This window comes from Canis aureus, chromosome 22, assembly GCF_053574225.1.
Source record: "Canis aureus isolate CA01 chromosome 22, VMU_Caureus_v.1.0, whole genome shotgun sequence".
NCBI lineage: Eukaryota > Metazoa > Chordata > Mammalia > Carnivora > Canidae > Canis > Canis aureus.
In genome coordinates, this window is record NC_135632.1 from 30260093 (window position 1) to 30383970 (window position 123878).

At 35.5% G+C, this 123878-nt stretch overlaps 2 long non-coding RNA genes and 1 pseudogene across 3 annotated transcripts; 2 read left to right on the forward strand and 1 right to left on the reverse strand.

Annotated features, from left to right (window-relative positions):
* Window positions 1–9673: 9673 nt before the first annotated feature.
* On the forward strand, window positions 9674–20370 carry LOC144293976 (uncharacterized). Its single transcript, XR_013361331.1, has 2 exons — window positions 9674–10022; window positions 20115–20370. It is a non-coding gene; the product is annotated as an uncharacterized LOC144293976 (long non-coding RNA).
* Window positions 20371–33415: 13045 nt separating this feature from the next.
* Window positions 33416–69160, forward strand: LOC144293977 (uncharacterized). 2 transcript variants are annotated; one of them, XR_013361332.1, is made up of 5 exons: window positions 33416–33613; window positions 60442–60526; window positions 62030–62184; window positions 64669–64727; window positions 67909–69160. It is a non-coding gene; the product is annotated as an uncharacterized LOC144293977 (long non-coding RNA). The 2 variants fall into 2 exon arrangements; XR_013361333.1 differs by lacking the exon at window positions 33416–33613 and adding an exon at window positions 58809–60282.
* On the reverse strand, window positions 51462–51891 carry LOC144293586 (large ribosomal subunit protein eL33 pseudogene; annotated as a pseudogene).
* Window positions 69161–123878: the final 54718 nt, after the last annotated feature.

The following is a 123878-nucleotide window of genomic DNA, read 5'->3' on the forward strand; positions in this document are numbered from 1 at the left end:
TATATGATTTTTATAAAATTATCAAACTACAGAAGACATTTTCTCTTTTGGCTACAGTTATTGACAGCTTACTTCTTGAGATATAAAAACTGATAATCATTATTTCTACCTTAAATGGCATAACACTAATGGCCTTTTCAGATTTTTTTCTAAATATTTTATTTGTTTGAGAGAGAGAGAGAGAGAGAGAGTACATGTATACGAGGTGGGGAGGGGCAGAGGGCAAGGGAGAGGGAGAAGACTCCCTGTTGAGCAGAGGGCCTGACAAAGGATCCATCCTAGGATCCTGAGATCACAACCAGAGTGGAAGGCAGATACTTCACCGTTGACTGAGCCACCCAGGTATCACTCAAATAGATATTTAATTATTAATTTAGTATCATGTAGAATTAAATACTAAATTTAAATATGGTTCTGGCATAATATTTTTTAATTTATAATTTCAAGTTTTTTTATTAATGCTTTGGTTTTATATTAATAGAACATTAAAAATTGAATTTTTTAGTCTCACTATTCATTAATATAAAACTAAAGGCAATCATAAGAAAAAAGTTGGAGGAGACATTACTACTCAATTTTGTAGTATGAATAGTATCAAATAGATAAAGTCACATTCTTATAGTAAGGTTATATAATTTGCTGAATGCTATTTAAAAAACTGCCCTGTGACCCAGTATAGAGGCAATTTATAATTTGGGGGATATCTGCTCCACTGCCAACCAAGCTTCCCTCTCATCTCAGGCATTAGGGTTTGAATTATGTCCAACCTAATGAAGTGCCTGGCAAAATGTCAAACCAACATGGAGAATAAAAGATCTAAGAGAAGGATGGGGGAAAAGTAAACAATGTCACTGTGTCCTGGTGGTATTGTTCAAGCATCTGGTTCCATTTTTGGTACTAAGTTATATGACCAGAACTTAGCTGTATATTTTGCATGTAAAATTTTCAATTCTCACATGTATTCCTGGAATAAAACAGCATTATCATCTGTTTAATGACAGATTTCTCAGGGGTGCGCATTATGATAAAATGTGGTCGGTCCTAAAATGCAATAGTACCAATTCATTAGGATAGCATTTGAAGACACATTAAATAAATATATTGCATTAAATGAAATTGTGTGGACATACAGGCCTATTAGAAAACTGCCAAATATCTGATGGAAAAACATAAAGATCATTACCAGTTCACTATTGCAGCCTTGGAGGTGAGTCACTCACATCTTCTGAAAGAGGATCTGATTGCAAGGAGGGCAGTTAGCTGAGTCCCAGCATTTCAAGATTTGTTTCAGCTTTCAATTCAAGGCCACAGACTTTCTGGGCAGCCTTTAGCCAATGCCTAAGCATGATGGAAATTCAAGGGCCTACTCTTTGTGGTCATTTTGGCTCCCCTCTTATAGGCAATCTTTGCACTGAAACTTCTGGTTGCTGGCTGAGACTTTCAAGAGCTGCACTGCATGCAGTCTCAGGGCCTTCCTGTCCAATCCTGCTTCCTTCCCTTCCTTTTATAAGTGTGAGACCAGCATCATGGTGAGAAGTCTTTCCCTGGATATTTTTGCCTTTTCTTTCTTTGCCTCATAGGAATTATCTCCAATAACTCTTTTGCATTTTTATTTTTCTTTTGGCACCTGTTTGCAGAGACCCAGCATTACTATTACTTGGGCATCATTATTGACCTTTATGAAATAGAGGACTTGAGGCTTTCTGCATTTTTTGGTGGAGAGGGCTGAGAGAGAGCATGCACATATGTGAGCTTCTTCATAACTAGTGTAAAGAACATAAAAAGACTCAATTACCTTGAAATCAGTACAAAACACATTTAGTAAAACCTAGTTTTCTTGCTTACAAGGAGCTGCATATAGAATGTTAGCTGGTGATTTTAAAAAAACTGTTTCATTTGGTTGGGCAGAAAGATAAGATTCTGTGGCTATTTAGCCAAAGAAAACCGGGAGATTTGTAAATTTCCAACACATCATGTGATATAATAAAACCTAAGCATGCTTTGTCATTATTATGGTTATTAATTTAGGTTGTACTCCACTGGCTCAGGTCAGAAAATTCTCTACTTTATACTTTGGAAGTTAACCAAATTCCTCTGGGTTGCTTACTTATTTAACAGTACCTCAGAAATTAACAAAGACTAATTATAAATGAGAATATGTCTTGCCATAGGTTTCTGCAAATGCTAAGATTTGTGATACTATGAATCTATGATAAAACAATGTATGCTATATTGAAGAAACAGATTACACATGCCTTTAGACTATGAGACATTTGAGGGCATATCTTTATGTCCAACTTTTGAGAGCACTTAGGACTAGTAGGCATTTGTGAAATGTTTCCTAAATTGGACTGAAATCCAATTTTAGTTATTTTGTGCCAATGAATCCAGACACAAAATAACTTTATTGCACTAAGTTTCACTGACATTGATGGCTGGTATTCGCCATGAGAATTGGAAGGAAGTATTTAGAGTTGAATTTCAGTGTATATAATTTGAAAGATCTTTCATTCTTTTCACTTTGCCAGGACCTTCAACAAGACTTTTGAGTTGTGTGTAACTAAAATAGGAGAAAGCATTTATTGGTCTGGCTTGGCCGGCAGATGTTCAGGATTACACCTAATTGCTTTGCTGCTGCTATTTTCATCAGGCTGCTAAAAGGATTTTTGTAAATGCTGGAAGAAAGCCGAACTGAAAGGGGTTAAGCTTCTAAACTGCTGTGATCTACAGTCAGTTAGAAGTGACAAATTGTAAGCAAAAGATAATCTCTTCCACTTACAGAAATGCCAGCCCAAATATCATCTGTAGAGAGACTTCAGCAACTTTAATATATTCATGTTAGAGAGCAGAATTTAAAAATAGGCATTTCTGGATCTTTTAGGTCCCTGCTGCTTTATAGATTTTAACTATGCTGGTTAGCAAGTCTTTTCAGCTGTGGCCTGATGGTTTGCACGGCAACTTTGTCTTTTATGGAGATTTATGGAAAGCCTGTACCACAGAGGCAAGCTAATACCCAGCCTCCCGACTTCATGTATCTTCCACACAATGGAAACCACAGCTTGTGAGGCGAGGGAACTTGAATCTATTAGAACAGTTTTAAGCTGTAGGTAACAGAATACTCTATAAAAGGTGGCTTAAAGAAAAGACAACAATTAAATTACATACAAATTATAGAGATATATTTTCTTTTCCCTTTTTTTTTTTTTTTGGACAGCATCTCAACTATATCAGGGATATGAGTTTTTTTGTTCACCTATATTCCTTCTCTTGTGGGCACAAAATGGTAGTTGCAGCTCCAAGCAAGCAGAGCATCACCAAATCACATTCTAAACAGAAAGAGAAGAAGGCAGGTAGAAAAGGAGCTTTCCTTTTGTTAAGAAGTAAAATCCTTTTTTTAAGATTCCCTCCACTAGTCTCTCTTTATGTCCAGTTAGCTACAATAGGATAGTGTGGCCGTCTCTGGGTCCAAGGGTGGTTGGGAAAAGTAAGCAGATGGCAAAGAAGAATGAAATAGTCATAACTGGCTTGGATTAAACTGTTCAATTCCATAGGATTGGATGTAGTTTTCCTTTTGAAGAAATTTGAGAATTTGTTAGCAGGGCAGATAGGAAGTTATAGGACAGCTTGCAATAACCACAAACTCATAGTCATTCCTGGGCCTGTCCTAATTTGAAGGACAAACAAATGAATTTCTCTGCATGTCTCCACCTATCCCTGTGTTGCTACTTGTTCAATATAAGAGGACCAACAAAAACAAAATTAAATCTAGTAAAAGTTACAAACAGTAAAGACTCTTAAAATGTATCATAATATTAGCACTAAAAAAAGAATCAGTGTTCAAATTTGCATGTTACTATTATCTTGTTCATATTATTTTACACAATTACTCTTGGAAAATTTGTATTCTTTTGCATTCTGCTATTTTCATTTTTCCTAAATATTTTTCTTTTTTTCTTTATTCTCATAAATATTTTTCTTTTTCTATATTACTTTAATAATTTTTACTTATAGCATCATAGTTTCTCATCTGTTGTTAGTTCCAAACATATGTAACAATTTTCCTATCATTGGAACTCATTGTAGCTAGAGGGAAGCTACCTAACAAACCATGAGTTAGAGCATAGTCCTACTTGGCTTGAAAATTCAGTTATGCCACTTACAGAGTGGGTGCCTTTGGCAAATTATTTAACTGTTCTACACTACAGTCTTTATATCTGTAGAATAAAATTAATAGTAAGAGTATAAAGCTAATTATTATTAGTTATTAAGTACATTTTATTAACTAAAGTTAATAAGATACTTCCTAAAAGTTGCTTAATATGGATTTTACTGTGCAATCCAATATGGTAATCACATATTGGATTAAATTTAGGTTTTTAATTAATTATTAAAATAAAATTTCATTCCTCAGTTGTGCATTGCATTTCAAGTGCTCAGTAGCCACATGTGATGAATGGTTACCATATTTAACAGTGCAGGAAAAGGATATTTACATTACTATAGAATATTTTATTGGACAACATTGGCTAGAATATAGTAACAGCTCAATAAATTGTTGTGCATTTGCCTTTTCTTTCTTCTGAATCTCCTTGGGGAAATTGTCCTTATGGCAAAGCTCCTAACCATTGAAATCATGCCATATTATTTATATTTAAGTATAAGTGAATACCTGTCAAAATGTTTTCACAAGTATTTAGGCCTTCTGCAAGTGGAGATTTTTTTATACATTTATTTCCTGAACCACTAGTTTAGAATATTTATGTCACATTGTAACACTCAGTAAATGTAGTTATTGAGTGGATGAAAGATTGACTGAAGATACTACAGTCCAATAAAGTATCTGAGCAAAGATCTGTTCCCTTTTATAAATGGAAATGTTGAGTTGTTTGGGGAGTTACCAACAAATTACAAACCAGGACCCAGTTGTCCAGGCCTAGTTTTTATTCCATAATGCCACTAGCAAATATTTCAAATCTGTATTATAGAGAAATCAGTATTGTTTCTAAAGATCAATGTAGAAAATTCCAACAGTAGTCTATGACAAATGTGCCTGAAATTAGTGCTTGAAGCAGGATGTGTATATACATACCCACACTCATGCACACATATATAAAATACATATATATTGCATATATATAACATATACATAAATATAATACATACATATATAAATATATATAAGCACTACATTTATATTTAATCCTGAGTCAAATGTAATACTCAATGTATTCATGATATTAATACTTTGTTATGATCATGAGACTCAGGATGTCAAATTGTGCCCCAAACATATCCATGCCTGCCCTTGAAAATCCCAAAGGAAATTTTTAAACAAAAAAACAATCACAAATAGGAATTACGGGCAGATTTTATTTTGACTGGGCTTGTGCTCATAACTGCAGTGCATGGCAGTCTGGAAAAGTGATCTGGAATTAGTGATATAACCCAAAGCCTTCAAGGGTGTCTTCCTCCTCTTGTCTAAATTTTGCTGTAAGCCAGTTTTCAGAAGCTGATTGATTACCAAGCCACAGTACACTGAGGAACAGAAATATTTCAAGATATACAGACAGCATAGGCTGTCTTAACTGATCTTGCAGCATAAATAGAAGAGGCAAAATCTGAGCTTAAGAGTGATCTCTAAAACTTCCCTCATAGTAGGCCCTAGAATAGCTTCCTGCTTTGGCATGTAAGGGACCAGAAGAAAGAGAGAATAACATCCATGTCTATGTGCCTGACCTTTTAATGCACAGTTGTCTTTCCTATTGGTCAAATGATTTAATAAGAGTTCCAAGATGCAATTCAATAAAATGAGCTGCAGGGATCCCTGGGTGGCGCAGCGGTTTAGCGCCTGCCTTTGGCCCAGGGCGTGATCCTGGAGACCCGGGATCGAATCCCACGTCGGGCTCCCGGTGCATGGAGCCTGCTTCTCCCTCTGCCTGTGTCTCTGCCTCTCTCTCTCTCTCTGTGACTATCATAAATAAATAGATAGTTAAAAAAAAAAATAAAAAAAAAAATAAAATGAGCTGCATCTTTATTTGGGAGAAACTAAAAGTGGGAGAGGTGTAAAAGAGTAGATCTTCCCTGCCGCATTTGAGACATCATGGAACTATCAGTTCCTTGATCTCTTAACTAGATTTTATATTTAATTTCATTACAGGGTGTGTCTAATTTTACTTAAACAATGTTTATCTAAAAGCATCTTTTTGAAGTGCTTTTCACTGACCAGAGGAAAGAAAAAAATTTAAATGTCAATTTGAGGGCATCTGGTTGGCTCAGTGGTTGAGCATCTGCCTGTGGCTCAGGTCATGCTCTTGGGGTCCTAGGATCGAGTCCTGCATCGGGCTCCCCAAGGGGAGCCTGCTTCTCCCTCTGCCTATGTCTCTGCCTCTCTCAGTGTGTCTATCATGAATTAATAAATAAAATATTTTTAAAAATAAATAAATGTTGATTTGATAAGAACTCTGCTATAGATGAAGTATTTGTGTCTTCCCAAAAGTCATATGTTGAAGTGGAATCTCTAGTGAGATGGTATTAGGAGCTGAAAAGCATTTGGGAAGTGATTAGTTCATGAAGTCACAGAGCCCTTGTGAATGATTAGTGCCCTTATAAAAAAAAAAAAAAAAAAAAACTCCAGAGCTTCCCCACCTCTTCCACCATGTGAGGACACAGTGAGAAGACAACAGTTTACAACCTGGAAGGGGGCTCCCACCAAACCCCCGACCATGCTGGCATTCTGATCTTGGGTGTAAGCCTTAAGAACTGTGAGAAATAGTCTCCTGTTGTTTATAAGCCATCCAGTCTATGGTACTTTGTTTTTGCAACCGGAACTAAGACTAAGTAGAAATTGACAGAAATTAGTGAGACAGATGCATACATCTCATAAGTACTGGATTGGCTGAAGCTTTGTGATCAAAGGAAGAAGAATCATGACACATCATTCAATTCAATTATGTAGGTTTTGAATGATCTACGTATTTGTGTCAGATATGATCCCAAGGGAAATCATTGATTTTTTTTTTTTTTTTTGGTTCCTAAATTATTTCCGGATGCAGCAAAACAAACCAAACTTTCCTGAAGGAGTCTTACAAACTAAATATAATGATTTTATTCTACAGTGGAAAGATAGTTTTTAATCTTATTTTCAACCCATTGCTCATTGCCACATGGGCCAATTTAGACATTTACTGCAAGCTAGCTTTTCTGTACTGTTGTATGTTAACAGCTATCTCATTATATGTTTAAAATGCAAATCAGGCAAAAACAGTGAGGATCAATTTGCTGCTTTTGTCACTTTCCTTTCAAAACTGAAAAACTGGTGAGACTAAATGCTGATAAAAAATGGTGAAAATTTACCAAACTTCTAAAAAACAAAGAACCAGTTGGTAACCATAGTCACAAATAACTAGTACAATAAATCCCAATTCTCTGTATAATTACATACACAAGCCTGAATTAGGAAATATATTCAGGCTCTTGATAAAAACTATAAAAACTATAGAGTTGAACTGTCATTTTCTATTATAGATTATCATGGTGTAACTTTACACTTTTTATAATAATGATAGTGATGTATCATCATTTCAATTGATTGTTGATATCCCTTAAAGGATGAGACATATCACTTCTGTTTGTTAGGTACTGTATTAAATAGAAAACGGTTGTGTGAAGTTATAGTTACAGGTTATGAAAGCCACAAAGGCAAGGAGATGTGTGTATATACATTTGTATTTGTGTAATACTGTGATAAACAGTGAGGGAAGGGTAGAAGGACACTACTGTAGATTGCATATCTACTGTGTTCTAGGCACTGTTCTAAATATTTTACATTTATTCTTTTATTCTCTGGATACTTTTTATTAATTACATTTGAATGGTTAATCCATCCAAACGCATCAATATTTTTTTTTTCAAACGCATCAATATTAAGTAAAAAAAAAAAAGCATCTGATTTGGTCCACTTAGTGGTATTAAACGCAATTCACATTTCATCTTTTGCAATGCCTTCAGTTTTTGAAGTTAGTATAAATGAGTATAAATACTGCTTAACTATAAACAAATCTTTTAAGTCCCAGAGGGAGACTGGAATTAGCATATCTAGTAAACATCCTTAGTTTTAAAAAAAACTCTTTGTTTTTGGTTTCTAAATAAAAATGTGTCTGTGTGTATACTCATGCAAATGTATTATCACAGAATGTTAAAATTGATACCTAGCATGATTTTAAATGTAGCGAGGTGTACCAGCTTGCTAGAAAGGCCCAGCAAAATATTACAGCCTGGGTGACTTAAACAACAGAAATTTATTTTCTCACAGTTCTGAAGACTGGAAGCCTTAGATCAAAGTAGCAGCTGACTCTTTCTGGTAAGGGCTCTCTTTCTTGTTTGCAAAGGCTGCTTTTTTGCTGTCATATGGTTTTGTCACTTTGCTCATGAGGAGAGAAAGAGATCTCAGGAGTCTCTTCCTCTTATAAGGACAACACTATCAGATTAGGACCACGCCCTTATGACCTCATTTTACCCTATTTACATCCTGAAGGTCCTATCTCAGAATACAGTTGAATGTTAATGTTTGAGAGCTATAGAACTCTCAGCACAGGACACCCCCCTGCACTAAGAGACTTGATCAAACTCTAGCATGGCTAGAATTAGAATTAATTCATCCTAGATACAAAACGGCTAGGTCTATCTCATAAACAATGTTTGGCAACCAGACACGAAAGAATACATATTTTAAAATTCCATTTTCCTGAGATCGAAAAGGAAACTGGCAAAATTAATGTATAGATTTTAGAAGTCAAGATAGTGTTTATAGTGGATGTGTGTGTGTGTGTGTGTGTGTGTGTGTGTAGCGGGGGGGTTAATTTGGTAGAATTTTTATCATTAAATTGTTAATTTTTGCTGTTATTTATAATTATAAATAGCTTTAAGCACAAAGACTCTACATCTTATGTGTGTGTATATATTTAAAGAACATAATAAATATAACTTTATAAATATAAATAATTATGTATTTATAAAGTTAGTCAAAATTAGGTCTCCATAAGAATTTTTATTTAAGAAGAGTTCATCAGTTTTTTCAAGCTTTCAAAATGCTTGTTTGTAGAAATTAAGTTAGGCAGGAGCTCCTGTTTTGCAGATGGGTATAAGCAGGTAAGAAAATAAGCTAGATTACTTTTATTGAAAGGCAAAATGTGGAATCAGCACTCAGGGACCTAAGACAAACCCTGGCAAACACAATACTAAATACTAGAAACTTGAAACTAAAGACACTGAGCTGTCACATGATGTTTGGGGATGATTTTTCACAGAACAATAAGAACTACTGTATATTGAGTACTTTCATGGTTAGACATACTGGCTCATACATTTGAAGATGCATGTTAAAAATATTATCTAAAATTTTCAGAACAAAGAAGTTGGTATTTCCATCTGAAGTTTTACTGAAGCAGGCATTAAGGCTCAAAATGGTTAAATAATATGCTCAACATCACAGAACAAAGTATTTCAGTCAGGATTCCATCCAAATCTGTTCCAAAGAAAGTTTCTACTCTTTATATTATCTAATAATAAACTGAAACTGATTTAAGATTCACAGACACGCACCCACATTATATGTATATATGACAATAACAAAGGTTTTTAACCAAAACAGCTGTGACACAAACCATAAGGAATAGACAGCCTCAAATCAGAGATGGTCTAAGGGAGGCTGTTCAATTCTAAGCCATTCTGCTCAGGCTTCACATAGACTTTGGTTTTGTTTTTTCCTCATTTCAATCAGCAGAGGAATTTACTTGGAAGCAAAAACCTTGGTTTCTTAACCATTATTACCCACCTGAAGTCATCGTTTCTGTTTATTACATCATAATCATCTCTACTTGCCACCAATTGTACATTCCCAAAGAGGAAATTATGATTTCAAGTGAAGACAATGGAGCAGGAACAGATGTGCTGCTAAAAGAGAGACATCCTATTATCCTGAATATGTACTCCGTAATGAAAAACAAGGCAAAAGAGATCAGAAGGTATTGTCATATTTCAAAATAGAGTCTGTTCTAGCAGCAGGATTACATTTAAATAGAAGGATCTGAAATTTTGATGTACCATTCATAGTACTTTATGCTTGACACTTCATATTCTAGAGAAACTGCAAAAACTTCAAAACATATCCCTCTGTAGCATTGTTGGTAAATCTTTCACTGTAGCCTTTGCAATATTTTTCTCTATTCTGATTTTCTTTAGTCACAGCAAGTTGACCCTACTTCCAAGTGTGACACTTTCATGTGGTTCTAACTCCATTATTCTCCAAACTTCTATTAGATTGTACCATCTGCTTTAGAGATCTTCATAAAATGTATGTCTTCTTAACTCTAGGGAAGGAGACACTAACAGGATGGGAAACTGTGTAATGATTCACAGTTTTTAAAAATCTATGTTTGGTCCTACCAATTCATTCATAAAAGCAGATCTTGTTCACTTAATATTTGTTAGACATTGGATAGGCTAAAGGTATATTGTAAAGACTTGTTACAGAAACTCACAGCAGCCATAGCAGAATGAAAAACAGATAAGGTAGTGGATAAACACAAAACTGTGATCAATGCTATGACAGAGATATTCACTATATCCAATGAAAGTTCCTTATAAATACAGAGACACAGACCAGACTGATGGGGGAGACTAAAAATGAGTGAAAACTGTTTGTAAAGGTGCAGTGGTAAAACCAACCAGAAACAGGGACAGGTAGTAATATACATGTGTTGAAAGGAGTGTTGGCTACGGAGGAGTCAGCTGCAGATGGCAGGGTGGGCATACGCAGGGATCAAATGGGCTGTTAAGTCAGTATTAAAGCATGCAGAGTTTTGTCTTCTCTCTAGAATCACTCTGAGAAATCTCCAAAACTAAACCTGCTGCTGATGTTTCCAAAGCCCAGTGGGAGCCCAGTGAAGACCAATTTGTTTTCTTCTTCAGCAGCTGTCCTTTTATCTTCCTTTGAATTTTCTAGGTTTGGAATACCTGGTGCTACTTCTGACAACAGAATTTTTTTGTTGTTATTTCTTTTCCATTTCTCTTTGTCCCTCTACCCCTTTCCCCCAGGCCTACTGGATTAATTTTGATTAACTTTGATTAACTCAAAGTCAATTGATTAGTAACATTATCATGCCTACAAAATCCCCTGAACCTATATACCATCCTCTCTACATATTGTGCCCACATTCAGGAAGAAGAATTGCATGAGGCGTGTACACTAAGAGGCAGGAGTCTCAAGGCCATCTCAGAATTCTGCCCACCACATGGACCATCCATCCCAGAGCACCTAGCACTGTCTTTTACACTGTAGATAGTCCATATATATTTGTCCACTGATTGAAGATACATATTACCTACCTATAACAAAAATATATAAATAATATCTACAAACAGAATGATGATGCTTCTCCTCCCTGGGCAAAAGCTTATTTGATCCTTTAGCTCCCTGTGGGTCTCTCTCCCTTTAACCTTTATAAATGATTTCTATAAAGAGAATTTTCTGAATTTTTATTCAGAGAATTTTCAGTGCTCTGAACAGTCTTGGATCCTAGAGGTGAAGCAAAACAAGCTTGCTTAGGTGTGTGATTTCTTTCATACAGATTTCTTTCAGAACCTGCAGTTGACCTGTTAGGAACATGACTGTTCTAAGAAAATTATTCTAAAATAATTCAATTTCTGTAAATGATTCTCCTGGGGCAGAAATTAAGGGCTGTAATTAAGGACCCCTTATAGGGGCTATTTTTTTTTAATAGTTTCACTTGGGCAAACAACTCAACATCGATGATGATTTCTAGTTGCAAACATTTCTTACTTGAGTCTGGGCACTGATGGACAAGTGTTTTCCTTTTAAAAAAAATAGAAAAAAATCACATGGAAAAAACAAGCATATGTGAATTCTAAACAAAATGTGTGCTGACTCTTCATGTTCAGCTTCCTTATTGGAAACATACAACATACAAACTTGTAAAACTTTTCTTCCTTATTTACAACCATGAAATAAAAAGCATAAACTTTTTATTATCTGCACAGCTTTATATAAGGAAAATATATTGATACTTCACAGTATCAGAGTTTCAGATACTACGCAGGGATTTTTTTTCTAATGGTGTCTCATAATAAACATATAATTAAAACAAGCAAATTTACAAAGCTTATATTTTTATTAAAATTCATGCAAAACTACAAAGTTCACTGTACATCTGTTATATATATTTGCAGAAATGTGATTATAAATGAAAACTCCTACATACTTTAACACCAGTTTCCCCAAAATTGAAATCCAGAGCAGTTTCATACACCTACCTGGTTCAGAGAGGGATCCTCACATAAAGGGACAAAGACAAGGTATAAAAGCATAATTCTAGATACCTATTTGAATATTTCAAAGTAAAATAAATGATGTTGACAGTTGCATCTCCATTAATATATATTTCTTGCATAATTCTAGATACCTATTTGAATATTTCAAAGTAAAATAAATGATGTTGACAGTTGCATCTCCATTAATATATATTTCTTAAAACGTATAATTTCTAAATTGCTTGGAATAAAAAAATTCAGTGTTTGCAAATTTATTTTTAATTATGAATTAAATATTAGAAAAATTCTAACACTGAAAATGCTGAAGAAATCCTCCAACTATCCACCTCATAAAGAGTCATGAATGAAGAGGTGCTTGGAATTATAAACAGCTAGTTAACCAAAACTATTAAGTTGCTTCTGTTGTGTGAGTTAGCACATAATGGGGGGAAGGAGTATGTTATATATTTTGAATTTGGATCCTATGAAATTTCTTAATACAGGGTTCAAGACATTTTCACTTAAAAAATTGATGCAAAATGGGCTAAATTTTTTTTTTCACAGTTTCACTTAGGCAAACAACTCAACACCAAGATTCTTTCATCAGACAAATGGGGTTATCTTTAATGTGGTTGGCGTTCTATGGCAATGACCTGGAAGGGATAATAAAAGATATATATATAGAATGATAGTACATTGAAAAATGCACTATAATAGAGATAAAACAAATCAGAAGCATGACCAAAGATGCATAAATTGATATTCAACTCAGAGAGAGTATGTGGTTCTAACAGTGGGAAATTAGTTGGAATCAAGTATTTGAGTCTCAGAGAATCAGTGCTCTAAAGATGATCATAAATACCACTCTTTGTCCTTTTGGTTGCCTAGTTTGACCTTCTTTCTCCCCTGTGATTCCCTGTCTTCCTACAAAACTCTCACTTTGTTTTCCATTGATTTCTTCAAAGGACTATTAAACACTAAGTACACCCCAAATTAGGTAATTCTTTGTAAATAAAAGTACTGATTCTTAAACACAGTGTGTATGATAATGCTTCTTGCTAAGCATACTGTATATCTGTTATGTATATCTGCAGAAATATGATTATAAATGAAATGTGATTCTAAATTTCTTCCAGTTACTTAGAGTCCTAGGATACTATTATGACTCATCTACATTCACACATGTGAATGCACACATAATACATAAACACACAAACACAGAAACACACACATAATCCCAAACATGGTTTTAGCCTGAAAATTGAAAAAGTCATATAGTTCGTTTGTTTTGAGGTTTTTTGTTTTCTTTTTTTTAAATTCTGTTAAAATCATAGTTACTTTTCTGCCATGTGACTAGACATCAAACACTATTTCTTGTACCAAATGCCAACAAGTGAGAAGAAACAGGGAAGGCAATATTTTGATGATGTGCTTGGGCTTTTCCTGGTAACGTACTACATCATGGGAAGATGTCAGGGAAGGCTGATATATAAAGACATACTTATTTTTCTGGATTTGCCTAGTATAATATGATTCAATTCTGAAGCTGTATAATATGATGAACTATGAAGCTATATGTGGAAAGCATACAAAAAGATAAAGCTTGAGAGGAAGGAATCTCCTTCTTAGCAATGAAGCAAGGAATCATAGGCCGGCCTTAAGAAAAGAAGTTTACTCTGAAAATAACAGAAATTGATCTGAGCAGTGTGATAACTTATCAAGGGAAGAAACTGTAAATTATTTCAATAGTTTCATCCCTAGTGGATTTTTAAACCAGAGTAGGTAAGATATAGCAAAGTATATTAATACGGACAACAATAAGCTGGCAGAAAGATAGAGTGAGGAAACTCCTAGGTCATTTTCATTATTATTCATCAATTTTTAAAAATGCATTTGATATCTTAAAAGGTCTTGGAGTTTATGAACACATTTTTCCAGAGTGTAATAAGCCAAAACATAACAAAATAAAAAAAAAATCTAAAAAACAGAAGGACCCCGTATCTTGAAAGCAATATCAAGCATTTTCTCAGCAAGTTGAACATTGAGAAATGTCTTATGGTGCAAATTAATAGAGTATCCTAAGATTTATGTGGTAGCAAGAAATTACTGATTCCAAAAACATAGGTCTTAGACTTAACGCTTAAGGCTCTTGAAGACCTAATTTGCAGATTACATTCTGAGAGCATTTTAACCTCCCACCCTTTCATGTAGTCTGCACATTCACCCCTATTCTCTCCTTCCTTACTTGTATATCACATGTTTTCTGGGCTCCAAGCCTTTATGGGCTCATATAATTTTCAACAAGCTTGTACACATCCAGCCACACCCCACTCACATACCAAACATTCTCCAACACCCTATTGATTACCTTCCTAGATAAATTCCCAAAGACCTATGTTCAAATCTCTTTTCTAGAGTGTTCACTTTTGTGTTTTAGTTCTTTGCACATTTAATTTACTTCCACCATAACAGCAGTTCCCTAGACCTAAACCTTCAGCCCCTAGGGAGGGGAGGAATGGAATTGTTGAAGGAGGCTAATAAATTTATACATGCATATGTATTTTTTCAATCAGTAGGGTAAAGAAGCTACAGCCAGTGTTCTGTGAAGAAGTGTAAAGAAGTGTAAAATACTGAGTCTAACAGGAGACAGCAAAGTACAGCTTATGGGCCAAATTCAGCCTGTATCTGTAAATACAATTTTATTACAGTCCACCCACACCCATTAATTTATGTATTGTTTATATTTGTTTTCATGCAGTAACATCAGAATTGTCACAAACTTAGTGGCTTATAGCAGTACAAAATTATTACACATCTCTGGAACTCAGATGTTCAAGATGGGTTTTGCTGGACTAAAGTGAAGTGTTAGTAGGTCTGTGTTACTGTTGGAGGTTCTAGGGGATATTCTACTTTCTTACTATTTTCAGCTTCTAGAAGTCACCCACATTCCATGGTTTGTGGACTCATATTTTGATTTATAAAGTCAGCAATGCTGAGCTGCATCTTTACACTGCTACCACTATGGTCTTGTATCTGAACACCTGGATAATCCCAGCATTTTCCTTATCTTAATATCAGATGATTAGTAAACTTAGTTCAATCTGCGACCTTAATCCCCTTCACCATATCATATAAAATATTCAGAAAAAAATAAAATAAAATAAAATAAAATAAAATATTCAGTTTCTAGAGATTAGAATATGGACATTTTTGAGGGAGCATTTTTCTATCTACCACAGTAGCCAAGACTGATAACATTTCTGCCCTGATGAAAATTGTATCTTAATGCGAGGAGAAGTAAATAAATATAGAAACATGTCATAAATTTTAAAGAATAAATAAATACTTGAATAGAGCAGGGTCAGTAGGAAGAGATTGATGGGGCCTGAGAGTTATAAAAAGTCATCAGAGAGGTAGAAAAACCACGAGAGACTCTTAACTATAGGAAGCAAACTAAGGTTGCTGCAGGGGAGGTGGGTGGGGGGATGGGGTAATTTGGTGATGGGCATTAAGGAGGGCACATGATGTGATGAACACTGGATGTTATAAGTAACTGAAAAATCATTGCACACTACATCTGAAACTAAAAATGTACTTGATGTTGGCTAATTGAATTTAAGAAATAAATAAAAAGCAGGTTATCTTATTTATATACAATAAGTATGTAAGTAGACTATCTTAATTTATAAACAATAAATCAAGACAAAGAAGTGAGGCACTTTTTCTAGTGTTAATGTGGCATTCACGTCTCTGTCTCCAAATCTCCTGCTCTCTCCATGATTCAGCTCTGCTTTCCCATTTACCCAATTGTCAGATGGGAATGAATCTACCCGTGTTACAATTCCACCTGCAGTGCCTGGCATAGTGCCTGGAACATAACAAAACCTCAATAATTATATGTTATTGGTGTTGATATTCTTCTTGGACATTCTCATCTCCTATTTTTCATTGCTTCACTGAGCCAATAAGAGAATTATTCTGCAGGGACATACTCAGAAATTTCTTTTGAAAAAAAAAATATCTGCAAGAGACAAAGCAATACAAAGATCTATAGCCTAAAATATTCCCTGCATTTATCTACATGTTTTTCAATGCTCTCTGCAGGTGGATCGGCATCATGGATAAAATATCAATAAGCAAAGGATGTGCTAAGAAAACAAACACGGTAAATTTACTCAAAAAATGTGACCAAATGGCCCACATAATTTTGAGGTCATTTTTAATAGCATGGCATTTCTTTGAAGGAAAGAGTAGTGTTTAAGAACCAGATTGCCTAATTGTTTGAGGGAGAAGTAATTTTCTTCACTTTCTTGATATTGTTTGTAAGTCTTCCCACTGCTTTAAAGTAAAATCCAGTGACTCCTTGTTACCTAAAACAATTCAAAATCTCTATCATCACATTAAAGGCCCTTGACCATCTGGACCCAGTTTCATTTTCTACCATCCCTTATTCTATTGTACACTACATCATTTTGCATAACAAATGTTTCCAATTTTCAGGAAGTTCCTTGCATTCCATACTTTCCTAAGAGTGTGTGTGCCATAAAAGCAGGGACAGTGACATGTATTTCTATAGTGGTGGTGCTTAGCATAAAGTTAGGCACATAATAGGAATCAATAAATAAATTCTATATAAGTAATTATATCACTAAGCTGAGTAAATAAATGAATTAATTAATATCTGGCTGTTCAACAATTCTTGTTTTTTTAGATTTATAATTGCATTTATGTCTATTAAAAAAATGGAACACTTCCTGTGTTTCTAGGGCTGAATTAGCTCAGACATTTCCTATTCTTTACATTCAAGGCATTAGCTTGACTGACTCATGGTGGTTGACTCTAAGGAAACTTTGGGGCTGTATGTGCCCATCTCCTGATCAGCCATTTGCTTTAGTACATTAGGACTTTAATAGAAACTGCCTAATGCGCAGGTAAGTCAGTAAGAAATAAAATATAGGTCATTACTCAGTGGTATCCATTGAGCAGAGCAGCAAAATGTAAATCACTGAGAATGGGGATGGTTCATGCCATTTTGCACTTTGGAGTAAGTCTGAAGACTTCCTGTGGCTGTGAGGTCCCAGGGTCCGCTTTAGAAAGCTAAGGAGCAAATCTCTTCCTTGTCAGGGTCAACCTACTACTAGCAACTCCCTGTTCCAGAAAAGGGAAGTGAAGATTCTGTATATTTATCCTGCACTCTGCGATTGTCTAGCCCTATCCTTCACGTACATACATTATAGTATGTCACCTTAAAGTTGTAACTCAGGTTCTCCAAATCTCAGCTTCTTGATTTATAAAATGAAAATGACATCTATTCTACCTATGTGGCATGATTCTTTTTGAGCATTAAAATAAAATATGCAAAAGGGCTTGGATAGCAGACATCATCTTTGCCCTATCCATAACTCTAGCATCTTTCAGTGTCTCTAACCAATACCCAAATGCCAGTATTTGGAACTTTGCAGATGCTGACTTTTTCCCCCACTGAAACCTGGAAAACTTCACTGTCTATGTGCTGATGTGTGTCAGCCTGCTTAATAGCACATGTTCCACTGGCTGCTTTCCATTCTGTTCATCACATTTCTACCTGTGTTATCAGAACTTCTCAAATATACAAATGAATCCTGGTCTCAGAATCTCTACGAGGAGAACTCAAATAGCCTACACATTGTGAAGGGCCTCCTGAGAGGGGAATGATGATGTTATTATTTTGATAAATTAGAAACAAAACTAAAAGAACTTTTTGTGTTTAGGGCCTCCCTGGGCATATAAGGAATGGATATGTGAAGGGCTCTGGGTGATAGCCTGAGGCAGGGTTAGAAGTAGAGCAAAGCAGTGTCTAGCTGAGCCCAAGGATTAGCCTAAGGGCAGATTATCAGACTTCAGCTCAGAAAAACTATTTTTAAAACCCAGTCATGGTCTCTAGGTTCATAAATATAATGCAAGCAAAGGAAGGTGTGGTAGCAAATTGCATGTCAGATGAATTCCAATGTGTGGGAATATCCATAGCATAGAAATTTAGCCCTAAAAGGGATTTTACCAGCTTGCATGGATTTACCTTTATAACCTGTTTTTCTAACACTTCTAACAGATTAATCTTCATCTCAGAAAAAAGAAAGAAAGAAAGAAAGAAAGAAAGAAAGAAAGAAAGAAAGAAAATGATAATACTAGATTATTATTCATAGAGTAAAATAAGAAGCCATGAGTTCATACCATTTCAAAAAATTGAAAGAATGAACAAAAGGTAGGGAGGATATGGTTCTGCCTTAGAACAGAATTCCACCTAATACGTTTAGAATAAAAAATGTATAATAATTGTTTCAGTCAAGAATCATCTATTGATGCTACACAACAGTATGAAGAGAAATAAGATATTTACATAATTTCAAAGCATCTCCATACATGATACTTACTAAATACAATAAGAAAAATAGTAATTTAGAGTGGAGAAATCTGACAGATATGACCTTAACTTCACCAGTAATAAGACATATGGACATTATGAGCATGAAATAAACATGATCCCATGAGAAGGCACAGCATAATTTCTATGATTTTCTTACTAAAAACATAGTCATGAAGAAACATCAGACTAAGTCAAGAAACATTTTACAAATTAACTCTCCAGTACTCTTGAGAAATATCAAGTTTATGCAAGACAAAGGTCAATGAAAGAACCTTTTCAGATTAAAGGAAAATAAGAATCCATGGCAACAAAATGAACCCCCATCCATACAAGAACATTGGTGGGTCAATTAGCAAAATTAGCAAAATTGGTCTATAGATTTAAAAATTAATATTGTATTAATGTTAAGTTCCTGATTTTGATCAGTGAATTCTAGTTATATATTGAAGAATCTGGGTAAAGTGCATAAGGGATTCTTTGTACTATTTTTAAAAACATTTTATTTATTTATTCATGAGAGACATAGGGAGAGAGAAGCAGAGACATAGGCCAAGGGAGAAGCAGGCTCCATATAGGAAGCCCCATGTGGGACTAGATCCAGGGACTCCAGGATCACGCCCTGAGCCAAACGCAGCTGCTTAATTGCTGAGCCACCCAGGCATCCCTGTTCTATTTTTATAATTCTTTTAAAGTCTAAAATTATTTCAAAATTACAACCGAAAAAAAAACCTTTTAAAATATTATAGACATTCACTCTAGGTGATCCATTTATTAATCAGAAACATGTCAACCTTAAATCTCAAAACTAAGGGCAAAAGTATAGAAATTATGTATTATTTAAATTAAACTTTAAATTAGAAAGCATTTCATGAAAATATTGTTAGATTGTCATTTGCTTTTTAAAAAAAGGCTTTTCAGGAACCCATGTTTGATAAGGACTCACAAAACCAATGTTTCTATCTCTACTACCTGGATATATATTCCTGAATGTCTCTATGTCCACTTCTTTCTCTGAAAAAAATGGAAATAACCATCATCTGCCCTCTGAGATCTTGCAAGTAATTGTAACAAAGAAAATCAAAGCAATTATGATGAAAACACTCTAAAGCAGCCCTGTCTTCTGTACACTCAGGCTCAATATCCCATTCTGAATTGAATGTGTAAAAAAATATATTTTACTCTAAAAATGAGTTATTTTGAAATATGATTACATTTTTCAACAAGTTTCTTTTTATTGAAACTGGATTTTTTTTTTAACCCCCAACCTTTTCAGTTCTCAAGAGGCTGACTTTTAATTATATTATCCCTTGATCTGGAGTCGTTCTTATTACTTGTTTAAATGTTATTGTTTGGACTTGAATTGATCTCTTCTGTTCAATTTCAGGGTTAGCATTTGCTGCGACACAGAGTGAATTTTTACTCCTGTTGCCTTGAGGACATTCATTGGAAACATCATGTTGCACTTGATGGAGATTCTCCTGATGAAAAGGTTCATGAAAAAGAACAAATTAATTTTTGGTAACAATCAATGGTACCATCCAATGCATTTTCCCGTTTCCTTTACTTTTCATTCTCTTTCTCATTGTGCCCTAGCTGCCTGATTCTCTTCATGGAGAAAATACACTGTAATTTATTTTAAAGGAACTCCTAAAACTGCCTACTGGTCTTAATTATAACAGACCATGGTTTATCTGGAATCCTAATCTGGCTTTGAATGCTCAGCAAAGAGCATCAGAACCATAGCTCAAGCCACAGAAAAAAATCAATCAAGAAGACTTTATCTGTCCTATTGTTAAAGAGAAATGGGACCTCCTGGCTATGAGAAGACAAATTGCTATCCCAGTCAACTTCCTTTTCTGGTCTTTTAAACTATGTATTTATGTATATGTAAATATATAATTTAAGTATTTATATATATAAATATTTATATATATGCACACTAACTTAAGGTGTTTTGTTGTGTTGTGCTATTTCCACACAAAAGGGTGTATTATAAATCCCCTTGGAATGGATTAATTATTTGTGAGTTTATTGTACAACAACTTTTTCACTGCTGTTAATCTTATTTAGCACCTAGGAGACTTCCTTTATACTGCACAGGAATTATAGAAATAAACGCAGTGTTATTATGACATTGTTCTGTATTGTATACATCAAGAGCAGCCAAGCTGCCCTGAAATGGCCAATTTACCCACCTCAGTTTGTTAGAGTGGTTTTGCATGCTGAAAATTATCTGTTCAACTGAGAAGAGTGCTTTCTCTGACAAGTATATGTTTGGTATCCCTACACATTATTAACTATGTGCCAAGTATTATTCTCTCTAAGTTTTAGTTGTAAGAAAATCTAATGACCCATGTTTCTGAAGAGTTTTGTATAAAAGGCAGCAACTATGAATTAAGAATATAAAGTTGAGCCTCTTACTATAAAAGGGAGCAAGTTACCATCTCCAGTGTAATCAAGCAGTTCTGAAATGATAATACTGAAAAGAAATAATCACTATTCCACATATACTAACCAGTGCCTACATAACAGAATGTATATGACCAAGTGACATAGTAGGGGTAGCACTTGTTGCCTGAAAATTCAGCTTATAATACCTTATTTTTTTTCCCCTAAAGACCTAATACCATCTTTGAAATACAGTAAAGACCACTCTAAAATGCATATTGCCAGAGAATGCTCATGTATTTGGATGGACACTGTCATGGAAGTGTTCCAGGTGAGGTAGGGGAAATATTGAAGAAGAATCACAAGAAAAGAAGGAGGATGAACACAAGGATTCCAAAAGTATGTCCCAGTAAGCCATCAGTGACTTCTCAAGTTTCCTCAGGACAAAGTTGTCTGACTGGTTTTCATTTCTTAAATGAGGAAATAGAGGGACACCTAAGTAGCTCGGTGGTTGAACATCTGCCTTTGGCTAAGGTCGTGATCCTGGGGTCCTGGGATCAAGTCCCATATTAGCCTGCTTCTTGCCTATGTCTCTGCCTGACTCTCATGTATAAATTTAAAAAAATGAGGAAATTGAATATTTTTCTTTTACTTATAAATATTCTGAGAGTGTAGGTTGTCTGTGTAATGGCTTCCATTAAGGTTCTTTCAATATTCCTTTCTGCTTGATTTTTATATAAGTATGCTAACATTACTACAGAAAGCTTCACTAAATTAAAATATTGTTATAGCTAAATGTTACAGGTATTACATTATAATTCATGATAAAAGGTTATTATTCATTAGTTCAAGGTTCTGTTAGCATAATCTTTCTGCCTCCCTGACTAAGTTTTTTGGTTTTATAATAGTGAGCTAATTGTTCATTTTTCTAATAGTAGCCCTTAAAAAATGTAAGAATATGGTGACACTATTGCTCCTTCCTTAGTAAAATAGAAGGACAGAATAGCGTACTTGAAAGAGCTACATATAATCACAAAGTTAGAGAAGCTGGGTTCAAGATCCATCTTCTATACCCATATATGTCATTAAGAAAGCAGTTTCTTGGGGCACCTGAGTGGCTCAGGTGGTTGAATGTCCAACTCTTGGTTTTGGCTCAGATCATGATCTCATGGGTCATGAGACTGATCCTCCTGGTGGGCTCCATGCTCAGCAGAGTCTGCTTGAGGTCCTCTCCCTCTGCCTCTCCCCCTACTCTCATACTTTCCTCATCTCTCTCTCACTCTCTAAAGTAAAATAAATAATATTTTTTAAAAAAGAAAGCAATTTCTTTCTGAACTTGTTTCTTAGCTGTAAGGTGGGGATAATAATGATTAAACCTGTCCTTTAAGGATGTTGTGAGACTCAAATGTGATAGTATATGCAATCATACACATATACATTTTTCAAGTGTTAGGTCTTATTACCATAATCATCTTCAAATTTTTAAGCCTTTGCCTGTGAATATATATATATATGACGAGTTCCTACGCACCCACTCAAAATATACCAAAGGCTCTGATGTTTTATATCATTCTTTAGATATTTGCATGTAATCCATGATATAAGTATAGAACCTTAAATAATCGCTTTAATATTAATCTTAATATTGAAAGCCATTTGAAAGAAGGAAAATACTGTAACATAGAGATATCTTCAGATACTTAAACTTTAGGAGAATTCAGGTAATACTTTGATGGAACCTGATGAACTCTGCCTCCACCTTAGGTATCTTTGTGGTAGGATCATCTGGAATATAATTAAATTCCATGGCACACCCACAAAAAATTCCATCACATACAATTTCATAAGAGATTCTAAGGAGGATGAAGCTCCTTATCCCTGGAAGAACAGTGCATTTTGTTAGGGAATGTGTAAAGGTGTGGACCTGGGAATTTAAAAGCGCTGAGGGGAGGAAATAGTTATGAGCGGGCTTGGGGTCTGGAAAGAGAAAGCAGCTACAGGACACTCATTTCAATAGCCAAGTCTGGAAGAGCCTCTGCATAATATAAACGATCTGGTAATTTAGATAAAACTTCTATCTTCCTTTCTCCACACTGTGCTTTTCTGAGATTTTCCTGACCATCCAATGAAGGTTCTCTTGGATCCCATTGCAGGCCTAACTAGTCTAAGGAGCACAGAGGTCCAGGGTGCCCCCAAAAAGAGACAGACCTTATCTATCTCTAATCTTTTCCAGAGAAGCAATGACCAGAGACTTTCCACCCATACTCTGTGAGTTTCACCAGGCAGAGGTACCACCATTCACATGATCTGGCCCCACTTATCTTTTAAATTTCATCTTGAACCAGCCATTCTCCTCTTGATTTACTGTACTCTAAACAAACCAACCTCCTCCTCATTTTTAAAAAAGAGATAATAACATCTTTCCCATCTCAGGACTTCTACATTTTCTGTTTTCTTACCCCGAAACACTCTCTTTTACTGTTCTTTACATGGTTAGCTTCTCTTCTTGCATGAATTCTAATTAGATACAGTGGTAAACTGAATTGAAATCAGTAGTGGCTCTGTGATTAACACAACATGGTATAAAATAAAACTGGTATTAACACTTTGAGAAGAAAAGATGGACTTTTTTTTTTAGATTTTATTTATTTATTCATGAGAGACACAGAGAGAGAATGGCAGAGACACAGGCAAGGGAGAAGCAGGTTCCATGCAGGGAGCCCAAGTGGGACTCGATCCCAGGACTTTAGGATCATGCCCTGGGCTGGAGGCTGGCGTTCAATCGCTGAGCCACCCAGGCGTCCCAGAAAGGATGGACTTTTAAATAAGTGGGATTAGGATATTTAGCCATGAAATTTGAAGATAAAATATTAGTTTCTAAAAATAATATCAGATGAATTAATACCATTATACAAAACAAACTCATTAGAAAACAATTTTAAACTTAGAACCTTCTTAAACCAACAGAAATCATAAAATCCTTAATTACTCCTTAATAACAACATATTCACATAATAAATCTAAAATGGACATAAATATATTAAATAATTCCTTACCCAGTTTTTATCAAAGAATTGCAAATCATAACGACAATAAAATATCAAACTGTAGCCATTATCCATGCTTGGTGAGGATATAAACAGATGGAAATTCTCATGTATTACTTGTGGGAGTCGATTTTTAGTGTAAATGTGTGTCTTAAAGACTAGTTGATATCCATCAAATTTAAAATGAGCATGACTTTTTGTCCCCCCAAATAGAATTTTTAGTTATTTATCATAAAGAATTTCTTGTTAGTTAGCTATTAAAAAGAATGATAGAAAAAAAATAATATTGAATGAGAAATAACTTATATTTTAATGATGAAAATAAAATTAAGTTTCAGAAGGAAAGTCTTTCTTAAACCACGACATGAAAGGAATGGAAATGCAGTAAGTAATATGTTAAACCTGGTGGATTTAAGGAATTAACTTTTATTAATTCTTTGTATATGTTTTTGTATTTTTTATAATTTCTCCTACAGTAAAAAACATTAATAAATTGTTAGAGCAAAAGTATACAATTAAAAATTGCAGATAGTGTTGTCCCACATCAAATATAAACCTTTAAAATATATATATAAACCTTTGCTTCAGTACAAGCTGTTTGCCATTACTCTACAGTAACCTCCAAGAAATGAATGTGTTCTCCAAGTGATTTAACATCTTAAATGTGGCACTTGAAAAATAAGATGTCCCACTTTTTTCAACTCACTTCTTGGGGGGGTGGGAAGAAGAGGGAGAGCATACCTTCAAAATAGTGTTCAAACCTATCTTTCTATCAGGATCATTGCTTAAAAAGATTCCCAAATCTCACCTTTGCTACTTTCTTCTTTTGAAGGCCTACTGTTGCTGACTGGGAAGTTTGCCATCAGCATGTACAGTCTCAGCACTCAGAAATAAGTAGCATCTTTCTAAATATTGCAGGTACATTTGATGAAGCGTGGGTGTTTGTTTCATCTTTGGCATGTGCTGACTTTCATCTGCTTCTCTCTCCTGAGGCAGAGGGATGCCTATAGCCTATAAAGCACAGGCACATTGTGGACACCCTGATAAATATTAAATGATGATGATGGTAATCACAGAGCAGAGCCCTGTCTTTGCAGCTGTATAATTCCTCCCTTACATTATGTGCCTCCTCAGACAGCTGTCACATCCTCACTTTCAGAGGCAGAGATTCCTTGCCAAATTAAAGCTTGAGAGGAGCACATTACAACCCCATGTCATTGTGGGAGTGAGAGATGTGAATGCCTATCGCCATCCACGTCTCTCAGAGACACATCTACTTGATAAATACTGTCTCAAGAGCCAATTCAGATCTACTGCCTGGCCTATTCAATCAATTGTACGGATGTCTGATCCAGAGAGTTTATATGATACCCAAACTACGGGTCAATTCTAGGGGGAAAGAAAGCCCAGCCCATCTGAGACTTTTTAGCACATTTTAGTTAGTTGTATTAATTGAATAATCAGGCATTTAGCTAAAAATGTTCAGCTAAAACATTTTTAGATGTGCTATTTAATGAATTTATTTATTGAGGGGCTGAGAAGATATTACAATCAATATCAACATTGATATTAAGGAATATTACTGAGACTTATAATTTTACTTGGAACTGTACTAAGTACTTTTCATGCATTTTCTTGCTTAATATTCAAGTAAAGACCCTCAAAAGTAGCTACTAATACTGGACTTTTGTACACTTGGAAGATCAGGACCAAGAAAATGTAAGCAGTTGGCTTTGGGTCACAAGTAAGTAAGAGGAGTTCAATTCAGTTCCTCATGACTCTATAGTTTTCATAACCTTCTTGGGAATACTTTTTAGAATGGAATGAACACCTTAACACTAATATCCATTCACTTATATATTTTTAAAATGTATACTAAGTATCTTTTGTTCAAAGTCTAACAAGAAATAAGCATAGTCAAAAGGAAAAATTTCAAATTTGTGTGCTTCAAGCTAGCAATTCTACCTCTTATAACCATTTTTAAAGTGGCAATTCTATTCAAATTTACAATAAAACTTACAGATAAGAAAATGCCCATGTCCAATAATAAAAGGATGTTTTAAAACTGCAGGATGGGATATTCTTCAACCATTAAAATGTGGTATTATAAAGACTAATAGACTCAAAATGTTGACTATACAACAGAAAATAAGAAAAAGAACATTTCTGTATAAACTGGCTGACTACATGATAAAAAAAAATAGGAAATGAGACTAAAAACATACAGCAAAATGTGTGGTAAGCTGTTAAGATTATGGGTGTTTTTCCCTTTTGTTTAGTAATTTCTAAAAATGTGTTATGTTAATTTTATAATAAGAAACATTTAAAAAAGAGATCCACTATAAAATCAGATCAGATTCTTTGTTCTAAATGATGGTAATATTAAATTATAATAACAAAAGTTTAAATTAATCATGTATATATATTTTCTTTCTAAAATAGCTGATTAATTCAGCAAAAAGAAGAGTCATGATTTATCAAGAGTTTTTAAAAAACTACTTTGCTAAATTTTGCATAACATATTTTCTTTGATCACACATTTCCAACTCTATGCTTACTACAAAATTATTTTTTTAAAGAGAGAATTTTAGGAACTTTAATTATTATTTATGCAATTTCTGATTTACATAGTTTACTGGTGCCTTACATTTTAATTAACTCATCATCACTAACACATTGAAATTATATTTTAGACCACTAATTGAAAGAAGTTGTCAATTTCTGCACTTAGTCATGCAGCTATAAATTTCATTGTCTCCTTCATGAGATTAAGGAGTGTCCAATTAAGACAATGATTTTAATCCATGAATTCATGAGGCATTTCCTAAGCTTTTCTTGGTTTCTACTAAATTGCGTAATAAACTAGATTGTAAAGGCAAGCCACATCATGAAGAAAAATAATTATCGCCTTGTCTTGAGAATGGAAACCTATTCATATAAAAGCTTCCCATAATGGGAAGTGAGGAGTGCCTGTTGTGAATCCTTGCCCTTCAGAGTCAGGCCTCCAGATAAGTGTCCTAAAAGTTAATAGGGCAAACAACAGGGAGTATAGGAAGGTCTTTGTGAGGAAAGTAGGCTTTTAAAATTCCATCTTGGTTGTAAGTAATTTTTTTTAAAGAATATCTTATTCTATCTTTAAATGGTTCCAACTTCTGATATTAACTACCATCTAAAACAATATTTACCTTAAGCTTTTTAGACTAGAGATACTTACTTAAGCATTTAGACTATGCAAGAAAGTACTTAAACTGGAAAAATAAATTATATTCTTGACTTCTGAGGATTAGATGAGCTCCTTCTATTTGTCTACCCATCTATCTATCTATCCATCTGTCTACTTGTATTTTCCTCTGGGTGTTCTGTTATTCTCCCCATTTATATATTGAAAACAAACATATTTCTTCTTTATGTACCAAAAATCATAATGGTTTGTGTAATAGGAATCATTCATCTTCAACCTTCAAGCTACTAATTTCTTAAAAAAAAATCTTTTGAAAATATTTGCATTGATTCATTTGCTCAACTGCAAATTCCAAAACAAAGATTCAAATTTATTTCAATTGCTTCCTCTCATAATCCTTACAGTATTCATAGAAAGAGGTACTGCCTTTTGAGAATAGTTTTGTGGGAAAAATATTCTTGCTTTGCCATTCTGAGGTTTGACTATTAGCATAAATATTGCTATGAAAAAATTAATAGAGGCTGAATGCTTTATAAACATAGTGGATGGATTTATCATTCTATTCAGCGATGATAGTTTATACTACCCCATTGCTGATTTAAAATGCGATGGTTGAGATGTAGGCAAAGACAAAATTGAGTTATATCAAGGTGCTGTGTGTCACTGTGCTAGCCAGGGTATCTAATGTAATTTGTCTGTTATAGGTTTATGAAACATTCCATCTGGCACAATATGCCTCTAAGACAGAAGGTGTTGGCATATTAAAGATGCAAGCATCTCACATATGACTATTTACCCATTTATTATTTCAGTAGAAAGAAGACAACCTTTAGAAAACAGTGAAGAGATTAGCAAACACAGACACTTGATTCAGATATAAATTTGAGGATTCCTACATTCACAATACATCAAGATATTTTAATAGGAAATGGGATTTTGTTTTGAAGCTAAAAGCAAATCCCAGAGACTTTTTTTTCCTTTTTTTTTTAATGGAAATGGTACTTTTTACTTAGCCGGGCTGGTTTTTGTTTTAAGAGAAAGGGATTTTTAAAACAAAAATTGCAGCATCATAACAAGATATGTTAGCAGAGCAAATTTTCAGGCAGAGTCCGAGAAAGAAAAACACTCCATTATAGATCTCTCTCATTAAAAACAAAAGAACCACTTGATGGCCCTTGATTACATTTCATGGATCTTTTAACAAATTGCAGTGAATACTACCTTACTATGCATCCCTGTGGTCAATTAACTTGGCACTTTTTTTTTTAAATAATAACTTCCAGAGTGATAATATATGAAACTGAAAGGAGGGAATGCTGGCATTCAATTGAAAGAGAGGAGTTAAATGTCCTATTTTACATACTGGGAATAATGGGCCTGTTGAAACTAAAAGGACATTCATATTCTCAATGATATTGATTTTGTAATTATCATTATTTGAAAAAATGCTGTACACAGGCTAGGAGATACCTAGCCTGGCACCTCACACACATCATTTCATTTAATCCTCAAGACAAATCTTATGAGGATGTTGCTATTATTCCATTTTTTCTCTGAGGAAACTGAAGTTAAAAGAAGTTAAGCAATTACTAAAGTTTGGCTTCATCTTGGGAATGCCTGGACTCCAAATCCTATGTTCTTTCCATTGATATTCCCTGACATGGAATATTCTAGGAAGAAGTCACACTACGGGAGTATTTTGATAATTCACAATTAAAACTATTCTAAATCCTGTAGAAGCTCAGGGGTTTCCCTGAGTAGATTATTCCATCTTACTTCCCTGAGGTGAGATTTGAAGAACTCAAACACAATCCAGCTGAGAGGCAGCCCAGCAGATCTGCACTTCCTGCAGATCCTCTTCAGCCTGAACCTCAATGTCTCCCTAACCTGGATGTTGCACTTCCAGGTCTTTTTATAACATAAAACAAAACATATGCCATGTTGCCTTCCTTTTCCCCTCTGCCAAAGTGCTATTCCTTTTAAGCATTTCTGTTGTTGAAAAACCCTTGTCTGATAAGAAACTTGCCCTCTCCTTCCTTTTTGGTTTTTCATGTCTTTTTTTGCTATCAACTCCTGCCATTTCTGACCCACTCCATTTCAAAGAATGATTGCTGCTTTTTCAGACCTACACCAGAAAGGAAATGCTCTTAATTTCAGTTTTCTAAGTGCTTTCTTTTCCTCATAGGTCCTTCCTCGACATTCTGCTTTCTGTAGCACACAAGGTCTCATTCCATAAGAAGAAGAATAAAAATACACAATTAGAATTGTACTTCTTATGCACTATTGCTTTAATCTACTTCTCCAATAATAATTTCAACTGCTTCTCAAATCAAATGAAAATTCCATGTCAGGGCCTTTCAATTTCTTCAAGGATTAACTAATTAACCCATCCCTCTATACTGGCTGCCTTCGTATCTCCACATATGAATTGTTTGATCTTCTACAAGATAAGCTCTACCTGCCTTTTCTCTTCATGAACAATATGTATATATTTATGTATATGCACACATATACCTACATACCATGAATGTCTCTCTCTATATATGTATATATATGTTTTTCATTATGGTATAATACTGTTTCTAATATAGGTATTCCTGGTTTGAAATCCTTATTACTATCAGCTTCAATGGTAGCATTAGGTAACACATATTTAAGTACATACTGTATTGGGTGCTTTATAGACATTTATCAGGTAATTATTAAAGTAACCCCAGGAGAAAGAAATGACAGTAAAAGAACCAAAGGTGAGACTTTTAAATAATTAGTAAGGATAAGAGTAAGTCCATGACCATGTTGTTTGCCATTATTAAAAAAAAAAAATAGGTTCAAGAAAATCTGCTAATAAATTCAAATTCAAAATCTTAATTTTAGAAATGCATATACTTATTAAACAACCACCCTGTTCACAATAAAAGACATTCCATCGCCTCAGAAAGTTCCCCACCAGCCAATCTCCATAAACATCTAATATCATAGATTGTTTTACCTTCTATTGAGTTTTATATTGGTTGAGACATACAATATGCACTGTTTTACATCTGACTTCTTTCTCCTAATGTTTTTGAGATTCATCCATTTTTTTCATACATCATTTGTTCATTCTCTTTATTGCTGAGGAGAGGTCCATTGTATGAATATACCACAATTTCTTTATTCATTCACTTGTTGATGGATATTTGGATTTTTTCAGTTATTTCATATTACTAAAAACTTTTATGGACATAGATTTTCCTCATTGAATTAAAAAATGACCTGGAAAAGTTAATTTACTCCTTAACTTTCTTCCCACCAGGAATTCAGGTTTAATTTCTCTTTTTTGAGCTATCTTTTGCTAGATTGCAGTTACCATGAGTAAAAGAATCGTATCCTTTTACTGACCTTCCTCTGCTGTCCAGCACATGACACAGATAAGATCTTCCGGTAAGTATTAGATGAATTAAACTTTTCGAATAGCTGTTTAAGGCAGCTTCTCCAAGAATCCTCTTTTGATACACAAAACCAACCTCTTTGCACTCATGAACATCCTTCCATAGTCTATCCTTTCTCTGATTTTTGTTTGAGGTTCTCTGGGTTTGCATGTTTCTTTTGACCTCTTTAGATATCCTGGTTTGTATCTCCTTTGTGGCTCTCCACAGGGACCATCATCTGGTTGTTGCCCCCTAAATATGAGTGGCTGCTTCATCAGCCTGATCCCAAATATAATACACACACACACACACACACCAGGAACTCTAGGGTGAAATTTCACCTCAGGGAAGAAGCCTGGGATAAATAAATCTTCATTCAGATTCATCTCTTTGTGGAATTATCTCCATGAAGGAAGAGGATAAAATATGAAGAAGCAGGAAAAAAGTTCAGAACCCTCACTCTTAACACTGAGCAAAAGCAGTATAAATCAGAAGATACTGTAGTATCCCAAACTAACCACTAATATATACATCTTTGATTCTCAAAGGCTTATCTTATAAGAATCGCAAGATAAGCCTGCAAAAAAATCTTCCAACAAATTGAAATATAAAACTTACCAAGTTATGAGAATGAAAGTTAACCTTCCTGTTCTCTAATAGTGGCACAGTATGATAGAAATGATTAAGTCTTAAACCACACAAAGAGTACTTAAATTTTAGTGTGCAAAAGAACCTGAAGATGTGTAGAAAATTCAGATTCCCAAGCCTTATGTTCAAGTATTCTAATTAAGTAACTCTGGCATAGTAACTGCATTTTAAATAAATGTACCCAGTGACTCGTAGGCTGACGTTTAAGCTTTTGCTACTCAAACTGCGGTCCTTGGACCAGCAGCATCAGCCTCATCTATGAGCCGTGTTAGAAATGCAATATCTTGGGGCCCTCTCTAGACCTAAAAGCTCAGAATCTACATTTTAAGAAAATTTCCAGATGATTCTGATGCCTTTTGTAATTTGAAAAGTACTGCTGCAAGTACACTACATACTGTAAGAGATATTGGATGCACAAACCAACTAGTGATGGTGATCCTGCTGACTCTTTGTTGGTTATTTTTCCCTAGAAGATTCTAATTGGATGATAGCACAATATAAAAACAACAACAAACAACATTTAGCGTTTGTTAAGCACTCACAATGTGCCAAGCTCACACTGTATGGTTCCCATGATACTTTTATTTCATCATTGTAATAACTGGGAAGCATTGCAGACTATAGGAAAGAGCACATCCTTGGGGACTGGACAGGCCTGGGTTTGAATCTTCATTTTTGTTTTTTACCTGCTAAGAACATAATGTTGGCATGCTTTGTAATGTCTCTAATCATTAGCATGGCTTGTTTGGAAACAATGTTTCCATTGCAGAATTTGGTGAGAAGTAAAAGAATGCCTATAAATGACTTAGTGCATGGCAAGTGGTTAATTCTCTAAGTTTTGGACCTAAATAAAATGTACATGCACACCTCATTTTCTTGCCCTCCATGCAATTCTTATTTGATATAATTCCATTTGCTCTTTTAATAATTTACTTCAAATATAAATATATTTATTTTCATCATAGTGCATCCTTTTTTCACATGTTCTGGGTGAATTTTTTTTCTTACTCCATCAAAGAACATTATATCATTCTGTCATGACTTCAGAGTGTTAGAGAGAATGAAAGATAACTTGACAAAATAATTCTGAGAACACAACACTGTGACTGGACTATAATAATATTATTCAGCACTAACTTAGCAGGTGTTCCCATCTTCAGAAAGGCGCCTTCCAAACTACACAGGGTCAGAGTCTCTTTTCTTTAACTTTCTGCAGCAAGGATTCATGAGTGGAAAAGTTAGCGACAGAACTGTACTGATATCTTTAGATATGAATACTATTAAGAAGTTGAATCTGAATCAGTGCATAAAGAAACATGTAAATAATTAAATTATTTCCTAGTAGTACTATGAAATTTGTATGATCACCTGCCCTTGTTCTTATAGGAAACCAAGTCATATTTCTATAATCTGGGGCTTTGTTCATACATCTGTTGTTGAAACTATTTGTTTCAACTAAGAGACTGTAACTTGTATGTTTTTCTGTAGCAAGTAACACCCTGCCTAATACAGAAAAGGTCCTCAAGAGGTATTTGTTGAAATGAACTAAACAGGAAGACAGGCTATAGGAATTGAGATTTCCTGACCCAAAAAAGAAAAAAGTGATATTAAAATATATGATTCCTCTCTATCATTTAAAAATATGCCATTAATTTTAACTATTAATATTGAAGGATTATTTCTTCAAACTCTACTAAGGACAAAATGGTTTACTATTACACATAGAAGGATTTTCATAAATAAGCACCTCCTGACCAAAACATGTGAAACAATAGAACACATTGACTAAAGAGATAGAGAAACTTGGTTTAGAGTTAAAAGAAAAATAAAAACATAAACATACGTATACACGTACATATAAACATATGTAAAGATGGTTTAGGTAGAGTGTAATATTTTCTGGAGAAAAATGAAATAACTGATTTCTTTTTAAATAATAGTAATATACATGCTAAAGTAATTAAATATATAAAATAATATGTGCCCTCCCCCCATGGTTATACCACCAGAGACAGCCACTGGGCCAAGTTCTATCTTCATTGTATCTAGTTACACACTATGAAATTCCAAATTCTATTCATGGCCCAATTCCTTTTTGTCTTCATGATGGTCAGGTCTTACTCATGATATGATCTCTGCCATTGTTTATGACATATGGTATTGGTTTATTATAAATTTGAAAATTAGTGATCTGTGGGCCATGCTCAACGTATGTATGAATTATTTTTCTAATCAAAATATTTTAATATTAGTAGTCTTTTTATTCTCAGTAAATTTTAGTAAATTTTACCTGTAAATCTAGTATTGCTTTAATCTATTTCAGAAACTAGTAATATATTTGACAACATATTAGGGTGAACAGATCTTCAGAGACAAAAATAATTTAACTTTAATTCAGCATTTCCTATGCAATAATTTAATTCATTCATCCATTTAAAAATATTTATTCATTGTTTACCATCTGAGGCAGTAGAAATACACCATAAAAAAGCAAACATAGACTACCCTTCTGGTGCTTACATTTTGAAAAGGTACATAGTCATTAATTATTTAAGTACTCAGTTCCTTATAATATTTTTAATAACTGCTGTAAGAAAGTCATGTAACAGTGACCTAGGCATGTTTTGAGTTAGAGTTGAGAGAGAAATCAAGGAGACTTCTTGAAGTGGTTTAGTTGAGCTCAGAAGGGTAAATAGAGGATCTTTAGAGTAATAAGGGAGAGAAGAATCACATTAAGGAACATCTTGTATGTGTGCACAGGCCCTGATGTGGGTAAAAGCAAGTCCCAATCAAGGAATTGAATGAAGGCCAGGATAACTGGCAAAGAGAAAGTATGTAGAAACATAGTTGAAGGAGAGGGTCTACGAGGCAGATTATGTGAGAGCAGAGAGGACATAAATGACATAAAGCAATTGAAGGATGTTATGCCGGAGACTTACATGTTATATCAGATTTTCATCTTCCTTTGCTTACTCTAGTTGCTTTGAGTGGGGGAATTTCATGTCTGTTTACATGACAAACTAATTATCAATTATCAATACAAAGTCCGTCCTGATTCAGGGGAGCAAATTGCCTGAAAACTTATTTAATTTTAAGCTGTGTTTGAGTTTATGAGAAAGAAAGAGACTTTCTCCAATGCTGAAAATAATAAATGCAAAAAGAAACCCCACACAAATAAATACAAATCTGTTAGAGAAAATCAAACCAAAAACCCCATTTGTCCTTAAAGACATAGGCCAATCCCTATGGGTCCTGAAGTTGACTTTTGGAGGTCTATGGTCAATTTATACAAGGGGGTGGGAAATCATCAGAATCCCCTTTATAAAGCTAGGACACTTGAAGAGTGAACTAGAAAAAAAAAATCACAACTCAGATACATTTGAGGCATAGTCATCTCTCTTGGCTTTAGATCTGGGGGTTCAGAAAGGCAATTCTCCCTATGAGAATCTCTAAGATACCCAAGTATGTGACTGAAATTCACACTGGCAGGTTTTTCCAGAGCTCATCTGGGATATGGGTTACGGTCAGTCTCTAGAAGAATATGTTGTGTAGTTGGGATTTATTTTCCAAGAATGTAGGGCACTGTGGCATAGCAAAACAAAGAGTTAAGGCCAAGTACAGATACCTGTGATTTTTGTCTGTAAGCATGGCTTAGGGGGAGTGAGGGGTGATTGAATAGATTCCTTTCACTACCTAAAAAACTCAAATTGAAATCTGGGTTGTAATTCTCCCATGGCCTTCTAGAAGCATTCACACCTCCTTTATAGAAAAATTGCACTCAAATCTTAGGCAGAAAAAAAAAAAATTACTTCAGGCAACATTCCTTGGGACCTGAAATCACAATGAAAAAAAAAATTGCTAACCACTTGGAGAAATGAGCCACCTGAGGGAGAGTCAGCAAAAACAATAAACTGAAGAATCAGAAAAATATTTACTGCAGATTTTGGAATTATCAGGTGCAAAGTATACAATATTTGTGTTTCATGTGTTTAAAAAATTGAAACAAAAGTGATGGAGCAAGGCTTCCAATGCAAACAAATAAATAAAACTTTCTTAATCTAAAAAAGTCTCTACAAAAAGAAATAGTAAAACTAACATATGCAATGTTGAAAACAAAATCATTCTCTGAAAGTAATTTTTTTAAAAAGACTAAGATGCCCATGTCCACTTAACTATATTCAACATTTTACTGTATATCTTAGCCTGTTCAATAAGAAAAGAAAAGGACATATAAATCTATAAAGCTTGGAAAGGAAGAAGCAAAACTGTTATTTGCAAATAATGTGCTCGTTACTATTGTAAACCCAAATGAACTACAGATAAAGTATTTGAATTAGTACAAGAGTTTAGAAAGTTTGTTAAACACCAAATCAGTATAAAAATCAATTGCCATCTAAATTACCAAAATCCACAAAATGAAACTCAAAAATGCCATTTATAGTAGCATAACAAAAATGAAAGATTGTAAGAATGAACATAGCAAAAGACATATGTGACATTTAGCTAAAATTCGCACAACTTTACAGATATATTAAAATATATAAATATATAAATATTTAAAAAATATTGTTTTGCAGTAGGCAAACCCAATATAGTAAAATTGTCAGTTTTTCTCAAATTAATCTGTAGATTTGATAAAATTTGCAAAGCAAATTCTCACTAGTATATTTCAAAGAACTTGACAAGCTTATTCTAGATTTATGGAGTAGAAAAGAGCTAAGCAAAGTCAATCAAGACATTGATGAAGAATGATCAGGTAATATTTTTAATACTAATTAAAATAGTATTGGCACAAAATTGATCAAAGGGACAGAGAGAAACCAGAAACAGACTCGCACATGGAAACCTGAGGTGGCCAGTAATGAAAATCAGTGAGAAATACTAAAATATTTTTAAAAATAATGCTGGAACATTTATTTTTTAAAATTGAAGTGTAGGGTAGCCCCGGTGGCTCAGGGGTTTAGCGCTGCCTTTGGCCCAGGGCGTGATCCTGGAGACCCAGGATTGAGTCCCACGTCGGGCTCCCTGCATGGAGCCTGCTTCTCCGTCTGTCTGTCTGTCTCTCTGTCTCAAATAAATAAATAAATAAATAAATAAATAAATAAAATCTAAAAAATAATAATAATAAATTGAAGTGTAGTTAACATGCCCTATTATTTTAGTTTCAGGTATACAACATTGCATCAACATTTATACACATAATGAAGTGATCACCACAATAAATCTAGCTATCGTCTATCACCATATAAAATTGTTTAAATATTATTAACTGTATTCTCTTTGCTATACATTGCATCCCTATATCTAATTTATTTTGTACCTGGAATTTTGTACCTTTTAATCTCCTTACCCTATTTCACCGCTTTTCCTACCTCCCACCCTCTGGCAACCACCAGATTGTTACCTATTAGCTATGAGTCTGTTCTGTTTTTTGTTTGTTTCGTTTTTTTAAATTCCACATATAAGTGAATTCGTATAGTTATTAGTTCATAACAATTTATTATTTATAGGGAAGAAATTAAAGAAGAAATTAAGTATATTCCTAATATATGGAAAAAGTTAATTTCAGCTTAATCAAAGACAAACATAAAAAGGTAAAAATTTTAAACTTCTTAGAATAGAATATAGAATAATTTTGTTCAAGTTTGAATATTATAGGATTTACTAAGCAACACATAAAAAGCCATAAAGGACCCAAAGGGAAATATTGAGAAGATGGACTATAATAAAATTATGAATGTTTGCTCATTAGTATTTAAAGAATATAAAGAAAATCCATGTAATGGAAGAAGACATTTATTAACTGACAAATTATTTCCACTCAGCAACAAATCCACCTTTTGTTGCCTTGCTTTCTGATACTGTATCTGGACTCTAGAAACATTTTTGTTTTGCACCTGGAACAAGATTAAGCTTTGTTAGTCCAGGGCACTGGAGGGACACTACAGGAGGAAGTGACTTCTTTTCTTGGTTCTAGTGTGCTTTTCTCAGTACTTGGCTGATATGGAGGACACTCATTTACATTCACCTGCAATGGAGTTTCATTGGTTCTCCAGAGGGTAGTTTCCCAGAGAGTTTTAGTGGTGCCCCTAAAAATAGCTTTTCAGTGTTTCACACTAGTGCTATACCTGGATGTTGCCTGCCTTCCAGCCCTATCTGGTAGCATCCAAACAAACTTCTCTACCGTTGGCTGGGCTAAGGCTACCTTTCCTTCAAAGTCTGCATCTCAACCATGGTAGGGGATGGGGAACATCTTCTAAACGTGTTCTTTCTTTAGTTTCTATATTAGAAGATGTAGAAGTAGTGGCTAGAAGTAATGGCTGCTTCTAAAATCTCCCATTCTGGAATTCTTTAGCATTCTCTTTATTCCTTAGTAGGTAATCTGCTATTGTTATTTAATAATTCTTTGTATTAAATTAACTCTATTCAATTTACTTGTGTTATTTCTATCTCCTGACTGAATCCTGACTGATACAAAGATCAAACCTCTTTCTGTGATGAGTGTCCTATAACATTCTTCAAGAATTACCTGACCTATCTCCACTTCTGTATTCATTTATATTCTAATTCCCTCTAATCAAAAGCTAACCTAGAATTTTGTTTGAATAGTTTTTGTTTTCTTTTTTTTCTTTAAGTGATCAGGTTTCGCACCTTTCAGATACAAAGACTATGACGATTTGTTCCAACCTTTGATGGCATGTAAATTACCTTTGAAGAGTCATTCAAGAAGGCAGAGTATCCACAGCTTTCACTGAATATGCATCTAGATCAGAAAGCTTCATGTTCTCTTTGAATAGGGAAAATAAATAGCAAAAGATAAATTTTAAAAAGCCAATATGTTTCGACAAATGATATATTCGTGTGCCATGGAGAATAAATGACTTCAATAATCATAAATGAATGCTGCTGGAATCACAATATTTTTTCCAAATCAGACTTTATTCTATGAGATAAGTAAACTACTTGTCATCCATTGATTTTTGCCTTCATTTGCTCTGTGTTTCTACTCATTGAAAATGAAAGGCACCCCATTTCTTTTACCTACATGATTAATGGCACATGCTAATCAAGTGTCTCTTTCTGCATAGTTCATTGCAAATGTGAGAAATATTGTCAGCAACTAAATGAACCTTTGGGAGTTGACGGATTTCTCCCAATTTTTGTGATTTTACCCAGCATCTGAATGGCAATTCTTTTTTTTAAGTAAGAGAAGAAAACTCTAAGATTCCGGTTTCCAATTCCCCCTAAAGTAGAAAATACACAATCTCAATAAAGTTGCTTCTGGAATATAACTGTTAAAATCTTTTGTCTTTATAAGATCTTATCAAAATACATTTAAAAAGAAATTTAATTGTTTCACTTATTATTGTTGCTCCACTTTCTGATTGAGCCCAATGTGAATAAGCTATATTTTATCCAACTGACTTCTTTTCTAAATTTATTGTAACATTCAAACAACAGAGGAATTTGTGGACAAATATAAAATTTTAATTTTGAAAACAGAATGAGACATTGAGGGTGTCGTTCAATTTTGTGAGTATGTCTAACTTGGAAGGTAAACATAGTTTTTTAAAAAATGAAGAGAACACGGAGCTCCTTTCTACTTGCTAGATGGAATGCTGCTTGATTCATGACTACTTTAATGAAGCCAATTTGATCTTTAGAAAAATTAACAGAACACATGCTTATTGGCTGATAATTTGGAATATTTTATTTATAGCTTATACTTACATGCAGAAATATTACTTGTTTTTACATGAATAAGAAGGACACACAAGCATATGCATATTTTTCTTAAGGATTATTAAAACTGTAAAAAAAAAGGCAAATCATTGGAATTCACATATGTCAAACGCTGGAATTGAAAGTAAATTGAAATCACAGGACCATGGGGCTTTGAGAGTCGTGAAGTTCGAGCCCCACCCTGGGTATGGAATTACTTAAAATTTTTGAAAAAAAACAAAAACAAAACAAAGAAAAAAATCCATACTTCATTACAAATTGTACTCCTAAAGCACTATGGTCTTGTGATTTCAATTTCCTAGAAAATTTGAATCTTGTGCTTGTCCTACAACTTTGAACCAGTTGGGTTAACCTGTTGGGTTTCAGCAACTGCAATTGTAAAACAGAGATAATGATATCAAAATTAGAATTATTGAGTGGACTGAATTAAATTATGCAATTAAACTACAGAGTTCAAATCTAATCACAAAATAAGTAACTTCCCTTTTCTACTATAGTCCAAGCATTCACAAAACCACAATCTGAAAATTGCTCCCAAAGAGCAAAGACCCGGGCCTAGGCAAGACCCGGGCCTTCCTTCCATCTAAGGAAAATTCATCAGTATGAGATTTTAATCATGCCCTGCCCTGCTATCCATCAATAGTTGGTGGTGAATTTTTAATCTCCATTTGTCTATGAGCTCTGACATAAGGAATTGGTGAACTGTATAAAAACATAGATCACTTCTGAATCTCACATATTTCTCTAATATTATTGAAGTATAATAAATATTGGGAGAAGCATAGATTGATGAATTTTCTAACACTGAACACGCTCATGTAACCATCACAAAGACCAGGAACAAACATTGTGAGAACCCCAGAAGACCCCATTTGCTCCCTTCCAGTCACTACTTCTTACCCTTACTCCAAGGAGACCATTATCATGGATTTTTAATGTCAGACATTAGTTTTGAGAATATGTTGAGTTTTTAAGTCACTTTTCTATTATTTAATCATTGATCATCTTTATTCAACAAATATCTGTTCAGTAGCTCTTAATAGCCCAGCAATTATACTGGCTATATGGTAATGAATGAAATAAAACTTAATCTCTGCCCTCATGGAGTTTATGATCTAGTAAGAGCTAGAAAATAATAAATAATAAGCAAATAATTAAAAACCCCTCTAATCTAACAATATGCACTTGGTGAACCAAAATCCAAACTTATTTCCTAAGAGAAAGATACCTGCAAATTACTATTGATCTACAGTTTACTATTGATCAACAGTTAACCATGTTTCCCACAAAAGACTTTGTATAAGGAATCACCATTCTATTCAGGATTCTATACTGAACTTAAAAGTTTCATGAACAATCAAGAAGAGGTTTTAATAAAATTGTAAAGAGAAGGGAGTGAAATGTAGGACTAGCTCATTTTTGTCCAGGCCATGATACCCAGTAATCCTCTATAGATACCAGCTCCATCAGAAATTGATAAGCATAGAAAATGGTGTGTTATACGAAGGTGTTTTGTCTTAAATAAATATGAGGCTTCTTACTGCCTTTAATATGTTAATGTTATTTCTGATTATCCAAGGGATTATAATATGTATCATTTTCCAAACATATTGAATCACAGAACAGCTTTTCTTCGTGAACCATCTTACTGAACAAGTTGCTAGGAGGAAGATAATGTCACATAATGGTTAGAAAAGGGTTTTGGTGTCTGACAATTATACATTCAAAAATGTCACATGGGGTCAGCCTGGGTGGCTCAGTGGTTTAGTGCCACCTTCAGCCCAGGTCCTGATCCTGGAGACCTGGGATCTAGTTCCACGTTGGGCACCCTGCGTGGAGCCTGCTTCTGCCTCTGCCTGTGTCTCTGCCTCTCTCTCTCTCTCTGTGTCTCTCTGTGTCTCTCATGAATAAATAAACCTTAAAAAAAAATCTCACATGGGACAAGGGACTTGACATTTCAGAGCTACGATCTTGTCTATAAAATAGAATTAACTATATATACTACATAGAATGGTTATCAAAATCAAATGAGATATCATATATAATGTATTTGTATATTCCTTGTGGCAAAGGAAACACATTTGTGTGTCTGTATGTGTTTGTAAAAATAAACAGATAACCAACAATAGTATGAAGATAGAACCTCCATTATAAGCAAAGAAGCCTGGGTTAACTCAGAAATCAACAAAACTTTTGCACAACGTAATTTGAGAAGCACAGGACTATGCTGTAGATTTCCTTCCCTTTTTTATTTATTTCAAACCTTTCCTCTCCCTTGGTTCTCATATCCTCACCCCAAGATGTGTCCTCTGTGACCTAATTCCTCTCCCTAGACAGCATCCAATGATGCCATGGCCTTTCAATCTTAACTGAAAATTAAGGTGCTCATTATCAATAAAATATTTACTGAGACTCTTAAAGAATGGCCCTAACTCAAGGATATATTCAATTTAAAAAACAATGCTTGAAGATACAAAGAATCTTAAAGATCCAACATAATGAAGCTCTAATGAAGAAAAGATAGGAAATCATTTTGGGGATTGATAGATCTTTTTATCTTTCCCATAGACCTTTGGGCTAGGATTATAAACATAGGCTTCTGCAAATGGGACATTCTTATTTAGCTTTTTAAAGGGAAGCCCCTGGCACAGTTCAAGAATGCAGATCAGATCAAGATCCCACTTTGTCCCCATCACCTATTTTTTTCCTAGTAGATAGGTTAGTTTTTACCGTCCTTGCTCTTATGCCCTCACCCATCATTCAAATCCTAAAACTCTCAAGAGAGTGAATATATCCAATTTTAGCACAGCATCTCTGACAGGTGAGCACCATCTATTATAAACATTAACTTTCTTTTCTCTTGAGAGCAGGGTATTTATTTAAAATGTCACACCCTCATAAACTATCTAATTTTTATGAGAAACAATGTTTATTCCAAAATGACAGCATATCCTTAAATAGGCTCAGATTATACCAGTCTTGTAGACTTTATGAATTTTAAATTACATGAGTAGAATACAATGTATAGACATTTTCATGTGTTTGGCTTTTTTTTTCTAGTTTAATATTCTTCTACTATGATTGCATGATAACATCAAATGTTGAAATGTTACTTATTGGAAATGGTAGATAATCACAAGGAAAGCTGTGGGAGTTGGCAAAATTCCTGAATATGAATAATAATGCTTGCTATTTTTATAAATATAGCACCTTTTTTCTCAAAAAACTCAAATTACTTTAATGGTGTTATTCTACTGTATATATGTCTCTCTTTGTAGTAAGTAGGGGGCAATGCCACCTATTCATTTGTTGAATTAGACTATAGAAAGGAGACCAATTCAGTGCCCTGAAATCCAAAGGTGAAAAACACACATGGTATTAGAATTCAGGTATCTGAATTGACTTTCATCCTTTGGTAGGTTGAATGTGCCTTATTTCATTCTTTGACAGTTAAACTTTAACTCTACTACTGCATCTAGAGATGTTATGTTTACCAAAACAGGTATTATTATTATAATGCCACATATAATATTGTAATAGCGGAACACAATTTTGCTTTTCAATGTAATTTTTCTCTTAAGTCTTTGGACTAGAGAGATAATAAAACACTGATATAAAAATACATGTTTCCTTTTCAGAAAAGAAACATGTATGACATTTGTATGACAAATAAAGGAAGGGAGCCTCTTTTGATGGCAAAAATAAGTGAGTGACATTCATTATTTCAGAGGAAACCATATGGAATTATTCTATAGTGGAATCTCAGTAAGGTTGAAATTGGAAGAATATTTCTAGGTTTTTATTCTACTACACTGTGACATGTTTAGTTTAGATGTTATCAATGGGGCACTGGTACATATTTAACAACGGTCTCTTGAGGGGAGGAGAAGCAGTGATATGTAGCATTTGTCAGTTTCTGTATTGAGAAGATTCCCATCATGGCCAATTTCACGTCAAGGAGTCACTGAAGGAGAGTTGAAAGAGATACATAGGCCACATGAACTGACACCTGCACATCATTGGATGTTGTATGCCTTGCCATATTTCTATTACTATTTGTGGTGGCCACCAAAATGCATTTAGAAGACCTTCAACTACAGGGATGGCAGTTAACCAGCAGCCATGCTCCCGAACCATCACATTTTTGCAAAGGACATACCTCTTAGGATGGTTCCCAGCCAATAGAAGGATGGCAGGCATTCCTGGAAGACTTGAAACACCTGTGGCCACAGATATTGGCTCAAATACTTCACAATGGCTTTGCCAAACCTTTCTAAGACTCCTTGGCAGTCTGGGACGCTTCTGTCTTATCCTTGTTTTCTCATTCCCTCTTTCAAGGCAGACCTGTATTGAGAGCTACAGCTCTCCCAGCCTTTTCCATTTTCTTTCACAGGTATTCCCCTAATAAAATCCTTGCATGCTTAAGTCCATCTTATTGTCTGCCTCTTAAAGGATCAGGACTAACATTCCATTTCTGGACTTACTATGTAGCAGGAACTATTGTTAACTCGTCCATATCACTTGAGCCAATTGGAGGCTATCTGCAGCTGCAATGAAAACTTCTCATGAGCACCTATAACTTCCTAATGCAAGCACTCCTATACCCAAGCAACCTGGGAGAAGGTTGGACATGTAGAAGAGTTGGCTCCCAGGTGTGACTGCCAACCAATGAAGGTAGTAATCTGATGGATAAATGTTCTAGTTTTCTTGCCTCCCATGGGACCATTCTAAATTATGTTTCACAAGGTCACACAGAAGGTCACATACAACCATGCAGTGAGTTGCCAATTGACCTACTTTTTCTTGGCAATCTTCCCTTCCCAGTCTCCACTCCAATATGATTATTTCTTGGGCTCACCTTCCAAATAAACTACTGGTACTCAAATTCATGTCTTTGGTTTTATATTTGTGAAAACTGAAAATAAGGCACATCATTAAAAGCAAGTGAAATACATTTTAAATTGCATTCTTTATATAAGGATTCATAAATTGTAAGTCTATTGAGGTCAGAAAGTAGAGCAAAGAGTGACTCTAGCCAGGTATAAGGTAACAGAGAGTAATGGAGACACAGTAACTGAAGAGCACAGGCTTTATCTACCAGCAGTGGTAGCTCCTCATTCTCTGTTCATTTGTTATGCAGAAATGTGGACCTAGAAAGTCAGGTCTTCTGGTTTTTACAGAGAAGCAAAGAATTCAAATAATATATATGGGTAAAATTTCAAGATTTTTATTTTTATTTATTTATTTATTTTTATTTATGATAGGCACACAGTGAGAGAGAGAGAGAAAGGCAGAGACACAGGCAGAGGGAGAAGCAGGCTCCATGCAGGGAGCCCGACGTGGGATTCGATCCCGGGTCTCCAGGATCGCGCCCTGGGCCAAAGGCAGGTGCTAAACCGCTGTGCCACCCTGGGATCCCAAGATTTTTAAAAAGCTATATAGACAGGGGTACTTGGGTGTCTTAGTGGGTTAAGTGTTCAACTCCTGATTTTGGCTCAGGTCATGAACTCAGGGCCATGAGATCAGGCCTCGCATTAGGCTTTGCTCTGGGAGTGGAGTCTACTTAAGATTCTCTCTCTCTGCCCCGCCCTCATTTCCTCTGCCCCCCTATGCCCCCAGTCTCTAAGAAACAAAAGAAAGAAAAGCAACATGGACAAAAATCAATACATCTTGTGCATACAGAAGTGGGCTTCGAGTTTGTGATCAGTGATTAGATATTCTGGACAAAGAAATTAATAGATTTAAACATGTACAAATGCAAGAACAAATGCCACTTCTTGGATGCCATCTACTTTCAACAATAACTTCTTGATCCTCCTGTGTTCCCTTTTTCATACTCTTAAGAGAATTCCAGGGCTTATGGCCTATCAAATCCAATAAGAGAATAGGTGAGTCAACATAGCATCAAGTGCCTCACATGTTCTATTTATGTGAAGGAATCAAGAGACAGAGAAAAAATACAACTGGCATCACAAAGCCTGTTTTGTTATACCTTATGGATCCTGGAATTTCCTTCTCCACTTCCTTCTTAAACCCTGAATAGAAGGGAAAGAAAGAAGAATATGAAAAAGCAAAAGAGGACACGGAGGAGGCATCGACTAATGCAAATTTGCCAAGCTGAGAGTTTTGTACTCACTTATTATTGAAGGGGTAAATATTGTACCTCATTTTGGCCTCACAAAAACTCTTAGAAGTAAAAAAGGTAAACACTATGATCCCAAATTAGAGAATGCTAAAGAATGTGAATACTGAGGGGTGGAATGAGAGTGTGACATAGTATATTCTATTCATTCATTTCCCACCTTCTCATATGCCTGCTGGCAATTTCTTCCAATTTAAGGGCCAGAGACTATTTTTTTCCTCAAGTCCCCACTGAATGACAGACTCTATGCTGCTTCCTTGTGTGTTTTGTTTAATTTTTATGTTTTTTGGGGGGTGTCTTTTTGTTTTTAGGGTTGTTTTTTGTTGTTCTTTTGGGAGGGTTTTTTGTTGTTGTTTTTTGTTTTTACCTTTTTGCTGCTGTCTCTATTAGCTGACTTCACTGAAAATCAAATCCAGTGATAACTCAGCCAGAATAAATGAGTAACCTGCTAAGTAATGTTACACAGCTTCTTTTGTAAAAGGAATTCAAGACATGCTTGACATCCATCTATCAAGCCTGGTTAGTGCTAATAAAATCAAGCCTCCCACAGTACAGGTGGATGGGCTGACTGACCCTGTATTTCAAGTGATTCATGGTAATTTGTGGTTCCTCATGATAATTAGAAGTCCTACAGTAGGAAAAAGTGAAATAACTTCCTCCAATTGATGGATGCTGTCAGGAAACAGGCCTTATAGACTTGTATTTCTCTGTGCCTCCCTAATCAAGTATCTTGAGCAGCTCATTTTGGAAGGTGGTATGTAGTTTTAAAATGGCATAGTGGGTAAGTTAGAGGGAAGTTAGGAAGAAGCTGGAGATGCTTCGAAATCCACATCTGCCCGGAGTCTGTATATGGAAGCATCCATATTTCTCCATCAGCAGAGCCTAGGGAAAAGGCATATAACCTTCGGAGTACCTCTGCCTTCTTTCCTATGTTGGGTGGGGAAGAGTAACAAAATCTGAGAGGATGCAATAAATATACTTTCCCCCATTCATCCTACTAGATACCTCTAAAGAAAAATCTTGGATATTATATATATGGAGAACAAGACAGAGAGAAGTTGGATTGGTTAGGGACCTTGAGGCACAAAAATGATAAAGTATTGAGTTCTCTAAGTTTTCTTTTTGCTTAATATATTCCAGACTTGGAACTAAAGAAGCTGACAACTCAGAAATGCCAATGGATAGAATCTCTTCAACAAACATTGGCCTTCACTATCCAAAGAACCAGAAAAGGGATAATCTGGAAAGACAGAAAACTTTAGACAATACCTCTCTACCTAAGCCATATATCACAGAAAAAATTGCTACCCTCACCTCCAGCCACTCAAGATAAGACTGAGTGGGCAGTCTAGACTTCCACCCTTGCCAGCATGATTTCAGAGAGGCCAGAATAGAGAGCCAGGAATTTCACTATCACCAGGTGATAACTTCCCCTTGTGGGATCAATAAAGACCATGTAAAAAACCTGGATTTCCACAGACATCTGGCAGTAATAAAGCACAATTTATAATCCCAGCTAATCCGAGGTTAGTTTCCCATATCAGTGAGAGCCTCATAGGAAAGAGTAACAAGACACTCCTCATCCCAACCGGAGAGGTGTTGGTGGAGACATAATAGGAGACGTGAACCCCCACTCAGTAATGACAAAACCTCTCACCTACTTGAGTTGACAGTTAATGACAATTAATGACAATAACAATTAAAAGATACCAACTTAAAGATGACAGAAATGTTAGAATTAGCTGCCAAAATTTTAATGTAGTCATCATAAAAATTTTTCAATGAGAAATTTCAAACACTAGCAACAAATAAAAAAATAGAAAGTTTCAACAAAGAAATAGAAAATATAAAGAACCAAATTGAAAAATACAATAACCAAAATAAAAATATGATGAGCTAAATAGCAGATTGGAAGGACAGAGATAAAGAACAATTAAAACAACAGGAAAAAAACAGCCAACCAGAACAACAACAACAAAAAGTCTAAAAACCAAAAATGAACAATCAGGCATTGTACAATTAAAATGAAATGTAACATTCATGTCATTGGAGTTTAATGAGTAGAAGAAAAAGAGAAAAAAGTCCTTGCAGAAGTGACGACTTCCTAAATTTTGCAAAATAACAAAACGACAGATTCAGGAATCTTAGGAAACTCCAAACAAGATCAACCCAAAGAATTCCCATACAAAGATACATCATAGTCAAACTTATGAAAATTAAAGACAAAGGAAAAATCTTGAAAGCAGCAAAATATGAACACCTTACCTAGAGGCAAAAAATCATTTTAATAAGGGTAAATTTTTGTCAGAAACCATGAAGGACAGAAGAAAATAGCACAACATTTTTCAAGTGCTGAAGAAACAAAAACTATTAATACAAAATCTCATATACAGAGAAATTACCCTTTAATAATGAAAAAGAAATCAAAACTTTTCAGAGGAAGGAAAGCTAAGAGAATTTATTGTTGGCAGGTCTACCCTAAAAGAATAGCTAGAAGATTTTCTCTAAACAGAGAGCGGGGAAAAAAAAAAGAGGACCTTACTTGGAACCTAAAAAAGGAATAAAATATACTCTAAGCAAAAATGTTGGTAAATACGATAGATTTTCTTTCTCCTATTTTCTAGTGATGTTTTCCTTTAAACTAAAAAATAATAGTATCCCTGTGTATAGTGATTCTAAATATATATAGAAGAAATATTTAAGGTGATTATATTATAAATAGGAAGGATAAAAGGACTAAAGGGAGGTAAGTTCTCTATACTTCATATAGACTGGTAGAATGGCAATACCCATTGACTATAATAAGCTACATATATATAATGTTATGCTGAGAGCAACCACTGAAAAAATTACAAAAAGATACTATAAAAATATATAGATAATTCAAAATGGAATTCTAAAAATGATTACAAATAATCTACAGAAAAGAAGAAAATGGAAAAAAATAAAGGGAAAACAAAAAAAATTGCAGACTGAAGACCTAACATATCGATACTTATATTAAATATAAAAGGTCTAAACATATCAATTAAAAGACAGAGAGTGGCAGAGTGGGTTAAAAATTGTGATGCCAGAAACTCACATATGATGTAGGCAGGTTAAATGTAAAAAAGATTAAAAAGATATGTAATGAAAAAATTAATAAGAAGAAGGCAGGAGTAACTATATTAACATTAAAGTGGATTTCAGATCAAAGAATATAAGTAGAGACAAATTATATATGAATTATCTGAATTATCTGAATTATATTTGACAAAAGGATTAATCTATCAAGATTATACATATGCAAGAGAGCTATAAAGTATGTGAAATAAGAACTGAGAGAATTAAAAGTAGTAGAAACAGACAGATCCACAATTATAGTTAGGGACTTCAATGCCCTATCTAAACAATTGATGGAACAACTAGAGAAAAAAAAAAAACCTATATATAATTCAACAATATCATCAATCAATAGAATCGAATAGACATTTACAGAAAACTCCACCCCAAAAAAGCAGAATATGCATTCTTCTAAAGTTCCCATAGAATGTATACCAAGATAGACCATATCCTTATCCATAAAATAATTCTTAAAATTTCTAAATTGAAATTAGAATATGTTTTAGAGCAAAATAGAATTAAGGTCTAAACAAATTGATAATGGAAATATAACAGAATTACCCAACAAAGGGAAACTAGGAAACATACTTCTAAATGACACATGGACTAAGAGCAAGTACTAAGAAAAAAATTAGGTTATATTGAACTGAATAAAAATGAAAACAAAATATATGAAAATATGTGGGATGCAACAAAGCAGTGCTAAAAGGAAAATTTATAGTACTAAATACAGACATTATAAAAAAAGAAAAGCCTCAAATATATAATCTAGGCTCTCACCTCAAAAACCTTGAAAGGGACCCCTGGGTGGCTCAGTTAGTTGGGTGTCTGACTCTTAGCTTTGTCTGGGGTTGTGATCATGGGATCCAGCTCCACATCAAGGTCTTCACTCAGTGCAGAGTCATCTGGAGATTCTCTCCCTCTCCCTCTGTCCCTCCCTGCCCTCTCTCTCTTTCTCAAATAAATAAAATATTTTTTAAAACCTAGAAAAAAAAAAAGCAAAATAAACTCAAAACAAGCAGAAAGAAGGAAATAAAGATAAAGTAGAAGTAAACGAATTTGAAAACAGCAAAACAATAAAGTTGATGAAACTTGCAAACTTCCAGCAAGAATAACAAAGAAAAAAGGAAGACCTAAATTATCAATACTAAAAATAAAACAAGATATCACTAAAGACCCTTTGACCTCAAGTAATACTAGTAATGAGGAGGAAGAAGAGGAGAAAATACTACAGACAATTCTATGCCAGTGGAGTTAACAATGTAAACAAAATGGACCAATTCCTTGAAAAGTAGCATTAGCAAACATACCCAATATGAAATAAATAATCTGAATAGGGCTGTAACTATTAAGGAAGTTGAGTTCATAATTTAAAAACTCCAAGAGAAAAATCTCCAGACCCAGATGTTTTCACTGGAGAAACTAGTGAAGAATTAACATGAGTTCTAAACAAACTCTTAGAAGATAGAAATAAAGGGACCATTTCTTTATGCAATATTAAATTAATATTATCATGATACGAAAACCAAGGACAATAAAAAAAATGGAAAACTTTAAGACCTCAAAAACATAAATTTTAGGATGTAGAATTCAGAAATATATTAAAATAATTATACACCATAACCAAGTGGGGCTTATTCCAGTGATTCAGTATTGGTTCAATATTCAAAACTAAATCTAATCCTTCATATTAACAGACTAAAGAAAAACCACATGATCATATCAATATATGCAGTAAAAAAATTGACAAAATTCAACAGTCTTTATGATAAAAACTCCTAGAAACATAGGAGTAGAGAGAAGTGTCCTCAATTTGAAAAATAGCATATATAAAAACCTTATAGCTAACATTATTCTTAATAGTTAAAGACTGAATGCTTTCTTCCTAAATTCAGGAGCAAGATAAATACATCCATGTCGCCACTCTTAGTGGTAGAAATTTTAACCAGTTCATTAAGGCAAAAAGAGAAAGAGAAGGAAGGAAGGAAGGAAGGAAGGAAGGAAGGAAGGAAGGAAGGAAGGAAGGAAGGAAGGAAGGAAGGAAGGGAGGGAGGGAGGGAGGGAAAACAGCTTAGAAAGGAATAAATAAAACTTTCCCTATTTGCTGTGACATGATGTTATGTGTAGAACATACTTGAGAATCAACAAAAAAACAGAACTAAGTGAATTCAGCCATGTTACAGGATACAAAAATAGATAGACACCAAAAATTTTAAATATCACTTACAATCATTCAAGAGAGAATGAAATAGGGGTACATATAACAAAACATGCATTCAGAAACTGCAATAATCTGGTGAAAGAAATCAAAGAAAATCGCAATAAATGGAGAGACATACTGAATTCATAGGTTGGAAAACTCCGCATAGACAAAGGTGAATTCCTATAAATTGATATGCAAGTTTACAATAATTCCTATCAAAATCTTTGCAAGAAAAGATTAGTATAGAAAGGCAAAGGAACTAGAACAGCTAGAAGAATTCTGAAAAAAATAAATAATTTTTTTAAAATTTATTTATGATAGTCACAGAGAGAGAGAGAGAGGCAGAGACACAGGCAGAGAGAGAAGCAGGCTCCATGCACCGGGAGCCGATGTGGGATTCGATCCCGGGTCTCCAGGATCGCGCCCTGGGCCAAAGGCAGGCGCTAAACCGCTGCGCCACCCAGGGATCCCCAAAAAAAAAAAACAAATAAAATGGGGGAATTCCCTTTCCTGATTTCAAGATCATATACTTACAGCAATCAAAACTGTGTGGAACAAAAGAGAGAATTACAAAATAGGCTCATGAATATGCCCAACTGATATTTGACAAAGTTGCAAAAGCAGTGCAGTGAAAGAATGAAATCTTTGCTAAAACATGAATACCCATAGGCCAAGTATAAATAAATAAGTAAATCTCTGTTAAGTCTCACACCTTGTAAAAAAAAAAAATAGCCAAAATGAGTCATGTTCATAATGTGTCAAACAGAAAACTATCTATAGAACATTGGAGGGTATAATAAATATTTTTAAAGGTTTTATTTATTTATTCATTAGAGACATCCATTCCCCTGCCTTTTTTTTTTTTTTTTTTTTTTTTTTGTAAGTTTAAATCCTTGAGGGGTACAGTATCACGTGGATTCTGTGGCCAATAGCTTTCACAGGAAGGTTGCTTCGGAATTTGGCACGAACCATGCGGCTGTTTCCATGAGCACGAGTTACTTTTACCCAGATTACTCTGGTTTTGCTTGGTTTGCCACCAGGAGTTACTGTGTTGTTCTTTGCTTTGTAGACATAAGCACATCGCTTGCCGAGATAGAACTGTTTCATCTCAAGCATAAACACCTTCGATCTTAAGTAGAGCTGTGTGCTCCCTCTGGTTCCGGAGACCCCATTTATAGGCGGCAAAAATGGCCTTGGACCAAAGCCTTCCAGAGAGAGGCAGAGACACAGGCAGAGGGAGAAGCAGCCTCCCTGCAGGAGCTTGATATGGGACTCGATTCCAGATCTCCAGGATCATGTCCTGAGCCGAAGGCAGATGCTCAACCACTGCGCCACCCAGGCATCCCTTATAATAAATATTTTTGTTGCATCTTTAGTCTTGGATTAAGGGGGGTTGCTATGCTTATCCACAAGAACTACATAAAGAATATTTAATTCAGGTAGTAAATATTATACCAGAAATAAAAAAAACTTAGAATAATTAAAGTAAGATATGCAATGTTATATACACAGATTTAAGATTTATTTAGAATTTGAAAATTAGTGTTTTGGACAATTGAGAATTCTCTTTTGAATTCTACATGGCACTAAACAATTTAACTGACAGTGTGGTCCCTGACCAGGTACAGAAACTAGGCGTATACAATATTTTTGGTTCTTTTTTTTTAATGTCAGTGATCAATAAATTAAAAATAAAATGAAATTACACTTTTTGTAAGTCTGAGGCAGGAGGCTTTAGCTAGAATTTAACTGTTCATATGAACATATTATCTCTGACATGTGGAAATTTGTTTCTTTATCATTAGGAATTATCTGCTTTAAAAAAGATGAGTGAAAGGCACCTGCCTGGGTGGCTCAGTGGCTGAGCATCTGCCTTTGGCTCAAGTCATGATCCCGGGGTCCTGGGATGGAGTCACTTAATGGGTTCCCTGTGGGGAGCCTGCTTCTCCCTCTGTCTGTGTCTCTGCCTCTCTTCCTGTGTCTCTAATGAATAAATAAATAAATCTTAAAAAAAAAAAAAAAAAGGAAGAGCATCTGAGTGGCTCAGTCAGTTCAGTGGTTGCCTTTGGCTCATCATGATCCCAGGGTCGTGGGTTTGAGTGCTGCCTCAGGCTCCCTGCTTAGGGAGTCCGCTTCTCCTTCTCCCCATTTCCCTGCTTATGCTCACGCTCTCTCTCAAATAAATAAAGTCTTTAAAAAAGGGATCTGGGAGAGGGAAGTGAGGGAGATACATCCTTAAAAATACATCATGTATTTTCCCATTGCATTCTATCAACTTTCCTCTCCCTTGCCAGAAACAGGTTCTTTTTCATCACTTTAAGGTCAAGCAAAATTTTATAAGGGATATAGGAGATAAGAAAATATTTAAAATCTTATTCCTTCTTATTTTATACCTGAGAGAAGAAATGTGCAGTAGAAATATGTGAGTCATAAATATAACCAATGTATGTAATTTTAAATTTCCATACTAGAAAAAAATTAAAATAGATTAAATTAATGTTAACATAATTTTATTTAGCCTAATATATTCAAAGATTTATTGTTTCAACATAAAAATATTAGGTATTTTACGTGCTTTTCCTACACTAAGTCTTTGAAATCTGGTATGTATTTTACACTTGCAATGCTTTCAGTTCAGACTAGCCACACTTCAACTGCTCACTAGCCACTGTCTAGTGGCTCCCATATTGGACAGTGCAGCTTAGAGAATAAAAAGCAATGTTTTCTTTATTTAAAAAGATTTCATGCACTGATTTTGGCCACCCTGTTTCCTTGGCATGCCTAAAATCTTCATGTTTTTATGCTGCTAGATTAATCTATGGATTAAAATGGACTTTTTAATCGTAATATACAATTGCATATTCAAGGTTGGTTTATTTCTTCATCAGGTCTTTATTCCTTTTTGTGAACTAAAAATTGACTGTAATTGTGTGGAAAATCAAGAACAAACTGCAACATTTTGCAATAGTTCTGTAGTAGTGATATAATAATAGATCACATTAATCAAAAGAAAAAGATGTGCTCCTGAACATCTTTTGCACTTACTTTTTTTAAATTGAAATATAGTTGACATGTAATGTTATATTACTTTCAGGTGTACAATATGATGATTTGACAAGTTTATATGTTATGTTATACTTAACCACAGTGTAGCTACCATCTGTCACCATACAACACTATTAAAATATCATTGACTATATTCACTAGGTTGTACTTTACATTTCCATGACTTATTCATTACATAACTGGAAGACTGTACCTCCCACTCCCCTTAACCCATCTTGCCCATCATCCCAATACCTTCCTCTCTGGTAACCACTGCCTTCGCTGAATTGATGAGTCTGTTTCTACTCTTTGTAGCTTATTCATTCATTTTGTTTTATAGATTCCCTAAATAAGTGAAATCATATAGTTTTTGTCTTTCTCTGTCTGATTTATTTCAGTTAGTATAATACCCTCTAGGTCCATCCATGTTGCTGCAAAGGGCAAGATCTCATTCTTTTTTTATGGCTGAGCAATACTCCATTAATTTATATATATATATATATATTATAATTATATATATATTTACATACACACCAATTATTTATCCATTCTCTTTTGATGAGCACTTGGATTGCTTTCATATCTCCATTATTGTGAATTAATGCTGCAATAAATGTAAGGGTGATGTATCTTTTCAAATGGGTGTTTCTGGTTTTATTGTTTTTTTTCCACCACATACCCAGTGGTGGAATTATTGGATCATAGGGTATTTCATTTTATAACTCTGAGAAACGTCAATACTGTGTTCCACACTGGCAACACCAATTTACATTTCTACCAAAAGTGTACAGGGGTTATTTTTTTCTCCTTATCCTTGTCAACACTTGTTATTTCTTGTCTTTTTGATACTAGTCATTCTGACAGGTGTAAGGTGATATGTCATTGGGGTTTTGATTTGCATTTCCCTGATGGTTAGTGATGTTAAGCATCTTTCCATGTGTCTGTGGCCATCTGTAAGTCTTTGGAAAAATGTATATTCAGGCTATCTTCAATTTTTTAATCAGACATTTTTGGTGTTGAGTAAGGTTTTTGTATATTTTGAATATTAAACCTGTCAGATATATCATTTTCAAATATCTTTTCCCATTCAGCAGTTTGCTTTTTCATTTTGTTGATGGTTTCCTGTGCTGTGCAATTTTTTTTTTTTTATTTTGATGTAGTCTCAATAGCTTTTCTTTTTTTCTTTTGACTATCTATCTCACTTATTTCAACTCTGGTTCATTAATTCTTACCTTCTACTAGTATCTAGTAACCCTGGGTGCTTCTCTGGCTGTCTTTTCTTGTTTATGCTTGGCTTCCTTCTCTTTATTTATTTGTGTGTGTGTGTGTGTGTGTGTGTGTGTGTGTATCTGTTATAGTTTTTTGTTTTGTGATTACCATGTAGAACCATGAGGTTCACAAAAGCCATTCTAAATATATAGCGGTCTAAATTAAGTTGATGGTCACCTAAGTTTGAAAGAATGCTACAATGACTTCATTTTTACTTACGCCTCAAGATTTTATGTATACATTGTCATATATTTACATATTTTTCTTTTTGTGAACCCCCTTAGCTATTTTTTTTTAGATATAATCAATTTACTACCTTTGGCTTTTAACCTTCACATTAGCTATATAAGTGATTGCACTTTTATCTTTATTATCTGTTTGCTTTTAGTAATGTTTTATATACTTTTATAGTTTTCCTCTAATTATGGATTTTTCTTTTCTATTTAAAAATATCACTTTAAAATTCCTTGTAAACCAAGTTTAGTGGTGACAAATTCCTTTAACATTAGTCTGGGAAACTCTTTAGCTCTCCTTCCGTTCTTAATAATCTTATCAGGTGGAGTATTCTTGGTTGTAAGTTTTTTCCTTCAGAAGTTTTAACATAAAAAAAAAAAAAAGAAGAAGTTTTAATATATCCTGCCACTCCCCTCTGGCCTGCAAAGTTTTTGCTGAAAAATTAGCTGATAGGATTTGCCTTTTACATAACCAGTTGCTTCTCTCTTGCTGCAAATTCTCTCTGTATCTTTAATCTTTGACATTTTAATTATTATGTGTTTTGGTGTGGAACTCCTTGGGTCCATCTTACTTAGAATTCTCTGCTTCTTAAACTTGAATGTCAGCTTCCTTCCCTAGGTTAGGGAAGTTTTCCACTATTATTTCTTCAAGTAAATTTTCTTTTTTTAAAAAGAATTTTTATTTATTTATTCATGAGAGAGGCAGAGACATAGGCAGAGGGAGAAGCAGACTCCCTTCAGGGAGCATGATGTGGGACTCAATCCCAAGACCCCTGGATCATGACCTGAGCCAAAGGCAGATGCTCAACCACTGAGCCACCCAGACACCCTCAAATAAATTTTCTGCTCCTTTTGTTCTTTCACTTCTTGGACCCCTACAATGCTAATGTTTGGCTCACTTGATGTTGTCTAAGAAATCTCTTATCCTAATTTTTTTCTATTATTTTTTCTTTTTGCTATTCATCATAGAGGCTTTCCATTGCCCTGGCTCCCAGATGGCTGATCTGTTCTTCTGCAGCCTTTAATCTACTGCTGATTTCCTCTAGTATATTTCTTACTTTAGTTACTGAATTCTTCAACTCTGATTTTTGAAATACATTCTCTTAGTTGAAGTTCTTACTGAATTCATCACTCTTCTCTCCAGTCTGGTGAGCATTTTTATGGCTATTACTTTGAACTCTTTATCATGTAGATTGCTTATTTTTGTTTCATTTAGTTCTTTTTCTGGGGTTTTGTCTTATTCTTTCCTTTAGAACATATTTCTCGGGCTCCTTATTTTGCTTGACTTTCTGTATTTATATTATGAGTTAGGTAGAATAGTTACGTCTCCTAAACTTGAAGGGATGATCTTGTGTATGGTCATCATCTGTGTAGACTGTATTGCCTGGTTACTTTGGCTGGTCAGAGCTGTGGCTGTCATAGGCTGGGGGTCTCAGGGTACTCTGTGCTGGGGACAATGTGGTGGGATGGCTGGAGCTGAAGTGGATGCAGACCCAGACAGTCCTGGGTGTCTCTGCACAGAGGGCAACCTGGCCAGACTGTTAAAGTTGAAGTGGTACAAGCAAGGGAGTAATCAGTCTCTCCACACATAGGTTGTCTTGAGAGGACAACTAAATCCAAAGTGAGTATAAGCCAACATGTCCTGGGGTACTCCTCACAGGAAGCAACATGGTGATTTGGCAAAAACCAAGGCAGGCATGGGGCAGAAGTTCCCAGGGTGTTCTGTGCAGACGGCATCCTGGCAGTGTATATCAAAGCAGTACGGGCTTGAAGTGTCCTGGGGAGCTTTGCCCCTCTCACCTTGGTGACATGGCTGGACCCATAATGAGTGATGACTAGGGGTGCCCCAATTTGTGCCACACTGAGGCTGCCTTGATGTGATGGCTAGGGCTAGTGTGAGATAGGGACCCCTTCATTTTCCCCTTATTTTAGTCATCTTTGGACTTGCTGCATTGACAGACTCAGAACACAACTACTACCTCCCGCCTCCATGGCTACTACCTTCTTCTGAGCCACCATCTTTAACTCTCTAGATTACTTAATAGCCCTGGAATTCTCCCTTCCTTTGGCCTGTGATTCTCCATAGTCTATTCTGAACAGAGAAACCAGAGGAGTTATGACAGATTATATAATTTCTCTAAGCAAACTTTGCAATTCATTAATTTTTCTTTCTTAGAGTAAACACAACAATGCCCCTGAACCATACACAACTTGGCCCTCATTATCTCTCAGATTTCAGTTCCTACTGTTCTTCCCAATTCACACTCTATCCCAAACACCCTGGCCTCACTGATGTTCTTTGAACAAACTGGCAAAATCCATTTGTGAGTTCTCTACACAGGCTGTTCCCTATGCCTAGAATGCTCTTTCTAAATGTCTACATGGTTTCTTTCTCAGCTCCATCAACTCTTTGCTTACTTTGCTTACTTTCACTTTTTCAGTGAAGTCTAATATATATATCTTGATCTAGGGAATTTGCCTGTTTTGTTTACTGTTTCATCCTCTTACCTAACAGAATGCATAAGTACCATGCTAGATAGTCAATATGTACTCATTAAATATATTAATGAACTAAAGGTCAGCAATTTTACACTTCAGTAAGCTACCTAGTGCAATTGGACTGTGCATTAATATCAAAAGAGCTTTTACTTCTATAAGAAATCCAGAAGATTCGCACTTCTTCATGGTTTATTCTATTTCATTCATTATATTCTTGTTAATGAGAAGTATTTGACCTTTCATCATGACTCTGCATATACAAACTTGGCAATGAACAGCAATAGAATATAACACAATTTGACACCTTTGATTAATGAACTTAAGATATTTTTATTCAGGCACAATTCACCAGGCAACATGAAACCAGAGTCACCTCATTAAATTGTTAAGGTAGTCTATAAAGTAGAAGTCCTATAAATTGGGTAAGGTAAGGATTAGCAAAGGAGAAAGCAATCATGTATATACAGAAAGAGTCTTTTTCTTAAAACTTCTTTGGATTGGTGACTTATCAACATTAGCCACTAACTGGCAATAAGTCACATGTATTCAAATCCAAATCTTTTCAGCAAGGTGTGAGGTTTTAACATGGCTGGCTAGTGAAGGGTAACAGGCTACTCCAGCATGTACATACTTAAAGGAAACTATTTCTTATGACTCTTTGAGCTATTTTAGAGTAATAGCAGATCTGAATAAGTAAACCTGAAAATAGTGTGTGGGGTCTCCTTTGGGACTTCTGCTTCAAGTTAATTGTTTTCATTTTTTCTATTTCTATTTAAAGTTAGAAAACTCCATCCTATACATTATAAACTCCCTGGGAGCATATGACTGTATATGTTTAACTGCTTCATTTTAGAAATCAATAATCACACACTAGTATATTAAATAATTATCCAGAAAATTAAGAGGATATAAGTTTGTTGAAAATTTCAGGGTGCTTTCAAAATTAAATACATACAGTGTCTAATTTGTTACTAAGTATGTCACATTTAAGACATTCTCTCAAAATAATATTCTTAAATCAACTATATACTACCCAACAAATCTCCTATTTTTTTCCACAATGATATCCTGGTTGCAAAAATTGGAATTACACACAAAAAATAGAATAAAACAATTTATCTGATTGATGTAAGTAAATTTTTTTAAAAAATCTTTATTCTAAAAAAATTTTTTTAACTGTTTTAAAGTAATGAGTGCTTTGGTTTAAATGTTTAGATCTTTACTTTTTGATTTCCCAGTTCTGTGTAGACTCAAAACCCAGAGTAATAGATGGGGAATTTGGATACTGTAGCTCAAGGAATTCAATATAGAAATCAGAGTGACTTCCTGGAAACAAAGGGCAATGCCAGTATTTATCAAAGAATTTATTTGCCACTGCATGATGGTATTCATTATATCCTTGAAACATACACACTCCAAATGTGTTCACTAAGGACAGTTGAATACAATCCAAAGATGAGAAGCATTATCAGCTGTGTAATCACCTGGTTGTGGTAAATGGTTTAAAGACCATATAGTATATAGACTATAAAACATATATAACAAAAGTAAGACATGCAAAATAAGTATCCAAAAAGTATAAACAACAACCCAACAAAAAATTTAGTTACCACTGATAGGAAAAATGATTACTAATATATGAATTAATAGAACAGATAAATAGAATCCACTTTGGTTATAATTTTTTATTCGTTTGCCTAAGTCACTAAGTCATTAGAGCTTGTCACTGAAAGAAAATGTGATCAAATTTGAAGAAAAGTTTAAATTTTACATTTCCTGAATTGCTCAGCAAAGCCTATACTCAATACATAAAACCCTAATATTAGAGTATATACCAATTATTTGTTTGAACTTTTGTGTATATTAACCCGTTATAGGTGTTTGTTTGTTTTGTTTTATAGAGAATTATACTCAGAAATCTATAAGGTAAAGATATTTCCAAAATATGTTTCTTTCCTTTCTGACTTAACAATATCACAAGAATATCGCCGAATCCTATATATGTATCCCAGTGCATTATTTCTCATTTTTTCTTTTAAAAAACAGTTCTTTTTAAAATCAGATTCTCTATGTAAATTTACCATTGATTTTTCTTAGTTCCATAATCATCAGAAGTCTTGAAAAGCTAAAAAAAAGTTTTGCAAAGCTATTTTATGATAAATAAGATCATTGCAATGATGTTAATCATCATTAGAAGTAGTGTTTTACATTACACAAATTACATGGGTGTTACAACGTGCCTTGGGTTTCTTTCCCAATGACTTCCAAGAAGAAATTAGAGAAAGAGCATGAGCACTGGGTGTTACGCTATATGTTGGCAAATTGAACTCTGATAAAAAAATATTTAAAAAAAAAAGAGAAAGAGCTTATTGCTATACAGATTTAAATATCCTGGAATATACTATATCTTTGTTTTAGATAAGAAGCTGTAACCATAGTTAAATTGCAATTAATTATTCAGTCACTGCTTATCCATTTTATGGATTATCTAAGTCCTTTGTTTTTCCCGTCATTAATTCATCTCTTTTGGTAGATGGGGAAGGAATGAATAGCTGGAGGTCAAACTAGCCTTGGATACATCTTGGTTTGGGAGTAAGTTAAAGCTGTTAGCCAAGAGGAAGTTTGAAATGATCTCCAGTAAGGTTAGTCATACACTGAGACATTTTGGGCAGCTGTTTATAAGGAATAAATTAAAGGAAACCTGTCCAAATAGTTTTAGTGACCTATGTAATCATTTTCTATTACTCCCTTGACAAATCACCAGAAACACTGTGACTTAACGCAAATTAATTATCTTATAGTTTTGTAAATCAGAAGTCTGACACAGGTCTCATTGAGTTGAAATCAAGGTATGAGCAAGTCTGCATTCTTTTCTGGAGTTTGCAGGTGAGGACCTATTTTCTTTTCCTTTCTAGTTGCTGGATACTAACCACATCTCTTGGTTCTTGACCTCCTTCTTCCATCTTAAAAGAGCAGTATACCATCTCTTTGACCTTCCTTCCAGCATTACATCTTGCTCTGATCATAGCTGGGAAAGGTTCTCCACTTTTAAGGACTCATATGTTAAATTGGTCCACCCAAAATATCTGAATAATTTCCTCATCTGAAGCTCAGTACCCTAAGTCAAATCTGCAATACCCTTTCTGCCAAGTAAAGAAACATATTCACGGATTCCAGGGAATCAGTGCCTGGCTATCTTTGAGGGGTCCTTATTCTGGCCATCACACTCAGTGAATCTCAAATTTTCACAATGCTATTTTTAAAATGTTTTAGGTAAAATAATTAGTAACACTAACAAAATACCTAAGTAACTCAACAATAATAGCTCCCATTAACTGAGTGCTTATTATCTTTCAGACACAAATAGTATCACATAATTCTCACAACAGGCCCTTGAATTACTCAGTGTTTTTGTTACCCTTTTACAGATGAGCAGAGGGAAAGTGATGGCTTAGGCCAAGTTATGCAATTTTAACCAAGGCAGCATCAAAAGCCAATGTTTCCTTCCAGGTTCTCCTGGCTCTAGGTTTCACTCTTGATTTTCTATTACTTTGTAAATAATTTATTTTCATATATTTACACCGTGACTCAAAAAGTTTTACTGAATAAAAACAATGATGGAGATTGTAGGGCATAGCTTAGTTCAGTGGTTCTTAAACTTTAGCTTCTACCAGAACCATATTCCAGGATTTGATAAAGTGAAGAGTGCTGGGGCCCTTCCCCAGAGCTTCTGATTCAGCAAGCTTAGGGTAAGGCCTAAGAATCTGTGTTTCTACAAGTTCTTAGGCAATGCTGATGCTGCCGGACTATGCTTTGAGAACTACTGGCCTAGAAAATGAACAACCTAAGATGGAATAAGCATATATCCCAGATGTTTTTGGCAGAACAAAAGTCACCAAATATTATAGAGGAGAGAGGTGGGGGAGAAATATTAGTAAGCCATCTTAATGCCTATAAAGTAAAATAGCTTGGCCAGGGCCATTTGTTTAGGTATTAATAGAGATGTAACTAAAACCCAAGTCTTCTCAGGTACAGAAAAACTTGTGAGAACAAACATCACTTATTTTTAGCCTTTCCTGCATCTGACCCTGTAAGTGGATTTAATTATCTACACTGTCTCCATTCTCATGTTGATAAATAAGTGAAAGGCTGGCATCCAAGGTCTGTCTGACCAATTTCTTTGAAAAAAATTCTGGAACACTTGGGGTATAAATAAAGAATGAAATCTGTTTTTATTGCCATCATTTTATTAATTTAGGCTGTGCATAAAATACACAGTATTTGAACATCAGAAGGATTTTGCTATTTTTTTCCCCCTAAAGAACCTCATTTTGGAACAAGGTCTTAATGTGCTGTTTCTCATGTTTCTCTCTAACGTTCCCTGGCAAGGCACGTGCTAACAGCCTGGCTCTGCAAGCATCTGGCTGGCACTAGAGCAACCCTAAGAGAGACAGAAGGACCTGCTCTTCATCATCTTTTCAGAAAGGATTTCAACTCTCTTGAGCTTGGCTGGAAGTCATGTCTTTTCTTCATCATTTTCTAATGTTGGTATTCCCTTTGAAAGCCTATTTATTGAGGTTTCTGAAATGCCCTCTCTTACACCAAGTTTGGTCATCATCCGACCATAAGATAATCAAAAGAACCTGGGAAACATTTGGAGTGAAATGTATGGCATGCCTTAGAATTGAGGCCCAGAAAAAAAAAAAAAAAAAAAAAAAAAGAATTGAGGCACAGGGGGAACGTGAGATGAGGCAGATGTAGGAGCTACAGCTTATGCACTGCATTTCTAGATGTCAGCAATGTTGAAATATGTAGCTTAAAGCAAGTGTAGATCAGCAAAGGCTGGGATAGAAATAACACTCTATTTCCTGGGATGATTCATTTAAGGAAGCTATTTATTGCATACATAGTTTAAAGATTACATACCCATTTTCTTGTATGATTGTTCATACATAAATATATTTATTTTACTGCCCCTAAAATAGCCTAACATTCCATCAAAAAAAATAAAATAAAAAGACTGGAGGAGGAGAGTTCATCTCCTCTAGTTTCAATTGTGTAAGATTATTGTAGTAATGATAGATGTTTTTAACATGAGGTCACCAACAATGCTGTTTTGTCCTTGATTGTTGATTTGAGTCAGAGATTAAGTGGAACACAACTCCCCAGGCCAAAACATCATTGGACGTGATGAATATGTTGAGAATGTCTTTCAACTGCATGGAGAGTTAAGCACAGCATCTTTGGCACAACCACTGGAAGTCTTCCATTTTGGTTCTCTGGCAGATATCTGCCTAGAGAACCTCTTGGGCTCTGTCTGTGGTGATATATGTGGGATATAACTGGGTTCAATTTTATTTCAATGTCCTTAGGTGAGCATTTGTGCCAATTTAGAGCTCCTTCATTTGAAGGTAAAGCGAACTCAGATAGAGTAGCCAGAAATCATTTCATAGGATGCAAGTGTTTCCTGGGTTGGTATTTAAAAGACCATACATCATTGGCCTGTTTACCAAGCCCTCACTAAGGAATCAAATCACCTATTCTTGGTGACCTTCAAATATACTCTTTCTTTGTTTGTCTACTTCTTTTTCCTTTTCTGCCAGTCATGTTGTCTCCTACTGACCAGGAATAGCTCCAGCATTCTACTTAGGATATTTTTATTGGAAAGCTATGCAGCAAATGCATCCTATCCTTTGGCCCTCCCCTGCTTTAAGGTAATTTCTCTCCTCTTCATGTTCTTCCACTTTATCACTGCAAACAACAGCACATTCAAATGGCTCCCCGCTGCCCTTTAGCTTCATAAACAAGCAATGGGTATAATAAATATGTATTTTGCATTCCATCTGCAAGCTCCTCTCAGAGGATCCATAGTACTGTAGAACTCCATTCTGAATTGAGGAAATACATATGATGGGGAAGTCAGAGAAATAAGAATTATCTAGGTGAAAATAAATTTAAAATCAAATTCAGTTTTATTAGGTATGGTCTCCAGAGAGAAACTTATAGACTACAAAAGAAAAAACTGCATCACTGCAGTTGCTTCACAGAGGTCACAGAAACCATATTCTATTTAAGACTTGCAAAGACCTTCTCCTGGAGTTGACAGAGTGGTTTATTATTATTTTTATTACTCTTATCATGTTTTTAAATGTTTCTAATCCAAATCATTTAATATAATCTGAGTAATTATTTAAGTTTCAGGTGCATAGTTAACATTTGTATAGAACTTTGGCATTTCCAAACATTTTTTTCGTGCACTATCAAACAATATTCTTCAAAATAAGTCTGTAAGTTAGCATTATTACATTACATTTTAAAATGAGGAACATGAGGTACACACAGTTAGGCAGCTTGTCTAGGATCAGGCAATTAATAACAGAATGGCCCTGAATCCAGTGGTTCCAAATCCTGCCTCCAGAACTTCCTATTGCAAGCACCTGAGGAGTTTCAGGGAAGAAAAAAAATCAGTGCCCAGGCCCCAACGCAGAAAAATTAAATCAGAGTATCTGAGGGTAGAGTCCAAGAATCAGTATTTTCTAGCAATTCTGTAGGAGATTCTGTGAAGCCAATGGTGGGATCCATAGCACTAATTTGAATAGCTCTCTTTATCATAGCTAATATTAGAGCATAGATTATTTAATCAACTCAGTATTTTGCAGCATAGGCAAGCAGGCTAAAAGCGAAATATCTGGCATGCCATTTGTTATCTCCCATTCTCCTTCAGCAAGCTTTGAGTATGCCTTTATGCAAACACCATGAAAACATGGGGATATTTAATACTAACAACTAAAAGAGTGCTTGGAATAGCAGGGACAGCATACAAAGCAAGCAAAGAGGAGGTCATAACTAGTGGACTCTAGCAAGTATTCCAGTTTCATTATTCCCATGAAAACCACTCTCTTTTTCATTGAACCATCACTGTCATTAGTCTTTGGCATATACTGAAGAGGGAGGTGAAGTGACCAATTTTCAGAAATGCAGTCCCTGACCAAATGTACACCAATTGCTTTTTTTTTTTTTTCCTGCAGATCAGTTACCAGTGAATTGTGAACTTCCATTCAAAGTGGTCCTGACCTTTGCTTCATTGGTGATTTTAAATGCTCCTACAATTCCTAGTGAAACAGGGAGAATATTTTGTGATTTTGAACTCTAGGCATTTACTTTGCTTCACACCTCTTTTGAATCAGCCTTCTTAAGACTGAGTCTTAAGACCATTCTTAAGTCTTCTTAAGACCATTCTCTTAAGACTGAGTCTAGAGGCCTGCCTCCTAAAGTAGAAAATGAAATGGTCTGATATTAGCCTGTTCAGTATGACACTGGATTAGAAAACAAGGTATAGGGGAAGAGGGAATTCACTAAACTCCGTGATCAGTTCTTTAACTGACCAAGAGCTATACTTGGTAGGTGGAATAGCAAAATGTTTTACATAAAGGTGATCTGGTCAGGAAGAGAAAGTTTAAAGAATACTTCTCTGGTTTCTAAGAATGGAGAGAAGGCAGATAAATATGGCAACAGAAGGAAGGATTCAGAGTATGTTCTACTATCCCTGCTTCAGATCTTCACTAGATTGTAATAAAGAGAAGAGAACTGATCCAAGTGCTCCTGCCTTAGTTGGGGCTTTTGAGGGAGAACCTTGTGTATTTATTCATCTATTCATTCAACAGTATTTATTGAGTGCCTGCTCTGTGCTGATAACTGTCTTGAGGGACAGAGATAGAGCAGCCTCACTCAGTTCCCATGTAGCACTGATGGTAGAAGAGAGGAGTTTTGTTAGAGGGTTGACTCAAATCTGAAAGAAAGATATATCTACTGAACTACCCAGAGACTGAGTTATTCAGATGATCTAAGCTATTATATTGGTCTATATTACTGATCTGATAGAAAAAATTTGGTTACCTTCTCTCAGAGGTAGACAGTGTTCCAGAGCATAATGTATCAATTAGTTTTTAAGAAAACAAATGAACATTGGGACACCTGGGTGGCTCAGCAGTTGAGTGTCTGTCTTTGACTCAGAGTGTGATCCCAGGATCCAGGATTGAGACCCACATCAGGCTCCCTGCAGGGAACCTGCTTCTCCCTCTGCCTCTGTCTCTGCCCTTCTCTCCCTGTGTCTCTCATGAATAAATAAATAAATATTAAAAAAAAAAAAAGAAAACAAATGAATAAGCAAAGCTGTATTTCTCAACATATTACTAATTTTGAAACCCTGCTCTATTAGGGAACAAGGGGATGTAGTAAGATAGAATAGTTGGGAAGAGGAAATGCTGAGCGTAGAATATTGTCATTGCTCATTGTCTACATTGGTAGGTCTAGGAAGCCTCAGAGAGTCAAGATCAAGAAATAGATAATCTGGACAAATAATACATTACTGTTGTGTATTTGTGCTGTTGCATTTTTTAAAACCTATAAGGCTGAGCACTAGAACTGTACCTCTAATTATAAAGGTCAATTTCCTGGGGAAAAGAACAGGATAGGTAAACTGGTTAGTCAATGAAATTAGGGAATGCCTGTGCTTGAAGAAATTTATGTATATTTATGCATATTCTAAGTCATTGAAACAGCTGTTGTGAATGGCTATAGATTTCAAAAAACTCTCATAATTATGAGGAACCCTCTTATAAAATATGGAAACCAAATCGTTAGGTCCAATTCCTAAGTATCATGAGTAATCTCGATTTTCATCCTTCATTTGGCATACATTGAGTGTTTGACATTGTCTTCTTAGTTTTTATTCTCACTAGACTCTCCATTTTATTTGTCTGCAGTGTCTCTAAATACACCAATAACAATTCTGTGATTAAGGGGCTATGTAAGGACTCCTCTAAAGATCTAAGAGCTTTGACAGAATATAACTACTCTAAGAAAGTCCTGGCATGGCAAGAAGACTGCTTAGGACTTTCCTTTTGCCCATTTAGTGTCAGTTACGTACTTAGAGTATCTGGCATGTTTCCTACGTATAGATATACACAATGAGCTACTCAGTGGCATCCAACCATGGCTCCTTAATTTTCTACTTACGTATTCAGGAACAAGCCTGAAGTATGAGGCAATGGGTACAATGAATGCAATTCAGTGGTAATGATGATGAAAGTAAGCAATTCTCCTCCAAGGAAAGATCATCTTTTCTTGGTTCATTAATTGGTTAAAGAGCTTAGATCAGCATAAAATGCCTTTAGCTGGTAATTAGCATGCAAATAAGCACTGGCCCACAGGCCCAGGATTTAAAAGGAACTTGGCTGGGCTTAAAAGGAATGCTGGAGGCAAGCATATTTTAATAAAAATAAAAAATAATTCCCAAAGCATTGATAATATTTGATTTATGATGTTTTCTTTTTTTACTCCTGTGAACCCCACTGTGAGAGTTGACTCTATTATTAAGATTCACCATTGAGGTCACTGGAATGAATTCTTTAAGAAATAAGGAAGAGAATATGTTGCTTCTAAAGAAGACCTATGGGTTTTCCATTAGGACATTTATGAAACATTTATATCTGGTACACAATGCCTTGGCTTTATACAAGAGTACATTTTACAAAGTCTATAAAATTGCTGCAGGGATTAATAAATTTGGAACCTCAATATCAACTCCACATCTCAAAATTAGCAATCACTTTTGTATTTTTCACGATAAGCTAGAGTATGACACTATAACAGATTAATCCTGGAATTTCTATGACCTAACACAGGCAGAGTTGATTTCTCACTCAGACTATTGCAGCATTTCTCTGCCTTTAGTGCCGCAGTTCTTGGTCACACCGTTTCAAAGCATGAAGATGTAGACCAGATGAAGGAGTGGTGAGCAGCAAAGTTTATTGAGCAATAGTACAAAGCTCCCAGAGACAGAGGGGATCCAAGAGGTTTGCCCTTGGAGTTTCTAAGTTGAAGGGTTTTTTATGAGCTTTTTTGCTGAACTATCTTAAGCAATCAAGGTGTGCTGAGTTGTGGCAATCAGGGCTTTGGTCACATATCTGTCTACCTATTAGGTTAATGTCAATATGCTAAGGATCTTTTCTTGCTAACATCTGGGGGCTTATGTCTTAACTGCTCCTTGCCCTTGATAATGACAACTGTTTTGTGCTTGTCTTATCTTAGAACATTTTACAGAAGCTGCAAAACAGAATGCTAGTATGGTCCTATGTAAGCTGCAAAACAGGATGTTAGTCCTGTTTTATCTCAGCTGCCTTAACTCCATATTTTCTCATTAGGGACCCTGGCCCTGACTACCTAACTGTCCAATAAATCCTAATAAGATTATCTTTCTTTTGTAGGTGAACAGGAGCCACTCCTCCACATCTTTCCACCTGGACCCAGGCTTTTGAAGGCTCTGGCAATTTATAGCTGCACAACCTGGAACACATGTCACTGACTCTTGAATGCTTTACCCTAGGAGTGAGAATTGTTACTTCTGCTTTGAGGCCATTGGTCAGCACTAGTCCTCTGGCCTCACCAAACTGGAAAGGGGCTAAGAAATATAGTGGAGCACACAGTACACAATATTGTTTCATTTTAAAGTCATACAGTGAAAGATTTCATCAAGTCCTTCATGTCCTGTTTTGCTACAACAAATACGGTCAAGCTTAGTGTCACCAAAATGCTTTTTCAGAACAAGAATATGTGGACATTTTTTCTAGAGTGATGTAACAGAAATGACTATGGTGGAAGAGAGGTGGTGTACTAACCACTTTCATGTGGGTGAGAGTGGGTGGCTCAGTCTGTTAAGCATCTGACTTTTGCTCAGGTCATGATCTCAGGGTCCTGGGATAGAACCCTTTGTGGGGCTCCCTGCTGAGCAGGGAGTCTGCTTCTTCCTCTGCCCATACTTATGCTCTCTCTCTCAAATCAATCAATCAATCACCAATCAATCTTTAAGATAAAAAAGATGTAGTCCCCATTGAATTCTACTGAAGAACTCCTAGTTTTAAATTTTTTAAGTTATGTAGATCAGTATTTCTTAATCTTTTTTCAATGTCTCCACCAAAGAGCTTTTTCAGACATTTGTTTACCTAAACAATCTCCTCATGAGATATCCTACTATAGATAAACTAGATCTGTTTATGTATCATATATATATCTGAGCTTTACATATAAGAACACCAAGGCTTTTTTGTCCCCCAAGAACCAATTTTCACAATCTTGAAGGTGATATCACTACTCGCCCCCACCATAACCATAAGAATGCATGGTCTAAATTTAACAGAATAGAATTGAAACATGACCTATACTCTAGCATTTATGTAACTGATTATGTGTATTTTTACATGATTCTATCATATTTTCCATAGTTGTTTCCCATGTGCCATTAGGAGTCATATGCTGCCACCCTCATTTTCCATATTTCTCCACCAATACTATGAAGGTGGCATAACTTAGTGATTCAGAACACAGGCTCTGAAATTAAACAGCATACTTTGAAATCCTACTATCCTCACTAGGAAGATCTCAGATCTTTGACCCTATAGACCTGAGGTTTGCTTTTGTTTTTGTCTTCTTTTTTAAACCTATAAATGCACCTTAGTAGAACCTATGTTATAGCATTATTGGAATAATGGGAGTCAATGTTTTTTCATATTGGCTAAAATGTAGCTTGTGGTAAATGTTTTAACAAAGATGTTCTCATGCTCTGTAGGCCTATTTCGTTGTCTCCAAATCCCAGAAGTTTTTAGTGGAAAAAAAGAAGGTGAAGCTAAAATTTCTCTGTCATGTGTCTTAATCCTATTTCACCAAAGGCCGTAATCCTTATTTTATGGCTGGCAGTGCTGCCTTCCTGGCTTCAGATCCCAGGGTCACTTAGGCCTGTCCGTATTAGGTTATGAACAAGGAACCAAAGAAATCCCTTTGGTTTGGGAAAGTCACTGTTTTGTGGGAGATTAAATGCTTTCTTTGATATTTTGGCTCAACTGCCCTAATAGTATTAAGAATGAAGGTCAGGACTCTCACTCAGATTTTAAAGTAACAGCCTCCAGCAAAAGTAACAGCTGAGAGAGGAAAGGGTTGTAGTTTTTCAAAAGCTATGCATGAGACCCATCTATGAGGGAGAGTGGAAAGAACACTAACTGGGCTTGAAATTTAGAGTTCTAACTTTATTTATTTTAGTTTAAAGATTTTATTTATTTATTTATGAGACACACACAGAGAGAGAGGCAGAGACACAGGCAGAGGGAGAAGCAGGCTCCATACAGGGAGGCCGACGTAGGATTCGATCCCGGGTCTCCAGGATCATGCCCTGGGCTGAAGGCGGCGCTCAACCGCTGAGCCACCCAGGCTGCTTTAGAGTTCAAACTTTAAATCATAGGAACACTATTGACTCATTAAGGATACTTGGACCAATAATTTATTCCTATTGAGCCTTGGTTTCCTCATCTATAAAATGTGGATTATAGTGTCTACCTCACTGAAAAATTTTGTTGAGCTGAAATGAATTAGAATTAATGTATTGATGAGAATCCTCAGTAGAGACCAAGACTATATGCAAATGTGAAAGATTATTATCTCCACCTACTTTCACCCATACTTTGGTCTAATTGTTCTAATTACTGTGAAAGCAGGGATGATTTTCTGATTACAAATCTTTCATCTATTTATCTGTCCCATATCATGACCCCATCTAATTAGAAAAGGTAGTGCTATTGAATTGTAATATGAATACTTGAAGTCCGGACATTAATTATTAAATGTCTGAGAACCTCCCCCAAAGCACTAAATCTACCATTTTCCCCATAATTTCTGCCAAGTACATTTAAGACTAGATAGATTTGAATGGCTAGAAATCCACACCTGTGTTCTCTTTTCCTTTACTTCTTAGCTAATGGGATGAATATCTGTTAAAAAGAACCTATCTCCGTATCTTGGCCTGTTTCTAGTTGTCTCTATAAATGACATTATAGGAAGGGATATAAATTGGGGACTTTTGATGTTGGGCATGAAGCATCCTTTGGGCAGATGCTAAAGATAAATACTATGTGTTCACACACACAAGATGGAATCAGGATAAAGGGCACAAGTGACATGTGCAGATCAGCTCATCTGGAAAGTTTCCTTCCATCCTCCTTATACCTCTTCCCGTAACATGCCTGTGAACAAGAAAAGATTGGTCATAGGGGCTCAAGAGGTTATTGTAATTTGAGATCTTAGGAAAATCTCTCAGAATGGAGTATGGAAGGAATATTGGTTACTCCAATGATGTGTTTTGTCCCACAAGGAATATAACAAACCCCTGAGCATGTGCCAACAAACCTCTTTAGGATCCAGGTGATGAAGGACTAGGGAGCTTGGATGGGACTCTGTTTAGCTGGTGAAAGTGTAGTAGACTTCCAAATCTCTGCTATATAATATATTCCTCTCTGTAGTAGCAGGAAAATTTGAGCTGCTTTGCATGAATATTAAGAAAATGAATGCAACTCAGAATATAACATTAGTATTTTGAAAATATACAGTGTCAAGTTTTACAACAATCTACTTCTTTTTTACCCATGACCTGTAAGTTGATATTGGTACCTTCCTCTTTCTCTGTCATCTTCTCCTGCCAGTCTCTTATCTTTTTCCATGTCAGTCTATTTATCAGGGCAGATGCCTGGGGCATAGGAATTGCAATTCCACGTACTGGTTTTTTCACTTAGGGATAAATATATGAAAAATCCAGAGCAGCACTGGTTCAGAGTGGCAGAAAATTGGGGCATTGGACATTAAGCACAGATATATTTAATAATTTATACAGAATTAATAAGGTACTGGGTTGTTTTTAAAAGCTATGATCAAGTGACTGTTACAGATACTATTTACAAAATTGATACTTCACTAGAAGACAAACCAAGTTTAGTAACATAATTAAATAGAAATTAAATTAAGGAAAGTACATAATCATATTCTTATTAATATGTTAACTTTGTAAAGATTATTTGCGTATTGCGGGCATTGAGCAAGATAACTAAAACACGTTAATTAGATTTCAAGTGAATTGCCACCATGTTAATTCATATTTTATAAGAATAGTAATTAAAATCCAACATGTTATAGCTATAGAATGGTATTTTATTATATCCCATACTAACATTTCCTTATAAGTAATTTTAAAACATCAGTTTAATGGATTAGTAAAAGTGCAATAGTGTAACTGGGCATTTATTTTTAATAGAATCCATATTATGAAGTGAATTTTTATTATTCTTAAAGTCATTCACAGAACAATTTTAATGATATAATACTTACATTCCATCAGGGATTCTTTTGTAGCGGCTTTGTGCTGCGAATTATTTTCTATATTCTTTTAATATTCTTATATTTATCATTCTACATTCTTTAAATAAAGATAAAAAAATTCTACATTCTTCAAATAAATATTGGTTTTACATCCATTTCTCTAACTTTCTTTTATTTGTATAAGAAAACATAGTTATCCTGTCTTTGGATTTGAGTATCTAGTTCAATACATATGTAATATGTCACAAGTTTTGTGGACTGGCATTTTATTTGGTCAGACCACCGTATCAGTTTGCCAAACATTTCCCATATTTGATTAAGGGTAAGGACGTAAGGGATGATTCTACTTCTATAGAGCCATTTTAAGAGAAGGATGAGAAAAACATTAAAATGTGTGAAGTCAGCTTAGGTCTTCTTTTTTGGCAAGTAAACTACCCTCTTGGTTATCTGCCTTTTAGAAAACAGAAATTTCATTGCTCTATTTACTCAGGATCTTAGCAGAGCCCCAGCAGTTGATAATGCCAGTGTTTGCCAACTGAAATACATTGCATAGAAACTAGTGGGAAATCATATCAATGGGTTTTTAATCAGATTAATTTGAGATGGCAACTACCTTGCTAAGAGTCATCTGCGAAGAGTTCACATGCTGTTGTTTGAGAGAACTCTCTCTTCTGAAATTTCCTTCAGTGCTTTTTATCAATGAGCAGATATGGCCCAAGAGAAGGGTCTTAAACATGTTTTCAATAACAGTATGAGGACAGCATTATTATTTCAACTTTTTAGATAAGGAAACAGAAGTGCAGGTATGTAAGATACAGTGCCAAAAATTCTCAAAAATTCCAGTGAGGGCTATTGTTTGCATTTCCCTTGTGACTACTTCATACCAGCCACTCTCCACTACTGTTCTCAACACAGATTTCAACCACTTATTTCTATTTATTTCAACACTACTTTATGTAGTGGTTGGGCTGTCTGTACTCCTTTACCTAAGTGTAGCTGCAACCTTGTAGTAGACATTATGACTCTTGCCCAAATCATCCTCAGGAATGAAGGATTTAAACTTCCAATTGCTGGTGTCTCAGATTTCAACCCCCTCGAGTTAACTGCCTTGGGTGGAGCTCTGCCTCATGCAAACTCTATTTCCTGCAACCAGTAGCTACCCCAAAGTTGAAGAGCCCAGCCTTTTAACATCAAAGTGGGAAAGGTTTAAAGGAGTAACCCTTCCTTCTAACTCTCTGCAGTGTCATTTATGACTTCCACTGAGGCCACATTGCAGTTCATTTTGTCCAATCCTGCGTTTTTGTTTTTTTTTTTTCTTTTCTTCTGTTAGATCCCCAGAGCCTGATAGATCTCCTGCATGTTAGCATGTTAATTCCACCTCAGAGACTGCTGGCCAAGTAAATCAATTGCAGCAACTCTGCACTGCTTCTGGATCTGGAATTTGTCATTATTTTGTGGAGCTTACAGAGTTAATTCTACAATAATGCGTTTTTGTATTTCTATTTTTGATACACATTTCCTGAATGGCTTAAATAAATGAAAACAATAGTTGAATCTAGATGATAGTGTTAATAAAAAAGGTTGAGTTTATAGGATTTAAGAGGGCCTTAATCCTAGAGGGTATTAGATAAAATGAAGGAATCTTACAATGAGGCATAATTGGATTCAGATCTTGAATACATTAACTAGAAATCAGGAATATGAATTTAAGTGATTGTATAAAAAAGAAAAAGAGCATTTCCTTTTGCAAACTTCAGTGTTCAATAATTAGATAAAGGTTCCAGAGGAAAGTATGTTTTGCCTTTGCAGCTTCAACCATTAGATGACTATTGGAGCAAAGACTTCAAGTTTGCTACAGGGAAAGGAGTTTGAGCAAGTGAGGAAATTTCTCTTCTAGGTTTTACCAATGTAGAACACTTAAGCTCATTACCCTTTATACATAATGAAGTCACTCACTGAACTTAAGTGCCCCTTGGCTGAACACATCCGAGGACAACCAGCATGGAGCCAAGAGGAAAATAAAATTCTTTCATATTAATAACACTTTGGAGATACTTCATGGAATCTTTCCAAATATTTTTTAAAAACAACTCTAAATAGATTGTTATAAAGAGTTTTATTTTAGCATACAGGTACATTCTAGACAGTTCTGTGGCTATGAGCTTTCTGTGAGGTCTTAGCTCTCCCCAGTGAATTTCCATAGCCTTATTCAATACAATATTTATGGTTTCCAAACTATAAAAGTTTCCAATTTTCTCTATTTTCAGTCTGAGGTTCAGAACATTTCTATGTTTCAACTTTTCTTTGTCATATCTTCCTGGTACCATTAAATCATAGCATTCTCTGATTTCCACACCCCACCCCCAGATAATGTTTACCAAGACTTAGAAATTGAAGATTTAGTTAGGTTGTATATAAATGAGAAGTCTCTTTAACATGGAGATGTCTGTGTCTATGATATGAAGTTATTTGTTTAATCACATATTTTATTTAAATAATAGTATGTGGTATATACTTCAAACTCCAAATTATTGAAGATGATCTTTGAAATAAGAAATGCTATGCTGTAGAACCAAGCAAGTTTCCCTCCCCTCCAGGAATCCTCTCCTTTTCTTTCTATTTTTTACTTTCTTCTTTGCATGTATAGTCAGTAAGTGTACTATCAACACTAATATATTCTAATAATGCAAGAGTTTGCACATTCACTTATTCAGCAAATGTTTATCAAACCTCTATTATATGCCTAGATATGTGTTAGAGATTTGGGATAGATTTTTCACACAAGCAGGCATTTCTCTTCCCCAAAGAAACTTAACATAGAGGGGAAAAACTCCCTTTACTCTTCTGAGATCTATGACATAGCTTAAAAATTGACATAAGAACTGACATAAACAGATTATCAGAAGAAAAGCACACAAATTTTTAAAATATTCTTTATATGTACACAAGAGTTTTTAAAAAGAAAATGAAGATACAAAGAAGCTGTAAAGCCCCCGAGTTTATATAGTTGACAGTATAAGGGCTAGGAGTGTGGCCGCCTGCATAGCCAAAAATCCCTGGATAGCTTTGATTCCCTAAAAACTTTACTAATAGACTACTGTTGCCTGAAAGTCTTGCTTATAACATAAAATTCAATTAACACATATTTTATATGCTCTATGTATCACATACAGTACTCTTACGATAAAGTAAACTAGAGAAAAGAAACTGTTATTAAGAAAACCATAAGGAAAAAAAAAAAAAAAGAAAACCATAAGGAGGGGGCACCTGAGTGGCTCAGTGGTTGAGCATCTGCCTTTGGCTCAGGTTGTGATCCTGGGGTCCTGGGATCAAGTCCTGCATCAGGCTCCCTGTGGGGAGCCTGCTTCTCCCTCTGCCTATGTCTCTGTCTCTTTCTCTGTGTCTATCATGAATAAATAAATAAAATTTAAAAAAATCATAAAGAAAAGAAAATATACTTACAGTACTGCATTGCATTTATAGTTTTTTAAAAAATGTATTTTAGTATATCCAGTGCAGTTCAAACCTGTGTTATTCAAGGGCCAACTGTACTTGGGCTAGGAGTAATAAATCATGGGACAGTGATGAGGAAATATATGGGGGGACTAATGGAAGATTAGGACTTTTTCACTAGGTTTGTTTATATAGATCCATTTCAGTATTGACTCCCAATCAGGTGATAAAATATTCTCAGTATAAGGTCACTTTTGCCAGGCATGTTATGCCTGCTTTTAGGTGGAAAGGGGAACATCGGAGAGACTTTCCTATATCTGCTATTTCTCAGGTGACTTCAGCTCAAAATAATCAATATTCCATAGCAGGATATTTTGGGGTGACACATTCTGAATCCCTTCAATAACATAAAGTGACTCCTAATTTCAAAGAGTTTGCTAATGAGTAGGAGACCCAGGCCATGTAATAGCCATACATTGAATGTATTGTATGTATTAGCTGCTACACAACAATGAACTTCAGAACCTCCCAATTCAACTTTCAGGATTCAGGAAACTGAGTCCACAACACAAAGGGAAATTCAGGCAAGAACGTAGCTTGTGTAAATGTATGGGGCTTAACAGTGAGAATCTAAAATAGCATAGTTAGGGGGACATTAAGATGTATGTCTGCATAGGGAATACATGGGAAATAGATTTGCAAAGGGCTAGATTATCATCTTGCATTTCTTCCTGTGAAGGCTAGTGGTGGAAATGATGTTAGAGAAAGCAAACCAAAGGTTTGGGGTCCTCTCTTGTAAAATAGAGTTACTGCTAAATATAGCTTCTTAGCCAGTGACTACATGTTCCAGTCTCTAACAAATCTAAATTGTGACTAGTGCTCACTAATTAAATGTAAGCAGCAGTGTTATGTGTCTCTCCCAGGGTTATATGATACAAAAAAACAAAAAAACAAAAAACAAAAAACAAAAACAAAAAAACAAAAACAAAAAGCCAACCTGGATTCTTGAATGACTAAATGAGATGAATCATATCCCCACCCTGCTACACCTACATTAGACAAATACACAATTGAGAAATTAACTTTTATTCTGTTATGCCACAGGCATTTTCAATTTTTTTTTGTCACTGCAGCTAGCTTTACCCTAAAAAATGCACATGGCCATTAGAGGATTTTTCATACAAGTATGACATGATCAGATATATACTTTTGAAAAAGGAGGATGTATTGCTGTGGGCAGGAGGATCATGGCATTAGGAAGGTGTAATAAGCTACTGGAAGGTTAGGATTTGTATGAGGAATTTTACAGCAAAAAGAGAGAGGACAGCTCTGGGCAACGTTTGGATAGTCCATCCTGTAGATATTGCTTCTAACTTAGTTAGGAGTAGAGTCTAGATGATTTCCAGGTTTGAAATATGAATGGCAAATTTAAAAAAAATACAAAAATACCCAGTTAAGAATGAAATTAATGGTACAGTAATTATGCATATTATATGTGGAGCACCCAAAATATAATGATTAGGGTGATTGTGTTCTGGACCACTACATCAAAATATTTAAGATGAAAGATTCTATTTTTAACGGGAAATCAACATCTCATTGTAAAAAAGGAATATCTTTGGTTTAAGTCTTATTTATAAGAAATGGTTCTTTTTTTCATATGAATGCTAGCCACCTCATAAAGACAGGACTGCCACGATATATTTCAGGCAAGAGTGTCTAGAGACTTATAAATGCATGGAGAGTGGAGCTTGAAAAGAGAGATCCTCTCTGCCAGGGTGTAGAATGCCAGATAATGAATCCTTGCGGAGGCGACATTACAAATTGAAGTCTGGAAGGAGAGAAGTCTAGAAAATAAGAGCTGTTATAGAATGAAAGATTGTGGTAATTAACATTATGGGTAAAGAAGGTTTTAGTTATTGCAATGCAAATAAATCAGGGGCATGTTTTAAGCAATGAAACAGTATGCCTCTTGGAATTTTTCAAGTTCTTCCTTTTTTTGTTTCCATAGAACCTTATGCTCCAGTCAAGAAGTGTCTTACTCTTGTAAGACATATAGAAAAAAAGTAATTGCTAAAATATAAAGAGGCTTATAGACACACCTAGCTGCCTTAAACCAGTTTTCGATTAAAACAACAAAAAAGACATCAGTCATATTTCTCAATCAGTATTTAACATATCATTACCATCGTGGCAGGAATAAATGACACGTTTGTAGGTGATGCTAATGAAGATGACATTTTAAATTCAGATTGACAAAACTCAAAGCTTCTATTTGTAAAATAATCCCCAGATGTGACACTGAATCTCTGAGGGGATGTTTGAATCACGAAACTAGAATATTGTTTTGTTAAAGGTTTCATGTATAAATTGATTATAATCTATTTTTTCAACCCACACTTTAATGAAGTTCTTTGATTATTTTTTGGATTTCATGTTAGTTGTTTGTTCTTGCTTTTGGAAGGGAAAGGGAATTTTGTCTTTTGTTATTCCACTGCTAAGAAGCTGGTGACAGAAAATATAATGTGGCATCCAGGGAATTGTTTCAGATTTTAGGTTTTCAAATTCTTTTATGTGATTACAGACTAATTTGCATTTATAATAAAAAGAACACTTGTTTTGCTGATTATAAAATTCTGTGCTCAGTCTCTAAAACTCAATTTATAGAAAAGTATAAGGACATTAAAATATGTTAAAATGCAATCATGTATTTCTTCTTTCTTTCTCTATGCACAGATAAATTTGGTATACTTTTTCTTGCAATGTTTTATTATATGGTCCTATGTCAAAAGTCTTTTTTGACAACATGATTTTAATAGCTGTACAGTGATTTATCACATAGATGTATCATATATTTTTAAATAATTCTTTCTTTTTTTCCTGAATATATGGATGTTTCCAAAATTTGCTGTTCTGCAACTCACACACACACATACACACACACACATACATACACCAGAAAAGCCGAACTTGGATAAGTCACCTTATAATACATCTCTATCTGTACATGTTATTTTCTTACCAAAGATTGCTAGAAATGGAATTTCTACATCAAGGTACATAACTCAGGTTAAAGGCTCTGGGTACATATTATTGTATTACCCTTCAGGTCACCTGTGGCAATTTGCACAACCATCAGTGTCATTGTTGACTTGATCTAGCCAGCTTTGATCATCATTACTGGGGATCCCTGAGTGGCTCAGGGGTTTATCACCTGCCTTTGGCCCGGGCATGATCCTGGAGTCCTGAGGTCGAGTCCTGAGGTCGAGTCCTGGGGTCGAGTCCTGCATCAGGCTCCCTGCATGGAGCCTGCTTCTCTGTCTGCCTGTGTCTTTGCCTGCCTCTCTCTCTCATGAATAAATAAATAAAATATTTAAAAAGATTATCACTGTTTCTAATTTTTGTCAGTTTGATAGATTAAAAATGGAATCTTATTGTGCATACCATATTACCTACATTTTTCTATCTGTAAGAGGGAATAAACTTTTTCATTTGTTAATTAGCCATTTCTATTTTTCCTCTTTGAATCGACTTTCTAAACCTTTACATATTATTGTTGCCATTTCTATTTTTCCTCTTTGAATCGACTTTCTAAACCTTTACATATTATTGTTTCCAAAATACTGATTTATAGTAGTATATTTTTAGACATACATACATATTCTAAGGTATTTTCTTTTCAATTTTATTCTTTACTTTTGTCCATATATCTATAGACAAATATAGATTTTTGTCATTATTCTGTAGACAAATATAAATTTTTGAACTTATTACATTCTTTTCTTAAAAGAATATTTTATTTATTTGACAAAGAGAGAGAGAGAGAGAGAGAGAGCACAATCAGGAGGAGGGGCAGAGGAAGAGGGAGAAGCAGGATCCCTGCTGAGCAGGAGCCTGATGCTGGGCCATGATCCCAGGCCTGGGATTATGACCTAAGTGGAAGGTAGACACTTAACTGACTTAGCCACCCAGGAGCCCCTGAACTTACTACATTCTTAAAAAATCTTTACTCATGATGTAATCATTTAAGATAGTACCTTCATTTTCTTCTAAGTTTTTCACTTATTTTCATAAATTCTTTAATTCCTGAGTTTATTTTGATGCATTTTTTTAACATTTAAGGGGTGTGTGTATGTGTGTGTGTGTGTGTATGTTTATGTTGTACTTTCTAACATTTTTGGGGAGAGAGCATTTTTGGGGAGAGAGCATATATAAAATAACTTTTTAGTCTATAATAGCCACTTTACATGCTTTAATAAATTAACATTTTCCTTTACTGCCTTTTCCAAAAGACATTTATAATACTTTAAGTTTAGTCCTTTTTTTATACATATAAGTTATGACATATATAAGTATATAAGTGTAACTATATAAGTATATAAATATTTATCTGCTAATCAGAATTTACAGTCAAACAAGGATTCTAGCCTTTATTGGAATATATCTACCTCTTCATTGAGTTTATTTGGAATGCATATTATATCATTCACATATCATGTATCATATATATTTCATTCTTACATATTCTCTGGTCTGTTTCAGAACTACTTCTGTTAACTCACAGATCTACTTATCCCATGTAGCACCAAAATAAATCATTTAATTGCTATACTTTTATAATAGATATATTTTATATATATATATATATATCTGATGATGGAAGTTCCTTATTTCCATTTTCAAAATAATTTCTCAAAATATTTCTGAATAACCTTAAAGTATTTTTATCAAATCCCAAATAATTGTCATTTGGGGTTTTTAATGAGATTTCAGTCAGTCAGATGTATTTTGGACTTAAATAACACCTTTTCCAGTATTAAATATTTCCATCCAGGAAAATACTATGTTTCCTCATTTATTTAAATTTTCATAGCTCTTAGAAAGTGTTGTAGCTTTGCTTATATGAATTCTAGCCATTTCCCATTAGAATTAATTATTTCTCTACTTTTACTTACTTACATTGCTTTATTGAAGGAAACTTCAATATATTACATGTTCTAACTGACTTTACAAATATGCAGGAAGTCTATTGCTTTTTTTATTTAGCTCTTTTACTGGATTTTGTTATTATTTAAAATAGAATTAATTCTCTACATTCTTAAAAAAAGGATGTGATGACATCATTGCAATCATCTTATATCATTCTTTCCACTAGGTTTAATTCCTGTTTCTTGTTCTTTCTCCTTTCTTCTTCTGTTTTTTTTTTTCTTTCCCTTTGAATAGACCCTCCAGAAAAATATTAAATAGTAATGGCACTAACAAACTTTATTGTATTATTTAAGAGCTGGATGGAATTTCACTACAGCTGTGTTTTCCAAAGTGTTATCCTGTGAACATTAATCTCTCCAGATGTTCTGAGAGCAAAGAATTCCAAGTTAGAAATTAAAAAAAAAAGTCTGAAACTTCTCATTAAAGGGTTATAATGTATTTTTGCATATAAAAGATCTTAGAAATCTTATATTAAAAATTGTTTAATTGTGTTTTATTCCATTAATTAATGTTTCATTGAACAAAATCAGCCATTAGTCAAAGCAAAACTTGTCCTATTTACCCAATTGAGCAAGTACCAAGGGTGAGAAGAGTGTTATGGTTTGGGTGCAGGCAGTAATAAGGGGATATATTCTCTGAACAGAATGTAGAAGCAGTGTTAAAGCCAACTAAAGACAGTGCCATTTCCACTCTCCACTTCCTTGTAGTTCTCACCCCCAAAACTTTGGTTAGTCTGAATTCTAAATTTAGAAAATTTATTTCAGTTTCTGTTGACTCTGTAATTTATATTTAAGCTTCAAATTACACATTTTTATAAATTAGTTGTCAATGTGTTATATTCTACATGGGAGTTAATTCGAATTTTTCCCATTTACATAGTGACTCCTAACACATGCAGATTGAGCTGTATGTGTTCATTGTGAGAGCTAATTGTCAATGATTGAATTCTTTGCTCTCTAGGTGAATTTTATGTCACTGTGGGGCTATGTAGTTAAGTAATACGTTTGATGGGGTTTCTGGGTGGCTCAGACAGTTAAGCATCTGCCATCAGCCGAGGTTATGATCCAAGGGTCCTGGGATTGAGCCCCAAGTTGGGTCCACCCCTCCCCCTAGCTCAGCAGGGTGTCTGCTTCTCCCTTTCCCTCTGCCCCTCCCTCTACCATGCCTGTTCCTGTGCTTGTGCTTGTGGGCACACTCTTTCTCTTTCAAATAAATAAATAAATAAATAAATAAATAAATAAATAAATAAATCTATAAAAAATAGAGCATTTGAAATAAACAATAATAGCTCAGTGGTAGCAAAGACAAAGAAACAGTAATTGAGTAAATTCATTGTTACCATTTGGAATTTTTTTGTGCTTAAAATTTCAATCAGTGAAAAAAGGTGGGCTGTGATATTTTCATTTACTAGATGCAGATTTTGTTTCCTACATGAAACATTGTGCTATGTTAGAGTAATATATTTAAGTTAACATTTTTAATTATTCTTAGTGGGGCAGTAGAGTTGACCTTTTGCACCCCTGAATCAGGCAGTTATTGGCTGCAGGCTGGGAGTAAAGCATTTCCCATTAGCAGACAATTCTCCAGGGAAGGCAGCTGTGAGTAGTTATAACCGAACCCTCATAGTAACTGTGGTTCATGGGCCTGGCTAGGGGCTTTGAGTGGAGAACCAAGAGAATGTACTGAAGGTTCAAAACTTTTCTTATTGTTTACTCTGTTGAAAAAATTTTCAATTTGTCAAGGAGATACTTGTGGTAGACTAAATAAACGTCCTCCCCGTCCACAAAGATAACCATGTTCTAATTCCCAAACCTGGAAATGTACCTTATATGGCAAACAAACCAAAAAGGGTCATTGCAGGTATAATTAAGAATCTTGAGTTGGGAAGAAGAGCTTAGATTAACCCAGTGGGCCCTTAAGGCAATTACATGTATAAGAGGAAAGCAGGAGATTTTTACACAAGAGACTCTGAAGAGAAGACATGACAGGGAGGCTGAGATTGAAATGATTAAGCTAGCAGATGCTAGAAGAGGTAAGGAATAGATTCTCTCTTAGAACCTCCAGAGGGACCATGGCCTTGCCAACACCCTAATTCTAAAACAATGAACAAATAAATTTCTGTTGTTGTAAGCTACCCACTTTGCTATAACTTTTGCTGTAACTTGGTACAACAGCCATAGGAACTAATGCGGCACTTTACTGCAATCTGATTGACAGGTAAGCAGCTCTAGGCTGGCTTTTTCTAAGTTTACCTACACTTGAGCCAGATCCATGAATACCAAGCCTTTTTCCTATATCCATGGCTTCTTTTTCCCCCCTTAGCAATTTTTTGGCACTACACAGATGAATCTTACTATTACTTCTTCATTGTTTTTATGTGTATTTATTCTGCCTATAAAGTCCTCTTGAGTAGAACTTACTTTGATAAAGATAGAAAGAAAGTAAAGTTTGAGGTCAAGTAGTGCTGGTTCTGAATTGCAGACTTTAGGCAAAGTACTTAAGGTACTGAAGCCTTAGATTCCTTATGTATAACACAGTGACGATAATACTTGTGTAAGGGAGAAATGCATAGATTACCTAAAATAATAAATAGTGTCTGGTTCAGAGTAGGAGTCAGAAAAGTTAAGTTCCTCATCTCTTTCTTACCCACAGTAACTAGCACATACCTTGGCATAATAGTAACCATTGAATAAATCAGTATATCAACGCAATTGATTGCAATTTTTTTTGACAATTGATATTTACAAAAAGGTACATATATTATTTGAATACAAACATTACACATTGGAATAAGGTGATTTTGGAATGTGTTTCTAACTATGAAGGTTCAATATTTTTTTAACCATATTACAAATCATTTCTGCATGTTACAGTTGTCAAAATCGGATGTTAATAATATTGTTGAACCTAGTACTTTATAACCTGAACTCAAAAAAGCAAAGGGTGATAACTTGGCTTTAGATATGCCTAGATGTGTGGCATTTTTTGCTATGGTCTAGATGTTGCCATCTGTTTTCATGTATATTAACAGGATAACTAATTGTTCAAGAATTAATAGACACTGGGACACCTGGATGGCTCAGTGATTCAGCATCTGTCTTTGGCTCAGGGTGTGATCCTGGAGTCCCAGGATAAAGTCCCACATTGGGCTCCCTGCATAGAGCCTGTTTCTCCTCCCTCTGCCTGTGTCTCTGCCTCTCTCTTTCTGTCTCATGAATAAATAAATAAAATCTTAAAAAAGAACTAATAGACACTAACATTACAAGAGGCATTTCCAGGAAAGAAGACTATTGGATTGGGCCACTTTGTCAAGAAAGAGACTAAGAAAAAAATGAAATTGAATCAGCTCAAAAGAAAAGTCATCTTAAAAGGAATTGAAATGATTGGGGAGATAAGAGTAATATCTGATAGATACGGTGGTAGACTCAGTAAGTTCAGGGTATGCTGGATAAGAAGAAAAGACAAAGGATCTCAAAAGAAAATACTAGTATGTTTGTTTCCTCTATAAGCTAATAACAAGTGGCTTAGGATGTGCCCTGTGCTGCTAGATTTAACTGCCTTTTGGGGTTCATGAATCTAACTTGGTGCTAAACACACTGAGTGTGTATCCTAGCCCTACCAGTGAGGTTCTTGTCTTGTGCTGTTTGCTTTTGTGAAATAGTAAATACAGATAGATCTACCTGCCTTCACTCCCTCCCCCCCCAAACCCTTGCATTTTCCTAAGTGATACAGTACTAACAGCATCTTTTGTTTTAATATGTGGTCTTTGACCCTGGTTTCTGATGGAGTTCCTAATTCCTTTGGAATCTTCTGGGTAAGTATATTTAGCCTTCATGAAATGACACCTAGATGGAGGTCAGTCTCCAGAAAGACCAAGCCATGATTAGAACTTGGGAACTTTTGTCCAAGGGCCTCCTTCTCTAGAAAGGGAAAAGGTGCAAGAAAATGAGATAATGATCAATCATGCCTACATGATGAAGGTTCCATAAAAATACTAAAAGTATGGGGTTCAGAGAACTTCTGGGTTGGTATGGACCTCTACCTGCACTGTGCTGTACCTCAACTCCCAGGGGAGCAGAAGATCCCAAACTGGGGACCCTCCCTTTCTGGACAATACCCTATGTATCTCTTCATTTGGCTTTCACTTGTACCCTTTATAATATCCTCCATTGTGTAATGAATTGGTAAATGTGTTTCCCTGAGTTCTCTGAGCTGTTGTAGCAAATGATCAAACCAAGGAGGGGGATCATGGGAACCCCAATTTATCATTGGTCAATCAAAAGTACAAGTGTAACCTGGGGCTTAAGATTGGCATCTGAAGTAGATGGTCAGTCATGTGGAACTGGGCCCTTAACTTGTGGGGTCTGATGCTATCTCCAGGTACTTACATCATAGGATACTCAGCTGGTGCCAGAAAATTGCTTGGTGGGTGGAAAATCTAAAGTTCTACTCTCAGAAGTACTGTGATTATGTGAGTAGAGGGAAAAAAATCACAGGAGGAGTGTGTGGGTGTCTTTTTGTTTTTCTTTTTATGGCCTATAAATTCTGACTGGTAACAAACTTGTATTTGTGTGTGTATAATATTTATAGTATATTTATGTGCTGGGTTCTATAAATAAATGGTGGCCTATACCAGAAATGCCAAATATTTATTGAGAGTTTGATAAGGGAAAGTGTTATTTTTTTAAAAAAAGTTTTTTTAATAAAGTTTTTATAAAAAACTTTATTGAGTTATATATCAGTTTACAAATTAAAAAGTTCTTACATACTGTATTATCATGTTCTTGCCAATTACACAGGTAAGGAAATTTATTTTTGACTTGTTCCAAATCTCAGAAATATCATAACTGATCACATTATGAACACATAACTTCTAATTTAGTGAAGCTAGTAAATGTAAGCATTGTGGCTCAGGTCCAGAGAGGCCCAGTGCTCTTATCTGTTTCTCATTTTTCTTGAGAAGAAACCACAGGAATTAAAGGACAAGGGAATCAGGAAGCTACATGCCCTTCAGGAGCAGCTTAAGCACACTTAAGGGTAACACAGATAAGAGTGGAGGAGACAGTAGTTATCTGAGTTGGTACAGCACTGAGCAAAACTTGCTGGGGTTTCTCACATTCCTAAAATCCATTTACTATTCCAAGAGGATTCCTGAAAGTCTCAGAAGATACAGCACAAAGGAAATTCTATGAGTAATGTTTGTGGCTGAACAAGGTTTACCTGAAAGGATAGGTGATGCCCTCAAGTTCAAAAACCCCAAATCAAAAGTTTCTATCTTCATCCAAAAATCCCATACAACTCTCCAAGTTATAAAGTCTCTGCTTTTAATCCTTCTTACTATTCTATTGTTCCCCTTCTATCCCATTGCTTTTCAACTCCACTTTGGGCTTATACAGTTTTGAAAGAGAAGGAAGCTTACTTACACCATTATCCTTGTTTGCAAATGAATCCTTCTGTATTTATCCATCTGTTTTTTTTCTCCTGATATCTATGGAATTTCACTTATTTCTCATTGCTAGGCATTTTAGAAAATTCATATTTTAAAATTTGCTCTTCTACTTGTGTTTAGGTCCCAAGTGGTTACTTTGATGCCTTCTAGAATTCCATCTTGAAAAGGTTGAGCTGTCAAGGAAAAGGTAGGGACCAAATATTCCCAATTTTCAAATGGCTGAGAATTAGTTCTGCTTGCCAACTTGCCATTTGATTCCTTGTTTATGATTAAACTGACACTCATAGTAAAAGATGATTCAAAGAGGGAATAATTTGATATCATGTATAAAAAGATTATAGGACCTTGAAATAGTCATTGGATAGAAATGAAACTCTACCATTGTTTGGTGGATATTTCATACACTCCTACATGTAGTAAAGCTTCTGCAGATGGACAATGTCTCAAGATACTGCTACAGATATCATGATAGGACATGCATAATTAGCTTAGAGATAATAATTTCTTCTTCAACAGATTCAGAAGGGAATAGCAGTGGCCATGTTTGCTCTGATTTTTATCATTCCTAGAACACTTTTAGTTTGCCACATTACATTTTTCTACATAATCCTATGAACTGAGTATTAATTTTATCTCCATTTTGAAACCTTGATTGCCAAAAGTTATTTAGAAAATGGTATATGTAGTGCAAAAATCCTCTTTATTGAATGGAGGAGAAATAAGAGCTTAAATACTTATTAGGGAATATAGAAGAAGTAAACCTAATTATAGTGAATAAAATTATTCAATTCCTGCTCTATTTGGAATCCATTCCCGTTTTACCACAGTATCTACTCTCTGGATTTTCAAATCAGCTCTGAAATACTGGATGGACATAACTTTAAAAATAAAAATGAACCCCATGGTAGTCTAATGAACTAGGTATGTATTGGAAAATAGGCAGAAAACAGTTATCAGACTTAGAGAGGAAAGGAACTTTGCCAAGGACCATGAGGCTTAGGACATAACCCTTTACCACTTGAACTCTCAGATTATAATTGTCCTCCAAAAGGGGTAAATTCTTCTAATGAGAAGTTGGGTGCCAGTTTCTACATTTTCATTCATTACTACCTTGCTGAATATTGATTTGAGTTATGTGATATCTTAAAAGTATAACTTATGAATACCTAATATTAAGAAGGCTCATGTTTACTATGTATATTCATTCATTTTTGTAACAGAATAAATGCATTGCTACAATGGGTCAGTCACTAGATGAGCTGTTTGGGGCACTGAGGTGAAAGAAACATAGCATTATTGTTTGTAGGGAGCATGTTTTCAATGAAACATGAAAAGCATATGTTTATTTACAATACAGCATGGGATATGTAATAATTGTGACATAGGAAAAGTGTAGTGCCAACTGGGAGGTAATTGTCTCTAATTAAAATTCTTGAAGGAGAATTCACCTAATAAATAAAATTGACCTTAAAGTTTAAGTTGGTGTTTGTCAGTTGGAAAAAGAAAAGGGAGGGGGGATATTATAAAGCATTCCAAACTTGTGGAAATAAACAGGGCATGATTGAGAATGGGGCATTTGGAGAACTGTGAATGCTCTGATGTTGGCTAGATAGGACCAAATGCAGGCTCCCCAAAATATAAGCAAAACAGCCAGCCAGTGAGACAAAATTAAGTTTATTCTTACCTCATTAAGAGCTATCCTTCTGTAGTATTAGCAGTATGGTAAAGGGCAAAGTTGGAATATTATTCCAACTTGATTTTTTTAAAAAATTGGAATATTTATTCCAACTTGATTTTTAAAATCAAGTTTAAGTCTGGTTTTTAAAAGTGAGGCTTAAAAAAATCATACTTAGGATTGCTACACTGCAGCAAGGCAAGGATTTTGAAGCAAGAGGTTCTGAGTCTTAGAGTGTAAACTATCATATGACACTTTCAAGTGAAGAGTTGATGGATCTGTCATATAGTTCCTAGAATGAATGATAGTTATTTGTACCTTTTATCTTGTCTCGAAAAAGTAGCCTGAATTATAAGGTTATATTAATGATAAGTGGAATAATAAAGTCCTGTTAATGTAGACCATAAGACATACGGGTATAGTTGGTTCTGATTCTCAGCTGGGATAAAATGGAATATGGTCAATAAAAGTACATTCAATCAAATGTTAAAGGGTCTTATATGTCATTTTAAAAAGTTAGAAATAGCTTCTTAAGTACCAAAAGAGCAAATTTTTCTTAAGGAAAGAGTGGCTTGATCATGTATGTGTAAAATAGTAAGAGAATAGAACAGGGAATAGAGTAGATATGTCAAGGAGGAGGAATGGAGATAGAAGATTGAAATGTTCTATAGTCACTGGATACAGGTTAATCAATTAAAAGGTAAGAGGTTATAAGAGCTTGAACAAACACAGTGGAAATGAGCCAAGAAATTTTTTATGAGAGGAAATAAAATAGTCTGGTTATAAATGTGAAGCATAAAAGAAAGGGAATCATAGTATAGATTTATTGAATCTTAAGTATTATATATTTATCTACAATTAATCTAAACTAGAATCCTGGAAGGTAAGTACTATTATATTTTCACTTTACATGTGAGGAAACTAAGACACTGGGAAGCAAAATTTCCTAAGTCATGCAAAGGTAAAGTCAAATGTGGGCTATTTGGCCGTTGCTACATCCTACTATGCCCTGATTGCTAGTTTGGGTTACTAAGTAATTGAGAGTGGATTAATAAAGATGGGGACTCTTGGAAAATAATGATTTGCAGAAAGGATTGATTAGTGATAATCTGAGCTTGAGATATTCCATGTTCTCTATGTCAATATCTGATCCAAGGGCAGGTATTGATGAGTTAGTTGAAAAGGAGTATAAAATTCAAAAGAGTCAGTCAGAGAAGGACAAACATTATATATTCTCATTCATTTGGGGAATATAAATAATAGTGAAAGGGAATATAAGGGAAGGGAGAAGAAATGTGTGGGAAATATCAGAAAGGGAGACAGAACGTAAAGACTGCTAACTCTGGGAAACGAACTAGGGGTGGTAGAAGGGGAGGAGGGCGGGGGGTGGGAGTGAATGGGTGACGGGCACTGGGGGTTATTCTGTATGTTAGTAAATTGAACACCAATAAAAAATTTAAAAAAAAAACATAAAAAAAATAAGACTAAAAAAAAAAACAGAAGAGTTTTTTTTTTTTAAAAATAGTATTGAGTGTCTGTTCAAGGTACAGTTGGGCCTAAAGAAATAAAAATAATGATGCTGATATAGTTCCTGCTTAAATTGGTTGTCTGCATGTGTTAGGAGTTAGGTGAACAGTTAGCAGGGCCAGGGTCTCCAACCAGAAAATAGGGAATCAGTACAGCTAAAAAACCAAAACAAAACAAAAATAACATTCTGTTTTACAGCTTAGGAGGGAACTAGCACCCTGTTTTGCAGCTTTTGTAGGAATGACTTCTGCAAAATGTTCTAAGATAAGACAAGCACAAAACATTTCATCACTATCCTGGGCAAGGAGCAGTTAAGACATAAGCCCCCAGATGTCAGAAAAAAAGATCCTCAGCATGTTAACATTACTCTAATAGGTGGACAGATATGTGACCAAAGCCCTGATTGGCATGACTCAGCACACCCTAATTCCTTACGATAGTTCAGCAAAAGAGCTCATAAACCCCTCAACTTAGAAATTCCAAGGGCATACCCCCTTGGGTCTTCTTTGTCTCCGGGAGCTTTGTACTATTGCTCAATAAACTGTGCTGCCCACCACTCTTCATCTGGCCTACCTCTTCATTCTCAAAGTGGCATGACCAAGAACTGCAGGCACTAAAGGCAGAGAAATCCTGCAACATGTGGATATCATATGCTTTCCCATGCATTGCTCCTGTATCTCTTCTCTTATTCTTATACAACTACATGTTCACAACGTTGGAACAGATGTTTGGGATTTTTTCCCCACACCAAACAATTCTTCCACACCAGCTGGGTGTCCTTGCAATTTAACTCCATCCTGACCCTATTTACCTGGAGATAGTCTCAGATCCCACAGGTTCAGGGCTCAGTCCTACAAAACTGCTCTTCCTCCCCCCTCTCCCACCCCCATTGCAGATGGCCAGGTAAAGTCCACGGTATCACCTGTTCTGACCAGTTGACTATAAATTGGAGTTTCCCACAACCCCCTCTAAGGTTTGATTAATTTGCTAGAACAGTTCACAAAACTCAGGAAAATAGCTTACTTTTTACCAGTTTTATTACAAAGGATACAATGATATCATTAGATGAGTGTCTAAATAGAAAAGATGCATAGGGCAAAGGATGTGGGGAGAGGCATGGAGCGTTCCCTGAATATTGTTTTCCTAGCACCTTCATGTGTTCAGCAAACCAGAGGTCCCCTGAACCCTATGCCTTTTGGGATTTTTATGAAGTCTTCATCATGTAGGCATGATTGATCATTATCTTAGTTTCCAGGCTCTCCCCTCTCTGAAGAATGGGGTTGGGGTGAAAGTTCCAAGCTTCTAATCATGGCTTGGTCTTTCTGGTGCTAGCCCTCCATCCAGGAGCCCTCTGAGTCACCTCAGTAGAACATGTTAACAGAGGAAATTTTAAGGGATTTAGGAGCTGTATAAGAAACCAGGGTCAAAGATCAAATATTAGAACAAAAGATGTTAGGAAGATACAAGGGTATTAGGATCTCTGTACCAGGAACCAGGCACAGATAAATATGTTATACATTAAACATATAATTTTTATTTACCAGAGGTTTAGAAAATATTAATAATAAAGAAACTTAATCATGCACCTAATAAAGCGTTTTCTTGGTGATTTGTCCCACACTGTGCACTCCTGGAAGCATGTGGTTCTTGACCAGATCTTTCTTCAGTCAACTTCATTGTAATTTATTTGAGCTCTTTTTAATACTCTTCTTAAATTTTATATAAAAATGAAATGAACTTTAGATGATTAAGACAGGACTTGAATTTCTAGTTTAAGGCTAGATATTTTTAGACTAACTTAAGACTAAAAAGATTTGTAACCTGGAACCAGGGCAAAACATCATTCATCTTCTCCTTGGACAACAATGTGAACAAGTTGCCACATTTTTTAGAGTCTCAATAATTTCTTATGCAAGATGGGCTTTGTAATGCTAACTTCACAAAGTTTTTGTGATAATTAAGTAGGAGGTATTTTACATAAAAATACTTTTTCGTGAAAATAGGTAAATTTTATGTCATCACTCCAGTGAAATTCTGTGTTCTGATTCAGTATATTGTAAAACTCACAAACTTATCTCTGAATTCTGTTTTCAGGCAAGTCACATTTTCTTTATCGTTTTTCAATCTGATGCATCTGCCTTCATAAATCATATATAAAGTTGATAAAAGTAAAGAGCACAGCCTTAGGAAAATCCAACAGGTCGGCAACTATTTATAATTTGACAATTTATGAGAACAAATGTCTCCATTACATAAATAATTCCCTTGCATTTCATTTGCTTACACACCATTATTTCTACAAGTTTGTCACAAAAGAATGGAGATCGATTTATCTTCTTAGCTGCCACAATGGGTAAATGTGAACACAATATATTCCTTCAGTTCTTTTTACTAAGAAGGTAATATTAATCTTTTATTTTATAAAGATATACCTGAATTTTAGCCAAAGGCTAATGAGACATAAAAATGAGACATAAAAAGCCCAATGAGTAATTTGGCCTTGAGCTTTTTCTGTGTACTCCAGTGATCATTTGGCTAGTTCCACCTGATTTACTGTCTTTGAATGGAAATGTAAACTGTCCTTAGATGTTATTTTGCCCTTTATAGCTTCTTTCATCAGCATAAAAGTAGGAGCAATAGAATTGCTTCAGGGCATGTGTGCCGGCCTGTATGCAGGTAGTCTCCCTCTTTTTGAGGATCGGGCAACCTGTGTTCTAATCATTACCTCCTATTAAACATTCTTGTGCCAATACCAGAGCATTCTGAAAGTCATTTACAGAATAAATGATTTTATAATTTATAAATGAGAAAATCAGTATTTATGAAATACGGAGACTGGACTGTGTGCTTGAATACATTCTATCAGGTGGCTAAGACTAACAGCTGTATTCCTCAGAATCTTCTTCCCTGGGCAATTCCAGAATAGAATTGGTCAAGAAAGAAACTAGTACAAAACCAGAAGGCAGAAATGATGCCAAAGCCACTATTCTGGGAAGGAACTAAGCAGTTGGACACTAGGACAACAAAGCAGAAGTAAACTCCAGTTTGTCTTTACTCTCCTCCCAACCTGAGTTCATCTTGTCTTCCTAATTCCTGGCCCCATCAAGCAATGGTGACTCCAAGTCCACCACCAGGCACTTGACCACAGGGACCAGCTTCCTCAGAAGAGGTAGATACTACAGGTCTTCCCACAAGTACTCCCCTTATGATCCCACTTAGATGTCCAGAAGTACTTTTATTTTACCATTTTCCTGAAAGCTCTAACTTGTCTATGGTCTCCAGTGCTTCAGGCCAATGTGATAAATGACTGTTTTTGGATCTTCTCATTTTTTCCTCTGTGTCTTCCCTTCTTTGCTTCCTTCCACATTCATGTAAGATCTAATTCTGGTCATGTATACCCTCTTACTGTAGTATTTTTAAGGGGTTTCATTCTCCTGACCAAACCCAGACTGACACCCAGTATTTATCGAGTTACAATTGGATGTTTCTAAAATTCTTTCAAAGACTCAACTATGAACCTAAGCATAATAATAAAGAATTTTATTTAATCCTCACATGTCTATGAAGTAGATGTTATTAGTAGCTCATACTGTAGGTAAAATAACAGATTTTACAAATATTATTTAACTTGATTCACACAACTTGTGACCATAATTCATTCCCAATATATCTCACTCCAGAATATAAATTCTCAGAGTTCACAGACCTCTATGGATCCATATACATGACTCAGAGTATCTTGTGAGCACTCAGAATGTTTGTTGGCATTAAACATTTTTCCAGGTAGGAGTCCAAAGTTTTCAGCACACTTATAAAAAATTCTGTAAGCTCAAATATTAACATTAATGCTTGAAACTACTATTGAATATGGTCTGTACTAGCCACATGTGGCTACTTAACTTTAAATTAGTTGAAATTTAATAAAATTGAAAATTCAATTTCTTAAAGTAGTCCTGTTTTGGGTGCTTAGTACCCACATGTGGCTAGTGGCTACCATACTGGACAGTGCACATAGAACTTCTGCAATGATAGAAATATTTCCTATTACACAGGGCTACTTTAGAGGATATTCAGCATTTTAAGAACATGCCAAATGTTTGTTGCCCTCTATTATAAGGGAGTCAGACTCCTCTTTGTCCATTCCCCTACTCTTTCCTCAACTCTCCCCAAAACACAAAATCCCTATTCAAGTAGAACATCAAATTCCTTGAACAGCTTAGAAGCAGCTCTATATTTTCCTTTATAAAGGTCAGTGCATTTTGTACAGCGTGATTGCGTACAGAGTTGAAAAACAGATCCAATTCACCTACAGCGCCACATAAATATTTTAAGACTGTGTTTTATAAACTGTAAACTTTATTATAGGCTTTGGTTTTAGAGCAGGTGAAGTCTATATATCATTGAGTCCCACCACTCGTGGCTATTGTTTTACTAGCCTGCTTCTTCGCTTGTGCCATACGCTGCCCCAGCAGATTGGATTAACAGCTCTCCAGGGCCCCCTTCTACCTTCCAGAAGAAATACTGATTGAACCAGAGCAAATTCCTCCTTCTCTGACTTATGTACATAAAAGAAAAACGTAGAATTTACCAACAGCACAATAGACTACCAACAGGAAACCAATCACCCTCTTCAGGGAAAGCACTAAAGAGTTTATCATCCTTTCAGACTAGAAAGTTTCTGAATGGTGAACATAGACCTTTACAGCTGCAACAGATTTTTTAGCATTTTAAGGAGCAGGATAAAAGCATCCCCAATTAGGAACTAATTAGAAAAACAAGTAGCAATTCTAGAATTTTTGGCAGTTATCCCTCATAACCTGAAAGTAATCAAAACACTTCAAAATCACCTGCAGAAAGCACTGGAGTACATAACATCAGTTCTGTCAAAGGGAAACTACAATCTGTTAGTTGCTTTAAAGTGCTCTCACCTTTCTTCCATGCAGCCTTTTTAGGAGTAGATTCTCTTCTTCCCTAAGATAATCACTCAAAAAACAATATAGGCACCATTCAGTGTCTAATAATATTTTGGATAATCTACTTCTTTTTTTAAAGATTTTATTCATGAGAGACAGAGAGAGGCAGACACATGGGCAGGCTTCTCACTGGGAGCCTGCTGCAGGACTCAATCCCAGGACCCTGAGATCACACCCTGAATTGAAGGCAGTTGCTCAATCACTGAGCCACCCAGGCATAGGCATCCCTCGGATAAACTATTTCTTAAGTTGAAATGTATGTAGAAGCAGGGCCTGGAAAGTACTTGAAAGTTTATGAGATCTTGAAAATGTTTAAATTTAATATTTTCATTAAAATATAAATTGATTCTAATAGGAAGAGTATTCCATTCTTTAGAAATATCTTATCAGTGAAAAACGTACACTTCCTTTGCAGTCATGATTTGCAATTGAAAGATATTTTCATAGAATTAGACATTCTCTGTTCAAGTCAGTGTTCTCAAGCTGGGGTTAGTGGAGCCATTAGGACTATTTTTTAAAATCCTTGAGAACTTTTCCCTTTAAAAGGGTTTCTTCTACTTTGGGATTATTTGTTGACTACTTATCTCAATTTCTTGCCTTTGTAAATAATAATAATAAAGTTTTTCCTATTAATCAGGGGACTTAAGTCTCCTGGAAGTATAAAATGAGACAAATTAGGTTTTCATTAACCTGTAGTGAGGAGGAAATGAGATGCTAAATGGAAGTCCTCTAGTATTGTGCTTGTTCCAGTAGGGCTTTGAATAAATGATAGTTCCCTTTTCATCCTCCCCTCATTTGGAAGCATGGAACTCTAGCTGTCATATTCCCAGAAGATTCTTTCTCCCATTTTGTCAAAGTGGGGACATTCTATTCCACTTGCCTTGTGTTCAAGTCCATATGTAGAACTAGATTTCTAGTTTAATACTCTTATGGTCAAAGAATACACCTCTACTTAATTTCAATTAAAATTTGTTGATTACTTTATGACTCAGAATATAGTATATCTTTATAGATATATATATATAGTGGCTATGGAGTCTTCCATATATGTGATATATATATATATAGTATATATATATATATATATAGTATATATAGTGTATACATACTCACATACTCTGCTATTGATGGATTGTTCTATATATGTCAGTTAGATCCTATAGTTTGATCATTCTGTTCAAATTACCTATTTTTAAAAAATATATCACTTTGTATAATTTTCTTATTGGGTGATCTGCATATTACAATTACATATGTAATTTATAATAGCTACTTCCCATTTGAGTAAAATGTGAAAATATTTTCATTCTTGTCCCTTTATAATTTTGCTTTAACTATCAAATGTGATTTAAGGGCAGCCCCTTAAATCAGCGGTTTAGCACCACCTGCAGCCCGGGGTGTGATCCTGGAGACCGAGGATCGAGTCCCACATCTGGCTCCTTGCATGGAACCTGCTTCTCCCTCTGCCTGTGTCTCTGTGCCTTTCTCTCTCTCTGTCTCTTATAAATAAATAAATAAAATCTATTAAAAAAATGTGATTTAAGAAACTCATAATAAGTAGAATAGTCTATTATTTTTATACCGATACTTACCCATTCTGATGGTCTTCTTTTCCTTTTGAAGGTCCAAGGCTTCTTTTATTTCCTTTCTGTTTAAGAACCTTCTTTAGCCATGCTTTAGGGGTAAGCTTGCTAGCAATAAATTTGCTTAGTTTTAGACCTTACCCAAAGATATTTTTAAAACTCTTTGTTCCTGAAGTATATTTTCACCAAATATAGAATTTGTAATTAGCAGTTCTCTTCTTTCAGTATTTTAAACATAGTATGCCACTTCTTTCTGGCCTCCATGGTTTCAGATGAAAATTGTTATTCCTCTACAAGTGATGTGTTGTTTTTCTTTGGCTGCTTTCAACATTTTTTTGTCACTAATTTTTATAAGTCTAATTGAGATATATGCTGGCATGGATTTCTTTGATTTATCCTGTTTGGGATTTATAGCATCTTGAACCTGTAGGTTTATGTCTAATGCCAAATTTAGGAGGTTTACAGTCACTATTTCTTTGAAAACATTTATAAGCATGATCCTCTTCTTCTGGGACGTTCAGTGCTAAGAATGAATGATTTTGTTATGTCTCATAGATTCTTGAGATTCTATTTATTTATTCCTTAGCTTCCTTTGTTCAAACTGAGTAAGTTCAATCTGTTCCCAATTTCATTGATGCTGTCCTTTATCGTTTTTATTTTGGTGATTACATGTTTTAGGCCCATATCATACACGTTTGGGTTTTTTGTTATGGAAATGTAATTGATATACAATGTTACATGAGTTTCAGGCATAAAACATAGAGATTCAACAACTATATACATTATGCTATGCTCACCACAAGTGTAGCTACCATCTGTCACCATACAACACTATTACAGTATCATTGACTATAATCCTTATGCTGTATCTTTCATCCCTATGACTGATTCATTTCATAACTGGAAGCCTATACTTTCTATTTCCCTTCAATAATTTTGTCCATTCCTCTACCTCCCTCCTCTGTGCCAACCATTGATTTGTTCTCTGTATTTATGGGTCAATAAACACTTTTTTTTAGATTCCACATTACGTAAAATAATTTGGTATTAGTCTCTCTCTGTTGAACTTGTTTCACTTAATATAATACCCTCTATGTCCATTTATGTTGTTACAAATGACAAGATCTCATTCTTTTTTATACTTAATATTCCTGTTTGTGAATGTGTGTCTGTGTACACATTCTTCTATCAATGGACACTTGGTTGCTTCCATGTCTTGGCTATCATTAATAATGCTGCAATAAATATAGGGGTGCATATATCTTTTCAAACTGATGTTTTTGTTTTCTTTGCATAAATACCCAGAAGGGAAATTACTGAATCATATGGATCATTTCTATTTATAATTTTTAGAGGAACCTCCATACCATTTTCTACAGTAGCTACACCAATTTACATTCCTACCAACAATGCACCAGAGTTTCCTATCTTCCTTATAGGAAAAAAAAAAGTGGTAAACTTATTTTAGAATTGTTTTACAAAACTTATTTTCTTGTCTTTTGATTCTAGCTATCTTACAATTGTAAGCTGACCTTTTATTGTGGCACTGATTAATATTTTTCTCATGATTAGTGATATTGAACATCTTTTCATGTGTCTGTTTGCCATCTGTATGTCTTCTTTGGAAAACTGCCTATTCAGATCCTCTACTCATTTTTTAATTAGTATTTTGTTTTTTGGTATTAACTTGTATAAGTTCTGAATATATTTTGGATATTAAACTTTTTTGGGCATATCATGTGCAAATATTTTCTCCTATTCAATAGGATGACTTTTCATTTTGTAAATGTTTCCTTTGCTGTACAAAAGCACTTATTTTGATGTAATCCCAGTAGTTTTGGGTTCTGTTTCCTTTGCCTGAGTAGACCTATCGAGAAAATATTGTTAGAGCCAATTTCAAAGATTACTGCCTATGTTTTCTTCTAGTTCATGGTTTCATGTCTCATATTTAGGTCTTTTATCCACTTAGAGTTTATTTCTGTGTATAGTATAAGAAAGTGGCCCAGTTTTGTTCTTTTGCATGTAGCTGTTCAAGTTTCCCAGCACTATTTATTGAAAACACTGTCTTTTTCCCACTGTATATTTTTTTGCCTCCTTTCTTGAAGATTAATCAAACATATAAGCGTGAGTTTATCTGGGCCTTCTATTTTGTTCTATTGATCTATGTGTCTATTTTTGTGCCAGTACCATACTGATTTTGGTTATTATAGGTCTGTAGTGTATCTTGAAATATGGAACTGTGATACTTCCAACTTTTTTCTCCTTTCTCAAAATTGCTTTGGCTATTCAGAGTCTTTTTGTAGTTTCATACAAATGTTAGGATTATTTGTTCTAGTTCTATGAAAATGCTATTGGTATTTTAATAGGGGTTGCATTGAATCTGTAGATTGCTTTGGGTAATGTGAACACTTTGATAATATCAATTCTTATAGTTCATGAGCAAAGCATATATTTCCAGTTTGTGTTGTCTTCAATTTCTTTCTTCAGTGTTTTATAGTTTTCAGAGTATAGGTCTCTTACCTTCTTGGTTAAGTTTATTCCTAGGTATTCTTTTTTGTGGAAAAGTAAGTGGAATTGTTTTCTTAATATTTCTCTCTGATATTTTGTTATTAGTGTATAGAAATATAGCAAAATTTGCATATTAATTTTGTATTCTGTAATTTTACTGAATTAATTTATTGTACTAGTTTTTTGGTGGGACTCATTAGGGTTTTCTATATATAGTATCATGTCATTTTCATATAGTGACAATTTTACTTTTTCCTTACCAATTTGGATGCATTTTATTCTCTTCTTTTTTGGTCTGGTTTCTGTGGCTAGGACTTTAGTATTCTGTTGATTAAAAGTGTTGAGAGTGACTTCTGTGTGTTGATTTTATATTTTGTGACTGCTGAATTCCTGTATCAGATTTACCAATTTTTTTTTGATGGAGACTTTTGGGTTTTCTACATAGAGTATCATGTCCTCTGTGAAGAGTGAATGTTTGACTTCATCTTGCAAAATGTGGATATCTTTTTTTTTTTTTTTTTTTGTCTGATTGCTGAGGCTAGGACTTCCAGTACTATGTTGAACGACAGTGGTGAGAGTGGACATCCCTGTCATGTTCCTGACCTTAGGGGAAAAGCTCTTAGTTTTTTTTTTTCTCATATTTACTGTGGGTCTTTGTATATGGCTTTTATGATATTGAGGTATGTTCCCTCTGTCCCTACATGGTGGAGAGTTTTTAATCAAGAAATGATGCTGTATATTGTCAAATACTTTTTCTGCCTCTGTTGAGAGGCTCATATGGTTCTTGTCTTTTATTATTTGTATGGTATATCACATTGATTGATTTCCAGATGTTGAACCACCCCTGCAGCCCAGGAATAAATCCCACTTGGTCAGTTACATTTATATACACTAATAGTGAAACAGTAGAAAAGAGAAAGTAAGGAATCAATCCCATTTAAAATTACATCAAAAACCATAAGATACCTAGGAATAAACCTGATCAAAGAGGTAAAACATCTGTACTCCGAAAACTATAGAACACTTACAAAACAAACTGAGGAAGACACAAAGGAATGGCAAAACATTCCATGCTCATATACTGGAAGAACAAATACTATTAACATGTCTATGATACCCCAAACAATCTACACATTCAATTCAATCCCTATCAAAACAACACCAACATTTTCCACAGAGCTGGAACAAACAATCCTAAAATTTGTATGCAAAGAGAAAAGATCTTGAATACCTAAAGGAATGTTGAAAAGAAAACCAAAGCTGGAGGCATCACAATTCTGGCCTTTATGCTTTATTACAAAGCTATAGTAATCAAGAATATGGTACTGGCACAAAAACAAACACATAGAACAGTGGAACAGAATAGAGAACTCACAAGTGGACCCTCCAGTCTATGGTTGACTAATCTTTGACAAAGCAGGAAAGAATATCCAATGGAAAAAAGAGTCTCTTTAACAAATGGTGTTGGGAAAATTGGACAGCCACATGCAGGAGAATGAAACTGGACCACTTTCTTACATTATATACAAAAACAAAAACAAATTCAAAATAGATGAAAGACCTAAATATGAGACAGGAATCCATCAAAATCTTAGAGGAGAACATAGGCAACAACCTCTTTGAGTTCAGCGGCAGCAACTTCTTCCTAGACATATCTCCAAAGGAAAGAGAAACAAAAGCAAAAATGTACTATTGGGAGTTCATCAGGATAAAAAGCTTTTGTACAGAAAGGAAATAGTCAACAAAACTAAAAGGCAACTTACAGAATGGGAGAAGGTATTTGCAATGACTTATTGGATAAATCTATAAAGAACTTGTGAAATTCAATACCCAAAAAACAAAAATCCAGTGAAGAAATGGGCAGAAGACATGAACAGACAGACATTTCTCCAAAGAAAACCCACAAATGGCCAACAGACACTGAAAAAATGCTCAATAGCACTGATAGTTAGGGAAATACAAATAAGAACCACAATGAGATACCACATTAGACCAGTCAGAATGGCTAATATTAACTCAGGAAACAACAGATGTTGGTAAGGATGTGGAGAAAAGATAACCCTCTTACACTGTTGGTAGGAAAACCAGTCTGGAATACAGTATGGAGATTCCTCAAGAAGTTAAAAGTAGAATTATCCTATGACCCACCAGTTGCTTACTAGGTATTTATCTAAAGAATATAAACATCATGATTCAAAAGGACACATGCACCCCAATGTTTATAGCAGTAAGGTCCACAATAGCCAAATATGGAAAGAACTCAGCTGTCCATCAACAGACAAATGGATAAAGAAGATGTGGCATAGATATCCAAAGGGATATTACTCAGCCAGCCATCAAAAAAGAATGAAATCTTGCCATCTACAACAATGTAAATGGAAGTAAAGTATATTCTAAGCAAAATAAGTCTGAGAAAGACAAATATCATATGATTTCACTCGTGTAATTTAAGAAAGAAAAAAAGATGAACATAGGGTAAGGGAAGGAAAAATAAAATAGGATGAAAATAGAGAGGATGGCAAACCATAAAAGACTCTTAACTCTAGGAAACAAACTGAGAGTTGCTGGAGGGGGGGGATGGAGAGAGGATGGAGTAACTGGGTAATGGACATTAGGGAGGGCACTCGGTGTAGTAAGTACTGGGTGTTATATGCAACTGATGGATCACTGAATTCTACCCCTGAAACTAATATAGTATATGTAAACTAAATTAAATTTAAATAATTTTTTTTAAATGTTGGGGGCTGATATCTTTGTTTTGTTCCTGATCTTAGAGAAAAAGTTCTGGTTTTCACAATTGAGTTTCTTCATATACAGCCTCTATTACGTTGAAGTATTTTCCCTCCAAGCCCACTTTGTTGAGAGTTTTTATTATGAACAGATGTTGTATCTTGTCAAATATCTTTCTGCATCTATTGAGATGACTATATAATTTTTACCCTGCATTTTATTAAATTGGTGTATCACATGATTAATCTGCAGATATGGAACAATCATTGCATCCCCCAGAATAAATTTCATTTGATCCTTTTAACATGTTGAATGTGGTTTGCTAATATTTTGTTGAGGATGTTTACATGTATGTTCATCAAGAATACAAGTCTGTGGTTTATTTTGCAGTTTCTTTGTCTGTTTTAGGAATCAGGATAGTTTTGACTTTATAGAATGTATTTGGAAGCTTTCTTTCCTGTTCTATTTGTTGGAATAGTTTGAGGGAAATAGGTATAACTCTATTTTTAAAAATATATTTACTTGAGAGAGAGAAGGAGCATGAGCTGGGTGGAGGGGCAGAAATAGAGGGAGAGGGAGAAGCAGACTCCTAGCTGAGCAGGATTGCTAACACAGGGCTTGATCTCAGGACCCTGAAATCATGACCTGAACCAAAGCCAGTTGCTTAACTGACTGAGCCACCCAGATGCCCCTGTATTACTCTTTAAATGTTTTGTAGAATTTAACTGTGAGTCATTTTGGTCCTGGACTTTGGTTTGCTGGGAGTATTTTTTATTACTATTTCAATTTCATTGCTATAATTGTTCTGTTCAGATTTTCTATTTCTTCCTGATTCAATTTTGGAAGATTGCATGTTTCTAGGGATTTATCCATTTCTTTAGATTGTTCAGTTTGCTGGCATAGTTTTTTATAGTTCTTGTAATCCTTTTTATTTCTGTGATGCTAGTTTTTACTTCTATTTCATTTCTGATTTTATTTACTTGGGTCCTCTTACATTTTCTTCATGAGTCTGGATAAAAGTCTAGCAATTTTGTTTATCTTTTTTAAAAAATGCTTTTGGCCATTGATCCTTTGTATGATTTTAGTCTCTATTTTATTTTTCCTTTGATCTTTAATATATTCTTCTAACTTTGGGCTTTATTTTTCTAGTTTAATTAGGTGTAAAGTTAGATTATTTGAAATTTTTCTTTCTTTCCTTTATTTTTTTTTTAATAGGCCTATATTTTTTCCTATTAGAGCTGTTTTCAATATATTCCAAAGAATTTGGACAATTGTGTTTTATTTTCATTTGTCTCCATTATTTAATTTCCTCTTTAATTTCTTTGACACATTGGTTATTTAATGGTCATTTATCCTCCACATGTTTATGTGTTTTCCAGATTTTTTCTTCTGATTGACTTCTAATTTCATACCTTTATGCTTGGAAAAGATGCTTGATATATCTGTCTTCTTAAATGTACTGAGACTTGTTTTGTGGTCTCACATGTTGTATATCCTGGAGAATGTTTCACAAGTGTTCATATGCACTTGAAAAGAATGTACATTTTGTTTTGGATGAAACTTTCTGTATATATCTATTCTATCTGGTCTAATGTGTCATTCAAAGATAATGTCCCCTTATTGATTATCTGCCTGGATGATCTATCCATTGATGAAGTGGGATGTTAAAGACTCATTATTCTAATACTATCAATTTCTCCTTTTATGGGTCTTAATTTGCTATATGTATTACATGCTTCTAAATTTGGGGCACAGATATTTATTCTTGTTACATATTCTTATTGTATTGATCCCTTTATTGTTATGCAATGTGTTTCCTTCTCTTGCTACAGTTTTTTTTTCTTGCTACAGTTTTTGTTTGAAAGTCTATTTTGTCCAATATAAGTATTGCTACTCCAGCAATTTTTTACTTCTATTTGCATGAGATATCTTTTTCCATCCCTTTTCTTTAAGTCCATATGGGTCTTTAGGTCTGAAGTGAGTCTCTTGTAGGCAGTATACAAATGGATCTTGATTTGTATATTCCATTCCACTATGCTATGTTTTTTGATTGGAGCATTTAGTTCATTTATATTTAAAGTGGTTATTAAGAGGTCTGTAATTACTGCCATTTTGTTAATTGTTTGAGGTTTATTTTTGTATCTTCTTTTGCTCTCTTCCCTTGTGATTTATGACTTTCTTTAATGTTATGCTTAGCTTTCTTTTTTTATTTTTATTTTTTGGTGTATCTATTACAGGGTTTTGGTTTGTAGTTACCATGAGGTTTATATATAACATTCTAGTATGTGACAATCTATGTTAAGTTGATAGTCACTTAAGTTAAAACTCATACTAGGGCCACAAGGATGGCTCAGTCATTTAAGCATCTGAGTCTTGATTTAAGCTCAGGTCGTGTCAGGGTTGTGAGATCAAGCCACTGGGTGTGGAGCCTGCTTAATATTATCTTTCTTCTTCTTCTTCCCTTCTTCCCCCCTCCCTCTCTAAACAAAACAAAACAAAAAAACACCTCATTCTAAAAAAAAATTCATATTTACTCCTCTCCATCTTTTATATATATGTTGTCATATTTAACTTTTTAGAAAACTTTACAAGCCCTCATAATTAATTTTTAGATATAATCAATTTTATTACTTTTTCTTTCAATCTTCATATTAACTTTTAAGTGATTGCTCTGCCACATTTACTGTACATTTGATTTTACTTATGGAACTTCTTTCCTTTCATAACTTTTTAACTTCTAATTATGGCCTTTGTTTTCACTTAAAGAAGCCCCTTTAACATTTCTTTAAGGATCAATTTAGGATAACTCCTTTATCTTTAGCTTGTGTATGAATCTTTATCTCTCTTTCAATTCTGAATGATAACCTTGCTAGATATTTTTGGTTGTAGCCCCCCCACCCCCACCCCAGCACTTTGAATATATCCTTCTACACACTTCTGGTATACTACTTTCTGCTGAAAAAATCCACTGATAACCTGATGGGGTTTCCTTTGTATGTAACTAGTTGCTTTTCTATTGATGGTTTTGAAATTCTCTATCTTCAATCTTTTACATTTTAATTATTATATATCTTGGTGTGGACCCCCTTGAGTTCATCTTGTTTGAAACTCTTTGTGATTCCTGAACCTGAATGTCTACTTCCTTCTCCAGCTTAGAGACTTTTTCAGCTACTATTTATTCAAGTAAGTTTTCTTCCCCTTTATCTCTCTTCTCTTTCCAGGACCCCTATAAAGTTAATATCGGCTCTCTTAATGTTGCCCAAAGATCCTCATTTCAGTTTTTGTTTTCTTTTTGCTGTTCATCTTGGATGCTTTTTATTACCCTGTCTTCTAGATCACCACTTCCTTTTTTGCATCTTGTATTATTGATTCCCATTATTGTATTTTTCATTTCAACTTTGTATTCTTCAACTAAGAGTGGTTCTTTTTTTATATGTTTCTGTCTGTTGAAGTTCTCATTGAGTCATTCATTCTCAATAGTCTGGTGTGAATCTTTATGACCATTTAAACACTTTATCAAATTGCTTATCTCCATTTCATTTAGTTCTTTTTGAGATTTTATTGTGTCATTTCATTTGGAGCATATTCCTCTGTCTCCTCATTTTGATTGACTTTCTGAGTTTATTTCTATGAATTAGAGATAAAAAGCTACTTCTCCTTAACCTGAAGGGATGGTCTTATGTATTATGCCTGGTAACTTTGGCTGAATGGCTGAAGTTGTGACTGTCATAGGATGGGGACCCCAGAGCACCGTGTGCTGTGGCTGCTCTGGTGGGATGTCCAGAGCTAAAGTGAGTATAGGCAGAGGCAGTCTCAGGGTTCTTTGTGCAGAGGGCTTCCTGACAGGATAGCTGAGGCTAGTGTAGATATAAGCCAAGGGTTTCTCATGTCCTCTGTATAGAGGATACCCTGACAGGACAGCTGAGCTGAAGTGGGTACAAGTTGGGATATCCTGGGGCAGGGAGTCTTCTGCATAAGGGATGCATGGTAGGGTAGCTGGAGCCAATGCACTGCAGCCTGGGGATTCTTAAGGTGCTTTGCATGGGGGTGCTCTGGCAATGTGGCTGGAGATAATGTGGCATGGGCCAGTAGTCTCAAGGCACTTTATGAAGGGGGCACCCTGGCAAGTCATCTAAAGCTAAAGTGATGTGGGCCTGGACAGATCTGGTGTGCTTTGCACCTGTGTTATCTTTTTTTTTTTTTAAGATTTTATTTATTTATTCATGAGAGACACAGAGAGGCAGAGACACAGGCAGAGGGAGAAGCAGGCTCCACGCAGGGAACCACACGGGTCTCGATCCCGGGTCTTCAGGGATCACGCCCTGGGCTGAAGGCAGTGCTAAACCACTGATCCACCCAGGCCGCCCATGCACCTGTGTTATCTTGTCAAGATGGTTGTACCTATAGTGTGTGCTGACCAGGATTGTCCTGGTATGTGCTGCACTGGGGCAGTCTTTGTGGGATAGCTGGGGATGACGTGAGCTAGTGGCCTGGGTCTCACTGAGGCAGCAGTCCAGGTAAGAAGACCTTGTTCCCATCTATGTTTTCAAGTGTGTGTGTGGGGGGCATAAATCATGGTGTTTGCCAGCCCCTCTGAACTAGAGAGTATTCCAGGTATTCCCCTGCCATTTCACAGAGCTCTAAGGCTGGATTCTTAATATTCTAGTTACTCTTTTAAACTGCAAGTGTGTATGTGTGTGTGTATATACATTCATATATGTACCCTAGAGCATCCAGGGCTGGTATGGGCTAGGGGCTGGTATTCACTGGGGTGGGAGGTCAGCTAAGGCACCCAGACTCTACTCCTATATAAGCTATCAAGGTGAAAGGAAAATGTAAATAGTGGTACTGGCCAGCCCCTCGGAAGCAGAGAGAGTTACAACAGCTACCAGCAATTGTTAGGATTCTAGAGCTTTATATTCTAATTGCCCTTTTAAACTATACTTTCTTTCTGCCCCCAAAGGCAAATAAATCTGCCAAACCCTCACTACTATCCCTCCCTATTGCAGTTTGAAACATAGGAGAGAGAGTTCCTTTTATTACCAAGTTTGTCTCTCTAAGCTTTCTATGTGTTCTTTTTTTGTGCAGAAGCTGCTTAGTCAGCCCTCAGTCCTTCAGGAGGAATTCCTTTATAAATAGATACATATTTGCATGTCCAGGGAGGAGGTGAATGCAGGGCCTATCTATATCACCACCCTGGATTTTCTGAAACCATTGGTTCTTTTAAAATTCTGGTGTTTTGGTGTGTGTGTGTGTGTTTTTTTAAAGTTTCCATTTTTTAAAATTTGTTTCAAAAGAATTTGCAATTGATTGCTGAAATAATTTATAATAACTACTTTAAAATTATTGTCAGATACTTCCAACATCTGATTTACATTAATATTGACATCTGTTGCCTTACTCATTAATATAAGGAATTTCCTGGTTCTCAGTATGACAACTGATTTTTTTTTAAATGTATTCTAGACATTTTGGATATTATGAGACTTTGGAGCCCATTTAAATTTTTTTTAAGTCAGTAGCCCACCTATTGATACATGCAAGAGCTGGGTGTCTGTGTGTGTTTAACTTTCCCTGGATCCTACTGATACCACTCCAGCAAACATGGAACATTTACTTATACTGACTCATTGAAGAAGGGTGGAGTGTAACTTCATCTTTTTCACTGCTTCCATTGATACCTTTCCAGCAAAAATGGAGAACCTCATTTAATCTTATTCTGCCCCATTGATACTGAATAGAATTGTATCTCAGTTCCTCATCAGGCTGCATACATCCCAGCAAAAGGGAACAGGAGTGCAGACTAGCCTGTCCTCCTATTGCCTCCTTAAGTCTCCTTGCTGCCACATCAGTGTGGAAATTCTGAAATCCACTAGGCCTTGCTGACAGAAGGGGTAGTAATAAAGTGGAGAGATTACTAGTCCTGAATTTTATAGCCATGCTGAATCTAGGTGGAGTAATAGTTCAGCTTGCCACTGAGCCCCCACCGATGCCAGGTGCTCGGTAAAACCTAGTTGTGATTAGCCTGTCTCACCATACCTTGTTAAATCCACAGGATGAAGGTAAAAGCTCAGCCAGCTGCTTGACCCCACTGAAATTACTCTGGCGGTGGAACTGGAATACTGCCTCTTTTAGCTAGGCAAAGAATGAAAGATCAGATCCCTGTCACCACTATTCAGCAGGGCAGTCAGCATCTCCTGACTATACCTGGAAGGGGATGAAGATCAACTGCTACCTAATCCTGCTGACACCACCAGCTGGGAGAATCATAGCATGCCATCTAGTTCTATGGTATGCAAGAGTAAATGGGAATAAAGTATCAACTGAGTCTGCTGAAACTTCAGGGACAGGGTGGTGGTAAGATTTTTCCATCTGTTTGGCTATAGTAGTAGTATTGGTAGAAGAGAATAAGCTTTCCTTAGAGCTTTTCTTGCTTGTGCCTATTAGCAGTTTTCAAATGGAGGCTTCTGCAGTACCTTGTTTGAGATACTGTGTGGCAAGGAAACCTCAGAGCTCAATATCGTGATGTTCCTCAAGTCCTGCCAGTCATAGTCTACCTATTTCTTTCCAACTTTCAGAGATTTCTTATACATATTTTGTTGTCCCCAGAAATTTTAGTTTAAGAGGGAGGAGCTGGGAGGAATGAGGCTACTCTCTCTGCAAGCAGGTAATTTTTATTTATCATTTTTAATTGTGGTCAAAAGCCATAAAATTTACCATCTTAACCATTGTTAGTATTCAGTTGAATAGTGTTATCTATATTCACACTATCGTGCAACAGTTCTCTAGAACTCATTGTAAAACTGAAACTCTATACCCATACCCACTGGGAAAAAAATCTATGCCCCTCCTCCTTTCAGCCCCTGCCAAATACCATTCTACTTCTTGTTTCTGTGAGATTGACTATCTTAGATACCTTATGTAGGTGTAATCATATAGTATCTTTCTGTTACTGACTTATTTCAGACATTAGCATAATTTTCTCAAGATTTACCCATGTTCTAGCATGTGACATGGTTTCCTTTTTTTTGAGGCTGAATAATATTCCACTATATGTTTATGCTATATTATCTTTATCCATTCATCCCTGAGCCATTTAGGGTGCTTCCACCTCTTGACTATTATAATTAATGTGGCAGTAAACATGGATGTGGAAATATCTCTTCAATATTCTGCTTTCAATTATTATTTTTCAATATTTTATTTATTTATTCATGAAAGAGAGAGGCAGAGACATAGGCAGAGGGAGAAGCAGGCTCCCTACAGGAAGCCTGATATGGGACTCAAGCGCAGAACCCAGGGATCATGACCTGAGCCAAAAGCAGACACTCAACCACTGAGCCACCCAGGCACCCCATTTATTTTGGATATATACCCAGAAGCAGGATTGTTGACTTTTATAGTAATTCTATGTTTAACTTTTTGAATAATCTCCATACTGCTTTCCATAGTGTATCATTTCACATTCTAACCAAGTGTACAAGGGCTTCATTTTCTCCTAATTCTTGCCTCCTTGCCACATTTGTTGTTGTTGGTGGTGGTAGTGGTCGTCGTGGGGTGGTGGGGTGGGGTGGTGGTGGTGGTGTGTGTGTGTGTGAGTGTGTGTGTTGGTAGTGGCCATTCATTGTGGTTTTGATTTATATTTCTCTAATGGCCACTGACACTAGCATCTTTTCATACACTGCTGTCCATTTGTACATCTTATTTAGAGTAATGTCTTTTCAAGTATTTTTTAATTTAAAAAATTTTTTTTATCAGAGTTCAATTTGCCAACATATAGCATAACACCCAGTGCTCATCCCGCTAAGTGCCCCCTTCATTGCCCATCACCCAGTCACCCCAACCACCCCCCGCCCACTTCCCCTTCCACTACCCCTTGTTCATTTCCCAGAGTTAGGTGTCTCTCCTGTTCTGTCACCCTCACTGATATTTTTACTCATTTTCTCTCCTTTCCCTTTATTAATTCCCGTTCACTAATTTTTATATTCCCCAAATGATTTTCAAGTCTTTTAAATTGGACTTCTTTGTTATTACTAAGTTACAGGACTTCTACATATATTTTGGATATATGTGTCCATCTACCTCTTAACAGGTAGATGATTTGCAAACATTATTTCCCATTCTTTAGGTTATGTTTCCACTCTGTGTTTTCTTTGATGTACAGAAGTTTTTAAGTTTCATGTAATCTCATTTGTTGGTTTTACTTTTGTTGCCTGTGCAGCAAAATCATTGAAATAATTGCCAAGATCAGTGTCATTAAGCCTTTCCTCTAGGTTGTTTTCTAGGAGTTTTACAATTTTAGGTCTTACATTTAGGTCTTTAGTCCATTTTGAGTTAACTTTTGAAAATGGAATAAGGTGAGGTAAAAATGGAATAAGGTGAGGATCCAATTCCTTCCTTCCTTCTTTCCTGCCTTCCTGCCTTCCTGCCTTCCTGCCTTCCTCCCTTCCTCTCTCTCTCTCCATGTGAATATCCAGTTTTTCCAATACCATGTGTTGATGAGGCTATCTTTTCTACATTGTATGGTCCTGGCACCCTTGTCAAAAATCATTTGACCATATGTACAAGGGTTTATTTATTATTTATGGGCTCCCTATTCTATTCTTTTGGTCTACATGTCTGTCTTTATACCAGTACCACATTGTTTTGATAACATACCTTTGTAATATGCTTTGAAATTAGAAAATATGAGACCTAAATTTATTGTTCCTTTTCAAGATTTATTTGGTTATTTGGATCCTATGGAATTTCATCTGAACAACAACAAAAAAAAACCCTATTTTTTCTATTTTTGCAAAAGAAAACCCAAAAGCCATTGAAATTTTGACAGGGACTGCATTGAATCCATAGATTACTTGGAATAGTATGGACATTTTAATATTATCAAGTCTTCCAATCCATAAACATGAAATGACTTACCATTTATTTGCCTTCTTTAGTTTCTTTCAGCAGTGCTTTGTACTTTTCAGTGTGGAAGTCTTTCACCTTCTTAAGTTTATTCCTGAATATTTTATTCTTTTTTGATCTTATGGTAAATAGCATTTTTTAAAATTTATTTTTCAGTTTGTTGTTAGTGTATAGAAACACAACTGATTTTTGAGTGTTGACTTTGTATCTGGCAACTTCACTGAATTTGAGTTTTAGTCCTACCAGGTATGTAGGTGTGTGTGATCTTCAATGTTTTCTAAAGATTATGTCATATATGAACACAGATCATATTAATTTTTCCTTTTCAATTTGATGAATATATATTTATTTTACTCTAATTGTGTTAGCAATTCTAGTACCATGTAAAATAGAAGTGGTGAGAGTGGCATCCTTGCCTCGTTCCTGATCTTAGAAGAAATGCTTTGTCTTTTATCATTGAATATATCAGCTGCCAGCTTTCATATATGGATTTTATTATGTTGAAATAATCCTTCTATTCCCAACGGGTTGAGATTTTTTTAATCATGAAAAGATGTTCAGTTTTGTCAAGTTTTTTTTTTTTTTGCATTAATTGAGATGATTGTGTAATTTTGTTCTTCATTGTGCTAATATGATGTGTCATATTGATTTTTTTTTGTATATTGAACTATTCCTGCATTCCAGGAGTAAATCTCACTTGGTTTAGCATATTATCCCTTTAATATGCTGTTAAATTTGGTTTGCTAGTATTTTGTTGAGAATTTTTGCATCACTATCAGAGGTAATGGTCTATAGTTTTTTTTTTTCTTCTTTATACTGTCTTTGTCTTTAAAATCAAGGTAATGCTGGTCTTATAAAATGAGCTTAGAAGTGTTCTCACCTCTTTATTTTATGGAATAGTTTGAAGAGGGTTGGTGTTAATTCTTTAAATGTTCAGTAAAATTCTCCAGTGAAGTCATCTAGTCCTGAGCTTTTCTCTGTTAGGAGGCTTTTGATTATTGATTCCTTCTTACTAATTATAATTCTGTTGAGGTAGTATCTTCACAATTTAGTTTTGGTAGGTTGTGTATCTCTAGGAATTTATTTCTTCTAGGTTATCCAATTTGCTTACATATAATTGTTCCTAGTAGTCTCATAATTCTTTTTATTTCTGCAGCATCAGTTTTAATGTTTACTTTTTCATTTCTGATTTTAGTTATTTCTCTTCTCTTTTTTTAATTAAATATTTTATTTATCTATTCATAAGAGACACACAGAGACAGAGACATAGGCAGAGAGAGAAGAGCCTCTACGCAGGGAGCCTGATGTGGGACTCTATTCCGAGACTCTAGTATCACACCCGGGGCAGAAGGCAGGTGCTCAACCGCTAAGCCACCCAGGTATCCCTCTTCCCTTTTGTTTTTAATCTAGCTAAGAGTTTTGCTAATTTTTGATTTTTTTTTTAACTATTAGTTTCACCTTTCTATTTTTGTATTCTCTATTTTGTTTATTTCTGCTATAATCTTTATTTCCTTTTATTTGCTAACTTTGAGTTTAGTTTGTCTTTTTCTGGGTCTTTGAGGCATAAAGTTAACATAAAGTTAAATTAAGATATTTCATCTTCTTATATATAGGTATTTATCACTATAAACTTTCCCCTTAATACTGCTTACACTGAATCCCATATATTTTGATATGTTTTTTTTAAACGTCTCAAGATATTTTCTAACTTCCTTTGTAACTTCTTTTTTTACCTAAAAAGTGTTTAATTTTCATGTATTTATTTTCCAGTTTTCCTTCTATTGATTTCTAGTTTCATACCTTGTTGTTAAAGATAATTTTATGATTTCAATCATCTTAAATTTGTTAAGACTTCTTTTGTAGCCTCACATGTGGTTTATACTGGAGAATATTCCATGTGTACTTGAGAATGTAAATTATGTTCTTATTACATGGAGAATTCTGTATATGTCAAATAAATATAACTTATCTATACTATTATTTACTTCCTCTGTTTCTTTTTTGTTTTAAATTCATCTTGTGGTTATCCATTTCAGCCAGTATTGAAAGTCTGGTATTGAACTCTTCTATTGTGGTGTTGCTGTCTATTTCTACCTTCAATTATGTTAATGTTTACTTTATATATTTAGGAGCTCTAATGTTGTTAAGTTAGTATATAATTATAATTGTATCTTCCTGATGAATTGGACTTTTTATCATTATATAATTTCCTTATTTTGATCTTATGACAAGTTTTTTTCCTAAGTCCAGTCCATTTTGTCTGATAGAAGTATGAACAAACTTGCTCTCTTTTGGTTACCGTTTACAAGGAATATCTTTTTCCATTCTTTAATTTCCTATATGTGTACCCTAGGTATAGAGTGAGTCTCTTGTAAACAACATGTAGATGGGACTTGTTATTTTATCCATTCAGCCAATTTTTTAAAAATAAGTTTATTTTTTATTGGTGTTCAATTTGCCAACATAGAGAATAACACCCAGTGCTCATCCCATCAAGTGCCCCCCTCAGTGCCTGTCACCCAGTCACCCCCATCCCCCGCACACCTCCCTTTCCACCACCTCTTGTTCGTTTCCAGAGTTAGGAGTCTCTCATGTTCTGTCTCCCGTTCTGATATTTCCCACTCATTTTTCTCTTTCCCCTTTATTCCCTTTCACTATTTTTTATATTCCCCAAATGAATGAGACCATATAATATTTGTCCTTCTCCGATTGACTTATTTCACTCAGCATAATAGCCTCCAGTTCCATCCACGTCGAAGCAAATGGTAGGTATTTGTCGTTTCTAATGGCTGAGTAATATTCCATTGAATACATAAACCACATCTTCTTTATCCATTCATCTTTTGATGGACACTGAGGCTCCTTCCACAGTTTGGCTATTGTGGACATTGCTGCTATAAACATCGGGGTACAGGTGTCCCGGCTTTTCATTGCATCTGTATCTTTGGGGTAAATCCCCAGCAGTGCAATTGCTGGGTCATAGGGCAGATCTATTTTAACTCTTTGAGGAACTTCCACACAGTTTTCCAAGTGGCTGCACCAGTTCACATTCCCACCAACAGTGCAAGAGAGTCCCCCTTTCTCCGCATCCTCTCCATTTGTTGCTTCCTGCCTTATTAATTTTTGCCATTCTCACTGGTGTGAGGTGGTATCTCATTGTGGTTTTGATTTGTATTTCCCTGATGGCAAGTGATGTGGAGCATTTTCTCATGTGCTTGTCGGCCTTGTGTATGTCTTCTTCAGTGAGATTTCTGTTGATGTCTTTTGCCCATTTCATGATTGGATTGTTTGTTTCTTTGCTGTTGAGTTTAATAAGTTGTTTATAGATCTTGGATACTAGCCCTTTATCTGATAGGTCATTTGCAAATATCTTCTCCCATTCTGTAGGTTGTCATTTAGTTTTGTTGACTGTTTCTTTTGCTGTGCAAAAGCTTCTTATCTTGATGAAGTCCCAGTACTTCATTTTTGCTTTGGTTTCTCTTGCCTTCATGGATGTATCTTGCAAGAAGTTACTGTGGCCAAGTTCAAAAAGGGTGTTGCCTGTGTTCTCCTCTAGGATTCCGATGGAATCTTGTCACACATTTAGATCTTTCATTCATTTTGAGTTTATCTTTGTGTATGGTGCAAGAGAGTGGTCCAGTTTCGTTCTTCTGCATGTGGATGTCCAATTTTCCCAGCACCATTTATTGAAGAGACTGTCTTTCTTCCAATGGATAGTCTTTCCTCCTTTGTCAAATATTATTTGACCATAAAGTTGAGGGTCCACTTCAGGATTCTCTATTCTGTTGATCTATGTGTCTGTTTTTGTGCCAGTACCACACTGTCTTGATGACCACAGCTTTGTAGTACAACCTGAAATCTGGCATTGTGATGCCCCCAGCTATGGTTTTCTTTTTCAATATTCCCCTGGCTATTCGGGGTCTTTTCTGATTCCACACAAATAGCATTGCCATTTTCACAGTATTAATTCTTCCAATCCATGAGCATGGAATATTTTCCATCTCTTTGTGTCTTCCTCAATTTCTTTCAGAAGCATTCTGTAGTTTTTAAGAGAAGATCCTTTACTTCTTTGGTTAGGTTTCTTCCTAGGTATCTTATGCTTTTGGGTGCAATTGTAAATGGGATTGACTCCTTAATTTTATCTTCAGTGTCATAGTTAGTGTATAGAAATGCCACTTATTTCTAGGCATTGATTTTGTATCCTGCCACACTGCCGAATTGCTGTATAAGTTCGAGCAATCTTGGGGTGGAGTCTTGGGTTTTCTAAGTACAGCATCATGTCATCTGGGAAGAGGAAGAGTTTGACTTCTTTGCCAATTTGATTGCCTTTTAGTTCTTTTTGTTGCCTGAATGCTGAGGCTAGGACTTCCAGTACTATGCTGAATAGCAGTGGTGAGAGTGGACACACCGTTCATGTTCCTGATCTTAGGGGAAAGGCTCCCAGTGTTTCCCCATTGAGAATGATATTTGCTGTGGGCTTTTTGTAGATGGCTTTTAAGTTGCTGAGGATTGTTCTCTCTATCCCTACACTCTGAAGAGTTTTGATCAGGAATGGATGCTGTATTTTGTCAAATGCTTCTTCTGCATCTATTGAGAGGATCATATGGTTCTTGTTTTTTCTCTTGCTGATATGATGAATCACACTGATTGTTTTACGAGTGTTGAACCAACCTTGCATCCCGGGGATAAATCCCACTTCGTCATGGTGAATAATCTTCTTAATGTATTGTTGGATCCTATCGGCTGGTATCTTGAGGATTTTTGCATCTGCGTTCGTCAGGGATATTGGTCTATAATTCTCCTTTTTGGTGGGGTCTTTGTCCATTCAGCCAATTTATGTCTTTTCATCAGGGAGTTTAATCCACTTAAATCTGAATTAATTACTGATAGAGAAGGAGTTTCTATTTTGTTATAACAATTTTCTATATATGTTGTATCCATTTTGTCTCTTTTTCTTATATTGATTTTCTTTGTGTCTTGCTGACTTTTTCTTCTTTCTTTCTTTCTTTGTTTTTGTTTCTTTCTTTCTTATTGTAGTATCATACTTTGATTCATTTCTCATTCTCATTTTTATATTTTTAATAGGGATTTTCTTTGTGGTTTCCATAGAGCTTATGTAAAATATCTTAAAGTTATAGCAAGTTACTTTAAACTGCTAACAACTTCAACTGCATACACAAACTTTACTTCTTTGTATCTTTAACCCCCTTTAGTAACTGATATCAAAAATTACATATTTTATATTGTGTATCATTTAACATTATTTTGTAGTTTTTTGTTTTGATCTTGGAAACTCTATATTACACTTACAAATGATTTACACATCAACATTACAATGCTGTAGGATTCCATATCTGTCTATATATTTAACTTTATCAGAGAATATATTTTGTATGTTTTCTTTTTTTTTGGTAAGATAGCTTTTTTAAATAATTTTTTATTGGGGTTCATTTGCCAACATATAACATATCACCGAGTACTCATCCCATCAAGTGCCCCCCTCAGTGCCCATCACCCAGTCATCCCAACCCCACGGTCACCTCCCTTTCCACTACTTCTTGTTCGTTTCCTAGAGGTAGGAGTCTCTCATGTTCTGTCACCCTCACTGATATTTTCACTAATTTTCTCTCTTTTCCCCTTTATTCCTTTCACTATTTTTTATATTCCCCAAATGTATGACACCATATAATATTTGTCCTTCTGTGATTGACTTACTTCAGTCAGCATAATACCCTCCAGTGCCATCCACGTTGAAGCAAATGGTGGATATTTGTAATTTCTAATGGCTGAGTAATATTCCATTGTATATATAGACCACATCTTCTTTATCCATTCATCTTTTGATGGACACTGAGGCTCCTTCCAAAGTTTGGCTATTGTAGACATAGCTGCTATAAAAATTGGAGTGCACGTAATCCACCATTTCACTGCATCTGTATCTTTGGGTAACACCTAGTAGTGCAATTGCTGGGTTATATAGCAGTTCTATTTTTAACTCTTTGAGGAAACTTCACATAGTTTTCCGGAGTGGCTGTACCAGTTCCATTCCCACCAACAGTGCAAGAGGGTTTCCCTTTCTCCATATCCTCTCCAACATTTGTTGTTTCCTGTCTTGTTAATTTTCACCATTCTCACTGATGTGAGGTGGTATCTCATAGTGGTTTTGATTTGTATTTCTCTGATGGCAAGTGATGAGGAACACTTTCTAATGTGCTTGTTGGCCATGTGTATGTCTCTTTGGTGAAATTTCTGTTGATGTGTTTTGCCCATTTCATGATTAGATTATTTGTTTCTTTGCTGTTGAGTTTAATAAGTTATTTATAGATATTGGATACTAGCCCTTTATCTGATAGGTCATTTGCAAATATCTTCTCCCATTCTGTAGGTTGACTTTTAGTTTTGTTGACAGTTTCTTTTGCTGTGCAGAAGTTTTTATCTGATTAAGACCCAATAGTTCATTTTTGCTTTTGTTTCCCTTGCCTTCATAGCTATATCTTGCAAAAAATATCAGTGGCCAAGTTCAAAAAGGGTGTTGCCTGTGTTCTCTAGGATTTTGATGGATTTTTGTCTCACATTTAGATATTTTTCCATTTTAGTTTATCTAAAAGATAATGGTTCAGTTTCATTCTTCTGCACGTGGCTGTCCAATTTTCCCAGCACCATTTATTGAAGCGACTGTCCTTTTTCCAGTGGATAGTCTTTCCTGCTTTGTCGAATATTAGTTGACCATCGAGTTGAAGGCCCATTTCTGGGTTCTCTATTATGTTCCATTGATCTATATGCCTGTTTTTGTGCCAGTACCACACTGTCTTGATAATCACAGCTTTGTAGTACAACTTGATTTCCGGTATTGTGATGCCTCCAGCTCTAGTTTTCTTTCTCAATATTCCCTGGCTATTCGGAGTCTTTTCTAATTCCACACAAATCTTAAAATAATTTGTTCCAACTCTCTGAAGAAAGTCCATGGAATTTTGATAGGGATTGCATTAAACGTGTAAATTGCCCTGGGTAACATTGACATTTTCACAATATTAATTCTTCCAATCCATGAGCATGGAATATTTTTCCATCTCTTTGTGTCTTACTCAATTTCTTTCAGAAGCGTTCTGTAGTTTTTAGGGTATAGATCCTTTACCTCTTTGGTTAGGTTTCTTCCTAGGTATCTTATGCTTTTGGGTGCAATTGTAAATGGGATTGACTCCTTAATTTCTCTTTCTTCAGTCTCATCATTAGTGTATAGAAATGCCAGTGACTTCTGGGCATTGATTTTATATCCTGCCACACTGCCGAATTGCTGTATGAGTTCGATCAATCTTGGGGTGGAGTCTTTTGGGTTTTCTACGTACAGTATCATGTCTTTGTCTGGTTTTTGATTTAAGGTTCTATGATGCTGGCCTCATAGAATGAGTTTGGAAAATTCCATCTCTTTCTATCTTCCAGAACATCTTTAGTAGAATCGGTATTGTTTCTTCTTTAAACTTTTATAGAATTCCTCTAGGAAGCCATCTGGCCCTGGACTTTTGTGTCTTGGGCGGCTTTTGATGACTGCTTCAATTTCTTCCCTAGTTATTGGCCTGTTCAAGTTTTCTATTTCTTCCTGTTCCAGTTTTGGTAGTTTGTGGTTTTCCAGAAATACATCCATTTCTTCTAGATTGCCTAATTTATTGCATGTAGCTGCTCATAATATGTTCTTAAAATTGTTTGTATGTCCTTCGTATTGGTGGTGATCTCTCCTTTTTCATTTGTGATTTTATTAATTAGAGTCTTTTCTCTTTTGTTTTTAATAAGGCTGGCTTAGGCTTTATCTATCTTTTAATTCTTTCAGAGAATCAATTTTTGTTTTTGTTGATCTGTTCCACAGTTCTTCTGGTCTCTATTTCAATGAGTTCTGCTCAAATCTTTATTAACTTTCTTCTTCTGCTTGGTGTAGGTTTTATTTGCTGTTCTTTCTCCGGTCCCTTTAGGTGCAAGGTTAGCTGTGTATTTGAGTTTTTTTTCCAATTTTTTGAGGGATGCTTGTATTGTGATGTATTTCCCTCTTAGGACTCCTTTTGCTGTATCCCAAAGATTCTGAATGGGTGTATGTTCATTTTCATTAGTTTCCATGAATCTTTTTAATCCTTCTCTAATTTCCTGGTTGACCCTTTCATCTTTTAGCAGGATGGTCTTTAACCACCACGTGCTTGAGTTTCTTCCACATTTCTTCTTGCAATTGCATTCTAGTTTCAAAACATTATGGTCTGAAAATATGCAGGGGACAATCCCAGCCTTTTGGTATCGGTTGAGACCTGATTTGTGACCCAGTATGTGGTCTATTCTGGGGAAAGTTCCATGTGCACTTGAAAAGACTGTGTATTCAGTTGCGTTTGGATGTAAAGTTCTGTAATATCTGTGAAATCCATTTGGTCCAGTGTATCATTGAAAGCTCTTGTTTCAGGCAGCCTGGGTCGTTCAGCAGTTTAGCACCGCCTTCAGCCCAGGGCATGATCCTGGAAACCTGGGATCAAGTCCCATGTCAGGCTCCCTGCATGGAGCCTGCTTCTCCCTCTGCCTGTGTCTCTACCTCTCTCTCTTTCTCTCTCTCTCTGTGTGTGTCTCTCATGAATAAATACATAAAATCTTTAAAAAAAATGAAGTTCTTTTTTTCCTGGAGATGGTGTGCTTAGAAGATCTGTCATTTGCTGAAAGTGCCGTGTTGAAGTCTCCCAGTATAGGTGTATTATTATCTAAGTGTGTCTTAACTTTGGTTATTAATTGATTGATATCCTTGGCAGCTCCCACATTAGGGGCATAAATAGTCATGATTTTTAGGTCCTCTTGTTGGATAGATCTTTTAAGTATGATATAGTGTCCCTCTTCCCCTTTACTACAGTCTTTGGGGTAAACTTTAATTTATCTGATATGAGGATTGCTACCCCTGCTTTCTTCTGAGGACCATTTGAATGGTAAATGGTTCTCCAACCTTTCATTTTTAGGCTGGAGGTGTCCTTAGGTCTAAAATGAGTCTGTTGTTGACAGCAAATAGATGGGTCTTGTTTTTATTCAGTCTGAAACCATGCACCTTTTGATGGGAGCATTTAGCCCATTCACATTCAGAGTTACTATTAAAAAATATGAATGTAGGGTCATCATAATACCTATTCAGTCCTGTTTTTGTGGATTATTTCTTTGGGCATCTTCTTTCTTTTACAGAATCCCTCTCACTATTTCTTTCAGAGCTGGTTTGGAGGTCACATATTCTTTCAGTTTCTGCCTATCTTGGAAGCTCTTTATCTCTCCTTCTATTCTGATTGAGAGCCTTGCTGAATAAAGTATTCTTGACTGCATGTTCTTCTCATTGAGTACCTGAATATATCCTGCCAGCCCTTTCTGGCCTGCCAGGTCTCTGTGGAGAGGTCTGCTGTTAACCTAATATTTCTCTCCATATAAGTTAGGGATCTCCTGTCTCTTGCTGCTTTAAGAATCTTCTCTTTATTTTTGCAATTTGCAAGTCTAACTATTAAGTGTCAGGTTGTTGAATGGTTTTTATTGACTTTTTTTGGGGGGGAGGGATCTCTCTCTATCTCCTGGATCTGAATGCCTGTTTCCCTCCTCAAGTTAGGGAAGTTCTCAGCTATGATTTATTCAAATACACTTTCTGGTCCTCTGTCCTTCTCAGTGCCCTCTGGATCCGCAATTATATGTAGATTTTTCCTTCTGAGGCTGTCATTTATTTCCCTTAACCTTTCCTCATGATCTTTTGTTTTTCCCTTTTTTCCTCAGCTTCCTTCCTTGCCATCAACTTGTCTTCTATGTCACTCACTTTTTCTTCTACCTCATTAACCCTTGTCATTAGGACCTCCAGTTTGGATTGCATTTCATTTAAATGATTTTTAATTTCAGCCCAATTAGTTCTAAATTCTTCAGTCATGAAGTCTCTTGAATCCTTTATGCTTTTTCCAGAGCCACTAGTAGCTTTATAATTGTGTTTCTGAATTGGCTTTCTGACATTGAATTGTAATCCAAATTCTGTATCTCTGTGGCAGAGAGTACTATGTCTGATTCTTCTGCGGTGAGTTCTACCTTCTAGTCATTTTGCTCAGTGCAGAGTTGCTACAAACAAGTTGTTCTGGAAAAAGGAAGAAAAACAAAGAAAATGGGGAAAAACAAACAACAACAAAAAACAAAAAACAAACAAAAAACAAGGAGGGGTATCCTCTGGTTTTATATACTGTAAATCCTTCAACTTCCTCTGGAGCTTTCCAGCACTGCTGGAGGACTTGCTCTTCCCCTGTCCTTCCTGATGGTCTTTTGGGGGAGGGGCCTGATGTGCTGATTCTCAGGTGTGTGCACCTGGCGGAGCTGCCCGGGCCCCTGCCAGGTGCAGGGCTCAGTGTGATCTGTTTATCCTGTGAGGCCCCTGCTCCCTGGCAGCCCCATCCCTCCCAGGCACAGGGTGACGCCAGGAGGAACAACCCCACTGGCAATTGCCAGCTCTCTAGCCCTGGAGTCAGCTCCCGCAGTAACTCCCACAGTCTCCCAGTTCGCACTGTCCTGTATGCTCTGGGGGCAGGGGGTGCTAATCTGCACAGCTCGGGGGCGGGGCACCCAGTGGCAGGAGTGTCCTTGCTGTCCTGTGCCCTCCCCGCCTCCACCCATCCTGGGGGACGTGTAGGATCCTGGACTGTGTCCCCCGGTGCCCTGGGATCCAGGACCTGCACCACTGGAATCGTGCTCCCAGGCAGCGTAACACCCTCTGCCCAGAGCCACTGCCTGAGCTGCTCTGGAGGCCCCGCCAAGCTTGCACTCCAGCCCTTTACCACACTCTGCAGGTGGTGTGTGGCACGGTCTCCTTCACTGCACTTCCTCTGTTAGTGACTCCGGGAACCTGGAGGCTCTACTGCCCCTCTTGGGATCCTGCCAGAGTTCCCTGCAAGTGCCTTTCCATCTGGGAAGATTTTTAGAGTTCCTGCTCCTCTGGGACTGGGCTTTCCTGTACTGGAGGCTTTCGCTGCTGCCTGGCTTTAGCCTGGATCCTTGCGGGGGAGCTCTCCCACTGGATTCTTTTCTATTTATTTTTTTCCATCTTCCTACCTTGTTAGAAGCATGAACTCTCTCTGTAGCATTCCAGTTGTTCTCTTTAAATCTCAGGCCAAATTCATAGGTTTTCTGGATGATTTGAAAGTTCTCTAGGTAAGTTGGTGGGGACAGGTGACTTGGGGACCCTATTCTTCTGCTGTCTTGCCCCGCCCCCCTATTTTGTATGTTTTCATGTTGCTGTCTAGCATCCTTTTCTTTAACCTTGAGGACTTTCTTAGCTGTTATTGTTGCATTGTTGTTTTTTGTTTTATAGGATAAGTGTAGTGGCAATGAACTCCCTCAGCTTTTATGCATCTGGGAAAGTTTTAATTACCCTTGCCCTTTTGAAGGACAGTCTTCCCTGATATAGTATTCCTGGTTAGAAGTTTTTGGTTTTTGTTATTTTCTTTTACCATTGGAATATATCTTTCCAGTCCCTTCTGACTTGCAAAGTTTCTGCTGAGAATTCAATGATAGTCTTATGGGGGGTTGCTTATACCTGAGAAATCACTTTTCTCTTGCTGCTTTCCAGCTTTTGTCTTTGTGACTTTTGACAGTTTGATTATAATGTGTCTCAAAGTGGGTCTCTATGAAGTTTGTTGATCTCCTTGAGTTTGTTTCTCTCTTTATTTCCTCTTTGGGAATTTTTCAGCCATCATTTCTTTAAATGGGTTCTCTCGTGCTTTATATCTCTCTTCCTCTCTGGGATTCCCACAATAAGCATATTGATCTGTTTGTTAAGTACCATAAGTCCCATAGGCTCTTTTCACTTTAGTTTTATTTTTCACCCTCTAGCTAAATAATTTTTATACCCTGTCTTCAAGTTCCCTGATTCTTCCATCTGCTTGGTTAGTCTGCTGTCAAAGCCCTCTAGTGATCCTTTCAATTCCATTAGTATATTCTTTAGCTCCAGAATTTCTTCAGTTGTTTTTTTTTCATAGTTTCTGTCTCTCTCTCATTGTTTTTAAAGATTTGTTTATTTTAGAGAGGGACAGACAGAGAGAGGAAGCAAAAGGAGGTGTAGAGGGAGAAGGAGAATCTTAAGCAGATTCCCCACTGAGCACAGAACCCAATGCAGGGCAATCTCATGACCTTGAGATCATGACCTGAAATAAACCCTAGAGTCAAACTCTTAACCAACTAAGCTATCCAGGTGCCCCAATAGTTTCTGTCTTTTTTGACACTCGAATTTTGTTCACCCATGTTTTTTTTTTTGTTTTTTTTGTTTTGTTTTGTTTTGTTTTGTTTTACTTTGCGTAGTTCCTTTTAGTTCATTGAGTGCCTTTACAATGGTTCTTCTCCATTCGTTGTCAGATAATTTAGATTTTTTAAAAGATTTTATTTATTTGTGAGAGACACACACAGAGAGAGGCAGAGTCATAGGCAAAGGGAGAAGCAGGCTCTATGCAGAGAGCCCAATATGGAATTCAATCGTGGGACTCCAGGATCACACCCTAAGCCAAAGGCAGATGCTCAACCACTGAGCCACCCAGGTATCCCTCAGATCTTTTTTTAATATTGATTACTGGATATTTAGTTTGTTCCTTTGATCAGACCATGCTTTCATTTCTTTGTATGCCTTGTGATCTCTAGATGATATTTGAGCATTTGAATAAATAACCAGTTCTCCTAACCTTTAGGATCTGAATTAGGTGCAGGGGAAGACTTTCACCAATCAGGTCATCTAGAGATTCCTGGGACCTTTCAAACCTTTTCTGGGAATGTATCTGCTCTTGGACTGTGTGTGTAATTTCCAGTTGCAGCAGTTTCCCCATTTCTTTTAAAGGGTCTATAATCTTTTCTTTACTTCTAGTAGGGGTCTGTTGTATTGTAGTCTCTCTGGTGCTCTGACAAGTGTTAGTGTTTGCATTTGTTCTCAGAAGTCCCCACCCTGGCATCCAAATTATAATTTCCTTCAGTGGTCCAAATTAGGTGAAACAGAAACCAGTCTCTTAGGAAGTCCCTTGAAAAGCCAGAATGTTAGATACATATTCTACTCTTTCCCTTCCAAGGAAAGGCTGGGAATGGAATTTTATCTAATCATACTACACTACCAGGGAAAGAGAGGGACTAGGGTGGGCAAATGCAATAGGCCTTCTTGACACTTGGATATGACTCTTCTTGTTTTTTTGTGCTCACATTGTACTCATCCTGTGGTGCTTCAATCTCTTAATTGGTTTCTAAAGTTCTTGTTTTTGTTAACGTGTACCTCCATGGGTAATGCAGACCTAAGTCATTCTATTCTGCCATTTTGTTGCCCATCACTCAAAAGCAGGTAATTTTTAAGCTAGAACAATAATTAAAACCAAGAAAGCCTCCTTTTTAAGAAAGTACATATAATTGCACAAGAATCTCTTGTTGAATTCAAAGCTTCAAAAATGAAGAATAGGTCACATGCCTATACTAAAATATCAGAATATCTTTATGAGTGAATGTTTGTTCCTCTAGGCTAGATGCTCTGTTAGAACATGGGGCCTTACTCATCTTTCTGGTTGTGGAGGCATTCATTCATTCCATGCATCCAGTAATAAATACTCTCATTGAATGAATGTAAGCTATTATATTTTTTGCTAGGTATAAATGGTAAGCAAGAAAAACCCATTTCTTGTCCTCATGGAGTTTCTAGTATAGTGAAGAATACAAACATATAAACAGACACTCTAAACCATTATGATAATATTTGGGAAGTATTAACTTCAGGGTACTAGGGGGGAAAGGTGATTATATTTCTGTTTTGTTCCATCCTCAGCCTTTTGATAATGATGTGTTACTGTACAGAAATGCCTGGGAGCACTTACCTGGGCCCAAGGCAAACTCCCCAGAGACATTTCCTCTTTCAGAACCAATGTTGTGGCTGGACTGGCATTTGTGATTTTTATGATTACTTATCATGTACCCTGGAGGGGACAAGACACACCTGAGACCACACATCGAGTTTATGGGGAGAGGGATGGTAGAGGAGAGAGATAGCATGCACAAGTAGGAGAAAGAGCACAGGCCAGGGATTCTGCTTGTATTGAGGTCAAGGAAAAAAAACTTAGAGTTTTATAGGTTCACTCTTTTATTGGTGTATTTAAAACATAATATCAGGAAATAAGTGAAGGAAGGGAGAAACAAACAGCCAAATGGTCATTTATATAAGTCAACTAGAGATCCCTAAAAGAAAAGCAAACTTTGCTGAGGGCGTGAG